Source organism: Chrysemys picta, chromosome 1 (genome assembly GCF_011386835.1).
Source record: "Chrysemys picta bellii isolate R12L10 chromosome 1, ASM1138683v2, whole genome shotgun sequence".
In the NCBI taxonomy this organism is placed as follows: Eukaryota; Metazoa; Chordata; order Testudines; family Emydidae; genus Chrysemys; species Chrysemys picta.
The window spans coordinates 159,636,327-159,780,505 of record NC_088791.1 but is presented as its reverse complement, the minus strand read 5'-3'; the positions used below and the strand labels follow the sequence as shown (position 1 = coordinate 159,780,505).

General features: G+C 42.1%; 1 long non-coding RNA gene across 1 annotated transcript; it reads right to left on the bottom strand.

Moving 5' to 3' along the window:
• Positions 1-48,215: 48,215 nt before the first annotated feature.
• Positions 48,216-137,146, bottom strand: LOC135976756 (uncharacterized). Its single transcript, XR_010594052.1, has 3 exons — positions 137,099-137,146; positions 53,924-54,111; positions 48,216-49,628 (listed from the first exon to the last, which is right to left on the bottom strand). It is a non-coding gene; the product is annotated as an uncharacterized LOC135976756 (long non-coding RNA).
• Positions 137,147-144,179: the final 7,033 nt, after the last annotated feature.

Sequence of the window (144,179 nt, the reverse complement as noted above, 5' to 3'; positions counted from 1 at the left end):
GTGTGTGTGTGTGTGTGTGTGTGTGTGTGTGAGAGAGAGAGAGAGAGAGAGAGAGAGAAACTATAGTTAAAAAGACTTCATAAAAATAACAAACCATACTTCAGGATGTAATATATGTTATGTAATGATGGTACTTCTTGGGTGCCAGTAACATTTGTTAATCAACTCCATGCCATATGTAACTCACCCTGCCATGCATTATTACAGTATATAATGGAGTGAGTGTGTGTGTGTGTGTGTGCCTTGAGGGGCTGAGGTAAAAGTTTGCAAAGGAACCTGAAACCACATGAAACTTTCCTAGTTGGGGTTATATACAAACTCAAAACTCTGTCCAGGGTTTGTTGAAAATTCAGGTTTGTGACCCTGGGCCCATTTGCAAGCAGACTTGAGAATTATTCTCTCTCTGCAGACTAATCCTTGTGAAAAGAAATCATCTAGTTTTGCACAGATTCTTGCACATGGTAGTACATCCTTGCACATGGTAGTACCACATCTGAATGAGATTGTTTATTTCATTTAAAGTGAAATTTGTAAATATATTCATTGAATTTCAATATTTGAAAATATTATTCAGAAAATTTATAACTATTGTCAAAATTTGTCAAATAAAATTATGCAACATATTCAACCAGTTCTGCCATTACTTACATTTATAGAAGACAGTATTCAGGTAACTGTGACCTGTGAATCTATACAAACCAATCTCCAACTGTAGTGATATCTTGGCATTCACAAAAGCAAAACCTGACTGGTATCTGGTGTTACACATCTCTCCTGGGTTCCATACATGAACCTTACTCATACCGTTTTCTTGCAGTGTATTTTAATGAAAGGAAACATTTTAATCACAATTCTATACAAGTATTGCTCTGCCCTGAACTAGCAAGAACATTTTTGAAAGAAAAACAGAAGATTGGGAAGAAAATATTATAGATTTATAGAGAGCTGGATTCTGTTCTCACACAGGTATAAATTAGAAACAACTCTTCCACCTTGTGTTGTCATTTACACCTATGAAAAAATGTACAAAATGCACTTTTCACAAAAGTAAATCACTACCCAAGGTGCATAACACTAAAAAATCAGGCCCATACAGTATAAAATAGCTGTAATTGATAGGAGAATCAGGTCCATAGATTTTAGGGTAGAACTGTGCCACCTGTACTCATACTGAACAGTACTTTGCTCTGCCACTAGACCAATTAAAATCAATGCTTCACCAGCAGTCTCAAGGTATTGTTTAGCATGATTAACAGTAGCAGAATGAGGCCATTAGTTTGGAGCTTGATTACAAGATGGTTCGGAACAGTGGGATGTTGCAGGAGGATAGGTAGGACTCGTGGTTGAACTGGAATTAGATATGAAAGCCAAGCAATCGTCATGCAGTAGACTAGTTTATTTGCATACTGCACTCCCATTGGTTAAAATGCTGCACATGCTGTTTGAATTTTTTTTCCCCATTAAACTTAAAAAAGTTATATTTCATGGCTATGTCCTCAGAGCCCTACTGTTTATATAACTGTGAAATATTGCTTCCCCCCCCCCAACAAGCTGGCGGCCACATTTCTCCTACATCTATTATAGAGTGAGAAAAGGGGAATGAATACTCCTAAACCCATTATATATAGATCATGAAAATGAATCTACATTTTTATTCCAAGAATTAGAGATGACTGCATAAATCACAAATTACAAAGCAATTTTGAAACACGAGAGCAGCGGAGACACAAGGTGCTAGTAGCACTTAGCACAATGTACTACACAGATGCAATATACAGAGATTGACTAGTAAAAGAAGTTTCTATCTTTCTCATTACTGTGCAACTTCTACATCCAATGGGTGCAGGAGAAACTTGTTCTACATCCTATTTGTTTCTATAAATGTGCTACTTAAATACTGTTGATTTGTGAATCTGGTATCAATGTCATAAAATATAAATATGTCACATCGTTTGGGGATTTATATTTAGACAAATATGCCCATATACCTGTATCTATGAATTGAGATCCATAGCATAAACAATTAATAAATCTATTATTTAGCATAAATTCAAGCTGCAATGCTTCTTTACTTGTTGGCAAAGAGAATGTTCTCTCCAATGTCAGAAGTTGGAGGGCACTAATAAAACATGACACAAATAATAAATACATTTTTTCCATATTAAATAGTTTGAGATTTATTGAGGTCTCTTATACCAAGATCTATTGGGAGCTGTATAAGCTAAAGTATAAAATTTATAGTGGAGAGATAAAACATGGGTAAAAGACCCATTACCTAACAATATGATTCCCACTCTTCCATCTAATTTGAATATTGTTTAATACACAGATTTGGTAGAGAGAAAGGCATTTGCATTGACTGATGTCATGACAGTGATTTGAAAAGTTCGAAAAATAAGACAGGGTACATTACGTTTTCATGAAGTTTTGCATATACTTAGATTTTCAAATAAATCAATGATCCACACTTTTGGAGCTATATAGTCTTTCTAGTCATTATATAATTACTTTTTCTTTCAATTCTCACATCTAGCAAACAATTTAGTTGCTGCATGCTGGCTAATTTACATTTGATGGGCCAAATCCTCAGCTAGCATAAATTTCCATTGACATCAGTGGAGCCACTCTGATTTATACTCTAGCCAGGTTCTGCTCTCAAACAAAGTAAATTCAGAGCAGCCTCATTGGATTTAAACTAATATGAGAGCAGACTCTTGCCCTAATTCTGCTTTCATTTGTGCCAGTGTTCATTCAAACACTGACTTCAGTGTTAATATGAATTTAAACTGGTGTGAGAGCAGAATTGGGTCCTGTGGACCCAATTTTACCCCTTATTGGTTTTACACTGATGTAACTGCATTGACATCACCTGATTTATGCAGCATAAGTGAAGACAGAATTTAGCCCACTGAATTAAAATTCTATTCTATTGTATTAAAATTCTGCAGATCTCCTTCCTATAGAAGCAAATCTATCATCATATTTTCAATACTTCATTGTCTTTGTTTTCCCCAAACACTTTGAATTCCACAAAAATATACAGACCCCTTATTGAATAAGCAAAATATAATTCTTATGACATTTTTCTTATGGATAATTTGTGTCCAGAAGATTACTACTAAAGAATCTGAGTATTTTATATTACGGTACTAATAGAAGTTTGAGATGGAAAAGACACATTAACTCATTCAGAGTATCTCACGACAAATGCAAGTTTATTCCCTATATTTTCTACTATTTTGTTTAATCTCATTTTAAAAGGTCTCAAAAAATATGGCTTCCACCACTTGGTCTAATGAGTGTTAAAAAAATTGTGTTTAAAAACAACAAAAAACCCTCCTAAAAGGGAATTCCACAATGATTAAAAGTGCTGGCGTGTCAGCCCTCGAGACTCAACTTCTCTCCTTATCCCCAGAACAAGTACAGCAACTACAGTAATGGTGTAATTTTCCTTCACCCCATTATTCCATCACTCACCACTGTGCTTCACATTTGCCCTAAAGGGGTAAAAAGTCAGTACAGCTCACGTGACCCATATAGCTCTTGGCTTTTCTGCTGAGACTGCCAATTAGTGATAATGACATTAATAGCATTTTATGTGATACAGACACTTCTTCACTGAAAAATGGATAGAGACCCACTCTGGACACCTCATTTCACAAAGCCCTCCTGACAGCTGTCAGATCATAATGACTTTTAGTATTTATGAACTTGAAACCAGATTGCAACCAATGACCTGAAGGTGAAAAGCTCCATAAGCCATTCCCGGTCCCCTGAGCCAGCGAGCTGCATACAATGTCAGGCAAGAAATGACCATTCTGGCCATCCTCTCTGACCTCCTGCATTTCACAAAAGGCGCCCCCAAGTTATAGCCACTAATGTCTTACTGGACCTGTTCCTGAATCTTTGCAGTAATGTGGCCTCTGTCACTTCCCTTGGGAGTCTACACTGATCAACTACTTTCAGTGCTATAGATAGTATAAAAACTCCCCTGCTTAGATTCAGGCATTTATTTCTTGTTTGTATCCTGCTATGTTCTTAAGCAAGGGGCTGATCTAATGTTCATTAAAGTCAACGGATGAGTGTCCTTCCATTGATTTCAGTGGGCACTGTAAAAGGCGCCAAATGCACTGAGAAGTAGAGGAAGAGGCTTTCTAAACTCCTCCTCCTCCCCTCTCACAGCTATTCCAGTGCATTCACATATAACAGGCCAGAATTTACCCCAAAGTCTTTTGGTTCATAACTAGGATAGTCTTTCATTCCTGTAAGGGTAGAAACGCAAGTACTTCCTGCACATACAAAGCAAATGATAAGAGTTTGATTGGATACTATAAATTTATTTTTCTTACTCTGTACAGACATATTCATTTAATCTATACACTACGTTTAATTTTGTCTGCACACTGGGACTTCTGATTGGTACACTGAGCATGCAGGGAGTGCTCAGAGCCAGATCTTGATAGATAAACCTTCCTGCAGCCAACCCATACCGCTCCCCTACTGACTTGCTTGCATTGGCGTACTCTGCTCCATTCATAGCATAGATGGTTTACTTTTCTCAGGAACATTACCAACGTGGAAGGAGTAAGTCCCTGGCCTTGTGTAGCATATAAGATTTGAGCATAAGACTAGTGGCTATTACCCTGGCTGAGAGTCAGGACACTTGGTTGCTATTTGTATCTCTGCTACTGACTTGCCCTGTGACTGTGTCATTTAAACTCTCTATGCCTCAACCTAGCTACTGTGTTAAGTGAGTTCAGCGCTTATGCTTACCTGCCTAGAAGGAGTGGTGTTTAGAGTTAGCGAAAGCATGTAAATTACTCTGAACTCCTTGGATGAAAGAAACTGTAAGTGCAAATTACGATGGTCTCATCTGACCCTCTGAAGTCTAACTGTGATTGTGGTCCATGTCAGCCGTAGTGTGTATTATTTGAAGGGATCTCTGAATTTAAGTAAACCTTTTATCAAAGCAATGCAACTCATGTTTAAGTTCAAACACAAACTGGACCTCATTATTTCAGGCATAGTCCAGCATTTGGTTACAATGGCTAAATGTTAAAAATTACCTACTTTCCATTTCTAATATCAATCAGCCCTAATATTCGCCTCAGATCTTTAGGGGCCAGCATCTCAGCTGGTGTAAATCAGCATAGCTGTATTGATTTAAATGGAGCGCGACAGATTTATACCAGCTGGCCCAGTAAGATGTCTACAAAAAATTTAGCCAAGGGCACTCACCTCATCACTAGCATCCATAAAACCATAAAGAAAGGCTCAGTGCAACTCTGACCTCTGAAAACTTCTGACTCTCACTCAGAGAGTAAGTAGCAAATTAGCAGATGATCAGCAAAGTAAACCATATTTGGGCTGTGTCACCATTAACCCTAGCATTAGTCCTTTCACAGTCTCACTGATCATCAAAAAACATAGCCAGGTTTGACCTTGAGCTGGGTGGAGAGGGACTTAAATGGCTTCTAAGGGCCCAGGGAAGGGAAAGATGCTTGTGTGTGTGAGGAAGAGAAATGGAATTTTTTAATTCTTATTTCCCCTGGAAAATGTTCATTCTCTCCCAAGAATAAAAGCTTCCTCTCTTACACCCCAGCAGAAAATCTTTGCCAAGGGGACCTACACTTGTTTCCACAAAGTATTTAAAATCTTTCATATGGATTTCCCTGAACATCTTAGTAATCAGCTATTGTCCCACTAGACCAGGGGTCGGAAACCTTTCAGAAGTGGTGTGCAGAGTCTTCATTTATTCACTCTAATTTAAGGTTTCACGTGCCAGTAATACATTTTAAAGTTTTTAGAAGGTCTCTTTCTATAAGTCTATAATATATAACTAAACGATTGTTGTATGTAAAGTAAATAAGGTTTTTAAAATGTTTGAGAAGCTTCATTTAAAATTAAATTAAAATGCAGAGCACCCCGGACCGGTGGCCAGGACCCAGGCAGCATGAGTGCCACTGAAAATCAGGTCACATGCCGCCTTCGGCACACGTGCCATAGGTTGCCTACCCCTGCACTAGACAATGTGATATATAGACCTTCCTAGGAAGGCCAATATTAAGTACATGAAATGCATGAAGTGGGAGGAAGGCCGTAGAAATTGCAACTAGGAACACCAGAAAAGAAAAGAAAAGAAAAAAGAAAAAGAAAAGAAAAAACACCTCTGTGCAGTGGCTTTGTCAGTCATTCCATCTCACCACCAGTCAGCAAGTTGGAAGGTATCGCCAGTACAGAGGAATACTGGAATATCATACAAGAAGATCTGGATGACTTTGAAAACTGGCATTATAAAATGGGATGAAATATAATAGTGCAAAGTGCAAGGTCATGCACTTAGGGACTAACAAGAAGAATTTTTGCTATAATCTGAGGGTTTATCAGTTGGAAGAGATAGAGGAGGAGGAAGACCTTGGTGTATTGATTGATCACAGGATGACTATGAGCCATCAGTGTGATGCAGTCATGAAAAACGGCTAATGCAATCCTAGGATGCATCAGGTGAGCTATCTGAAGTAGAGACAGGGAACTGTTAGTGCCATTATGCAAGGCAGGGGTGAGACTTCGTCCAGAATACTGTGTGGAATTCTGGTCTCCTATGTTTAAGAAAGATGAGTTCAGACTGGAACAGGTGCAGAGAAGGGCTACTAGGATGATCAGAGGATTGGAAAACCTACCTTATAAGAGGAGAATCAAAGAGCTTGGCTTGTTTAGCCTAACCAAACAAAGGCCAACAGGAGTTATGATTGCTTTCTATAAATACATTGGAGGGATAAATACCAGGGAGAGAGAGGAGTTATTTAAATTAAGCACCAATGTTGATACAAGAACAAATGAATACTAGTCATCAACAATTTAGGCTTGAAATTAAATGAAGTTTTCTAACCATCAGACAAGTGAAATTCTGGAACAGCCTTCCAAGGGGAGCCCTCAGGGCAAAAAACCCAACTGGCTTCAAGACTGAACTTGATAAATTTATGGAGGAGATGGTAGGATGACACTGCCTACAATGGTATATCACCAATCTGCAACTGCAATTAGCAAATATCTCCAATGGCTGGTGATGGGACACTAGATGGGGAGGGCTCTGAATTGCTACAGAGAATTCTTTCCCAGTGTCTGACTGCTGGGTCTTGCCCACATGCTCAGGGTCTAACTGATCGCCATATTTGGGGTAGGGAAGGAATTTCCCCCGAGGTCAGATTGGCAGAGACCCTGGGGCTTTTTGCCTTCCTCTGCAGCATGGGACACTGGTCACCTGCAGGTTTAAACTAGTGTAAATGATGGTTTTCTGTAACTTGAAGTCTTAAAATCATGATTTGAGGACTTCAGTAACTCAGCCAGAGGTTAGGGGTCTATTACAGGAGTGGGTAGGTGAGGTTCTATGGCCTGAAATGGTCAGGAGATCAGATTAGATGATCTTGATGGTCCCTTCTGACCTTAAATCAATGAGTCTATGAGTCTAATTGACTATTGAGATATAAAAACGTCAGTCCAACTCTGTGTAGCTTGAAAGCTTGTCTCCCTTACAAGCAGAACTTGGTCCAATAAAAGATATTACCTCACCCACCTTGTCTCGCTAATATCCTGTGACCAGTACAGCTACAACATCACTGCATAATATCCTACCACTGTCATGTTACTGCATCTAGGACCAGCTATTCAGCTTGTATAAATCAATGTAGCAATGCCAATTTATACCAGATGAAGATCTGGTTAATTAGAAAAACAGAAATCATCCCATCTGCAGATGAAAGCAAACAGATCCTTCTCCTTTAGACAAGGGCAAAACATCCAGCAGACTCAAAGTCTCTGGGAATAGTCTAAATTGCACATGGGAAAAGAGAAAATAAAATATAGGGATTTTACTTTGACAGTCCCTGGGCAAGTGAAAAGAAAGAGTGTAAATGGAGAAAGAGGTGAGCGGAAGACATTGATACATGAAACAGAGAAGGACAATGGTAACAGGAAGTCAGGGTTTTTTAATTCTACTGAAAAGATTCCCAAAGAACCACTGATATCTCTACTGAAGGAACTCATTTGTGGGGAAACTGCATTTACCCCCATTTTCTATTCCATCTTTTGCCATCTTGTTTATCACACTTCCAGTTACTGTTCATGCAGTTATGCCTGCTACCATAATGGGAGTAGATGGTACTACCCGAGGTTCATCAAACCCATTGCCTTGTGGGCAGTCCGGAAGGACATAAGGCTAAGGGAGCAGCCCATGACAGAAAAGCCCCACTGCCTTGTAGATGAATTCGGGAGAATGTAACGGTTGAAAGTAAACTCAGAAAGAAAATCTGGAGTGGAGCCCCAAAGTAGGTCAGGTAGTAACATCTTAGTATCTTTCCGGCAACTCCTGCAGCAGATTGGGTACCAGATGTATTGGTTCTTCCTCTCTGGATTTTACCAGGGACACCGAGAGGGAGGTCCTGATGCATGGGCTACTCAAGGCCTCCATATCATCTGCCCTGGAGAGGTACTCCAGCTTCGCCTCGACACAAAACAGGAAGCAGCAGTCGCTGGTTCTAAGCTCTTACTCAGTTGGTATAGAGTTGAGTGCCAGGGGCTGTCTCTGATGGTGGGAGAGATCAACATATCTGACTGGACAACCACCGCCCACCATAAAACTGGGCAGCCCCCCAAAATAGGATGTTGTCCCACCACAGTCTGTCTGCTTCAATGGGTGCTTGGGGCTTAGAGTTTTATGACTTGACAACTGGACTGCAACCAAGTAAAAGAAAGTAAATATCCTTAAATATAGGGTGCTGGAATGTTCGCACCATGACAACCTGATTATCTGAGGACTTTCAACAAATCAACGATGCACATAAAACAGCCATGATCAATAACAAGCTGAAACAACTCAATGTGGATATCACATCCCTCCAAGAAAAACGGCTAACATCAAATGGATCTCTCAGGGAAAAAGACTGCACATTTTTCTGGCAGGGGAAAAACACAGAAGAAACACGAGAGGCTGGAGTAAGATATGCCATCAAGAACTCACTTCTGCGGATGGCTGAGCCATCTATAAATGGATCAGAGAGAATTCTGGCACTGTGCTTGTTCACATCTGAGGGCCCAATCAACCTTGTGAGTGTGTATGCCCCAACACTCTCCTCGTCTCCTGACATCCAGGACCAGTTCTATGATCCAGTTCACCACCACCATCAGCAGGATTCCAAAACATGAATATGTTTTCCTGCTAGGGGACTTCAATGCAAGGGTGGGAGCTATTAATGAAGTCTGGACCAACTGTCTTGGTCAACACGGAACTGGTAAGATGAATGGAAATGGTCAGAGACTGCTAGAATTTTGTTCCTATTATGATCTCTGTGTAACAAACTCATTCTTCCAGACAAAGACACAACACAAAGTGTCTTGGAAACATCACAGATCTGGCCACTGGCACAACTGGATCTTATCACAAGGCATACCAGCCTTAACACCATACTCATTACCCGCAGTTATCAAAGTGCTAATTGCGACACAGATCACTTTCTGGTATGCAGCAAGGTCAGACTTAAACAAAAGAAAATACACAGATCTAAAATAAAAGGATGTCCTCATATTAACAACATTGCCATCGTGGACCAAGAAAAGTCACAGCAATACAAGAACATACTAGAACAAGCCCTTGACTCCACTGATTGTGCTAGAAGCACCCAGCTGAAGTGGGAGCAACTGCAGAACACAATCTATGACGATGTTGTCTGTCTGTCTTTGGGAAAAAGGAAAACAAGACCAACAACTGGTTTGATGCATATTCCAGTGTGCTGATACCAGTCATAGAGGCCAAACGCACAGCCCAAACCAACTACAAGAGACACCAAAATGAAAAAACCTTACAAGTACTGAGAGTGACAATAACCAAGGTACAACAAACTGTTTGACGCTGCACCAATGACTATTGGCTGCACTTATGTGAAAGCATCCAAGTAGCAATTGATGCAGGCCACATCAAAAACATGTATGATGGGATCAAGAAAGTTGGGTCCAACTTCAAAGAAAATAGCCCCATTGAAATCAACAACAGGGAAAATAATCAATGACCACACCAAGCAGATGGATCACTGGGTAGAACACTACTCTGAGCTTTATTCTTGTGAAAATATTGTTATGGACGCAGCCATCAATGCCATCAAAAGCCTGCCTGTTATAAACCAACTCGACGATGAACCAACTGTCGAGGAGCTTAGCCTTGCTATAGATGGCCTTCCCAATGGAATGCCCCCTGGAAAAGACTTCATACCATCTGAAGTCCTAAAATGTGGGAAAACTTATTCTACTTCAACATATTCATGAGTTGCTCTGCCTGTGCTGGAAAGAAGGTGAAATACCACAAGGAATGAGAGACACCAACATCGTCACGCTCTACAAAAACAAGGGTGACAGGAGTGACCATAACAACTATTGTAGCACTTCCCTTCTTCACATTATGGGAAAAGCCTTTGCCCGAGTTGTCCTGAGCAGACTCCAGACCCATGCAGACAGAATCTATATTGAATCACAGTGCGGCTTCAGAGCTGAAAGGTCTACTATCGACATGATCTTCTCACTGAGACAACTACAAGTCAAATGCAGAGAACGAAAAAAGCCCCTTTACATAGCCTTCATCGATCTCACAAAGGCTTTTGACCTTGTCAGTGGAAGTGGACTATTTGCACTTCTAGAAAAGATTGGATGTCCCCCCAAGCTCTTAAGCATGATTCAATCCTTCCATGAAAACATGTATAGCATAGTTCAATGCAATGGCTCAGTCTCTGAGGCTTTCCATATTTGTAGCGGAGTTAAGCAAGGCTGTGTACTTGCCCTAATTCTGTTTGGGATCATCTTCTCCTGGCTACTGAAACAAGCTTTTGGTTCCTCAACTTAGGGAATCTACTTGCACACAAGATCTGATGGAATCTGTTCAGTCTTGCAAGACTCAGATCTAAAACCAAGACTTGGGAGTCCCTTATCCAACACCTCTTCTTTGCTGATGATGCAGCAGTGACAAATCACACAGAAGCTCATCTCCAAAACATTATGGACAGTTTTTCCAATGCTTGCCAAGACCTTGGGTTTACCATAAGCCTAAAAAAGACTAACATAATGTGCCAAGGAGTTGAGGAAGCACCCTCCATCAAGATCAACAACTAAGAACTTGAAGTGGTGAACAAGTTCACACACCTGGGGTCCACTATCACAGTCAACCTTTCACTTGAAACTGAACTCAACATCTGCACTGGAAAAGCCACCACAACAATGTCTAGATTGAGGAAGAGGGTATGGCAAAACAACAAACTGACAGAAGACACAAAGATCTGTGTGTATTGTGCATGTGTTATCAGCACACTTTTATATGGGAGCAAGACATGGACCTTATACTCTCATTAGGAAAAGAGGCTCAACAGCTTTCATATGCGTTGCCTTTGTTGAATCTTTGGCATCTCTTGGAGGGACAGAGTCACAAACACTGAAGTGCTCAAGCGGGCCAGGATACCCAGCATGCAAACGCTCCTCAAACAGAGACGCCTCTACTGGGTTGGGCATGTGTGCCGAATGAATGATGGGCGCATCCCAAAGGACATCCTCTATGGTGAATTGGCATCTGGAAAAGGATGACCAAAATTGCGTTTCAAGAATGCGTGCAAGTGAGACCTCAAAGAAATGGACATGGATGTGGACAACTGGGAAGATCACACTCAAGACCATAGCCTTTGGAAACGAGAGCTAAACAAAGGTCTCTGGAGTTACAAGACGAAGCAGTCCAGCTTAGCAGAGGAGAAAAGAGCTCACAGAAGGCAGAGCCCAAAGGGTCGAAACATCACCTTTAAATGTGACAGACGCGATGGAGATTGTCTCTTTCACACGGGTCTCTTCAGCCACAGCTGCCATAGAACCGAGTAAATTCTTTACCTCTCGGGGCAGATACCCATGGTCTCCTACTAGGATGCCTACACTATCTATTCCATCTTTTGCCTTGTCTTGTTTATCACACTTCCACTTACTGTTCATGCAGTTAGGGCCCAGGCTTGAGCTCATTGAACTCAATGACAAAACTTGGACTGACTTCAACAGGGCCAGGATTTTTATCTTAATATATTAGCAATGCTACTTACTATTTTATTATTAATAATGAACTGCAATGGGAACTTGCTGTATTTTTTCCTGTAAGCACTCCTCTTTTTTTTTTGTTACACTAAATGACTAGGTTCAGATTCACCTGTAATAAAACATGGTCTTAAATATGCCTCTTCATTCCCTTGATTCTAATCCCACTTTTGGATTTACTTTGCTTCAGTGCCAGACATTTTTATGTCTCGAGGAAGCATGCTGGCATTATCACCGTATTCAGCCTTCACTTGAGCAAAAAGCACAGTGGTTTCTCCTTCCAGATTCTACTCTTAAGAAAAAATAAAACAAGCCTGAGCCAATAATAATAGTGACTTTTTCAAAAGCAATATGAGGTACTTTTGATGTAATCTCTCAATTCTGATCCACCAGAAGTTTCTCTGAAATGGATAGCCTAGATTTTGATGCTGGCTGCAGTTACTAAATTTTGGTGCAGTATCTGACACACTGAGTGTCCAATGTGATTTGGTGTATGAATTTAGAACAACAAATAATTATTTGTACCATGATGTCCAAATTTAAAGCACTTTACAAACAGTTGAGTAAACATCCCAACAGCCTGGATGAATATGGATGAATATGCTAAGGCTCAGAGGATTAAGAGACTTTCCCAAGGCCACATAGCAAAGTAAAGCTAGTGACAAAGATGGAATTCAAAAGTCTCTGTTTGTTTGCTCCCATTGACTTCTGTGGTCCTTGTGACTGTTTCCTACATCTGATAATCAGGCCATTTATTTAGGTCCTAAATGTGGATTTCAGTGCAGACACAAAGATGAAATGCTGACGTCTTGGCTCTTTAGTCCTTGCGCCTGCCATAGAGCTCTTTAATTTTCAGGGCACCACCAGTGATTACGTACAAGCCCAAATGTTTTCAAATGGTGATTTTTGAATGCTGAACATATACTTTGGGACTAATCCTCTTCCAGCTGAAATTTTAGAACTGACTTCATTGGAGAGCAGGCTTAGGCTCTTGATGTTAAATGTGGAATGTATATTGACTCTCTGCTAGTCAGCAGACTTCTTGAGTGGTGCTCCTGGATCTAGCCAATCTAGGATAACTGATTTATAGAACTAACCATTTTGGGTAATGAGAGGGCAAAAGCTACACTCTACTTGGTATGCCACTCCGTTTGAATATGTAGGCTTTCTGTTCTTCTATTGGAATAGTAAGCCAAGAACCTATCTAAGTACAAAGATTAAACATATCTCTGAGGAATGCACAACATCATTACAGTGGAATTATGAGGTTAAAATGCTGCACAGAGGTTGAAAAGTATCTGAGAGGAGGGATTGAAAGGATAAATCCTTACTCATTTAATGTAGCTGCTCTATCCCATTTGCTAATGAAATTGGTATGTAATGTGCAGTGAAAAGAGTGATCTGCATGAATGGTAGATGATTCAATAGGAGTTATGTTGAATTCTTGTATGGAAAGTAATGAGTTACTGTCATTTTTTCTTTAGGCTTGTTTTCCGTTAGATCAGAAGAAAATCTCTCAAACATAAAAGTAGTAGCTGATAATGCATTCTAAAAAGACAGCTAGAGTTGAGCAGCCAATGTTGTGGCCTTTTTCTGGAAAAATAATGGCCAGTCATTTTGCATCCAATTATCATTTTATTAATATATTGTTCTTTCAAATACTTTCGGACTTAATCAGGAATTAAACACTATCAGATCCATTTTAGAACAGCACATATGAGTCTCATAACCACAAAAGAAACCTGATGAGGTTCAACAAGGACAAGTGCAGAGTCCTGCACTTAGGACGGAAGAATCCCATTCACTGTTACAGACTAGGGACCGAATGGCTAGAAGCAGTTCTGCAGAAAAGGACCTAGGGGTTAAAGTGGACGAGAAGCTGGATATGAGTCAACAGTGTGCCTTTGTTGCCAAGAAGGCTAACGGCATTTTGGGCTGTATAAGTAGGAGCATTGCCAGCAGATCGAGGGACGTGATCATTCCCCTCTATTCGACATTGGTGAGGCCGCATCTGGAGTACTGTGTCCAGTTTTGGGCCCCACACTACAAGAAGGATGTGGAAAAATTGGAAAGAGTCCAGCAGAGGGCAACAAAAATGATTAGGGGGCTGGAGCACATGACTTATGAGTAGAGGCTGAGGGAACTGGGATTGTTTAGTCTACAGAAGAGAAGAATGAGGGGGGATTTGATAGCTGCTTTCAACTACCTGAAAGGGGGTTCCAAAGAGGATGGATCTAGACTGTTCTCAGTGGTAGCAGATGACAGAACGAGGAGTAATGGTCTCAAATTGCAGTGGGGGAGTTTAGGTTGGATATTAGGAAAAACTTTTTCACTAGGAGGGTGGTGAAGCACTGAAATGAGTTACCTAAGGAGGTGGTGGAATCTCCTTCCTTAGAGGTTTTTAAGGTCAGGCTTGACAAAGCCCTGGCTGGGATAATTTAGTTGGGAATTGATCCTGCTTTGAGCAGGGGGTTGGACTAGATGACCTCCTGAGGTCCCTTCCAACCCTGATATACTATGATTCTATGATCACCTACCAGAAAGTTATTTTTTACTTGCCTCCGGAAGCAGATTTGCATTTATATATTTGAGCATTAAGGGCCTGATCTGGGAAAGCATTTTAGTACACACTTAAGTGCTTTGCTGACCGTAACCCAAGGAAAAAAAAAAATCTCTGTTTGGTGAACATTCCAAAAACATGTGGTTGGGACTGTATCAAAGGTAAATCATTTGATCCTAAGTCACTCATACTGCAATATTAGTTGCTAAAATGCTGTAATACTCGGGGGATGTATTTTTCAGTTTATACACGTATGTTTCTACATGACTTAAATAAAATATTTCAAGGATATGTCACAAACATGAAACATAGCACATCAACGACATCATAGCCAAGAAATGCTGTCTGCAGGGCCGGCTCTAGGCACCAGCAAAACAAGCTGGTGCTTGGGGTGGCACATTTTTAGGGGCGGCATGGCCGGCGCCAGAATGCCGCCCCTAAAAATGTGCTCCGGCCGCCCTAGCTCACCTCCGCTGCTGCTGCCACGGCGCGCGAAACAGCTGATTCGCGCGCTGCTACTCGCCCTCCCTCCCAGGCTCTCAAACCTGGGAGGGAGGGGGAGCAGCGGCGCGCGAATCAGCTCTTTCGCGCGCCGCGGCGGCTCGGGGTCTCCCCCTCCCTCCCAGGCTCTCAAACCTGGGAGGGAGGAGGAGATCCCGAGCAGCCGTTTTGCGCGCCGCTGCTCCCCCTCCGTCCCAGGCTTAGGTGCCTGAGAGGGAGGGGGAAAAGCGGCGCCTGCGCCGCGGCCACTCGGAGTCTCCCCCTCCCTCCCAGGCTCTCAAACCTGGGGTGGGGGAGACTCCAAGTGGCCGCGGAGCGGGCGCAGCTTCTCCACCCTCCCTCCTAGGCTTGAGAGCCTGGGGGGAGGAGGCAGGGCTGGGGATTTGGGGAAGGGGGAGAGTTAAGGCGGGGCCGGGGTGGGGTAATTAAAGAAGAGGGGGGGGGCAGCCAAAATTGTTTTTGCTTTGGGCGGCAAAAATCCTAGAGCCGGCCCTGGCTGTCTGGCATTTTTCATAGCTTACAATTGGGAGTTTCTGCTTCATTTCATGTTAAATAATATGTGCACTGTAAATACATATATTGTGATACTTATATCAAGCATCCACTAATAGCAAGGGTGGATTTTAATAGCAGTCTGAAAAAACTTCTGGAAACAGATCTCCAAATGCCATGGGGTTTAAGGATTAAGCACATGCAGGGCCAAATTAAAGCAATCTGGTACTGTAGATACAACCAACATGAGGTTTCATGACCTCACTTCCACTCTGTGCCCCACCCTTGCTTGAGGTGGCTGCAGGTTTCAAAGTTCAGATGAATGAGGCAGTGTGAACATCTCTTACAGTTATTTTAAGGCTGTCTGTAGACTCACACAGACACCACTTATACTCAGTTCATGTTTCCAAGCTTTTCTTTGCACCCAGGAGGGCTAGAAAATTTCATCTCCACATGTGACTCAATGTAGCCCTACACCAGGCCTATAGAGCTTCTGTGTACACCACTGGGAGCCAAGAAGTCCTGAGTTCTTTGCTCACCTAAGCTACAGGCTAGCCCTTACAGTACATTGCACTGAGATTTAAAAACACCATTTTCGAGGTAAACATCATGTTCCTATTTCATAAATGAGGAGGCTGATCCATGGAGAAGTCAAATGAAGTGCCCAAGAAAAACAAACAATTTGTGTTATAACCGGACCAGATCATCAACAGTGTCAGAGCAGCACCCAGCACAACTGCACAGGGGTGGTGCAAAGCTGACTTGATACCATCTTAACACATACCTGGCTGTGTTATTGCTGGGCTGGCTGAGTATTATCTTGGCCCTTGGTGCTACTGAGAATAGCCTCAGTGCTCTCAAGAGGCGGTTCCAGTAGCTGGCAATCACCAGAGCAAAGCAGAACTGCAACTGTTTCCACTTTTCCCTTATTAGTCTGAACATCAAAGAGATACCAGCTGGCCTAAAACCACTAGTCCAACTCTGTGCCCCCAGAGATTCCTCAAGTACCTGTTTACATTGGCTTTCCAAAATATACAAAGCAGTCAATCATAGGGGATGAGCCAGTCCCAGAACTCATGACTCTCAAATCAGTTCCTAATCCACAGTTTGTCCTCACCCACAACTATTTCACATTTGGGGACAATATATACCTTCAAGTCAGCGGCACTGCTATGGGTACCCGCATGGCCCCACAGTATGCCAACATTTTTATGGCTGACTTAGAACAATGCTTCCTTAGCTCTCGTCCCCTAACGCCCCTACTCTACTTGCACTACATTGATGACATCCTCATCATCTGGACCCATGGAAAAGAAGCCCTTGAGGAATTCCACCATGATTTCAATAATTTCCATCCCACCATCAACCTCAGCCTAGATCAAGCCACACAAGTGGTCCATTTCCTGGATACTACTGTGCTAATAAGCGATGGTCACATAAATACCACCCTATACCGGAAACCTACTGACCACTACACTTACCTACATGCCTCCAGCTTCCATCCAGGACACACCACACGTTCCATAGTCTACAGCCAAGCTCTAAAATATGACCACATTTGCTCCAATCCCTCAGACAGAGACAAGCACCTACAAGATCTCTATCAAGCATTCTTAAAACTACACTACCCACCTGCTGAAGTGAAAAAACAGATTGAAAGAGACAGACGGGTACCCAGAAGTCACCTCCTACAAGACAGGCCCAACAAAGAAAATAACAGAACACCACTAGCTGTCACCTTCAGCCCCCAAATAAAACCTCTCCAGCGCATCATCAAAGATCTACAACCTATCCTGAAAGATGATCCCTCACTCTCACAGATCTTGGGAGACAGACCTGTCCTCGCTTACAGACAACCCCCCAACCTAAAGCAAATACTCACCAGCAGCCACACATCACTGAACAAAAACACTGACCCAGGAATCTATCCTTGCAACAAAGCCCGATGCCAACTCTGTCCACATATCTATTCAAGTGACATCATCATAGGACCTAATCACATCAGCCATACCATCAGGGGCTCGTTCACCTGCACATCTACCAATGTGATATATGCCATCATGTGCCAGCAATGCCCCTCTGCCATGTACATTGGCCAAACCGGACAGTCTCTAGGCAAAAGAATTAATGGACACATAATTCTGACATCTAGAATCATAATACTCAAAAACCAGTGGGAGAACACTTTAACCTGTCTGGTCATTCAATAACAGACCTGTGGTTGGCTATTTTACAACAGAAAAGCTTCAAAAACAGACTCCAACGAGAGACTGCTGAGCTGGAATTGATATGCAAACTAGATACAATCAACTCAGGATTGAATAAGGACTGGGAATGGCTGAGCCATTACAAACATTGAATCTATCTCCCCTTGTAAGTATTCTCACACTTCTTATCAAACTGTTTGTACTGGGCTATCTTGATTATCACTTCAAAAGTTTTTTTTTCTCTTACTTAATTGGCCTCTCAGAGTTGGTAAGACAACTCCCACCTGTTCATGCTCTCTGTATGTGTGTATATATATCTCCTCAATATATGTTCCATTCTACATGCATCCGAAGAAGTGGGCTGTAGCCCACGAAAGCTTATGCTCTAATAAATTTGTTAGTCTCTAAGGTGCCACAAGTACTCCTGTTCTTTTTGCGGATACAGACTAACACGGCTGCTACTCTGAAACTAATCCACAGTGTTCTCCTCAGGGAAGTCACTCAATCTTTCTGAGACTCAGCTCCCCCCTCTGTAGAATGGGGACAATAATTTATTTATATAAGCAATATCTGTAGCTATACAGACAGGCAGTGGCACACACAGTAAGCATTATTAGCAATTATCTTTGAAAAGTCATGGAAGATGGGGGAGATTGGACTGGAAAAGGGCAAAAATATAGTGCCAATTCATAAAAAGAGAAAACCCGGGGAATTTCAGACCAGTCGAGTTTAACTTCAGTACTTGGGAAGATAGTGGAGGAAATAATTAAGCAATCAATTTACAAACACCTAGAAGATAATAAGGTGATAAATAACAGTCAGCATGGATTTGTCAATAACAAATCACGTCTCTCATAGACTCATAGACTTTAAGGTCAGAAGGGACCATTATGATCATCTGGTCTGACCCCCTGCATGCTGCAGGCCACAAAACCGTCCCTACCCCTTCCCTTGACTCTGCTGTTGAAGTCCCCAAATCCTGTGTTTTAGTGACTTCAATTGGCAGAGAACCCTCCTGCTAGCGATCCCTGCCCCATGCTGCGGAGGAAGGCGAAAAACCTCCAGGGCCTCAGCCAATCTACCCTGGAGGAAAATTCCTTCCCGACCCCAAATATGGCGATCAGTAAATCCCCGAGCATGTAGGCAAGAGTCTCCAGCCTGACCCTTCTTAGCCATTATACTATTTACCTGCCATTGCTCGGTATTCCTTGGCTAATATGTTTTTCCATTAAACCATTCCCTCCATAAACTTATCTAACTTAATCTTAAAACCAGACAGGTCCCTCGCCCCCACCGTTTCCCTCGGAAGGCCGTTCCAATATTTCACCCCTCTGACGGGCAGAAACCTTCGTCTAATTTCAAGCCTAAACTTCCCCACGGCCAGTTTATATCCATTATATCCATATCCACGTCAAACCAATGTAATAGCTTTCTTTAACAGGGTAACATGGCTTGTGGATGGGGGGAAGTGGTAGATGTGGTATATCTTGACTTTAGTAAGATACTGTCTCACATGACCGTCTCATAAACAAAGTAGGAAAATACAACCTAGATGGACTACTATAAGGTGGGTGCATAAATGCTTGGAAATCTGTTCCCAGAGAGTAGTGATCAGTGATTCACAGTCAAGCGGGATGGGCATATCAAGTGGGGTCCCACTGGGATCAGTCCTGGGTCTGTTTCTGTTCAATATCTTCATCAATGATTTAGATAATGGCATAGAGAGTACACTTATAAAGTTTGCAGACAATACCAAGCTGGGAAGGCTTGCAAGTGCTTTGGCAGATAGGATTAAAATTCAAAATGATCTGGACAAACTGGAGAAATGGTCTGAAGTAAATTGGATGACATTCAAGAAGGACAAATGCAAAGTACTACACTTAGGAAGGAACAATCAGTTGCACACATGCAAAATGGGAAATGACTGCCCAGGAAGGAGAACTGCAGAAAGGAATCTGGGGGTCATAGTGGATCACAAGCTAAATATGACTCAACAGTGTAACACTGTTACAAAAAAAGCAAACATAATTCTGGGATAGATTAGCAGGAGGGTTGTAAGCAAAACACAAGAAATAATTCTTCCGCTCTACTCCATGCTGATTAGGTCTCAGTGGAGTATTGTGTCCAGTTCTGGCAGACACATTTCAGGAAAGATGTGGACAAACTGGAGAAAGTCCAGAGAAGAGCAACAAAAATGATTAAAGGTCTAGAAAACATGACCTATGAGGGAAGATTGAAAAAAATTGGGTTTGTTTAGTCTGGAAAAGAGAAGACTGAGAGGGGACCTGATAACGGTTTTCAAGTACATAAAATGTTGGTATAAGAAAGAGGGAGAAAAATTGTTCTCCTTCACCTCTGAGGACAGTACAAGAAGCAAATGGGCTTAAATTGCAGCAAGGGCAGCTTAGTTTGGATATTAGGAAAAACTTCCTAAACTGTGAGGGTGATTAAGCACTGGAATAAATTGCCTAAGGGGGCTGTGGAACCTCCATCATTGGAGATTTTTAAGAACAGATAAGACAAACACCTGCCAGGAATGGTCTAGATAATATTTACTCCTGCCATGAATGCAGGGGACTAGAGTAGATCACCTCTCGAGGTCCCTTTCAGTCCTATGATTAGTAGAAGTGGTCAGAAATTTTTTGATGAATCATTTTTTTCATTGAAAAATGCAATTTTTTTTAAATAGGAACAGTTTTCAAAACAGAGTTGGGGTCTGATGAATTTCTCAACTAAAAAAAAAATTATATAACATACATATGTTTCAAAACCCTTGAAATATTTATTTAGATATTTTCAAAGTGAAAAATTCTGGTTTCACTATTCAAAACACATTTTTGTTTTGAAATATAAGCTAATTATACTGGGAAACAGTTAAAGAAAAAAGTTAAAATTGAAACATAATATTTCAAAATTATTTAAATAAATTTTTCCACGGACTGGAAAACTAAAAAAAAAAAATCAGTTTTTCTGTTGACGAATATTTTCAAGAGTTTGACTTTTAGTCTGTATTCAAGATGGGGACAAATGCTGATCTCTTGAAAATATTCACAGGACTGGAAAACTGTTTCCCACTGACCTCTAATTATTAGCTATATTTTACAGATGAAACTAAGTTGTCCACACTGCAGCTGGGAAAGGGCCTCCCAGCCTGGGTAGACAGACATGATGCTCGAAGTAGCATGCTAAAAATAGCAATGTGGAAGTTGCAGCATGGACAGTGGGTTAGGCTCACTGTCCAAGTCTAAAACTACCTGACTTCTAGCTCCATACTTGGGTGGCTAACCTGAGCCACTGTCTGTGCTGCGGTGTTCACACTGCTATTTTTAGGTGCAAGCTCAAGCAGAGCTAGTGCATTTCTGTTTACCCAGGCTGTGAGGCACATTCCCAGCAGCAGCAGTATAGATGTGCCCTAAGGCTCAGAGAAATTATTGGTCTGATGGGAATTGTGGTCTAATGACTTTGTGTGAGCCCTGCATGATCACAGGCCAGAGTATAACTAGATTATGGAGGTACAATAATGACTCTATATTTAAGGTTGTAACCCATCTCTAATTAGCCTGTTATGACCATCCCCTAAGCCACTTAACTTCCTCTACAACATCCTTGTGTCTCTGATCTCTGAAGTGTAGCTAAAGTTATTGCTCGTCAGAGGAGGGTTTTTTAAGTTTATGGTTGAGTAGCTGGGGACTTTCTGACATTTGAGAAAAGTAGGTGTTTCCCCCTACCCCATCTATTAGAAGCATTGTTAGGGATTTTTTTGGAAAGCTCTCTCTCTGTCAAAAAAGAAAGAAAGACTGCCTAGAGATTTCAAACTATACCAAGGAAACATAGCAGAGAATTTCTGGTCAAAGTGAAGATGAATCAGTCAGGTATTTCTGAGATATGCAAGTAAAAATAACTAGGTGTAAATCATGTCTGGAAAATTCTCATAACACTTTTTTTGGCTCATCATATCTCGAAAACATTGCAGTCTAAGAAACCTGAGTTTATTCAAAAGGTCTTGGTGAGATCTAATGCCTTTGTAAGGTACGGAATTGGATAGGTTTTTAGTTATTCACTCCCAAATTGGGAGTATCACTATGACCTCCTGCACTTTATAAGTCTGGTGAAGGTCTCACAGACCCTGTGTGTTTTGTCAAAGTATGATGGTCTCCTACAATCTACCCATGTTTTGACAGACTTTGGAAATTGGAAACATCTCCAAAGATCTGGAAAACATTCACACTGTCCAGCAATTACTGTGTTGGAGGCAAGTGTCTCTCCAGCACATGCAAGTTTTACACACACACACACACACACACACACACACACACACACACACACACACACACACACACACACTCCTCCCTATAAAGGTGGATTAATGTGCTCTCTTCTTCTAATTCCTGAATGGATGCATCCAATGCTAAAAATCCCCACATCTGGTTTTTGGAAGCTATTATAATTTTCCATTGGGTTCCTCAAGACCTTCTAAGATCTACTTAGGCTCCAATGGAGCTTAGAAAAAAATAGCTTCATTGGATTGTGCAAGGAACCGTCTCTAATCCATGCATGCATTTACTAATATGCCATCCCTGTTATAAGTGTATGTATGAAAACTGGCCCCAGTAAAGAAAAAAATGCATGTACATTGGCAAAGAGAGGGGCTGGTATACTCCTTGCTCTCACATTTATCTTTACAATTTATATTGTGCATGTATCACAGTCTTGAAATATGCTTGGAAACAATTGCAGACACACATATATATATTTAGGCTGACAATAATGTCAAGAGATTTCGTCCCCCAATTCCCCTCAAAACCCACTTCCTCAGGAAATGCTACTCTAAACAGTTGTTCTTTGTAGTCACACCTGAAGGTCAACAATCTCAAGCTCTATCAGACCAAGAGGAGAATTAATAGACCTGCTATGAAAATGCCCCACCTTCCTCTCCCCCAGCACTTCTCCTATTCCCTTATTTATTTAAGAGCTGTTCATTTGATAGCATCAGCTGACTGCAATTTTGAGGTCAGAGCACATGGAGAGAGGTGATCTCTAAGGTAGTCAGAACCAAAACTGTTAAGGTTTTTATGAATAAAATGACCTTGAATTACATCTGAAAAAAATCCTCAACCAGAACAACCCCCGGAGCACCAGTTTAATATGCTCCATGCCTGAAATATTCATAAATAAGCAGTCAGCAGAAGATACAACTTCAAAGTAGTCTTCTTATGTAGCTCCAAGCTTGCAATAAATGAGCCTGAAGGTGACAAAGGCATGAGTGGGTATAGTGACATCTAAGCCTGAAATGAACAAAGCCAAATGAAGATGTAAAACGGGGCTCTTGCTTACTTAGGTTGCGTGGACACACAGGAATATTTAATTCCATGATATTAAGTGCATTTTGGCAATACTGGGTGTTGGATTTCTGCATAATCCTACAACCTACATATATTTGTAATGGTGAGCTTGGGAATCTGAATGATTTGTTTATTTCATCCCCCATAATTCAAAAGCAGGGAAATAATTATTTAATAGGGAAACTATTATTTTAGCTTTATTATTATTATAGCCACAAGTGAGCAGAGGAAACACAGAAAATGTAAAATATGAAAACTAATGGTGGTTTTGATATAATCATCGGTCAGATAAAACAGAATGAACAAAGCCAAACATGGCCATGGCCCATCTTGCAGTCTAGATATATGGGCATTTGTATGTGAACACATCTAGATTAGCTAGACCGTACTTTGGTTTTCCTAGAACTCCAGTCAGCACAGTTTCTGTCTCTACTTCTCTCACTAAGAAAGGAAGCAGAAGTAAGTTTATGGCCAAATCTGAGGTGAATGAGGCAAATCATTTCTGAGTCATGAGGAATTAGAATAGTTAACATAAATTTCTTATACTTTTTTCTTGCATTATACCTTTAAAATAGTTTGGCCTAGGAATTTCAGATTGGGTTTATAAAAAGATTGGGATGACTTTATTGTCATACAAACAGTACATCTTTAAAATCTCAGTGCAATGCATAATTTATCAGTCTACGATTTATAATAATATGAAAAACAGGGAAACAATCCTATCCCTTCACTCTCCACCTATGATATGAAGTATTCAACGCTTAATATGTTTCTATTAATAGAAGGAGTACTAGTTAGCTGTGAGTAAATCAGCAATTTACCATTTGCCTTGCTTCTTTTTTCCAAATCAGAGGCCACCAGGAAACCAATGAATTGCAAAGCAATAAGAGAAATGAAGAAACTTTAATGCAAAAATCATCAAGTCAACTACAATGCAGCTAATACTACTTAGAATAAAACGTAACTGCTATATAAATCCATCTTATAGTTTTTTATGCCTGACCATAAACATGCAGTTCTTCTAAAGAAAAGCAGAAATAAGTGACTCATTGTGGGGGCATAATTACAGTACACGGTAGCAATGCTTTCACTCTCCCTCCTTGAGAAAAAAATCCTTCTAAATGAGAAATAAGTATTCTTGTCATATCAGAGTATCTTCTATGGAACAAATGAGAATCCTTAGAGTGAGAACAATTAAATATGCAGAAGGAATAAGAAGAATGGAAGACAACACTGCAGTGCTGATCCTACAAACACTGTGTATCTAAAAAGAGGGATGTGAATAATTGAAGGTGTAATTATTAAGTTAGCAGCTGACTAGAAGCTCTAGGGGATGGGGAAGAGGGAAGGGGAAAAAAGAATCCCCAAGATATAATCCAATACATAAAGAACAATATCCATTTAAATATTAAAATTCATCATCCAAATTTCAGTGTCATGGAAAAAAAATGGAAATATCTCCTGAGAAAATCTGCATAGAAAAATACCCACATCACAACACTAATATTCATCAGACTATATCAAGGAGGAGAGAAAAAACACATTATATGTACACATATATATTCTAGATCAAAAAAAGACATTGATCTAAAGCCAAGTAAAGTTAAGCGGAGTCTTTCCACTGACTTTAATGGGGTTTGGACCAGGCCCAAACTGTATTAAGGTGAAAGTAAAGTTTCAAACACATATCGGTGGTCGGAGTGCATTTTTCCCCCCCAAGAATGCTAGAGTGAAGGGGAAAAAAACCCCTCAAACATTAGAAACCCAGGAAATCATAGGATCATAGGAATGTAGGCCTGGGAGGGACCTCAATAGGCCATCTACTTCAGTCCCCTGCACTGACGCAGAGCTAAGTATTATCTATACTGGTGTTTCTCAATGGTGTCGGTCCCTGAGATCTCCCTGACACAGTTTAGGAAGGCAGCAAGCTGGTCTCTGTTATCAAAAGGTTGAGAAACACTGATCTAGACCATCCCTGACAGGTGTTTGTCTAGTATCTTCTTACAAACCTCCAATGACAAAGATTCCACAGCCCCCCTCCATAATTTATACCAGTGCTTAACTACCCTTTCCGTTAGAAAGATTTTTCCCTAATGTCTAACCTAAATCTCTCTTGCTGCAAATTAAGCCCATTATTTCTTGTCCTGTCCTTGGTGGCTAAGGAGAACAATTTATCACCCTCCTCTTTATAACAACCTTTTACTACAGACTATGTTATATTCTCCCTCAGTCTTCTTTTCTCCAGCTTGAACAAACCCAATCTTTTTCAATCTTTCCTCATTGGCCATATTTTCTAGACCTTTAATCATTTTTGATGCTTTCATCTGGACTTTCTGCATCTTTCCCCAAAATGCAGTACACAAAACTGGACACAATACTTCAGCTGAGGCCAATGCTGAGGAGAATGGAAGAATTGCTACTCATGTCTCACTTACAACACTCCTGCTAGTACATCCCAGAATGATATTTGCTATTTTTGCAACAGTATTACATTGTTGACTCATATTTAGATTGTGATCCACTACAATCCCCTGCCCCACCCCCCGATCCTTTTATGCAGTATTCCTTCCTAGGCAGTTATTTCCCAGGTTGTATGCGTGCAATGATTATTCCTTCCTTATTATTGTAATTTGCATTTGTCCTTATTGAATGTCATGCTATTTACTTCAGACCATTTCTCCAGTTTGTCAAGATCATTTTGTCAAGATCACTCTAATCCTGTCCTCCAAAGCACTTGCAAACCCTCCCAGTTTGGTATCATCCACAAACTTAAGTGTACTCTCTATGGCATTATCCAAATCATTTATGAAGATATTAAATAGAACAGACCCCACATGACATGCCCTTCCAGCTCAGTTGTGAACCTTTGATAACTAGTCTCTGAGTATAATTTTCCAGCCATTTATGCACCCACCGTATAGTAAGATCATTCAAGTTATATTTCTCTAGTTTGTTTGTGATAAGGTCATGTGAAACAGTATCAAAAGCCTTGCTAAAGTCAAGATATATCACTTCTACTGCTTTCCTCCTGTCCAGATGACTTGTTATCTTGGCAAGGGATATGAGGTTGATTTGACTTCATTTGTTCTTGACAAATCCATGTTGACTGTTATTTATCTCCTTATTATCTTCTAGGTGTCTGCAAATTGATTGTTTGATCATTTGCTTCATTATCTTTCCATTTACCGAAATTAAGCTGACTGATCTGTAGTTCCCTGGATTGTCTTTATTCCCTTTTTATAGATAGATAATACATTTGCCCTTTTCCAGTCTTCTAGTATCTCTCCCATCCTCTATGAGTTCTCATAGATAATTGCTTATGGTTTAGAGATCTCTTCAGTCAGTTTCTTAAGTATTCTAGGATGTATTTCATCAGGCCCTGCCAACTTGGACACCTAACTTGTCTAAATAATACTTAACTTGTACTTTCCTTATGTTAGCCTCAGATCCTACCCCATTTACACTGATGTTCACCATATTAGTCATCCAATCACTTAACTTTTTTGGTGAAAACAAACAAAAAGGGTATTTAACACTTTGCTATTGCAGGGTTTTCTGTTATTGTCTTTCCCTCCTCATTGAGTAATGGGCCTATCCTGTCTTTGGTCTTCCTCTTGTTTGTTATGAATTTGTCAAATGTTTTCTTGTTACCTTTTATATTCTTAGCTAGTTTAATCTCATTTTGTGCCTTGGTAATTCTAATTTTGTCCCACATACTTATGTTGGGTTTTTTTTATAATTCGATCTAGTTTCCCCTTTTTGGATGACTCTTTTTTTGAGTTTCAGGTCATTGAAGATCTCCTGGTTAAGCCAGGGTGGTATCTTACCATACTTCCTATCTTTCCTATGCATTGGAATAGTTTGCTATTGCCATTAATAAAGTCACTATAAAAAACTGCCAACTCTCCAAAATTCTTTTTTTCTCTTAGACTTGCTTCCCATGGGATCTTACCTACCAATTCTCTGAGTTTGCTAAAGTCTGCCTTCTTGAAATCCATTGTTTTTATTCTGATGTTTTCCCTCCTAGCATTTCTTAGAATCATGAACTTTACCATTTCATAATCACTTTCACCCAAGCTGCCTTCCAACTTCAGATGCTCAACTAGTTCTTCCCTGTTTGTCAGAATTAAATCCAGATTAGCCTCTCCCCTAGTCGCTTTCTCTACCTTCTGAAAAGTTGTCCCCAATGCATTCCAAGAACTTGTTGGATAATGTATACACTGCTGTGTTATTTTCCCAACAGACGTTTGGGTAAATTGAAGTCCCCTACCCCTACCAAATCCTGTGCTTTGGATGATTTTGTTAGTTGTTTAAAAAAAAAAAAGCCTCACCAACCTCTTCTTCCTGGTTAGCTGATCTATCGTAAACAACTACCATGACTTCATCCTTGTAATTACCCCTTTTATCCTTAACCAGAGTCTTTCAACAGGTCTGCCTCCAACTTCTCTCTGCACCTCAGTGCAAGTGTATAGATTTTTGATATAGAAGGCACCACCTTCTCCCCTTTTCCCTGCCTGTTCTTCCTGAACAAGCTGTACCCTTCTGTACCAATATTCCAATCATGCGAATAACCCCAGAGTTAAGGCAGCACTTCTCCACAAAGCACCAAAACTACTTTGACTCTGCCTCCATTCAGCTATCAACCTGTCATCTTTGCACATAGAGTCTTGAAAATATACTACCTTATCCATCCATAACAAACAGGACAAGAGGGGTCCAGGTACAGCAGGGAACATTCAAGAACAACTTGGATTGGCAGGATAACAGTTGAGGGAAAGTACTTGCACATTCCTGCCTTCTCCATCTTGTCATTCATCAGAGGCGTGATCCACTATTGCAAGCCGCAGAGGAGCAACAGAGGTCCTCTTAAGGTGTGTAAGAAAAAATAGCATCCCATGAGGTGTAAGAAGGTTAATGGTCCCTCACATATCCTAGACAGTTTGATGGTGCCCTTCACACATCCACTAGCTATAAGAGGCTTGGCAACTCACTTTGTATGATTTTTGGTTGGAATAATTCTCTTTTTTTCCAAGCAACAAGCTGCCTTAGCAATTTGATGGCACTGTGACATCTATTCTAGAGATGTACATTGTTTTTTAAATGGAAGCTTAAGCTGCCAGAAGTTTGTTGACATGCATCATAATGCACATGGAGTTATACTAAGTCAGCAAGATCCAACAATCCCCAGCAATGTTCCAAATAAATATATCATGACTAATTTTTCAAAAGTGATTAGCGTTTTCGGGATGCCTAATCTGAGATGCCTAAAAGAGTCCTGTAAGCAAATGTTGAGGTCCCACTCTCTGTAAAGGTGTCTTGAGTTGGGCCCAACATCACTAGTCACTTCTGAATATGTAAGCCCTAATAATGTTTGCAATCAGACTTGACTCAATAAAATGTTGGTGCTGTGTACTGGATTTCAGCTAGAGCAGTCTAGTAAATTCAGTTCTATTCCTCTTTTCATCATTTGGTGGTATCTTACTGCTTAGCCCCGCTGATGGAAACAGGAAGGAAAAATAGACACACAGAGAGAAACCTTGAAAGGAATATGATGAAGTAGAAGATCAAATTAAAAAAGCAACTAAGCAAACGGCATTTTTGTCTATTTTTCTCAAAATATTTTATAAAAAGATTTCCATAGTATAATAGGCTCTCAAAAGGCTGCCATTTTACCCTTCCTTCCCTCCACAGCAATATTTACCTTTCAGCAGCAGACCAAAATGTTAGTAAATATAGGCCTTTGCCTTTTGGGCTAATTTAATTAAAAGTAATCCTGCTTTTTATTATCCCGCCTTAAAATACTGTTGTTCAAAATAGTCTGGGGAACCACTCCCTCGTTGCTTTAGAACAATGCATAATTCTGTTTAACTCACCACGCAGTGAGCAATGCAGGCTTATCATAGCTACTTGGCAGGCTGCCACACCACAACCTAACACTTCTCTTTTTTCTGAACTAAAAAGATGGAAACCCAGTGGACGGGGGAGAATATTTTATGTGCAGTTTCTGACACTTTTGAGAAAACCGAGCTTCATTGTTTGCTCGTCACACATTAAGCATCCTAAGCTCAAGAAACACACACACACACACGCACATAATTGGTCCATGCATTTGAATGTATGCATCTGTAATATACAGATACACAATGGGCACTGGGGATGCACTGAGAACGGAGGAGGTTAAATTTCAACCTGAAAATGTATTCAGCAAAAAAGCCTGTGCGTCCATGCATCCGAAGAAGTGAGGTTTTTACCCACGAAAGCTTATGCCCAAATAAATCTATTAGTCTTTAAGGTGCCATCGGGCTCCTCATTGTTTGTGCATTATTGGTGTATAAACCAGTTCAGAAAAAATAACTTTTATATTCAACTCAACATTTATAACTGAATGTTTTATATGAAATATACAGGTTCAAAGTGATGTGTAGAGTCTATAGCTATAACTTAAATGAGAATAAGTTCCAGCATGAATAGTTAAAGGTCAATCCTTATAAATAAGAGGGGATTTCTAGTACCTTGAAACTGTCATTATAGCACTAATAGACACTGTTTGTGTCTATTTGCACATCAAATGTGACGGAAAACTGTAGCATTTGCTCCAGCTAGGAGTAGAAATAAACCACCTTGACTTATGATCGTCATTTCATGAAAATGCAGTTCCCACACATCATAATATTTACTTCAGTTTACTGCTAAATAGGCTTGGTTGCATAAGCCCAACTCCTGGAGGAAAAGGTGTTCTTAGCTTTGGGGTAAGGGGGGAAGAACCAACAACTCTTCAACACTCTTTTCTGCTGACAATGTTCAGAAAAGGAGGCTGTGCACATGGTTCAAGGAGTTTGTGCTTTAATGGTAGCAATGTAGACTAAATTCAGTAGGAATTCAAACATATGGGACAAATCCTGAAAGGTACTGAGTACCCTCCACCCCTTTTCAAGTTTTGGGGAGCTCTGGGTGCTCGCAACCTCCCAGGTTTGAGCCTATTGTAACTGCAAGGACAATAGCAATAAAGATTCAAAGCTAAATCCAATCATCATCTAAAAGGCAAGGGCCTTCATACTAGGGACAAAGTTGTAATACATTAAAAGAGTTTTCTCTTTGATGAAATCGAACACAAACATTTTAAAGAATTTTGGCTCCTATTCTTCTTCCTACAGACTTTGACCTTGATATACATCCGCATACTTCAGTTTCACATTAGTTTAACAACATTTCAATGAGGTTACCATGTAACGCTGCAGTGACACAGAAATGAATCAGGCCCTTTGTTATTTTATCTCTTGCATATTCTTTGATCTCTGTTTGCAATCAAATCTATAGGAGAATCAGACTCAGTTTTCTCAACTTCTTTTAAGCTGAAAAACAAATATGAAGATCAAGAATTCTTGTCCTTCTACAAACAATGGGCACGTGGTCCTGTGATCTCAACTTATGCCATACTCAGGCAGAACGCCCATTAAATCCACTAGGAGTTTTGCCTAATGGAAGACAAAAGGATCTTGTTCAGAACTATATCATTCTGCAATAATGGTCCAAAGCACTGTACTTGCAGTGTTACCAAAGTGACTGATCTGTCACTGAAATACCTGTAGAATTGTTTCCCGATCTCAATATTTCTACAGACTTGGGTCTTAAACAATATCCAATCACAATAGTCCTTTGTATGTGTTGACTTGAAAACCAACAGTGCTACTGTAGGTGGCATTGTGATCGAAAGAAGGCAGGTATCTTAGGAATGGGACAAGACCATTCTGCCTAAGTTTTCTTTCTGTATCTGCCACTTAACTGCACTGTTTGTCATTCCCACACCACTCCTGTCTCCATCTATTGCTCCGGGGAAGTGGTTTTAGTGGTTAGAGCACAGAATTGGAAGGCAAGTTTCCTGTTTCTCACACACTGACTCATTACGTGACCTTCACTAAGCAACTTAACCACTGTGTGCCTCAGTTCACCCAGTTGTAAAAAGATTATAATAATAATAATACTTACCCACCTCACAAAGATGTTGTAAGCATTAATTAATGTTTGTAAAGTACTTTGTGATTTTTAGATGACAGGCATGCTATAAATACAAAGTGTTATTATGATGTTAGGGGCTGGGCTACAGACAGGGCATGACAATACAGAAAAAACTCACCCAGTGGGATACCTAGATCTGTAAGTGCGGGGAGGGGTAGCTTAAATGTCACTCAACTTCTACTGCTAAAGCTATAGAAACTTGAGGAACAGCCAAAATATGTGTGTGTTCGTTCAAAGAAAGCACTATGCATTATTATTACTCCTAGGCACTTTTCCTGTATTGAACAGACTTCACTAAGGTGACGGACTAATGACATGTTGTTTCATCACAATGAGTCACATGTCCTTCTCCATCAAAAATACTTCAGTTGCGATTCATTAAAAAAAAAGAAAAAGAAAAAAAGAAAACAGTCAGACCCAGAGCCTGGATCCAGCCCACAGGGGAGAAGTAAAGTACTGGATACAAGTCTGGTAGCACTTGTCTGCACATGAACGAGCTCCCCCTAAGAGATCACGTTAGAACATATGGCAAATCCCCACAAAAGTCTTCTTGAAATGTATGCATTAACTTTTGTTTCTTAAACCACAAGAAAGAGCTTTCTGTTAAGAAAATGTGAGTTAATAAATCTATTTTTCAAGACTTCCTGTGTTGCTTCCCCACTCCTTCCATCACACACAAGCTGCCAGGAAAATAGTGAAAGAACACCACAGAGAGACTTCAGGCTAAGAACCCAACCCTGCAAAGTGCTGCGAATCCACAACTCCCACTGAAGTCAATGGGCCTTGGGGATGGTTCAGTGCCTGGTTTGGACCTTAAGCATCTCCCAGCATCAGTTCCTAAAGCCTCGTTTACACTAGCTTTTTGGGGGAATTCTCCTTCTTACCTTTTACCACTGTTGCAGCTCTAGCAGTGCTAGCAACAGTGGGAGTGTATGGAAACAATAACCCTTCTCACCATCAAGGGTATGACTACAGTGGAGCTGGAAGGTGTAATTTCCAGATCAGGTAGACATACCTCCACTAGCTCTGATTGACCTAGAGCACTAAAAATAGCAGCGTAGCTGTGGTTGCATGGGCAGTGGGATTGGATGGCCACCTCAGGTTCAATCCCATCCAAGATCCTAGGTACATATTCAGGGTGGCTAACCCCTCTCCAAATATGTACTTAGAGTCTTGGATGGGATTGTACTTGGGGCAGCCAACCCATGCAACAACAACTACACTGATAGTTTTAGCACATGCTATCTCAATCAAAACTAGCATAGGTGTGTCTATCCAAGCTGGAAATTACAACTCCACCTACAGTGCGGATACCCCACGTCATGTAGATTTGCCCTGTCTGTGCTTGTATGCCCACCACTGTTACCACTGCACTGGTGGTAGAGAAAAAGTGGAAAATTTCCCCAGAACACTTCTGCAGATGCAGACAAGCTGCACAGAATATTTTTTAAAGTCAAAATATGTAAATCCTTTGCACTGAGTACCATCTAAGCATCCATTTTACCATCTAATAGCACAGCTCCCTGCCCTCTTGGTTCCAGGAAACACTGTATGCATCACATGGCACAATATGATGCCCAAATGTCACAACACTGTTTAAAATGTAAATATTCTGATGTCTCTCTGCCTAGAGTTATGCACTCTACCTCCTCTTTGGAGACAGCTAAAGCATCTGACTCCAGCTTTGAACTGACACCATTCCAGGAGGATATTGCTTCTTGAATTGACCTAACAATGTCAGCCAATGAGTGTTTCTAGTGCTGTTATGTCATTTCCAGAAAGGCAACTGCACAGTTAGCATTACTGCCAGAAGAGATATCTGAAAAATCTGCCAATGCTCACTTTGCACAGCCAGTTTTGCAGGTGAAGTATCACTCAGTCTATTGACAGGCGGTGTAAAATACATACCTCTAAATTCACACGTCTGTTTTATTTCCATGCATTAATCATTGCTGTCTAGGGCCTGATTCAGCACCTCTTACTTATGTTCAATAGTAACTTATTGTGTAAGTAGTCCCATTAGTTCAATGGGATTACCTAACAGTCAGGCAGGGAAGAATTTGGATGCGATAGCTAATTATATATCAAGGTCATTTTACATTCTATGGTCAAAAAATAACAGATTGCTATCCTAAGGAACTTGCAATCTAGAGGCACAATACCATACCAAACAAAGACATAATGGCACCAGTAGCATTGCAGCTAAATGTTTCGCAGACCGGGCATGTCTTTAGATGTTTTGTGAAGACGAAGTGAACTTGGCATCCATGAAGAGAAAGCTGTTCCAGCCACAAGGGGAAACAGAAAAGCTAGATTGGGTGAAGGAGACAAAAGAAGCAGTCAGAATTGAAATATGGAAAAAACAATGTGAATGGGAGGGGTGCAAGAAGAATTAGTGGGGAGATGATAGGTCAGGCTCTAGCAACAAACAGTTTTAAATAAATAGTCCACAGACATTTATTACCTTGAAAATATAAAATATACTTGAACAAAGCTTCAGGCACAAAATTAATCAGAATGTGTAACCCAGAGGACTTTAAATGATTTTTCATGGAAATATTTATGTGCTGCTGAACGTTTGCTTTTCCTATTTTCATCGGAAGGATCAGTGTCAAAGAGCATGGTAAAAAACCAGCAATGAACTCATGACCTTTTAAGTCATGTGGCGAAGCCGGAGTAATTTAAAGCAGAGCTACCTCAGATTGGCAGGGAACAATGGCCCTGTTTTTGCATTTGGTTGCACTTGTCCAGTAATGGATAAGATTCGCTGAATGATGTCAAGACCTTTTTAAATGTCAAGTGTTTGTCTTCAGGCACTTATGTCTGAAAGCTCCTAAAAGAATGATGGGGTCTGGAATGCAAAGATGGATTACAGGTTAGTTTGGGAAGAACTTTCCTTTGTGACTGACAGGGAAAAGGCTAGGAGAAAAAGAACCAGGCATGCCTGGGACAAGGTATAATTGTAGCAATCTATGAGAATTTGTTTGCTAATTAATTCAAGAGTCATGCAACTAATCTGACCTGATGTTTCCCTTGGTTTGGGAGCTACATATCTGACCTGCTAGATACCTATAGGCACGGGAGCTGCAGGGGTGCGGGGGCACAAGAATCTACCCACAGGGCATGTGACAAAGTGCAACGCAAGATTACCCCAGTTGGACAGTGATTGGATTTAGTATAGTTTCATCAGCTTCAGTAACACTTTATTGGCATGAAGGCAACACCTTCCATACAGACACATGCATGTGGGAGGCAAAGAAGCTAAAAGGAGAGGAATGAGGAAAAAATGTGTTTCCTGAATAGAGCTGAGCAGCAAAAAAGAGAGAAGCTAGAGCTGGGCAAACTATCTGTTACAAATAATAGTCCTTATTAGTTTAAGTCTGAATTCTGAAAGGAGCTGAACTCTCTGAACTCCCTTTGGTAGCATTGGTAAAAAAAAAAATCAGACTTTTTTGTGGAATGTTTTGGAGAAAAAAGGGTTTCCTTTTTTTTCTGTCGATTAAATTTGGAAAATTTTTGACCTGCTCTGTAGCTGGTTGAAAATTAGGAGGAATCTTCCACAATAGTGTTTAAGAAAAATGTACCCCATTTTAAAATAAAAAGTCTGAGGGAAAAAAATCATTAAATAAATCAAAAGTCAGAAAATGTAAAGCAGTTCTACCCACCCACTTTAGAGAGAGTTCAGAACACTTGGCATGTAACAGAACCAGGTCTTCTTAGCCCAGTGATAGTCAGACTGTCTCTCACAAGTGGCTCTTTAATCTGTCTTCTGTGGCTCTTTGCAGCATATGATATTAAAACACCGTAGGATTTAATTATTAACCAATCTAAGTTATTAACCAATCAGGATGCTTTTCCTATGTTATTAACCAATTAAGTTATCAACTTGCACTAAGTCATTAATTTATTTGCCGTGAGAATAAACTAAATATTTCCTGTCAGACTGTTTAACGAAACAATGAATTCACACTACTGTGGCTCTTTTGGGTAATGTTGATCGCTAATTTGGCTCCTGAGTATCACTGCCTTAGCCTCTTTTCCATTAGTAAACTTTCTTTAGGGGGGAGGGATAGCTCAGTGGTTTGAGCATTGGCCTGCTAAACCCAGGGTTGTGAGTTCAATCCTTGAGGGGGCCACTTAAGGATCTGGGGCAAAATCAACACTTGGTCCTGCTAGTGAAGGCAGGGGGCTGGACTCGATGACCTTTCAAGGTCCCTTCCAGTTCTAGGAGATGGGATATCTCCATTTAACCAGTCCTGACTTTCTTAAAATATATTAGCATTTGCTGAAGAGTTTTGAAAAATAAATTTTAGACTTTTTGTATGGTAGTTTTTCACAGAGTTTGACTAACACCAACATCACATGGTATTATTTCTACCCCTCTGACTGGATGACAAACATATTAAACAGGGGAATTACAGATAGTGAATAGTGCATTTCCAGTTCTGATTTTTCACATGCACGATTACTCATGCTCATGCTTTGGGAATTTGCTAGAACCTAATGGGTATTCCATGAACTCACAAATAAACAATATGTCATTATGAATTACGGAAAGAGGGACTTAGCAGTTTTTATTTGTGATGCATTCAACCTGCCTGTGATGGGGGATACCACGTCTACACTGGGCCCGAAGGGAAAGGCAATATCGGGCTCACCGACCATGTTCCACCAGGAGGAGCGGGATAAAGGGAGCTCAGAAGGCCAGGAAAGGGGTGGTGGAAAGGTTGCAGGAAAGAAGAATCCTTCTCCAGGAAACCAGACAGAAGAGGGAGCCTAAGAGGGGATCACATACTGGGTAAGGCCCTCAGTAGCACAGTCTCCAACCACCTCCCAATTCAAGAATCAGCCAGTCTTGTAGGGCCCTGCTCATCTGTGAAATTATTGACTGTTTTGACTATAGGAGCCATGCTCCAAATTGAAGGAGCATGTAGGTAGGAAGTGGACCAGGGTGGTAGATTTGGGCTGTCTACTGGGAGGAACCTTCTAGTGTTACTTCCACAGAATCGTGGGCTGGGACCTGGTGGAGAGGGAGGGCCGGGGTCTGCCTTCCATGCTCCACCTAAGGGCAAAGGCCCCAGATGCAGAGGGGAGGTCCAAACACCCCAGCCCAGGGGCAGGGACCAGGCACTTCTATTGCCCCCCGACAGTGAGACAAAAGGTTAGAGGTCAGCCACCCAGCCCTGCAAACACCCAATGCTGAAGTCAGTGGTAGTTTTGCTACAGAGTGTAATGGAATCAGGATCAGACTGCTTACAGAATGGCATAGGGATGTTACAGAGGCCAGGATCATAGCTCTTAGCAATTTATAACTCCCTTGTCTTCTGCCAGTTTATTTGTTTATGTGCTATTTGCTACATCTGATCATTTACACCAGAAAACTGAGCAGGGCCAGCTTACCCTCATTTTAAGACTTTGTGGGCTGGGATATACTTCAAAAACTATGGAGTGCATACAAAGAGGTCATATTTCTTACACAGTACCTCCAAAATAGACATAGGTGGGTGAGGCAATATATTTTATTGGACCAATTTCCGCCAGCGAAAGAGATACACATTTGAACTTACACAGAGCTCTTCTTCATGTCTCTTTCACCAACAGAAGTTGGTCCAATATAAGATATCAACTCATTCGCCTGCTAATATCCGATGACCAACACAGCTACAACAACACTGCAAACATCAATTTAGTTTGACAATCACTTTGTTTTAATTCATAATCTGTTTTCAGTTATATCTAGAGATAGGCAAATAATTCATAAGAAATCAATTAGATTTGATTCATTTTGCCTCTTCCTATTTGCAAAACGGCCACAAAGAGACTGTGATTTTTTTTCAGATTTATTCATTAAATAATTTCAGAGACACTCTCTTGATCTGAGGGTTGTATTCTAACAGTTCATGGCAAGTAGGGCTGATGAGAGAGGCTTGAAGGGGGAACAATTGTACCAGGGCTCTAAGCTCAGGGGCCTCCTCTAAATGTCTGTAACTGGGATGAAATGGAGATGATAGTGGAGTGGGCAGGGTCCCAGCAAACATGAGATACCAGGGCCCCAGAATTCTCTCTACAGGCCTGACTGCGAGTTGCTGATATTTTAAATTTCAGATACTATGGACACAAATCACATGGTTCATTTCAATTCCTGGTTGGAAGAGTAAAACTGCTAGAATCATAATTCAGTGCAAATGCTCATTATTAAGAATTCAAAGATCACATTCTGGCACTATTCTGCCGTATTTATTGGATATTCAGTTATATGTGGAACATTCCTGTAACACTGCTAGTATATGCATAGTGAACACAAAATGGGCATAATGAAAGTTAATATGTTTAAAAATTATAATGAATACTAGCAAATTATTATTTTGCTGTAATTACCCAGCTCTAGTTACATTTTTGTAGCAACCAGCACAGGCCAATGGGCCTCAGAATGGTTTTATTGTACGTCACGAGCAGCTGGTCACATTTCTCTAGTCTAATTTTTCTGCTTATCAGTGTTTACTGAGATTATATTGCAGCTGTCTCAACAATCCACCTAGAATAGGTCACTGATCTAATAGCATAGTTATAAATATGGCATTTGTAAAGCTGGCAGCCTTCTTCTGCAGTGCATGTCCACTGACAGTCTTCAGGTCTGCTAAAGTCATGCTGCAGATATTCTCCTCTTCACTGGAACATTCCTGGTGGCCCAAGTCCCTCCAAGCTGCCTGCTTGCACTGTTTCCAGGTGCTGCTTTATTTGCCTGTTAATCACACTCTTCTATGGTTTAGGTCTCACTAGACTGATCACTTTCACTATGTTTCACATACAGTGTACTGGACAATAACATAAAATGACTCCAGGTTTCTGAAACTGACCTGGCTTTTTACTAAGTGAAGTATGTACAGAAGGACTGCAACTGTAGCTGGCACTCTGGCCAGGAGTACATACAGTTTGACTTTCTGGTACTTCCTCCAAATAGTTCCCTTCTGCAACATGTGATCCTCCCTCCAAGTTCCAAGAAATTGGCTACACTGTCAGTTATTGCACTGTGACTTGAAATAATTGATTTAGACAGAGAATGCACTTTGCAACCTTTAACTGTATATAGCACACCAGTGAGTGCCCTTTGGATCGTCTAGAAGTTCTGTTTGGATAAGTATTTAATGAGGCTTATTCAATCTATCCAAAATTAAGATGGAAGTCTTGTGAACATAGGTTCTTTCACGAATTTTCGGGTGCAGGACATACCACAGCAACATTTATCATTGTATCTAAGCAATTAATTTTCCAGGGCAATCCCTAGGCATGGGCTAAATGCATGGCTACACTTGAGCATACCCTTTGAGGGCTCTAAATCTTTTAGCAACTGCTCCTAGCATTTAGCTATGACCTCCAGTGTCTACGAGGCATGTAGCAATGCTCCAGAAAGGATCATATATTTTAAGTTTAATGTAGCCACTGTACACACACCCAAACACATGATTTCAAAGCATATTTTATGTACGTTTAGATGAAGTACGATGCGGAGCTGTCAAGTAGTACCATAAGCCTGAAGGCTAGGTGAAACAACTATACCCAAAATGAGAAACTGTCATTTTGACCCAGTTCTAGAAACAAAGCAACATGATTGGCTACAGCTTTTACAGTTAATTTCAACATCTTAATGTGTTATTTATTGGGCAAAGCTACCAAATGACACCCTGTTAAAAGATTTTTATTAGATTTGCATGAGTAAGTGGTTTTTCTTCAGACATAATGAAGCTGTTTAACACGTGGCAACATTTGCAATATAGTATCATATGCATTTCCACATCGCATATTCTTAATTGTCAAAGTATCTCACAAGTGAGTATAACAGTTTTCTATTTTTGCAGTTGAAATTTGCGGACCAGATCAATCTCAGACTGACGGGCGTGCACCAGTAGTAGTAGATTGCATGCATAGTTCATACTGCATATTGGGTAGATATAAATGTACATGAATTCCTAATGTAATACTTTTCCATTTGTAAGCTTTTGTACATACAATGTAGCACCTAGTCTGCCTGATAGAAGGCTTTAATTTGTAATTGCCTATGCATGCAGTACTAGCCTTTGAAATAGTCTAGAAACTAGCTTTTAAAATTCAGTATTAGAGGTAACACACAGCTTCACGTTGGGCTTCCGTCAAAATGCCCACTAAACAAAAATGGCAATTTTGATACTAACATATAGATGAAATTTAGCACAAGTGTGTATTCCTGTTCAAAATGAAAAAATGATGGTGGAGGTAATGCTAACAATATACTTGGGGAATTTTACATGTCATAGAGAAGTTACAATATATGAAGACAGAGGATAAAAGCCCCTTAAAGATTACATAAAAGAGAAAAGCAACAGAGGGTCCTGTGGCACCTTTGAGACTAACAGAAGTATTGGGAGCATAAGCTTTCGTGGGTCAGAACCTCACTTCTTCAGATGCAAGTAATGGAAATCTCCAGGGGCAGGTATATATCAGTGTGGAGATAACGAGGTTAGTTCAATCAGGGAGGGTGAGGTGCTCTGCTAGCAGTTGAGGTGTGAACACCAAGGGAGGAGAAACTGCTTCTGTAGTTGGATAGCCATTCACAGACTTTGTTTAATCCTGATCTGATGGTGTCAAATTTGCAGATGAACTGAAGCTCAGCAGTTTCTCTTTGGAAAAGAGAAAGACTCTCCACAAACTTTGAAAAAATGTGTTATTTGGCAGATGTTGGTGAAGAACAAATGGAGAGATTTGTAAGAGGTGCACTTGATTCTGATGGGACACTACAGCTTCTTCAGCCCAGTCAAGAAATCTGGCATCAAAACATTTGGTGACATGGCCAAGAAGACCAAATATAAGTATGGCATGGGAGGGACAGTCTCAGCAGCTATCAGTCCAGCAATTATTTCCCCCAGAGTCCTGTTTATAGCAAGATGCAGAAATAATGTTTCAGTGGCAACTGTTCTTAGTCACCCAATAGGACCTATGCCTATGTCCCTTGCAGATGGAACAATGAGAAAAACAGACAAAGCTGAATTAGGGCATCAGCTGGAAGCTCAAGCAGAAAGAATCCATGTGTTAAGAGCATGCAACAAAGAAACAACAGTGTACATCAGAGATGCCATGGCTGTCATATAAATGATGGCTGGAGACAAATTCCACATATTTGATGAATTGGCTGCTAAGTACTTCAGGCAGGTCCTAAAAGGATTTGACAAAGCTAATTCTATAATCAAAGTCTCTGACAACAGTAACTCTGTGAAAACTACAGAAAGACCACAAAGGATAGGCTCTAAAGTTGAATACAAGGAATACCAGGTGATTGGTGGACACCCTGTGCCTCCACAAAAAAAAGTTTCTAAATGTGGCATCAGGAAAGCAGTGATTGTAAAATTCCTCTCTGAATATATGGTTCAAAACGCATTTGAGAGTGTTGGCGCACACTCCCCACCCCCCACACACACCTCTTTCTTGCTGGAGGCTTTTGCAGTGTTGCAGTAGCAAAGTCATCACCAGCAGAGGTGCTGAAGAAGCCCAAGACTTGTACAGTACTCAAGAGAAAGTGGACACAAGGATGCCTCTGCATCCTGTACACACTAATATGGCTTTTGAGTCTCTTGGAGTCAGAGGACCCATAGTAATCAGGTCACCTGATACAGATGTTTTGGTGCTTGCTGTTCATGACTTCCAAAAATAGAACACATAAATAATGTGGATTTAAACTGGCAACATTATCAGCACAAAAGACAAATATCGCTTCATACCTGTGCATGCTATGGATGCATGCTATGGATTAGAGGATTGGGCCAAAAGAAATCTGATGAGGTTCAACAAGGACAAGTGCAGAGTCCTGCACTTAGGATGGAAGGATCCCATTCACTGTTACAGACTAGGGACCGAGTGGCTAGGCAGCAGTTCTGCAGAAAAGGACCTAGGGGTTACAGTGGACAAGAAGCTGGATATGAGTCAACAGTGTGCTCTTGTTGCTAAGAAGGCTAACGGCATTTTGGGCTGTATAAGTAGGGGCATTGCCAGCAGATTAAGGGATGTGATCATTTCCCCTCTATTCGACCTTGGTGAGGCCTCATCTGGAGTACTGTGACCAATATTGGGCCCCACACTACAGGAAGGATGTGGAAAAATTGGAAAGAGTCCAGCGGAGGGCAACAAAAATGATTAGGGGGCTGGAGCACATGACTTATGAGGAGAGGCTGAGGGAACTGGGATTATTTAGTCTGCAGAAGAGAAGAATGAGGGGGGCTTTGATAGCTGCTTTCAATTACCTGAAAGGGGGCTCCAAAGAGGATGGATCTAGACTGTTCTAGACCGAACAAGGAGTAATGGTCTCAAGTTGCTGTGGGGGAAGGTTTAGGTTGGATATTAGGAAAAACTTTTTCACTAGGAGGGTGGTGAAGCACTGGAATGGGTTACCTAGGTAGGTGGTGGAATCTCCTTCCTTAGAGGTTTTTAAGGTCAGGCTTGCCAAAGCCCTGCCTGGGATGATTTAGTTGGGGATTGGTCCTGCTTTGAGCAGGAGGTTGGACTAGATGACCTCCTGAGGTCCCTTCCAACCCTGATATTCTACTATTCTATGCTATTTGTGGCACACACTCCTGCCTTCTGCAATATACTTCCTGCTGTACACGTACTAACAAGATGTGACTCTATGTTTAATGTAAAAACAAAGGGAGCTTACAGCTTCAGAGATCTTGCCAAGTTGGGAGACAGTGAGAGACAAGCCACAATTTCTGCAGCAAGGAAGTTGGTAGCAGCGTGGTATTATCAGAGTGAGAAAGAAAAGGAGACCCACAGAGACCTTAATTGCATGTGCCTCAATATAGCCATCAAAAAGGAAAAGTCACTGGCCAAACTCCCACCATATGAGGACAGATTTTGAAGAACATGTCAAAAAAGCATCTTGGCAAACAAAAAATTGGATGTCTTCGCACGTAGGCAAACCAGATACTGGATCACCATTGCAACATGGCTAGAAAAATGTGGATGATGAACTACTTCCGGTATTCTTCAAGGGCCCAATGGCATCTAAGCTTCTGACCTTATTTGTGCCTGTACCAGTAGAGGTCACTGCACAATCAACTCTATCTGTAGTCAGAACAATCTTCTCTGAACAGAGCTGTGAACATGTCAAGGCAAAGATGACTGTGTGAATCCCTGCACTCTTGACAGAGATCATAATAGGGTGATCAGAGAGCAAGTGTGAAAAATCGGGACAGAGGATGGGGTAATAGGATCCTATATAAGAAAAAGACCCAAAAATCGGGACTGTCCCTATAAAATCGGGACATCTGGTCACCCTAGATCATAATGATGAACAAGATGATAACGACATTGACTAGAAATGTAAGCAATGCTACTACAATTCAGTGATACCCGACCAAGCTTATTATTAGATTTTTTTTTTTTACCCTTTAGATTTTTGTTGTGATGCTTTGAGGTCACAAAGAAATACAATTTATGTCTTGAAATAATACATAGAGTCATTAAACTAATAGAAACAAACACAAATATTGGGTCATTTTAACATGTTGATGGTGTCATTGTTTATTCCCCTTTCTATGGTAATGGCACCATTTGACTCATCATATCTCATCTTAAAGTAGACATAATAAGCTTCCGTGTGTATGTGTGTTTGTGTGTATAGAGCAGGGATCGGCAACCTTTGTCACACGGCCTGCCAGGGTAAGTCCCCTGGCAGGCTGGGCCGGTTTGTTTACCTGCCGCGTCTGTAGGTTCAGCCAATCGCAGCTCCCACTGGCTGCGGTTCGCCACTCCAGGCCAATGGGGGCTGCGGGAAGCAGCGGCCAGTATATCCCTCGGCCCACGCCACTTCCTGCAGCCCCCATTGGACTGGAGCAGTGAACCGCAGCCAGTGGGAGCTGTGATCGGCCGAACCTGCAGATGCGGCAGGTAAACAAACTGGCCTGGCCAGCAAGGGGCTTACCCTGGTGGGCCGCATGCCAAAGATTGCCGATCCCTGGTATAGAGGGTATATTAAGTCAACCAAATCGGTGGTGTCTGCCATTCTCCATTTCTGTGCCCACCCACCGAGATTGAAAGGTGAATCTGGGGCTGCACCCTCATTGTCCCCTCACTGATCCAACCTATACTTTCAGCTGCCAAAAGTCTTCCCAGAGTCCCTGTAACAGGAAACCTGTTGCTCAAGCTTAAAAAATTATTCTTCACCCCTGCATGATGATTTTCTCCCATCAAATTGCAAACTTTTTGTGCACCTCAGCATGCTAAGTGGGTTATTAAAGTCTGTCCGCACCATTCACAACTTACTTCCAGAGACAGCCCCACAAATCCCTAGAATTGGTCTTCCTAGATGGAACATGGACTTTCAGAGGCATGAGAATTTAAAAATAAGTTAATCAAACATACTCTGACTAGATACAGGCCCAAACTAGAATTCTGGATTCAAAATGCCTCTTGAACTTAGAAGTTCAGCTCCAGAGCTTAACTTTGTATTTATCACCTCTTCCATAACAAACTGAAGTAAAACTTCAGCTCCAAACATACCTCTAAGCTCTGAAATTTAAGCTGAACTCTAATTCAAACCTCAAGAAAAATTGCACATTCACCGCAAAATCCTAGCTTTATACACTTGAGTTCCAAAATACTATCATCCTTCCAAGGATATATGCAGTCTTCATTTATGTTTGAGGTGTGTGACTCTGATATTAGTGCAGGTTGTTCTGTTACTGTGAAATGAAATCTGTGCCTTACGTGACCAGAAGGAATTTCAATAGTAATAACAAATGTGTTTTCTCTTCTTTTTTTCACCTTCAAGTTAAGGACACAGTGTTTCATTTCCCTTTAATGCAATTGAACGTTCTAGACTACTGGACTTGTTTGGACAAAATAAGAAACGTTCTGGACTTTCAACCAAAACTTGAATAAGCCCAGAAAGTTCATAGAAGTTTAGTTATATTGCCCTTCACTGAAAGGGGGAAATAGGTCAATTAAGTGCTGGCAAAAGATCCTGGCTTGACAACCACAAAGACTGGAGTCCTCTATCCAAAGAACAAGCACAACACACAGGCAACTACTCTGCAAGTTTCCCCACGCTGTCCCAAAAAAGGACCTCATTCCTAATCTGAGTCATGCTGTGGTTAGAGAGAGGCACCATTGAGGCTAGAGCTGGGTGAATAATGCAAAAAAGCCAAACAAGCAAAAATCATTCCCACAAATATTTATTCAATTTTTTTAAGTGAATTTGCTTATGACATGGGCCTATCTCTTTGATAAAATTCTGGCCACAATAGTAAAACTGCCCTAGACTTCAAAGGCACCCTTTTGTGTTTGCTTTCTGCAAATATTTGAGCAATTCACTTTTACTGGCAAAAGATGTTCACGGGAGGCAATTTTACAACTGCAGATATGAATATTTGCAGAATCTACATTTTAAATTCTCACAGACAAATATTTGAGCCATAAGTTCTTTATCCACCAGGGAAAGAGAAATGATACTATGTGACATGTGAACAATCACTATTAAGCAATGCAGCAGTGTTGCAATATTTGTCAACAAGTCATAGAATTAAAAAACCAAAACAAACGAAAAGATTTTTTTGGAATAAATTTGAACAATGGATACATTTTAAGAAACTGCAATGTCCTTCCATAAGCAAAAGAGGTGGCTAAATTAACTGAATAAATTATTCATTTAAATTATTTGCTTAACTCTAGGACTGACTCTATATACATTAAATTCCTGGTGTCTTTACTGAGATTGCTAACAAGGGTACCAATTAGTGCCAGTGGTGTTGGTGATTTTATTTTAGGGGAAAAAACAATCCACTCAGCTCTGTACTTCCTGGTTTGAGCTGGTACTACAAGTTAAAATATTGAAAGGCTTTGGATTCCTCCATGCCACTCAAAACCAGAAAATACTAGAAATCTGAAAAGAAAGCCTGTTTGCATGAGATGTACAGCCTGATTTTTCAATCAAAGGAGTTTGAATACATTTAGATGAGCATCCAGACTTTGGGATACTTAAGTCAGCCTCCAAATGCTTTGATGTTTGCTGGTCCCTAGTTACAGAGCAATGAAATAGAAATCTGTGCCCAACAACAGAGAGATCTCTATCTTAACCATTTTCATTTCCAGGATATATATGTAAAAAGCTTTATGAACTTGTCTATGGCAAAGGTTTATGTAATGTCTTGTGAAAGATACCTTCTCTATACCTGATGAGGACTTTGGACCAATCAAAGTAAAGACAGCCACAGAAAAATTGGTGCTTGCATAGACACGCCTACTCTGCCTAGGTGTGCAGCAGGTGAAGCTGCTTTGCCAAAATGATCAATTGTGGCTGGTTTTGGGTTACAAATCAGTCTAGTATTTGAATGCAGGGGTAAATGGAATGTTGTTATGCTTATTGCATGAGTCAAGGACAGCAGAACTGTATTTAGCCTGTCCTGATTGAAGAGGTGGTGACCTTAAACTGGACCTCATGTGCTAAGCAGGGGGGTAGGGATGCCACATCCCAGTGAGGGGGAGAGTGGGCGCGGACAAATTTTCTACCTAGTGGTGTGGACTCCTAGACACCATTCGAGCTGCCCCTCTCCAGTGTTTAAAGCTGATTAATCTCAACAGAGAGTCATTGTTTTGAGTTGGTGAGTCATGGAATTGACATCACTGCTGAGCAGATCTAGGGGCTAAGCCACAGACCTGATGTGGGGACAGTGTTCCAGCGAAAGAACACAGAAAGTGAGGTTCCTCACTGCCAGCTGAAATCACTAAGCGCTCGGGTAAGTCGTGAAACCTCAGAATGTGACTTGCTGAGGGCAATGACAGAGAGAGAGATCGGGGCAGAGAAACAGTGGCAATGACACAGCAGCAACTGTGAGCCCATAGCAAAGGCAGCAACAGCAGAGGCATTGTTCAACATTCCCCACCCGGGGAGGGGGCGTGAACCCCCATGAACACACCTCTGAACTCTGGGTCTTTGCTAACCAAGGTCCACAAACTGTGAGTGGGGTGCAGCAGAGGGATGGGGGAGTGGTGTGTTAAGAGACTTTCGTTTGTCGGACATTCACAATGCACAGTGAGAAACTGAACCAAAGGACACTGCCGATCGCTCTGTGGGCCCAGAGTGGGCATTTGCTTAGGGTCACATGCTTTTGAATTGTGGTTGTGGTGTTTTCCCAAATTAATGCTGGGTCCCCTTTTCCTAAAAGCTTTATTTTGTTCAGGGCTGGCTCTGGCTTTTTTGCTGCCCCAAGTCCTGCTGCCGGAGTGGCAAAGCAGGAAAAAACAACAAAAAACAAAAAAAACCTGCGGCGCGGCCGGAGCGGCAAAGCAGGGAAAAAAAAAAAAACCCTGCAGGGCGGCCGGAGCCAGGGTGCAGGGGGACTCCCTGTGCTGCAGACATGCCCCGGCTAGCGGGAGGGAGGGGGAGGCAGCAGGGGGAGAGAGAGAAGGGAGGCAGCCAGGGCTTCAGTGGGGAGCTCACCACGCGGCCCCGACTGCCGCGCCGCCTGCCAGGAGGGCTCCACGCCGCTCCAGTCGGCGGGGAAGGAAGGACGCGGGCTGCCCTGCTGGGCTTGCTACAGACCTGGCACCAGCTGGGGCAGACGGAGCGCGCAGCCCGCTCCCAGCAAGGCACTCCCCTCCTCTGCGCCACTGCCCCCTACAGGGTGGCCAGATCCGCCAAAAAAAAAAAAAAAAAAAAAAGCGGCCGTGCTACCCTAGGATTGGGCAGAATGCCGCTCCATAGAATCTGCTGCCCCAAGCACGAGCTTGCTCGGATGGTGCCTGGAGCCGGCCCTGATTTTATTGCACACAGACTCAGTGCTTGCGAGAGGGGAACTATTGCCTCCCAGAGGCGCCCGGGGTGGTAGTTAATATTCCTAGATTACTGGGTGGGGGCTTGAGCTGGTTCTACTTTGTGTTGTTCATAGAAAAACCCCTAGACATTAAACCCAACCCTTGTTGCTGCCGACTCCACCTGGCAGAAGGGTTACACACAGGTATCGACCTACACAGTAGTCAAGTTATTCACAGCAATGCAGTATGCTACATGTAGGCAAACAACCATCAAACTCATATGCAGTGGGAAAAGTCCTAAGAGCCTCTTGATGATCAGTTGCCCTCCTCCAAAAATCAAACCTTGTCAAAACCAACCAAAAAAGCCGTTCAACTAATTACACAATCAAACCCCCCCACACTCTAGATTTTACTCAGTTTTTAAACTTTCCTGTATTTTTGTCCCTTCTGCCTTGTTCAGTGTTACCTGTCTTTCCCACTCAAAGACAACTGTGTAAAACCTGTAAGTGCCAGAAAATCAGAGGGAGGTTCAAAGAAAACAAGACGGGGAGTGGAAAGGGAAGTGCTCTAATCATTCTCCCAACGGCCAGCTTGATCTAAAATTCCAGACTACCTGACCTTGCAGAGCTGTGCAGTGAGGTAAAATAGTCACACGTAGTGCTTAGGTGATGGATGCCATCTTGGCCAACATACCACCGACTGCACCAGAAACGTTCAGAGCTAAAAAGCTGCTACAGCTTGAGCTAAGAAGCCAAGCCTTCCACGCTGGAGCTGTAACAGACTTGTATCCTCTGCCAGTCAAGGACAGAGGGGGATATGTAATTGACACTGAACAATGGTTTACACTTTAATGGGTCAGTTTGTGTAATGACTTGGAAAGATCCCCTTTGTGTTCTTCTTGATTGAAAATGTATATTATCATTGTCCATGGAAAACGCATACAGGAGGGAAAGCTTATATGAAAAGCGGTGCAATAGAGCAGATCAAAACTGTTAAAATTCCAAATGTTGACAAAATATTTCATTGACATTTGAAATTTTAATGGAAAAGTGCGATGCAATTTTTGCTAAAAGCAAATTTAATTTTTCAGCCAATGATAGAACCAGTTTTAAAAAGTTTCAGAATCCATATTTGGATGAAACATTTAATCAATTTCAAATTTTAATGGGAAAAAAAGTTTTTGTAAGTTTTACATTCTATTTTTCAACTTGTCATACTGTGCATCTTCAGCAGTAGAGGTGGGAGAAATGTTCCATACTACACTCTTTTGCAGTGAAAAATACAGATTTGTTAACACAAACATTTTGTTAATTTGTGTCAGTTTCACCAAATTGTTTCAGTTGGAAAAAAAGTTTAAAAAATTCCAAAAAACAAAACATTTTGATTTTTCAGTTCAAAGCAAGTTTTCATTTCAAAATTTTCTTTAGCTTTATTAAACAACAATCAAAAATGCTCTAAATCAAACCAAAATATTTCATTTTGGGTCAATGTAAACATTTTGTTCAACCCCAATGTTTTTCCAACTTTTCAATTCACCAAAATTTCCAAAAAGTTTCATTTTCAGTTTGACCAGAAACATTTTTTTCCAGAATTGCCAGTGAAGCACAAAATTCATTATCTGTACTGCTTTATTCAGCATTCCCAATGGTCCACCACATCTTGCCTGCAGAGTGGTGGGTCTGGTGGGACTTCACAGTAGTTAAGGTCACTAAAACTCACATTGGGACAAGGTCTATGAGAATACACGCAGTCTTTCTGTACTGCTCAGTAGGACACCTGCAGCAACAACAGCATGGCCTGCAATGTTGCTGCTCAATAAGGATGGCTGACGGCAGCCTGTCAAAGAGAAGGGAGTGGCTGTTGATCAAACCAGTAGGAATTTATGTCAGAAACTGCAGCCTACTCTGTCTTGAGCCTTATAATGTAGATGGCCCCCTGACTTCTCTCCATATCTGGCTAATAACACCTCATTCTTAATCACATACAGCAGAGCTTGCATGGAGGTCATGGAGGGAAAGAGAAGTAGCCTTAACAGTGGTAGGGGATAAGATAACATGATAACACACCGCTCCGTGGGATTAGGGCTCTTCACCTGTGTAAACTGAGGAGGTCATATTACCCCAAGATTTTGAAACAACCAAATTTGAGACCATCTGGTGGGACAGAACTATGATAGCTTAGTTAGCTATGCAGATGTCCAGGCAAGCTGCTCTGGTTCAAAACAAGCTGATGCTTCATTGCTTTAATGCTGAGTCCCAGGCTTCTTGTGGTCTGAATGGTATAGCAGGGGATGCTCTCCCCTATTTCCAAGTTAAGGCCTATCTTCTCTGAACCTGCTTGGCCCTTCTCTAGTTAAGTCTTTTATTTTGCAATCCAATAAATTGAGAAGTTGGCATTCTGCATATACTGTGGTTCATCAGTCATCCATATAAATCATGTCCTGAAAAGTAATAAACACCACAGTTTGCACTGTAGGAACAGGAAGTAATAAATAATGCAGAGCCAGAAGGATTGCAATTCTGTAGGTTACGCCGCATGATATAAATGTTTTCAAACTCACTTTATGCACTTTTAATTGTTCTTGCACGTAGATTAACTTGCTTGTCCTTTTACTCAGCTGCCTCACATCTGTAAAAATTAACAGGTAAATTTACTACTATGGACCTATATACATATATATATATTTACAACTTACAAGTGGGGAAAGGAAAGGAAGAGGGCCGCTAATTAAATGACAGTCAGACATGTCAAAAGATTCAAGGACAAAGAAGAGGCAGCAAGGATACAAATCAGTGAGCACGGAGATTTGCATTATTAAATTGTCCCCCTTTTTATAATCACTGAGCTACATAATTGTTTTTCATTTAGACGAGAAATGACAGATCTGTCATCCTGAAAAATTCAGTGGTTAAAAAGCTTTTCGAAATATAGACTTGACACAAATAGTTATAAATGCCAAACTGTTATTTTTATTTAATTTTTGGATTGAAAGAAAAATGATTTTTTGAATGAAATTTTAGGTGAAAGTGGCATATTTATATCAGTTGAGGATTTCAACCATCAAGGTAATCTGAGATAGGATTCAGGGGAGCCACATTTGAAGCCTAAACAAGAAAGAGCCAGCTATTCGGAGGGGGGGAGATTTTCCCAGGAGGATTACAGAGTCCTTGGAGTCTCTCTTCAAATCCATTGTAGGGTTTGCCAGAGAACAAGAATCAGGCAGAGGAAAAAGTTTGGCTCTCAACACATTGCCATTTTCCAATGAAAAAACATTCTGTCAAAAAATTCCTGACCAGCTGTAGTCAAGTGTTAAGTGTCAGGTTGGTGGGGGTGGGTTACAGTAGAGTAACTGTTTTTAAATCTGGGTGCTTACAGTTAGGCTCCCACATAAAAGTGGTCTGATTCCCAAAGGGGCTGAGCCATACAAAAGCCTGATTTTCTCCACACTGAAACGCCCACCCCACTCTCTTGTGTTGAACCTGTGCTGTGTAGTGGAGCTATAGTAGATGCATCTGAGGGAATTCTCTTGTAACCATAAACAGGAAAGCTGGGAGGATTGGGTTGGCTTGAAGACCAGTCCCTGGAGGCTCTAGGGACTTATTAAATTAAAATAAATAGCTAAGTAAAAATAGTTATTCCTTGGAGTGTTGTCTGTAAAGTTAAAACAGAATAGATGGAACTTTTATAAGAGTAGCCATTTTCAAAACATTTTCCATTACTAGTGAAATGGAAATACACGTAAGAGAACCTGAGTTGGGATAGGGAGGCAGTGGTCAGGAACAGATGTTGATCAAGGTCAAACAAGCATTCTGGTTTCAGGTTCAAGGTTAAACCTTGAGTACTGTTCTGGCTCTGTTTTGATGGCAATGAGATCTCATGAGTTGTGTTCACAAGACTTCCCCCACTTGGGTCAGAAGTGAAGAAAGGCTCCTTTCAGAGTTGCAGCCAACCCAGGACCAAACCAGAGTGCCAGGCTAGGATCTGGGAATTTGAATCCAAACCCACTCCAAAACTCAAAGGGTTCAAAGTCAAGATTCCAATTTTGGCTCATCTCAAACGCGTTATACAAGGATGAAAAAATGAAAAATGATGACCTAAAAATGGGGGTAATGCAAGAGGGGAAGGGAAGAGAATTCTCTCAGTGGTTAGCACTCTCTTTTTTCAAACACTTTGGTCCTTTGTTTCTCTTCTTGAGCATATTCATCTGTTCCTGAGACTAGTCATGGAGAGTCATAACACCGATTACTGATCTCCACATTCCCCATCAGTACTTTGGCAAATAAAGCCTCGTTTAGGACAAAAAATAATCCCCTTGGCTCATGTCAAGAAAGGACCTGTCATTCAGGGAAGTGCTCAGCAGCAAATATCAGGCTGTGGAAGCCTCCAAAGTTTTTCACCTAACTGATAACTGGTCAGCCCAGAGTTTAACCCACTGCTTGCATTAAGATGTCAGGTGGATTTTCTAGACATGTTCAGTGGAGAACTCAACTCAGTTCAGTTCACATACATTCTAGGCATTGTCCGGAATGAGGACTTTTCTCTGCAGAAAGGGAGCAGCTTGGAACATCCAATAATGCCTCCCGAGGTCACAACAGGGGCATCTTTCACCCACGTATTATATAAGCTCTGCCCACACTGGGAGAGTAACTGCTCTAGCTCGAGCCATTTATAAATCAGGTTGTTGCTAGCAGAGCCCTCGTACAGTTTTCTTGATGAATGTGGACTGGAAATAATTCTCAGAACAGTGTTAGCAAACCATATGAGTGTGGTAAATATATTGAATAAAAGTGTTTTATATACATATACGAGATGGGAAACTGCAGCAGCACCGACCTCACTGACAGGTTAATAGCTCAGTGTTTAAAGGCACATAAGCAAAGGTGGATGAGAATTGCTAATGAGCTAAGACCAGCCACATTTAAGGCCTTGTGTACACTGAACTCAAGTGGGGACATCCTTTTGTGTCACTCAGCAGCTGGAAAAAGGGCATTAGCCCAATTCTTCAGCATCCTGAATGACTTCATCAAGGCACACTCAGCACTGAGACTCAAGGTAAGGGATAAGCATCTGTGCTGGGCCTCTATAAGAAATGCAGCACAGGAGAAGGGGCGCTATGGTGGCTTTAAGTAACTTTTGTGCCTTTCCGATCCTGGGGTGCTCTGGTGGCTAGAGAGACCCTTGGCATAATTTAGTCAGACCCGGTCCCCTGTCTATGTTACAACAGCCTCTAGGGGCTACCCTATGGGCCAAAACACTGCCCAGAATCGAGCTATGGACTACAGCTCCACCCCTGGACCTATCCCCTAGGAGTGTCAGCAGTCGACCTACCTCAGTGAAGACACTATGATAAGTAGTTCTAAGTACGTCAACTTCAGCTACGTTATTCACATAGCTGAAGTTGTGTAACTTAGATCAATCCTCCACCCCAGCCCAGTGTAGACCAGGCCTTAGAAGGCAGCCTGTGGCTAATCCCTGCAGTGCTGTACAGGGGAAATCCACACCTGCCCTAATGCTGGGCTTTTAGGGCCCTTTTACACTACTCAGGACCTTTTACCTGGCATAGAGAGGATTAGCTCAAGTCTCCAGCATCCTGAATCACTTCGCCAAGGCACGCCCAGCACGTCCCTGTCATATACTGGGCAAAGCGGGGCCGAGGATGGGAACCATATGCATACTGTAAATGGGATACACTTGGAAATAATAACCTTGGTTGGCATCCATTCATTTTTCTCTGAACAGCCCATTCCAAAAGTGTTTGGAATGGGCTGTTTTGAATCAAAAAGCGGTCAGGACACTTTCTGGACTATTCAGTGAAATAGAAGCTTATTATACATTCATGTAACAGACTAACACCATTCTCAGATAAAAAACCTTTTGGACTGGAACCCTGCTAGCAGCAATGGCCTTCTTTGCAACATTTAAACCAATATGGTCCTACACCAACTATCAACAGGGCCTTAATTAGCCTACACAATTGCAGAGACTCATGGGGCTTCCATGGGACAACACCTGCAGAGCCTTTTGTTACTGAGCATGCAGACCACAGGATCTGACATTGTTTGCAAAATTCCATGTAGCGAAACTCACATGACTGCATGAAGTGCCAAGTGGATTTCAGTAAGTGACTCGGGTTTGCTGACAAAGGCGGCATTGACTGTGGGCAGAAAGTAGCTGAAGCTGGTACCACCAATGGAATGAAAAATGAAGCGGTGCAGGACAGCACATTTAGAAAGAGCTAGACCTTTCACTCATGGAGACAGCATTGATCCTATAAAATTAATCTGCTGTATCTGAACGGATAGAAACTGAATACCAAGGGAGACAGACAGACTGCAGCTACTATAGCAATAGAATAAAAAGATGTGCCTGGGAATAACCACTGCACTTCCTTCCCAGTAATGGCTGCGGAAACAATTGCAGGCTTCTAGAGAGACAAGCATATCTGCTAATTAGCAATATAATTGGTGTTTGCTGCCCTTAATGATGGCTTATTCTCTCTGGCTGCCAGCAGAAGAAAACAGGAAGGGCATTTGGAAACCTCATGAAAAATATCCACAGTTTTAGGGCATTTGGGCTTGAAAAATGTATAGCTGCTGATGGATTAAAACACACACAACTCTGATAAACATGCAAAGAATTATAGATGGAAGGAAAATAGGTAATAAGAAAGTGAAAGATTTTGTTTATACACTTGACTGGGGTATAATAATGGGACCTGCTTCCAATCCATCCTATGTGAAAATAATTGGTGTGTATGGGAGAAGGATCTGTTCATAATAAATGGATCTCCTTACATTGTAGCAGAATGATATCAGTATGAATATACTAGAATGACAGCATAATTTAGTGGGAATGATACCAGAGGTGGATGTTATTAGCTTCAGCATTTCTGAAGGCATGTTACACTTGCGGGCATAGCTTACCTCCACACAAAAGGTGCACAAGGTAAAAGTAGTGGCAGCTCTATTGAGCAGCAGTTCCAATTGAGTTAATTAGACTGTACTCATCCTTCAGTCACTCTGCTGCCAAAACATGCCAGGAGCTGGGAAAGGGAGGAAGTCAAATGCTGCAGTGACTTTAGCCCAGGCAAACTGAGATGCTCAGCGCAGTTCTGTAAGGAACAAGTAAAGAGATTACAGAGAGCACATATCCTGGAGCTGAGCCATTGGGGGAAGGAGGCGGGAGACCAGAAGAGAGGGCTAGAACCCCAAGTATACCAGATCAATGCTTGTCACTCCCCTGGGTGGGTCTGGGGGCAGAGGTGACTTTACAACATCTTTCCACCCAACCCCAACACTTGGGAGACAAACCAAAGTCTTAGGGCTGCTTTAACTTGTGCCAATGGATAACACATCCCAGGAAGCCCCTCTGCTCCTTTTTGGAGTACCTCAAATTCCAGTGACTGGGGAATAGAGGTTATGGCAGACCTATGTCCGTTAAGGATTCTCCTTCAACAGGGGAATTCTCAGCTGCTGTCTTAAGGCAGCTTTAAAGTCCTTTTTGCATTGCTGACTTATGAGTGGTTGAAAACGTTTATGGCCCAGAAATGTTATGACCCTTACACTATCCGACCCTATCCTCATTTTATTACTTTACAAAATAGAACTGATAATGGGATATGGAGCTTGTTACAAATTCAAATCTGCCTTGAATTGACAGTTACCACTTGAAGGATTTTTCAGAGGGTGCTGTGAAATCAGTCACTCCTGTCATTCAAGTTCCTTGTTTCTAGAACAAGGATTTACTTTACTAGAGCCAGCCCCACTAACTGGCACACTTGTGGACCATCTCAGCAGAGAGGCCGAGGATCAACTGGATCATGGAGATGGAATCACACTTAGGGGTGGTCTCTCCAGGTCAGCAGTGAGATAGATTAGCAGGACAGTGTAGGAAAGCTAACACTGCAGCTGTTAATGCTGATTTTTTCCCTCTGGATTAGAGGACTTAAAAGTCCATGGTTTTCAAATCTGGAATCTTTCACACGCACTACAACATAAATACATCACCAGAGAGAAAAATACATGGTACTGGCAGAGACCTCAAAGAACAAAAACTGATTGTTCGGCTCTCGAGTGTGCTAATGATTATATTGGTTGTTGAATGGAGGTACTAGGAGCTACTTCAGGACTAAGTGGAATATAAAAATATATAAGTGGAACATAAAGCCATTTATGCTTATCTCAGGATAATAAAAAACATCTATACCTATCTTCTGATACTAGTGGAGAAAAAGAGCATGGTGCCTCTGTGGAAAAGATATATAAAAATATATACTACGCCGAACAAAATGTGGTGAATAATTTATGTAATACATTAAAGATATAAAATTATAGGCATTTTTTAATTAAATCCCTAACTCTTTATTTTACATTGGAGGGCTCCATCAGCCACTTCCAATTCTAGGCTGTCAAGTCCTGCAAAGGTTGGCACAGATCAGGACTATAACTTATATTTTAGTTCCTAGCACTCCAAAATACTTGCTCCAATTTTAATTTATTAAGAATAATTAAAAGTGTATGTCAGAGGGGACAACATATAAAAATACTTTAAAACTAAGTCACAAACCTTGTCAATGGTTAAACATAAAACATTCCTTTCCTTCAGGTAGCCTTGTATACAGAGAAGCCAGATACATCTCTGGACTATCTGCCCTGAAGTCAACGGAGGCACCAGGGATGAATTTGGCCTGTGATATTTAAGTGCCACTCTAGAGCACCACTTTATAGGTAAACATTTTGATTTATAAAAGATCAACTACGTTCCTGTTTTCAGATCCTTCAGGTGTGCTATGTCTGCTATGCAGTCTACTGCTTTTCTATTGCAGTGTACCCAGTTACACTAATAGAAAACTAGCAAGAAATTATTGACCGCAACATCCAATCATAGACATTCTTATATGAGATTATGGCTGAAGGAGTTTCTTCTTTTCCTTTCCATCCTGCCCATCCATTCAAAATAGCAGCAAAAAGCCAGCATTTATAATGAAGTCACCCACAGTTTGAAGCAAACCAAATCTCTGACCAATGCTTGAGCCCCACAAATTGGGGTGATTGGGAAGGAGAACGCAGTTGCCAATTGTGTATCAAAGCAGCCATCTTAATGAATGCTTCCTCTCTCAGGAGTCCTTCTTCCCACCATCAGTAGCCTGCATGCACTTTCCCTCCCATGAGTGTCTCCAGCAGCTGGTCTTTATATTTGTTTGTCTCACCTAATATAGGCCCCAGTCCTGTACTGGGACCTGCATGAGTGTGTAGAGTCTCAACATAAAGGGTTGGGTGCTGGCTATTTCAGAGACTGCCCCATTCTCTATTCATTCCAGGATACCACAGCAATAGGACCCAGGAGCTGGCAGAGTCCCAAGCGAAGCTCACAGGAGCTTTTTCTTAGTAGAGAACCTGGAACTGTGGAACTACCTTCCACCAGAAATCAGGATGGCTACAGAACAGAGCAATACACAAGATTCATATCTTGGCAAAGCCTTCTCCTGTAGTAACAGCCCTAAAGGATGGTCCCAGCAGCACTTTGCTGAAGAAACTATTCAGAAACTTTCCAAAACCGAAACTAATATAAATAACACTGGTCTACAATTTTTGAGAAGTCGTCTACTTCAGAGATAAAATGTGCTATTTATTATGTAATTTGATGTGCTGAATTCAAATATGACAATTAAAACAACTGATTGGCTACTGTTTCTAAGATATTTAAGTTTTTACATTGTATGTCTATGTATATTGTGTAGATAGTAGAGTTTTAATCACAAATTGTAAACCTAGGTCTTTTCATGTGTTTACGGTTGCTTTGCATGATAATATTTCACCTGTCCTGTTTATGTAACACTTTAAAAATCAGCAAAAGGGTTATATAAATAAAATGTATTATGAAACAAAAGGCAAAAAACTATTATGTACATAGTTTAGTCCTATTCAGTGTCTACTCGGCGCTTCTTGGCTTGTCTCTTGTATTCATTAAATGGAGCATCTCTTGTCACTGTCCAGCAATAGTCTGCGAGCATTGATGGGCTCCATTTGCCTTGATAGCATTTCTCCATTGTTGCAATTTCCTGGTGAAATCGCTCGCCGTGCTCATCGCTCACTGCTCCGCAGTTCGGTGGAAAAAAATCTAGATGAGAGTGCAAAAAATGTATCTTTAGTGACATGTTGCAACCAAGGCTTTTGTATGCCTCGAGGAGGTTTTCCACCAACAACCTGTAGTTGTCTGCCTTGTTGTTTCCAAGAAAATTTATTGCCACTAACATGCAGTCTTTTCCTTGTCATGCAGTGCATGGTCAAATGCATCATCTCGAAGAAGTTCACGAATCTGAGGACCAACAAAGACACCTTCCTTTCTCTTAGCTTCACTTAACCTTGGAAATTTTCCATGGAGGTACTTGAAAGCTGCTTGTGTTTTGTCAATGGCTTTGACAAAGTTCTTCATCAGACCCAGCTTGATGTGTAAGGGTGGTAACAAAATCTTCCTTGATTCAACAAGTGGTGGATGCTGAACACTTTTCCTCCCAGTCTCCAATGACTGTCGGAGTGGCCAATTTCTCTTGATGTAGTGGGAATCTCTTGCACGACTATCCCATTCACAGAGAAAACAGCAGTACTTTGTGTATCCAGTCTGCAGACCAAGCAAGAGAGCAACAACCTTCAAATCGCCACAAAGCTGCCACTGATGTTGGTCATAGTTTATGCACCTCAAAAGTTGTTTCATGTTGTCATAGGTTTCATTCATATGGACTGCATGACCATCAAACTCTGCGTGCAATGCAGAAGTTATCCGCACTGTTCACACAAGTACGAGGCATCTCTGCTCACTTTGGCTAAACAGAAATGTGTCCCTTTGCAAAACCAAACACTGACAAATAAAAGAGCACGACACTGTATGATTTCTAGAGCTGATATAGGGCAATTTGTTCAGCAGATTGATGTAAGCTTCGTTATGATTGCATCATCCATGACTTCTAGGAATAACATGATGTAATTCATATCATGTATGACGCAATACCAGCTTCAGATTGCATCATTCATTGTTTTGCCTAAAAAGCAAGTACTGTCCAAACCCAGTCATAGATTTATTCATAGATCCAGTCAAAGATGTATTTTAGTCATTTCTGGTTTAAATTGAGATCCCTTCCCTTTATAACTCACTTATGCTCCGCCATTCCCAAGTCAACGGTCATATATACTGACCCAATAGCATATCTTGAAAACTAGAGCCAGTCAACAATTTTAAGCATCATTTTCGTTCTCAGTGACCCAGACTTAGTAAAGTTTGGCTACATTTATTTCAGAAGCATTTTGGCTGTAGAGCAGTGTAATTAAACATATTTTTTAAAACAAACAATTTAAAGTAGACTAATGACAAAGTGCATGGCCAGGGAAGGAGGCTAGAGTCCTTCAAAGAGATTGGTGCTCTGCCCTAACGTTGTTAGTGCATAGATGCCACCACAAAGGGATGCATTAGTAAGATAATGTAGATAGACAGAGCAAAGATATTGTACAGAAATAGATGAGTGCGTGTGAATGGGGATATGTGTATATCTTGTGCTTTCTTTTGCATGTCATGTTTTGCTTAATGAAATGTCAAGAAAAAATAAGTTATTTCAACATCAATCGCTTACCCTTCAGGTGCTGGGTTTGAGGCCTTTTGTCTAGAGCAGGTGTCGGCAACCTTTCAGAAGTGGTGTGCCGAGTCTTCATTTATTCACTCTAATTTAAGGTTTCGCATGCCGGTAATACATTTTAACGTTTTTAGAAGGTCTCTTTCTCTAAGTCTATAATATATAACTAAACTATTGTTGTATGTAAAGTAAATAAGGTTTTTAAAATGTTTAAGAAACTTCATTTAAAATTAAATTAAAATGCAGAGCCCCCTGGACCTCTGGCCAGGACCTGGGCAGTGAGAGTGTCACTGAAAATCAGCTTGCATGCCGCCTTCGGCACGTGTGCCATAGATTGCCTACCCCTGGTCTAGAGTTTCTGAACTCCCCAAAGCGGGTTAACATTACAGGTGCATGTCTGAACTCTGTTTCTTATTTGACAAGTCTGAGCAAAGCAGATTAGCCATTATTGAGTTATATGATTCAGGTGGGAGGGGAATACACATAAACTCTGAATAACTCCCAAATATCTGAAACTTGAAGGTTCAAGCCTGTTTTCTAGTCCTCACTGAGGAAGGAAATCAACTCAAGCTTGAAAAAAAAAATCAGTAAAACACACATCTAAAACTTATGGCTGAAGATTTGTACACATGATAAAAATTTTTCTTTTGGTTGTTCTTTCTCTCCCCCCCTCCCTCACCTCACACCAGTGTTTTTAATTCTGGAACAGTTTCAAACATTGGTCAGCACAGATATGTACAACTTCACTAAGGTGTTTTTGTTAAAGATGCCTCAAATAAAGATTCCTGTATTAAGGATGAATTTAAGTATGTCACAATTTATCATCCCTCCCCTATTCTAGGGAAATTAAATGCAAACAGTTGTGTGAATGCAGGGGAAGAGTGACAAACCTCACTCAAAAACCTCAGAAAATTTAAAAAAGTGAATGAGCCTGATTATCTATTGCTTTGTATCTTGTATAGTCATTTAGAGCTATGCAAAGTGATCTGAAAAGAGCTGACCTCTTGCAGTCAATTACACCATCACCAATAAAAAAAGACTGCAATCAGATTTAAGCTCATAATTGTGTTGGTGTTGCATGAAGCAGAATAGCATCCAGATCATTCTCCCATCGCCACGTTCGCTCTGCTGAGCCGAGAGAATTGAAAATATGTATCTCTTAAGTAAAGTGAGTTACACACACAGAGATTCAACATTTCAGACTTGAACACATAAGTGAGAGAACTGAGTGTCCAAAATTGCACATCTACAGTCTCCAAATCAGAAGAGTGGGCTCACGGGAAGTAAGTATGTTAAGTAAAGTGTCTTTTTCCCACCTTGAGGCACTTCTCTTTGATTGGGTCTCTCTCTCTCTCTCTTTTGTGGTTTACATAAGCTAAGAAAAAGAGACATAACAACCATTGATAATACTCAAATTAAGTGAAGTCCATGCTCATGTTTTATGTACGAAAATAGCTACATCAACTAATATTATTTTTGCCATTGCTGAATTTTTTTGATTAAATACCATGGAGTTCTCCCTAATACATATTATCAGAATTCTGCAGAATAAACACACAATACCAACATAGCTCAAACAAAAAACTAGCAAGTAAGCACCAGCAGGTAGGAATACTAGGAGAGGCATACAACTGTAAATATGCCACGGTACAGAGGAGGATTTGGGAAAGAAACAAACCTGCATTGTGACTCTGATGAAGTTGGCAGGATATAAGAGGGACAGCCCATGAAAGAAACAGCCACCAGAAGTTTTAGATGACTGTATTATTTACTCAATCTACTATAGAATTAAGCAGATTGAGGCACTGGGTATTTCCTATGGAGTAATGACCAGTGAGGATGAGTAAACAGCCTGGGGGTGTCCTAAGGGCTTTATTCTGCAGATGTTGCACCAGATGTTAGGACCCTCTCAGATCTCCCAAGCCAAACTTGGTTAGTAGTTGATGGAAAACCTTCAGAGAATACCTAAGATCTGCAGGAACTGGTGTCGGCAATTCAGCAGGTGGGAATACACTCCCCTTGAGTCAGTACTGAACCACTATCCCAGCATGTTGCTAGAGGGAGACACTGTGCACTTGAAGATGCTGTCTTTTGAACATGAGAGCTCAACTACTTGAGTTTATTAAAGTTCCCATAATACTTTTCATAAGAGTAGGCTGTTAACTCTGACATCTCAGCCAGATTCCAGTTTGGCTAACCACATTTTGTCTATGTAAATTCCCCCTACAGTTTCACTGTGTACAGTACTTTTCACTTCATAGTCTATGCATGTTCTAGTCAAGTGTCTACTAATCAACTACTTCATTCCAACCGAATATTCTTCTGTGGTAGGTGAAATGATCCTTTGTGCTGTATAAGAGCTACATTATTATGTATCCCTCACTCAGAGCAGTGATAGAAAATCACCTAATGATAATAAAGATCTTGGAGATAGCTGGATGAAAAGATGCTCTAGACATGAAAAGTATTAAACTAAAAATTAAAATAAAAATAACCCTAAATCATTATAAGGATATGATTTTTAAGGGTAACAGTTTCAGGTAGTCCATACCATGGATTATAAGAGAATTAATCTCCTGTACATGAGTCAGACTGATTGAAACATCCCTCAATATTCCACTCAGTTTATAATGTGCTGTATTACAAATGCATGCAGAAACGTTCTGTCAATAAAGTTGTTTTAAATGCTAAATATAAATCTATTATAAACCATCAATGAAGTGGAGGGAGCTTTACAGCACATCTAACTGCTCTCAAGCTTTTTTGAACATTATCCATGTCCTGTGGTTCTCTGTCTGGGGATGCCAAGGACAACTCACTCATGGTTCATAGTATCAGCAATCAAAAACTCACAAGAGTACTTTACAATTACTCAGAAGAGACCCAGGCTGGGGAACATAAACAGATAGATATAGGTTTCCTGTTTATAAGGCCATGTCTGATCCAGGAACCAAATAGGTAGGTGCTTTAAAAACAAATAGTTAAAAATAAAGTCACTGAAATTCTGGATTCCAGCGCTATTATTTACAAATAAATAAATAATTTATTTTCCACAACACAATATATTGACCTGTAACACAAAAAACATATGGCACCCCAAAACAGGCTTAGGAAAAGCAGAGCTCTTAAATCTTTGTTTTACAGGAACCTTTCGCAATTTGCTATGAGGTTCAGTCTGGGCTCTGGTTGGAAGTGTTAGGCTAAAAGTTAGTTTCCTTTGCCATTTCTGAGGTCTTCCCAACAGAAACGTGTTCTTGTAAATCTCAGTATGTTTCCAAACTAGACAGCAAGTCAAACCAATATGGAAGCCTTCAGAAGAGCTGTGGCATTATTGTATGTTCCCCGCATTCACATAGCTTACGTTACTTTGTAATTTTTTTTTAAAAGCCTTTATTTGAAGGTGCATTAACAATTTGTTGCAAATAAACCAATCAAACTTAACACACTGGAAGAACACGTATTGTCATACCCTTGGACTACACTCCGAATCTATGGTTTGGAGGGAAAAAAAATTCTCCTTCTCAATGGGTGAGAGACACAGTGTGTTCCTATATACCGGGAAAGCTGCTAGATCTATGTGCTTCCCTCCTACAGCATTCAGGACTGTTTCCTCTGAATGTTGTTCTTAAAACTTTCTGTCACTATTGGATCACCTCAAAAGTGCTTGGTAACTTTTCTGAGCATGTATAAGTATCATGGTCTGAATATTGAGGTGTGCTAAAACAGAGCTTGCCTCTCCCTGGGAGATGCGGTAGCTTTCTGCCTCCCTGGTCCTGAGTAAACCTGATGCCAGTTTGTCCCTTAGCACAAGATAGAATAGTCTACAATGGAGCATGAGTCGAACACATTGTTGGTAAAGAAGCACTGTTCTCATCATCCCCAGCCAGACTTTCATGGCTTGTTAGCAGTCTCTTAGGCCCTGATCCTGCATTGTGATCTGTGCGGGCAATGTGAGAGGCTCAGTACGAAGCCACCCAGTTGGTTCAGTAGTTTCAAGAGGGAAGCGGATTCAGAATACCTTGATTCTATGCTTACCACCATCACTGCTTTGCTATGTGACCTTGGGCAGATCACCTGACCTCTCTATCGCTGTCTAATGAGTCTGATGATATTACTTACCTGTCTCACAGGGGTGCTGTGAAGAGTGATTAATTAATGAGTGCTTGTAAGGCATTTTGTGATCCTTGGATGTAAGTTGTTCTGCAAAGGCAATTTTGGGGGAGTGTGTACATTTTTGTCTTACATGATCTTTTAATTTTATTCCTGCCCTTCTAGTTTGCACAGCAGCAGCACCTGGTGGTACTTGTCATACTTAAGAATCTGCTTGTCAACCTCTTCATTATAAACCACTCTATTTTCATAACCCCAGAATAGAAACGCTGTTTCTCTTTGCTCTCCTACCATAGTCGTATATCTGAGGCATCTTTGAAACCCATTCTCTCCTTTTAAAAACACAGTATGTTTAATGGTAAAGTAGAAACCAAAGTGGCATATGTGGTGCTTCAATACATAGTGAAGCGTGCAGTATAAAAGACCAAGACAGATATGCTGGCATAGCTAAAGAAACTAAGGTGCATCTACAAAGGCAGTATAACTGCCCCCCCGCCACCCCAAATACACCCTGCCTTGAACTTCAGTCTTTGTCAGACTGTAGCCCATTTTGGAATTATTAGACCCTTCTTCCCATGGATAAGAAATAAGACCTCTGAGGGAGATACATTGAACATGAAATCTCCACAGCCTATCAGCAAAAAGTTATTTAGCACAGATGTGGCTGAAATTGTGAGATATTGGGAAAAATCAATATTTAATGGAAAACTCCCAATTCCATTCTGGCAATGCTCTTCTGACAGTACCAGCAGGCTAGAATTTAAAACATGAAAATCAATATTGGCTGAAATAAGTCCCTTTAAAATTTGTATTGCCCACTCACAATGTCCCATATGTCTTTGCACTTCATTATTTCTGTAATGCATAATCATATCTTTCTAACGTAGATTATAAACTTCCTACCCTAGGGACAATGTTTTTGTACAGTGCTATGCACCCCTAGTGTATAGCTCATTGGGCAGAGGGTATCTTTTTGTTTTGTGTTTATACCGTGCACATTGGGGTCCTGGTCCATGACCAAGGTTCCTAGGCACCATGGTAATACATATAAATAATAATAGTTTCCTAAAAATTGCAGACATGCACATATTCATGTGACAAATTACACAGCCATGTGGCAGATTGCATTTAAGATGAACTTTGGCCTGCCTCTCTCACTAATTTGTCTGTGCCAGGATTGTTTCTAATATTTCAGAGTTCTGAGAATCTCAAACAACCAGCAGTCAATAAAATAAAAGTAATACGTCAAAGATTATTTCTTTCCACCTCCCCCAGATTAATTCACTAATTGAAGACCCCAAATGGACAATATTGCACCATTATCATCATAGGTAGTCAGGAAATGTTATTTTTCCCCAGGAAAAGTGACAAAAAATCAAAATATTTTTATTTTCATTGAACATTTTTCTTAGAAATATTTCAGTTCTTTGCCAAACCCTCCGCCCCTTCGAAATATTTTCTACTCAGAAACAAACAAACAAACAAAAAAGATGGGGGGTGGAGGGGCGGGGAGGAGCAATACCAAAAAACCCTGACTTTTTCCCCCAGGAAAATTTCCAGTACATCAGAAAGCCTTTTTCTATTTAAAAACATTTTTAGATAAAACTATTTAAAACACATGTTTACACCATTTTTGGCCAGCTCTAGTTATTTTTATTATTTGCATTACAAGAACCTTGTGGACCCACCTAAAGACTCAGGCTCCATTGTGCTAAGCCCACATGTGTACACACACAGGCCAGGTCTACACTAGGAAATTAGGTCGCCATAACTACACCACTCAGGGGTGTGAAAAATCCACACCCCGAGCGATGCAGTTAAACCAACCTAACCCCCAGTGATAGACAGCATTAAGTCAACAAGAGAACTCTCCCATCGACATAACTACTGCCTCTCAAGGCGGTGGATTAACTATGCTGGGAGAAGCCCTCCCATCAGCATAGCTAGTGTCTTCACTGAAGCGCTACTGCGGCACAGCTGTGGTACTGCAGCATTTTAAGTGTTGACCTGCCCATATACACAGAAAGGATCTTACAATCTACAGTATAAGACAATAAAAGGGACAGATTTTAGGATACATTTAATAGGCGTCTTAAAAAAATATATTCACTGTTATTTTTCTCCCCCCTCAGTCTTCCCATGGTAACCAAGGCAGGAAGGCCGAGATATACAAAGAACTGCTTTTAAAACTTGCTAAAACATTTCTAATATAGTTTTCCTGTAACATATGTGGATGGAGTATAAAGGTTCAGATAACTCACTAATGGCTTTACCACTCCTGATTAATGCAGTCATCCCAAATTCATGCTAATCGGACTTCTATATCACACTCATGTATCCTCTTTCACACAAACTGTCTCTCTCTTTGTCTGTGCGCGCGAGGGTATATAGCATATTTATAGAGGAAACAGATTTTTACAAGGTTAGTGAGACTCCTACATGACATCCAAGAGCCTTACCAACAACCCGCAGGGTGTCTGTACCACACAAAGTGGTAAAATGTAATTTGTACGGATGTGTCGACTGATCTGTATCCATCTGTATATTCATCCCAGGATACGCATTCCATCTGCTGCAGCTCTAGCTACTACAGTTTTGCTATATCAGCGTTAGAGACACAGAGGCATCTATAGAATACCTAAAGCTCTGTGTAAGATGGAAAGTTAGCAAGAGTAAGGCAGTGGCATAGAAGGCCTATAATTGGGTCAGTACTACAGCAGTAGAACTGCGTGAAATAGTCTATTTGAAACCAAAAGCACTTAAAATGTGGCACAATCATCAGCAGATAAGGCTTGCTTATCGTCAGGGACCCTCAGCAGATTCAGGAGTGCTTGCATTAACAATACTGGGGACAGGACAATGATCTGTTGCTGCCTTTATCTATTGTCCCTGCGTTCTGTGTGTGGAATTGCTCATATGGTTTCTCATCTAAACTCTATGTCCTGCCTATCTGCCTGAATTGAATCCCTCTTCATTCCTCCCCACACCCACCATGATAAATGCCAAGCTGACAAAAACGTTGGCACTATATCCTGGTGTTCTAATCTGTTGACTGGAAGAGGTGTGTGGGAAAGATGGTTCACCTTACACAACACAGATGGTCCAGCTGTCAGATACATGAATACATGTTTGTCAGAGAGCCATCATCAGAAGAGAAAAACAAGAAAAAGAAGGTCAAGTACTGAAGCAGCAGCTGCAGCATTCAACAGCAAAGCACACTATTCTGTACAGTACACCCCCATTATCATCCTAGTATCTGAGAGCCTTCCAGTAGTACATTAAGCAAAGTGACTAATATTAGTCACATGTGGTTCATTCTCTCTCTCTCTCATCCTCTGAGAAATGTGTACGTGTAGTTCATAAAAAAAAAAAAACCCTCCATGTAATCTGTTAAACAAGCTGCAGGAGCAGGTAGATGACTGGCTGATGTGCTCCATCTCCTGATTCTAGGTTTTTGGACCAAGAGGCCACTGCTGACCAAATGGTGTACAACAGTGGGTTTCTCTACATACTCTGTTTGGCACACTTTGTAAATGTGTATCTGTGCCAAAATACCTTATGTTAAAAGTAATTTTAAAAAACCCCAAACCTAGGTCACTTCTGCTTGAAAATTTCACAAGCTGAAATTTAAAGCCTATGAAGCTTTTTGGGATTTTAACATTCTTCAATGAGAGAAACAGAATCATAGCATCATAGGACTGGAAGGGACCTCGAGAGCTCATCTAGTCCAGTCCTCTGAACTCATGGCAGGACTAAATATTTTCTAGACTTTCCTAACGACTGTACCCCTTTTCAGGAGTCTGATTTGTGTTGTGTACCCCTGAGTTTCACCTCACGTAAAAACTACTTGCTTACAAAATCAGACATAAAAAAAGTGTCACAGTGCACTATTACTGAAAATGGCTTACTTTCTCATTTTTACCATACAATTATAAAATAAATCAATTGGAATATAAATAATGTACTTACATTTCAATGTATAATATATAGAGCAATATAAACAAGTCATTGTATGAAATTTCAGTTTGGACTAATTTCACTAGTGCTTTTTAATGTAGCCTGTTGTAAAACTTGGCAAATATATAGATGAGTTACTGTACCCCAGAAGACCTTTACGTACACCCAGGGGTATGTATACCTATGGTTGAGAACCACTATTCTAGACCATCCCTGACAGGCATTTGTCTAATCTCCTCTTAAAAATCTCCAGTGATGGAGATTCCATAACCTCTCTAAGGCAATTTATTCCAGTGCTTAACCACCCTGACAGTTAGGAAGTTTTTCCTAATGTCCAACCTAAACCTCCCTTGCTGCAATTTAAACCCATTGCTTCTTGTCCTATCCTCAGAGGTTAAGAACAACAATTTTTCTCCCTCCTCCTTGTAACAACCTTTTATGTACTTGAAAACTTTTATCATGTCCCCTCTCAGTCTCCTCTTCGCCAGACTAAACAAACCAGTTTTTTCAATCTTCCCTCACAGGTCATTTTTCTAGACCTTTAATCAATTTTGTTGCTCTTCTCTGGACTTTCTCCAATTTGTCCACATCTTTCCTGAAATGTGGCACCCAAAACTGGACACAATACTCCAGCTGAGGCCTAATAAGCATGTTGTAGAGCAGAAAAATTACTTCTCGTGTCTTGCTTACAACACTCCTGCTAATACATCTCATAACGATGTTTGCTTTTTTTGAAATAGTGATACTGTTGACTCATATTTAACTTCAGAGGGGTAGCCGTGTTAGTCTGAATCTGTAAAAAGCAACAGAGATTCCTGTGGCACCTTTAAGACTAACAGAAGTATTGGGAGCATAAGCTTTCGTGGGTAAGAACCTCACTTCTTCAGATGCAAGTAATGGAAATTTCCAGAGGCAGTATGGAGATAACGAGGTTAGTTCAATCAGGGAGGGTGAGGTGCTCTGCTACCAGTTGAGGTGTGAACACCAAGGGAGGAGAAACTGCTTCTGTAGTTGGATAGCCATTCACAGACTTTGTTTAATCCTGATCTGATGGTGTCAAATTTGCAAATGAACTGGAGCTCAGCAGTTGCTCTTTGGAGTCTGGTCCAGAAGTATTTTTTCTGTAAGATAGCTACCTTTACATCTGCTATTTTGTGGCCAGGGAGGTTGAAGTGTTCTCCTACAGATTTTTGTATATTGCCATTCCTGATATCTGACTTGTGTCCATTTATCCTCTTGCGTAGTGCCTGTCCAGTTTGGCCAATGTACATAGCAGAGGGGCATTGCTGGCATTTGATGGCATATATAACATTGGTGGACGTGCAGGTGAATGAGCCGGTGATGTTGTAGCTGATCTGGTTAGGTCCTGTGATGGTGTTGCTGGTGTAGATATGTGGGCAGAGTTGGCATCGAGGTTTGTTGCATGGGTGGATTCCTGAGTTAGAGTTGTTATGGTGCAGTGCATGGTTGCTGGTGAGAATATGCTTAAGGTTGGTGGGTTGTCTGTGGGCAAGGACTGGCCTGCCTCCCAATAGCAGATGTAAAAGTAGCCATCTTACATCAAAAAAACTTCTGGACCAGACTCCAAAGAGAAACTGCTGAGCTCCAGTTCATTTGCAAATTTGACACCATCAGATCAGGATTAAACAAAGACTGTGAATGGCTATCCAACTACAGAAGCAGTTTCTCCTCCCTTGGTGTTCACACCTCAACTGGTAGCAGAGCACCTCACCCTCCCTGATTGAACTAACCTCGTTATCTCCATACTGATTTATACCTGCCTCTGGAAATTTCCATTACTTGCATCTGAAGAAGTGAGGTTCTTACCCACGAAAGCTTATGCTCCCAATACTTCTGTTAGTCTTAAAGGTGCCACAGGACCTATTCATATTTAGCTTGTGATCCACTATGACTCCCAGATCCCTTTCTCCAGTACTTCTTCCTAGGCAGTAATTTCCCATTTTCTATGTGTGCAACTGATTGTTCCTTCCTAAGTGGATTACTTTGCATTTGTCCTTATTGAATTTCATCCTATTTACTTCAGACCATATCTCCAGTTTGTCCAGATCATTTTGAATTTTAATCCTATCCTTCAAAGCACTTGCAACCCCTTCCAGCTTGTTTTTGGCTCCAAACTCTGTAAGTGTACTCTCTATGCATTATCTAAATCATTGATGAAGATATTGAACAGAACCAGACTCAGAACTGATCCCTGCAGTACCCCACTTGATATGCCCTTCCAGCTTGACTGAACCACTGAAAACTACTCTCTGGGAACAGTTTTCCAACCAATTATGCACCCACCTTATAGTTGTATTATGTTGTATTTCCCTAGTTGGTTTATGAGGTCATGTGAGACAGTATCAAAACCCTTATTAGAGTCAAGATATAACATATCTCCCACTTCCCTCCTTTCCACAAGGCATGCTACCCTATCAAAGAAAGCTATTAAGTAGTTTGACATGATTTATTCTTGACAAATCCATGCTGACTGTTACTTATCACCTTATTATCTTCTAGGTGTTTTCAAGTTGATTGCTTAATTATTTGCTCCATCATATTTCAGGGTACTGAAATTAAGCTGACTCGTGTGTAATTCCCCAGGTTGTCCTGATTTCCCTTTTTATAGATGGGCACTATATTTGTCCTTTTCCAGTCCTCTGGAATATCTTCCATGACTTTTTGAAGATAATCAGTAATGGCTCAGATATTTCCTCAGTCAGCTCACTGAGTGACTTGAAGACATCTAATTTTTTAAAGTAATTTTTAACTTGTTCTTTCCCTATTTTAGCCTCTGATCCTACCTCAATTTCATTGGCATTCACTATGTTAGACGTCTAATCGCTAAGGCTAAGATTATGTCACGGAGGTCATGGAATCTTTGACCTGCAGATACCTCCATGACATTTTCCACTTCAGACCCGGGGTGGCGGCGCTTGAGCTGTCAGCTGGCGTGGAGACCTGGGAGCTCCCAGCTGCTGCAAGCCGCAGGAGGAGGGGGACCTCAGAGCTACAGCAACAGTGGTTGCTGGACCCCCCTCTTTCCCTATTTTGTCACAGTTATTTCTAGTAAAAGTCAGGGAGAGGCCATGGACTTTGTGAATTTTGTTTATTGCTCATGACCTCTCCGTGACTTTTATTAAAAATAACCATGACAAAAATCTTAGCCTTACCAATTGCTACTAACCTTTTTGGTGAAGAAAAAAAAAAAAAAGCATTTTACCACTTCTGCCATTTCCACATTTTTTATTATTGTTCCCCCCCCCTCCCAAATAAATAATGGGCCTACCCTGTCCTTGGTCTTCCTCTGGCTTCTAATGTATCTGTAGAATGTTTTCTTGTTACCCTTTATGTCTCTACCTAATTTTATTGTCTTTTGTGCCATAGTTTTTCTAATTTTGTCCCTACATACCTGTGTTATTTGTTTATATTCATCCTTTATAATTTTACCTTATTTCCCCTTTTGATTTTCAGATCATTGAAGATCTCCTGGTTAAGCCAAGGCGGTCTCTTGCCATACTTGTATCTTTCTTATGCAATGGGATATTTGTTCTTGTGTCCTTAATAATGTCTCCTTGAAAAGCTGCCAACTCTCCTGAACTGTTCTTCCCCTTAGACTTGCTTCCCATGGGAACTTACCTACCAACTCCCTGAGTTTGCTAAAGTCTGCCTTCTTGAAATCCATTATCTTTACTGTGCTGTTTCCCCCATACCATTCCTTAGAATCATGAACTCCATCATTTCGTGATCACTTTCACCCAAGCTGCCTTACACTTTCAAATAGTCAATACCACTAAATGCAATGAAAAAGTGAAATCCCCAGGGGAATGAAACCACTTGAAATTAGCCTGACAAAAAATCATCACTATCACACAAATCTAAAGGCTTGCATTGTGTAGCACCACTGAGTTCTTTGGGACTTCCACACATCCCACTTACCAAATTTCTTCTCTAGCAATTAGCAGCTCACAAAGATCAAAGTCCCAGGTCAAAAAAAGACAAAGACACGATAGTCCTAATTTTCACCATCAAAAACTAGATCTCAGTGATAGAAGAAGAAACAGCGTGGACCCTGTTCAGAGAAAGATCATCCAATCTTTTAGGGTGCACACATTTAGTAGGATTTAAAAGAATTGAGGGGAGAGTCGGGAGACTCTAAAATCTAGGAAAAGAAAGAAACGTGCTCCCTCTTTCAGCTGCTCTCTCATACTGAGCAGTGCATTGCCAGCTGGGAGGATCAAAACTTAGCAGGAGTTCTGAAAGGGGAAAGCTACTAGATACAGTAGTAGCTGATTGCATTTTTCTCAGTCTCAAAAATGGGATTATTATTAAAACTGAATTATTTTAAGTGTTTCTCTGCAGCATCTTGTATTGATCAGGTTGGTTTTTCTCAGTAACAGCAGCAGTTTCATGCAGGAGAAAACTGAGTGCTGAAGTACACTGTATGTAACCTCCTACAGAACCTCTGATTAGAGGAATTCTAGCCTGCATTGTAACACATTTGGCAGAGAAATATGGATGTTTATTACAGTCTGTTCACAGGTAATATCTATTATTTACTTTCTACACAGTAGTTGACTTGTTATCCAAATCAGATATACACTGCTCAGAAAACATACTAATAATAGTGGACAAATCAACTTATTTGTGTATATCAGCAACATTCTGTAATCTGCTTTCTTGTTAATGATCCATATTGGTTGTATTATGCAATGTTCAGCATTGCATGCTGTGAAGCATATGAAACAAAGTAACACCACAAGAACTCAAGAAACAACAGCCAACAGTACTATGTTCTGGATGAAATATATTGAACTCTCAAATATAAGGGAATTGGGCTCCCTATCCTGTTCCTATTGAAGTCCACACTAAAACTTTCATTACCTATAGTAGTACAGGATTGCATGCTTAATGAAGAAAGAACTTTAAAAAGTTCATCAGAGAAGAATCCCTAAAATTGGATATGTCCTCTTCTGAACTGTTTGGTCCTCTTGTGGCTGAAAAATTGAGTTGTGGCTCTCATGAGAAAAGAATTTTTTGTGAGATGTTATTATTTTCCTGATTCTGATGTGGCTGGGAATACTTCGAGAAAGAACAGCATCTTATAATGTCTGTCACCAGAAGTCACTCAAGACAATCTGCCACCGTAGGCAAAACTTCGGTGTGCCACCTCCCTCCTCATAGGTCCAGCATGGCAGATTTGGCCCAACTGCCCCTCCACCATAGGTTTCAACATGGCTGCTTCTCTGTCATGGCCAAACTTGAGTCAGTGGCATTGCAATCTGGTAAACTAGGTTGCAGCGCCACTCAAATTTGGCTAAGCCACCCTGCTCTCATGACGCAGGAATGGCCAGGCCAAATCTGCCACCCTAAGCAGCTGCCCAGAAATCTGCTACCGTAGGTATCTGCCTACTTTGCTTATAGTTAGATCAGGCCCCGCATCTGTTGCTTCCCTTCCATTCCCAGCAGGAGGTTCAAGGGGGTCACGGACCCAGCTCACCACTTGGACACCTCCTCTTGATTGCTTTAGGGATTAGCTCTTTCCAGGTTCAACGTTCCCTTCTGCCACTCGTTGCACACCCTGCCACCTCTCTCTCACACACACACTCTCTCTGTGAGTCAGGGTGCTCCCCTTTTGTGACTTGGCCCTCTGGTAAGGTCATCATAGACCTCCCCTTTCAGGGTGTCAAAGTCCTTTTGTGTAAACTGGCTCAGGTATTTTCTCTATTCACTGCCCAGAGAGTGCCACTTCCCCAGAGGCTGGTAGAGGAATCAGGACCTGCCCTCTATTCCAAGTTCCTGGTCAGGGACCCTCTAATCGGCAGCTGATATCTGTTCCCTCCTAAACTTTGCTGCCATTTCTCTGAGCCTTTTCCTATATCTTCTCTCCCTAGGTTTCCTTCCGTCCCTCTCTGATGTCCAGAGAGTTACTACAGGCTCCCTCACTGCAGCCCCCTTCTACTGCCAGCTTCCTGGCTTTATAAGAGCCCTGCATATGCTTTCTCAGCTGGATTCTATCATCATTCAGGGGATTACTTAGGCCACCTAATTCACCTCAGCTGTGGCCTGTCCAGTTAATTGGCCCCTTCTCAGCCTCATTAATCCTTTCTAGGTTAGTGTGAGGTGAACACTTCATTACAGAGGGGAACAAAAAGTCATCCTAATATTTTTTTTAATTTTGGCAAAAGTTATGTTTGAATTTGGAATGGAAAACAACAACGTGGAGACCAAGATATGCAAAACACAGTCAACTAAGCTAGAATTACCCTTGCAGTTAGTGAGGTTAGGACTGTGATTGTGAAATAGCCCTTCACATCATTCTGGGGAATTGGTTCCGAGCACTGATTCAAAGTAAAGAGTTGAACCCCCTGCTCACCAACACCACTTCCTGTTGCATCTTAGGGTAGCCTTAATGGTCTCCCATCCAAGTTCTGAGTATGTACTTGCCTGACCCCCGGGGACATACTTGGGCACATACTGCCTGTGTTACCACAGCTTCACTGCTATTTTCAGTGCACTAGCTCAAGCAGATCTAGGGAGGGTACGTTACATGAGCTGGGAATCACACCCCTAGGTCCAAGTGTAGATGCTGCCTAGGATTCCTATAGTCACAGCATCCAGATATGGAAAAGATCTGTAGGTCATCTAGTCCAATTTTCTTCCAGTGCAGAAGTATCCTGTATGTTTAGTAATTTTGGTCCTGTCTAGTTTTAAACATGTCGACTGATGAGGCTTCCGCCACTTCCCTTTAGTAGGGATATTATTAGGCTAATAAATCTCACTGTCAGGAAGATTTTCCACAATGTTCAGCCTAAATTTCCACTCAGCTTCATCCCATTACTCCTAGCTATACCCCCTTACTATGCTAAATAATTCCCTTCTTGATGGTTACAGCCTTCCACAATGTGTAGATTTGTGCATTCACTCAACCACTGCTTAAGCAAGGTATACATATTTTGTTTTATTTTTCCTCGTAAATCAATCTTTCTAGTCCACTAGCCATTTTTGCTGTTCTTTTCTGAGACCATTTTTCAATATTTTTCTGATAATAGTGATCAATGAGATCCTACGGGTGCCAGAGTCTATAACTTCTCTGCAAAAATATTTTTGTCTGCTTATCATTAAGGTATAGAATGTTAGGGTTTAACCTAACCTCCACCTGCCCCCAAAATTTCTTCCTCTCAGACTATAGGTTTCATGATTAATGTTAAACCCAATAACACCTGAAAATGTTAGTAAGAAAACTAATTTAAATTACTCTAATTTTAAGTGTTTTTTCGTTACTACCCATTTTACCTCTGGTCTCAGCAGCTTTTGCATTGTGAAATGGGGAAAATATCACCGCTAAGGTGGTGTAAAGGTACCCATGCTCAAAGAACTGAGGGATATGAAATGTTAATTTTTATGGTTGAAGGATTCTGATGTCCTGTGCCATAAATGTTCATAGAAAAGCCATGAAATTGCAGGAGCAAGCTGTGATTCTTAACCCATAGTTGAAATCATCTCCAACTCACAACCCAGTTGCATACACAGAAATACTCATTTTGGTGTTTGATCCCAAAACAGACTATTGCCAGTCAGAACTGAATGACTGCTTTGCAGAAGCTATGCCTGAAAACCATGAACTTCCTGTATTACAATTCCAGAGCAATGCGAGAAATGGCTTCCCGTTGTTAACTTCAGCGGCTGTTACATTCTTAAGCATGCCATGTGGAAGTACAGATGTTGAATGAAGCTTGAGCAAGCTAAGATACAGCAGCCGGAATGAAGTTCAGTGCATGAAAAGACTCTGGCAAAGCAGATGATTGTGTAAGTGAACCATAATATTCATAATTGGGCAAATTACAATGTTTTTGTTTCTCTTTAGCTATTATACAATTCAATGATGCTCAAAACTGAAACACTTGGTTTAAACCAATACAGCAATAAAAATATTACCCAGTTTTTACGACCTGAATCTGCAAAAAAGATAATAAAACCCAAGGATCACATGTCTTACTTGTCATAACTAGGCAACTAGAAAAGGCTGAATGTGTGCTTTCCATCTCAATACTGGTACTGAAGCAAGTCTCAGGTTTCCTGACACTTCTTCCTATTAGAACCACCCATACTTCTTTGACCCTCTTTTCTTTTAACTTGATATACTTTTCTATTTAAGACACCTACCTAACAGGCAACTTTTTCCTCAACTCAGTGTTAATGCTACTACATGACTTGGCCAGCATGGGTGCTTTCCCCAGTCCCAAGCACAGGCATGGTGCTTCAGTGACATGCCTGGGCAGCAAATTGATATAACGAGAGATCTCATACAATGTTATAAAAGAGTTCAGGGGTGAGGTAGGGAAGAAACGGTCACTGTAAAAATATTGGCTTGTGTGGATTTTAAACAGAACATTTGTTTTCATTCTTAAGCAGAGTTCCAATCGGCTGAAGGGCCCACATCCAATTTTTACTTCATACAGTCTCCTGCAAAACTTCTCGTTATATAGACCTATTGGTTATTTATCAGTTCTCCCTATCCCAATTCAGGGGCCAAATCCTGAGGAATACTTGCCGCTCTTGTTTAGTTCAAGTCATCAGCAGTTGTGGTCTCAGCACTGGTCAGAATTTAGCCTCGTCTCTTTAAATAAATTTAAGACTGAATGAAGATTCCAGATTATGAAAAATATTAAAAATAAAAAGGAGAGATGTCTTTTTAATAAACCAAAACACTTATTAACAATGTATCAAAAATGTGTGAAAAAGCTTCTGTGTCAATGTTTATGGTAATTAGAACTCTGTTACTGGAACAATAAAAATGTTTGCTAAGAAGATACAATGTTAAATATTCTATTTTGAAAACATCTTCTGACACAAGAGTCTACATTTTCCAACTCAGTGGATGAAATTATGACTTTGTGGACAGATTGCCTTGGTTTTTAATTTTCCGTAGGGATTTTCTTTTTACTCAAAATATAATTTGTAGCATATTTAGAAAAGAATGATATTTTTGTCAGGAAAGGTGTTTTTATAGTAAGCAAATTTAGTGTGGATATAAAGGGCCAGAAAGACCAATTCAATCTTCTGTCAATTTAACCAGACAATAAGTACACCATATGCACAGCAGCAGTGCAAGCTTCTTCACACTGTTCTGCTAATGTGCTATGATCCAGACATGGAAGTGAGAGGCTATTTTCAGTCTACATGGACCAGCCTCTCTTCTGAGATTTCCAACAAGGATGCCAATTAGTGTCACATGGGTTGGTGATGTTTCCAGTATAGAGACCTGTCCCTGGAGGAACCAAATGGAGAATTTGCTGTGGATTTATATATACACATGAACCTCACTAGATAGAAAATCATTTGTTATTTACTGAACACTTTCTGTTTGATGAGATTAGATTGCTCAAGATGCCTTTCTGAAAATTCGAAGCTTCTTAAACTCTGTGGGCTGGACCTTGATCCACACGAAGTCCCCTTTATAGTGCACAGGGGACTTCAAGCTACCCTAAATGGGCAGCTGGGAATTCCTCCAGTGTTTATGGTGTGGGGGAGGTCCTTGGATGACAAAGAGAAAGCACCGATGGCTCTATGACAGCCTGTGCTGGGCCCAAGTCCCTAGTGTAGGAGATGTACTAGGAGCAGGAGAGGATGAAGCTGTACCATGCTATGCTCTGGAGGGGCAGAGGGATAATATGGAGAGCCATCTTTATGTCTCATCGGTGCACTAAGAACAGCTCTGTCATGCCTGAGGATGGAGCCCTGCGCATCCAAAAGTCCTCATTTTAATAAACTACCTCAAAGTATTTGAAGCGTCAAAACAAAATATTCTATTAACCTTTAAATTACTCAGTACTTTTAAGCATGCAATATTTGCACACTTGAACTACACTGGGCCAGGAAGACTGGATCACCCAGGGGATTTGGGAACAGAAAGACAGACCATTTCCCCAGTGGTGACTAACAATTGTTGCCCTGTGATGCCTGTTTGAAGTTATCCTGAGGCCACATCCTATAGATTCCTAGTGGGTGTGGTGTTTTCATCGCAACTTCTCTTCCTTATTGGCAGACTCAGCCGAGAGACCAAGGCCTGAATGGGCATGGAGACTGTGCTTCTCACTGAATGCCCCTCTTATGGGCCCCCTAGGTTAGGCCTGCCACAGTTGGGGGACACTTGCACGGCCGCTTCCCATTGCTATGCTTGTTCTGCATTCAGAGGAGTTCAGCTTCCAGGGCTGCCAAAGCAGCACTTTTCACTAGCACTACTTTCCATTTAAAAACAAACAAGAGACACATTTTTTAGGCTAAAACATTAAAAGATAACATAACAATTCAGTTATGACACTAATGCCGAATGTAGCCAGAGAAGCCATCTATCATATATGTCACTGCCTCTGGATGGAAGCAAGCTATACATCTGGGCCACTGCACAACTCTAAGAGATAAATGTGAAATAAAGAAATTGGGCCACATTTATCCCTGGTACAATGGAATAACACAGAGATTAATTTGGGCCATTCTGATTGAGTAGTTTGACTTATCATTAGCTCCATAGAGCACAGTCACAAAACAATCCAAGTCCACGGATCTGGAAAATCCACAGATTGAATCTCCTTGTTGTTTATTATTTGTATTAAAGTAGCATCTAGTGGCCCCAATACAAATTGAGGTCTCATTGTGTTCGGCTTGGTACAAACACATATTCAAAGACAGCCTCTGCCCTCACAGCGTACAATCTAAATCTTGTTGAAGATTATGCTGTAGTCTGATCTTTCATTAAAAAGAAAACTGTGCAAAACAGTCCCTACTTAAATTGCCTTGTTAAGTCTATAGATGGATAAACACAAACAAAAGCTGCAAAGGAGCATGTGATCATTTCTTTCGCCCTACCAGTATTCTTTTCTTATGAGACTTTGAATTGAAACCATGGAGCCAAATTCAGATTTTTGGTGAAGTGCTGGCCCTGTTGAAGCCAATGGCAATACTATCCCCATTGACTTCAATGGGGCCAGGATTTTACCTATTACATACTCAGGTGGAAGAATGCCAGAGCCAAATCAAAAGGGCTTCTGATGTCATTCCACAGCACAAGGGATCAGTTCAGTCAATTAAGAAATCTGAAGAAGTACCATGTAACTTTAACTACATGATGAAACCCAACCTACATAAAATGACATTTAGAAACAGAAAATTCAATGGCAACAGAATCAAGACCTTAGGTATCTTAAAAATACACACCACCAACTGAGACAACCCAATTTTAAAAATAGAAGTGCACCAGAAAAAGCCACACTGAAATTTCCATTGATATCTAGGCCTTGGTTAAAGAAAGAAAGAAAGAAAGAAAGAAAGAAAGAAAGAAAGAAAATTCATGCCCATCTTCAGCTAAACTTCCTAGCTATCAGAGAATGTTCACTGAGGTTCCACAAATGTGAAAAAAGGAAAGATGTAACAAAATCAATTTCTACATTAATATTTTGCATAACTTTATTAGGGAAGGTCAGAGACCTAGGCAAAGCAGACATTACACAGTGGTAAGTTGGTTCCTTGGTCGGTGATGTTGCCAGTGAAAAAAGGTTGTGGAGAAAAGGAGGGGAAGTACAGCAGGAAGGAAAAAAGGTGGAGACATGACAGGAGAAGAGAGGAGCACTAAAATTGTCGCCACAGAAGAAGAGAAGAAAATGACAAAGCATAGTAGAAAACTCAGGCTGAGAAAAGGGAAATGGAAAGAGAAAAATTAAAAAGGAATGAAGAAATGGGGTGAGGAACAAAGCAAATAACCACACAGCTTTAAAATCAATACATTTTAGTGTTAGAAAAGGGGGAGCTGAAAGGAGAATTATATTTGAAACTGCTGAAATCACCCTTACTCCATGAGACCCATCTCTTATTTCAGGTCACTTTCAGCCTTAGATTCAGAGAAGCATCAAAACTTTTAGGCTTTGTCTTTATGAGGAAGTAAAGATGTGATGTAAAAGTCCCTCCTAAGATCTAACACTTGACCAGTTTAGCAAGTAGTTAAGTACAAATTGCCTCATCTTGACTAGAGTTTCAGAAGGTGCTAAATTAGATTGAGCTAGATCAAGTTAGTTTACACCATCAAATCCTAGTTTAGAGAAATCCTTAGATGCTTATTTACACCAAAACTCCAAACCTGAACAGGATAGATCAGAGGTGGGCAAACTACGGCCCACGGGCCACATCCGGCCCACGGGCCTGTCCTGCCCGGCCCTTGAGTTCCCAGCTGGGGAGGCTAGCCCCCGGCCCCTCTGCTGCTGTCCCTCCTCCCCGGCAGCCTCAGCTCGCCTTGCCGCCAGCACTCTGGGCGGTGGGGCTGCAAGCTCCTGCCAGGCAGAGCAGCTGCAAGAGCCACTGGCCTGTCCCGGTGCTCTGAATGGCATGGTAAGGGGGCACGGAGCGGAGGGGTTGGATAAGGGGCAGAAGACAGTCAGGGGACAGGGAGCAGGGGGCGGTTGGATAGGCGTGGCAGTCCCGGAGGGCCTGTCAGGGATCGGGGGTGTGGATGGGGTCGGGGCAGTCAGGGGACAGGGAGAAGGGGGGTTGGATATGGCGTGGGGTCCTGGGGAGGCAGTTAGGGGATTAGAAACAGGGGGAGTTAGATGGGTCGAGAGTTCTGAGGGGGGAAGTTAGGGGGCGGGAAGTGGGAGGGTGCAGATACAGGATGGGGGTCAGGCTGTTTGGGGAGGCACAGCCTTCCCTACCCGGCTCTCCATAGTTTCGGAACCCCGGAACCCTCAGGCCAAAAAGTTTGCCCACCCCTGGGATAGCTCAATTATAAACACTTCAACTGTAGCAGTGAATTTCATTACAATGGACAATTGGGAAATAGTGTTAACTCTGAGGACTCCTGTAAAAACACATCAGAGGTGTGAGGGGAAAAAAAATAAACCAAAACTAAGCCAATTCAGTACCTTATGTAATTTCTGCATTGCACTTAACTCTACTATGCTAGATATTTCAGCTCCTTAGCTCCTGTCTTCTAAACTGACTATTCAGATGGTTAATTCAGGTTAGAAGACACTTTATTTATGGCTCTCTCCCATTGTGCTGTAATTTCAGAGGGTGGAATTGTTAATGCATTTTATAGGTTTCTTTCAGTGGATTACAGGGTGTTGGTGTAAGGTCACTGGCCACACTAGCAGGAGAGAAAAGGCTGTGAATCTGTATTATTCTCAGGTCACTAACTGAGTTGCTAGAGGAGAATGGGTTCTGATTAGGTGGTGATGTGCTATCATTACGCTGTGTGTGACCTTCATTTTCACTTCTGGCCATACATCTGGTGTGGGATTCTGTTCCATGTTCATTTATTCTCTGTGATATTTTATTTTTCCAGTCCTAGGCCCTTAAATGTCCTCACTGCAGTAAGACATCCTCTTTGGAGTCCAGAGTGGTTTGTTCGGTGCTGGTTTTGTCTCAAGTCTCTCTCTAGCTGTAGCCTCTCAGACCCCGGCCCGTCATAATCTGTCAGCTGTTATGCTTTGACCACAGAACAATTTTCATTTTAGGACTGTAATAATCTGTGCTTCTAGCCTGTGGCAAGCATCCATATTGCACAGCACATCCCCAGGTGATCCAGCTATTGCTCATGTGGTTTCCTTAAAGCTCAGTTCTCAGCACCATTCAGAAAAAACACCACTTTTCACATCCTCTTAGCAGCAGTGAATGTTGTTTTTAATAAAACCATTGAACACATGACTGCTATGTGTAAAAGAAAAAACTACCATGACCAATAAAAAACAACAACGAATAATTGTTGTAAGTGTTGGCCTAGAGCTCACCCACATTGTGCATGCAGGTCTTCTGCCTCTGGACTTACCTGAGCTTGCTTCTTATTGTCCATCAATACAATTCCATAGAGCATCTATCCTGTTCAGACTGCTTTCTGGAGATATTGAAAACAATGCAAATACCAAGTTATCTAACAAACAGCAGAGGGACAGATGAATTAGGAAGCTTAGGTTAAAAAAGAGAAAGAAATAGAATCAGTGTAAAGGAGTAAGAGGAGACATTTGGAGGAGTGGAGATTTTGCAAGTGAAGGCAACTGTAGGATGAAAGAAGGAGGTAAATTTTTCCAATGTGGAAATGGTGAGACTGGAAGAAGAGGGTGAACTGGGTAGGTGGACAAGGATGTTAATGGTAGTATAGATGAAATAAGGACAATTGGAAATGAGGGAGGAATATAAATTGAAGAGTGTTTGATGAGATTTCCAGATCCTGATTTCAAGAGTTGTTGGACTTTTAAATGGATAATGAAAATATCTAGAATTCTAATAGTTAACGCTAACAATTATTTTTGGAAAGGATATAAAACTCCATGCATCAGGGTTTAAACTAATCTTTAACTATCAGTCATTCAGATAAGACCTTTGTATGCATCGGAGGGGCAGGATAACCTATATCTGCCTAACTTTTTTGCACCTACCTCTGAAGAATCTGGTGCTGGCCAGATCTTGAATTATTTCTGCCCCATAAATGGGTTTTCTGAAGCATTAGACTCCACAAGATACTGGAATATGGGGTGATCCAGTCTAGCAATTCCTGCATTCTTATGTAATCAAAGAGATGGATCAGGAGTCACTAGTTGAAATTTCCAAAGCTTTCTGGAGTATTACAATTGCTTTGAAAAGCGCTGTTTTATAGGCATCAACTTGTACATATGAAAATACCAGGGAGATAGGTACACAGGGTATTTGATCTACATGCAAAGTAGGATTTGAGTTGCAAGAAAACAATGTAATTTATTCTGAAGGGAAAGTGATTAAGGGCAATGGAAAGGATCAAGTTGTAGGTATGCAGTAGTCTGTTGCAGGAAAGACTGGCAAAGGAGAGATCAAGAAAATCTTCTAGACCCACGGAACTTGAATGAGTGGTAAAACAGTGTAATTTTCTAAGGGATGAGTCGATTGAGATTATAAGGACTCACAGTAAAGTTTTATTGTTTCAAATCATTGATTGCTTACATATGAGGCCATTTACTTTAATTCCACATGTTCATCATCACATCTGTCATTGGTGAATTGGTTAATGTTTCTAAGATGCTCATATATTACATTATAGCCACTCCATTTCACACTAACAGCAATACGACATAAGTTATACCTGTCACTACAGGCAATGTTCTGTTGCTGTGTTGACCTGTAAAAAGAGAGGCAATAAAGATGTAGAATAGTGTGGTTGCTTGAAACCTACAGCGTTAAGCCATGTAATAACATGCTTTGAGTGCTCAATTTCTTTAGCAACCTCCTGCTCAAGATGACTCACTGGTGGAGAGTTGAGAGGAGGAGAAATCCCCTATTCAAAATGCATATAATCACAGGTGAGCTACAGATTGCACTGTAGATATTTAGGTATTTCCTAGACTCTGGAGTCCAAATTTTCATAGAAACTTGTGCACTCAGGGGAGTACATAGGCATATGGTGTTCTGCACACAAGCACCGTGTCTATTTTACAGGATTTACATTCATACCTAAACAGGTTGAAATTAGGACAGAACTATGCACATCCAACATCCAGAGATTCTGGTTGCAAGCACAGGAATAAAATTTTTGAAAAGGAGCTTCTGTGTGCCGACCATTTACACTACCGACTCCCAACTTCCCAGACCAGCTGAAAATCAGAATGGTATGTAATAACATTCTATTTCCACAGCTTCTACAAGGTAAATGAATGTATTTTGGGTAGCTCACAATCGCAACCACAAAGATATTACTGACAATTTTAACCAACAAGGACTGGGCAGATGTTGCAAGCATTGGAGTATACAAAGGATACAACTAGGCTGGTGGGTCAATCTCCTTATTATGAACTTATTTTACCAGACTCCTGTTTTCTTCTGGGGATCAGACTCAAATTTCTCAACTGGCACAAAGCTTGACATAGGCCAAGCAGAGAGAGTGTGTTAGAATGTGTTAAAGATACTTCATGATTATTTGAATAATATTTGCTGTTGGCAGGGAGGAGATGAGGAAGCCAGGGATATGAAGAAAGACCATAAATAGCCTCACATATACTCTCCCTCATTTTAGGAAAATCATGGGAAGTGGAAAGTAGATATAACCGTAGCCAGAAGGCTACCCTTGCTCTCTTGAACCTTTTTTTGCCTGTTCAAAAAGAGATTTCACAATAAACTTCTTATGTACTGTGACAAAGTTCCTTCTCTATCTTGGTGGGTCCTGCGCTTATTGGCAGATTTTCTTGCCTCAGAGATTCACCATGTGGGTTGGGGAACAGCCCAGAGACCTTCCCCTCTGGAAGAACCCACAGTCCAGGTCAATTGGGAGGTTTGGGGGGAACCCGGGCCCACCCTCTACTCCGGATTCCAGCCCAGGGCCCTGTGGACTGCAGCTGTCTATAGTGCCTCCTGTAACAGCTGCATGACAGCTACAACTCCCTGCGCTACTTCCCCATGGCCTCCTCCAAACACCTTCCTTAGTTTCACCACAGGACCTTCCTCCTGGTGTCTGATAACGCTTGTGCTCCTCAGTCCTCCAGCAGCACACCCTCTTACTCTCAGCTCCTTGCGCCTCTTGCTCCCAGCTCCACACACTCACACCACAAACTGAAGTGAGCTCCTTTTTAAAGCCCAAGTGCCATGATTAGCCTGGATTAATTGATTCTAGCAGCTTCTTCTTAATTGGCTCCAGGTGTCCTAATTAGCCTGCCTGCCTTAACTGGTTCTAGCAGGTTCCTGATTACTCTAGTACAGCCCCTGCTCTGGTCACTCAGGGAACAGAAAACTACTCATCCAGTGGCCAGTATATTTGCCCTCTACCAGAATCCTGTACCCCACTGGTCTGGATCTGTCACAGTACCTAGCCATGGCTATACAAACAAAGCCATCAATAATAAAAGGAAATATTTTTTTCACACAGCAGGATTGATTCATATTCTGGTACTACTGGTGGAATTCAGGATGCAGACTCCTAGTGGCAGGGGAAAGTCTTCCTATGAATTGTCCATAATCTTTGCTCTAATGGGGTATAGAGGGCACAGAGCCAGCTAGTGAAGCCTAGAAAGCGAGGAAGAATTTTTCGATAGATTGGAGCTAGGGCACTGACGAAGCCTCCAGAAATAGGATTCTTATGGCACCTTGGCCATGATTAAAATTGCCCTCTGGAGTCTTAACATCAAGGGGACAGAACCAGTGAATACTGGAGTAAAATGGGATGCTATTAGTAAGGGGGATAATCATGTTTCTTGTGCAACTGCCCGTGCAGGTGCAGTGACTTAAAAATGTGTCCCCTGCCTGGGTGAATCAAGCCTAGTGCTTAGAAATCATCACTGCAGGAAGTCAAAGAGTCAAATACTATAGCTAGCTTTCAAAATGGCTGAATAACTTTATAATGAAAACACCACATTGTACAATCACCTGTGTCTTAACTTCACCTAATGCATGGATCACAAACAGCTATCCATTCTCATGTACATGAATGGACAGAATAATAGGCTTGAGACCTGATTTTCCAAAGCGAGGACCTACAAATCCTTCACGTACAGTTTGTGTGATCCACGCCTCTGAAAATGAGATCTTAGCTGCATTATTACTGGGATGCCATCTTCAAAAGCAGCAAGTATTGGTCACTGCCAGAGGCAGGAATCTGGATTTTGCAAACAGGCAGTCCAATCCGGTATGGCAAACCCTATGCTGGTTACAGATGTCTTCTCAAAGAAACTTCGCCCTCTGGTTACTGGCGATCGGATGAATGCAAAGAATGAATATGGGTACGGCTGCATGCTTGCTAATAAAATGTGTATTCTTGAAAGAGGTCTTTTAACATGGAGGGAGTATTGATATAAAAGAACCCCCTTCCCAACAAACAGGTAATTTCTTAAAAAAAGTTCCATCTTCCTTAGTAAGAAGATTCATCGATCAGATACAATACAGATAGAGACAAGCTAGGGCCACAGAGGTTGTTGTTATACATCAAACATCTTTAAACTATGCTACTACGGTATTACTGCACTGATAGAAAGGAGACAATCTGCAGTCATACTTACAGAAAATATACATGCATTTATATCCAATAAAAACTCTGTCCTCATCATATGTAGTGCTTACATTTGTGGTGTTACTTTATTCACGTTAAAGAAGTGGGTCAGGTCACCTAAACCTTCCTCCTATTTTTTTTATCCTCTTAACTTTTGCAGTAATGGAAGAACCCTACAGCTACTGGGAACAGGCACTTCTGCCATTCGTTCCTTTCCTTTTCCAAAGTTCTGCCAGCAACCATTTTCCCATGACCACTAAAGAGCGAGATTAATTTGTTACTTCTCCAAGGATAAACACTCTTTATTACTTTATTAGAAGACCAAACAATACCACAGTTAGGGTAACTGTGTGTTTGTCTTCATGAAGATTTTGGTTCAGTTATTGGGCCTAAATCTTCTCTTAGGGTACTCTCACCAGATACAGCAGATTGCACATTTGCACTCAGATTTCCTACAAATTGGCACCTGAACTGTTGATATATATTTCCATAAACTGTGATTAAGTGTGGTACCAAATAGTATTTTGCAGAGATTGATTGGTCAGAGAAGCAAAATAAGGCTTCCATAGGAAGAGAAACATTATAATTCTCCCCCCCCCCCCGCCAGTATCTTTCTCTGAAACCTCATTAATTGCCAAATCCTTAATCTTAGAAACCACCCATTCTCCTTACCTAAATTTAATACAGTTTCCAACATGAGGGATCAACATGCAATTAATTTTGTTGCCATCAAGAATATTCCAACATTGCACACTTGACAGAGGCATCACACGGGCACTATAAATGGAGAAGTAGATTGGAAGTTAGGACCGGATAACTGTATATCCATTTAGTCTCCAAACTCCTGATGGGTTCAAGTTGTGTCTAACTACCCCCACCAAAAGCTCACAAGAGTGAAAACAGGGCAGAGGGAAAGAGAAGAATTAAAAAATCTAGCCACATTTAAATATTTTAAAATATCTATCCAGGTGTATTAAAAAACACCAGTCTAATTCAGTACATTAGAAAAGGAACGCAGGGTGGAAATTAGAGTCATGCTCCACTTGTGGAGTGATTGATTGATTCGCTCCTGGCCAGAAGGGTTGGAGCTAGATGATGAGCAATTAGTCACCACGGCCTTGCAAGAAGCCTGAGGCAGTTCAGTTTGGGGAGAGACTGAAGGGAAGGCAAGACTCTCCTACAGGTTGGAGAACCCACAGGGAGCAGGGTAGGCTTCTGAGACAGACCCTACAAAGAACAGGCGATCCCAAAGGGAAGCTGCCATAACCCTTGGGGAAGGAGGCAATGGAGGAATCCTGCTGGGGAAGAAGTAAGCTAAGAGAAGATCTGCAGAGGAAAGAAGAAGATACCAAGAGTTTAAGCTTTGGACTTACAGTTGGAACTTCTGTTACCCCAGGAGGGGTATGAACTTTTAAGTGACTTGGCCAGAGGGTCAGGCCACAGAAGATGTTGAGAGAGACAGGCTATGATGGGGCTGAAAAGGGGCCACAAAGAGGTCCCAGATATGAGGACCCCTGGCAGCATGGCACCTTGACACAAGGAAGTGCTGGGCACACTACCTGGCAAGATTATTGAAAAGAAAAACCAACAAGTCTATTCTTCTGGAAACTAAACACTGCAATTTCTGAACTATTTAGAAACATGACATCAAATTGTTAATGCTTAAATTACCTAATGCCATTAAATGATTTAACCCTTTACAGTAATTCAGCATGAAAAGAACTCAAAGTTAAGAGAGGCATTATTTGTAAGACATAAGCTCTTGGTTTTCAAACCTGTTGCTCCCACACCACCACGCTGTAGGGGCTGTGTGCCTATACACCCAGCCAGGAAACCTCTTTATGTTGGAACTGCCAGTTAAGGGGCAACCTCACACATCCCTTAAGCCCTACCATGCTGAGTCTGGAGGACTAAATATAACAGTCCCTCAGGTCCTCTCCAACTTCAGAAGTTTTATTTGGAGTTGGACTCCAAAGAGAGGAGAAAGAACTAGTATGGCTCTGTAGAGGTAGTGCATTTGCACAGTGAAAGTCATTGCTAGTAGAGCTGAGTGAATATTTGATTTTTTTTCAGTTAGGGGCCGAACCAAAATATTTGGTTCAGTTCAAACTTTGATGGAATTTCTTTGTTTTTCCCAACAAAACAAAAACATGTTTTGCATCAAACAAAACATTTTTTTCCAGTTTTTCATTTCATGTAGAGTTATTTTGGGGTTATCCCTTTTTTAAACTATTCACCAAATTCGTAAATAGATCTGGTAACCCGAAAAATGCATTTTTTGGCAAATGTATTGTTTGGGTGGGGGGAAGCCCAGCTCTGAGTACAAGTAAGTAACCCTTTTAAAATGAGACAAATACCCCCTAAGGGGTGAGTCAGAAGAAGAATGAGGAGCTGGATCCTCTAGAAATAGCTCAGGTTCTCTGGCACAGCCTGAAGGCAGCACCACTTACTGCTGAGGTGGATCTTTGCCTATTCTGATGGATTCTGCCCTCTGATTCCCCATTTGCTCATGAAACATAGAGCAGGAAAAAATAATTCCGGCCCTTCCTTTCAGTCCTAGTGCTGATGTAATTAGAAACAAGAGAACAAACAGTTACAGAAAACAACAGTGGTTTTCACCAGGACTGGGGGAACTTTTCACAATGCTTCTCTCCAGGCTTTTCTTCCTCCAAACCTTCCCTGTTGCGAGTGCAAACACTGCTGATTATATGGCTATTGATTTAGCTTGCAAAAACAAGTCACAGCATGGGGAGTTTACCTTTGACTTACAGCACCTCACTCTCTCCCTCTCCCCTACTATCATGTACAAGTCTCACTTTGCAGAATAAAAGGCAGCCTCTCCAAATGCCAGATTCTCAGGGCCATGGGACTCGGAGTAAAAACTGATGAAGGACCTGGCTCCAAGTGTTTATCGAAAAATTTCCTGACCACATTTTTCAGAGCTGAAGAACAGTATGCAGAAAAGGAGGCTGAAGGTTCCATGAGGAGGAAGTTTTCCCTCACATAAAAATAACCCCACTGCCCACAAGTTCTGAAAGAAAAAAGTATTTTGATTTAATTTTCTTTCTGACACTCCAATTCTATTCCTTCTCCTGCCCTCAAATCCAGTCACCATGGTAACTGAAGCACTGAAAATTCCCCTGTCCATTTGATAATTATTTAATAATGAAAAGATTGTGTTGGGGGGGGGGGCAGCAAAAGAAAAGAAAAATCTAGTATCAAAAGCAAGAAAGGAAAAGAAGCGCAAAGAAGCAGCCCAAGTCAATTCCCCACCAAACCTCTGCGTTTCTCCTGATAATGGTTTAAGCCTCTCATGATGGACACTCAGATGCCATATCCTTTCTAGAGGTGCCCTGTGTGCTGTGTGAAATTTCCTTAAAATGAGACGATCCCCTTGGAAAATCCGCAAGGTGACCAAGGGGCTCAAGATGATCCTAGGAAATAAAGACTGAATTGTGGCCTTTAAGCTGTGGCCTGCCTTGATGTGGGCTAGGGGGTCTGTGTGCTTCAGTGGTAGTCCAAGCAGGGTTTCTTGTAGAGTCTGATGCAATCCTTCAGAAGATGTGCCACCACCTTTAAAATGTTTCAGTCTGTATCCTTCTATGGGTCATGCTAGCTCTGCTGGATGGTAGGGAGGGTGGAGAGGATACATAAGTCCTTTCAGGAGGCTAATACCAGATCCAGCGCTAGTGGGTGCATCACTAACACTCCTCACTGAATTTGTGACTAGCTTTCCATAGGGGCCAAAGGAAGATTCCTTCCGCTTTCTCCTCATCCCAAGTGTTCATGCAGGGCTGAGCACAATCCGAGGTCTAAGTACAGTGGAATTTCCCCAGAGGATTGCGGGATAGTGTTGACAGACTCTCCAGACCCGAGTCAGGCAACCCGGACTTGAGCTGCATCCAGACTGCAAAATGTCTGGGCTCTGAGCCACGTCACAATGAAATGTGGGCTTGATCCACCCCACTAGCAGGGTTGACGGGCCTGAATTAAAAGGGATGACTGGCCCAAGTCAGACTAATTTCTGTGTAGAGACAAGAGGGGCTTGGGCTTGAACCTGAGTCTGAACACAGGCTCAGTGTACTGTGTAGACATACCCTAAGTCACTCTTAGAAGCGTGCCCCAGCACAGGAGCACTCTGCAGCTGGAGGTGTTGCAGTTGGGATGAGACATAAAACTGGAGGCGACAGTGATTCACCTTCAGCATCGCTAGACAGATTTAGATGCCACGTTGATAGATACACATACACTCTGTTCTCTTTTGTTGTTGCTGCTGTTGCGCTACTATGAAGCAAAGCTACATGCTGTACTGCATCTCTAGCACAAGCCCTTCTACATTTAAGGACAGGGCACATGCTTCTCACGCCCCTATGCACCTCCCCTGGCTGTGAGTAAACTGAGAACCTCAGTCTTCAGTTTCAAGAACAGCTCCTCACCCTCACCGTACACAAATATTAATCTCTTCCAAAGAAAACCAACCCATATGGGCTGGCTTTGGTTCATTTATCAGAACAACCAGGTCAACAGACTAACAACAACAATAACAACATCCTTGTAATTAGCATCTCTCCGGAAGCTATAAAAGCAGTAAGTGATCAGACTGATTACGTCCTCCGATAAGATGGAAATCTGCATCTATCTTGGCATCAAAGTTTACACTAGTTTGCTTGTTAAAGTTTGCTAAAGGGGAAAGGAAACTTTTAACCCCTTGATACTAGAAGTCAAGGGCATCCCATGGCCACTACAACCTCTGTTTGCTTTGGGAACCTGCAAATGACCTGAGGCTGCTGTAGCAATGCCAGAGAGTTTTGAGTCCTGGAGGATATGACCTTGGCTAATCGTGCTTGTCAGAGGTCACAGATTTTGCCTCTTTATGAATCTCTCTTACAAATATCTGCCAGACGAATTGACCCTGTGTGTATTTGAAATAGTGATAAGAAGAGAATTTTAAAAGTGTCTGAGCTGAAAAGCTTGCTTTGCAAAAGGGGGAAACAAAATGTCCAAGTCTAGATGGTTTGTGAATTATTCATTATTTGTTTTTAGGGTGTTGTTTTGTTTTTAATTTGCATAGGCTTTTCTATAGTGCTCACCACAGTATCACACACTATAATGAAATGAGTCTCACGACAACCCTCAGAGGTAGGATAAGTGCTATTATCCCCATTTCACAGAAAGGGAATGGAGACACAGAGTTTAAGTGACTTCGCTGTGGCAGTGTTCAGAATAGAATTTAGAGGGTCTTGAATCCTCAATCCAGTTTGGTTACAGAATTCCCCCTCCCCCCATATAGTGGGGGAGCGTTAAAAGGGGCTTTATTCTTATTATTTTAAGAGTGTATCCCAAACAGAAGCCCAAGATACTAAGATCCTAGTATTTTTGGGGAAGTTAGGGTAACCAGATAGCAAGTGTGAAAGATCAGGACAGGGGCTGGGGGGGTCATAAGTCTATATAAGATAAAGTCATGAATATAGAGACTGTCCCTATAAAATCAGGACATCTGGTCACCCTAGGGGAAGTGTGCATCTGGATACAAACTTAGTGACTGGGGCCCAGATCCTCAAAGCTACTGAGGCACCTAACTCCCACTCAAATCAATCAGAGTTAGGTGCCTAAATAGCTTTCAGGATCTGGACTGGAGCTCTTAGACCTACAACAGGATAAACCAAACCCTACCCCAGAACACTCCAGAATCTTGAGGAGGTTTGGATTTGAGCCCAGATACATACTTCACAGCCTGGGCCTATGCCGACTTTTTTTTTTAATAGCACTAATTAAATAAAAATGTACAAGAGATCTTGGCTTGATAGATAATAATGACTCACATTTGTGACTGTACATTGATTTTACCATTACATTTGCTTTTCACTTACTGTAACTCTCCTTCTGTCTTTTTGAGACCCCCCCCCCCCCAATTGAGCTTCCTTTTGTAGATGTTGAGAGAAGTGAACATAGTGACAGATTTCAGAGTAGCAGCCGTGTTAGTCTGTATCCGCAAAAAGAAGAACAGGAGGACTTGTGGCACCTTAGAGACTAACAAGTTTATTAGAGCATAAGCTTTCGTGGACTATAGCCCACTTCTTCGGATGCAGATGGGTATCTTAGATTTGGAAGGAATCCTGCAGTCCTTCTTCACCACAGACTTTGCTTGGAGCATCCATGCACGTAAGAGCTATTAGATCAGTCCCTTTGTTATCCAACTTTCACTGAACTGACAAGAGTGATCTTCTAGAGCTGTGGATGACTTAATGGCTTTAGTTAACTTGGTTACTATGATGGTTTGTGCCCCTAGTTTGCTTTCACTTATAAGTCAAACTAGACCTGGCAATCCCAGCCCAAGCCACCATGTTTTTACATAGTTTTGCATCCAAGCCCATACATTTCTCTCTGCCACCTATGCCTCCAAATCTCATGGAAGAATTACATCCAAAACGTGGCTCACTTCCTCCCAAAGCTCAAACAAAACTGAGCCTAGATTCACCAAACATTAATTTTGTAGCAATTCTGGCCAACATTTATTTTGTAACAAACCCCCAAACCAGGAAAGTTGAATTGTGTTTGGGGATTCATGATACACACTTTGTACATCCCTGCTCCTGTCACAAATCTGCAGGTAGCTCGTGTTTTCATTTCTCTACTATGAGTTTTGCTGACAACAATTTACCAAGCATGTGCCCTGGTAAAAAAGGAAAGAATTTGGCAGAAGCAGAATTTGCTACTGAATTTTCACACTTACATTGCATTACAGCGTTTCAAGCTGTGTGGCAAGAGTCCCAATAAGCTAATATATGCATGAAATTAGCTGTAACTTACACAAACTGATGCCAGGTATCTCAGTATTCGAGGGATGATAATTTCATATTCTTTGTTATCTAAGATATAACAGGATACCTGCTTCTACACGGTCTTAAACTCTGTTCTATTATAATATGTTTTTCAAATTATTTTTATTCCCTTTCCCCACCACCTGTTTCCCCCTCATTCTTCATCTCCGGAGTCCCACTCCCCTTAAGTCCCTACTTTCACCCTCTTCTGCAGTCATGAGAAGAGGAAATTCTGGACTGGGAGTCATTTCATCCTTGCCTCGCAGAACTTACAATTGAAGTATGTTTTATATGCTTTACCTTCTATGCAGATAGCATTGTAAACTGCAAAAAGAATCCGGTGGAAAGTCCACTGCTTCCAGCATTACACTGATCTGTTCACTCGTTATCTCCTACCCCCACACGCTCTGGTTTAAGATCCCACAAATCCAGAAGGTCAACAGTTAACACACTGGCACTTCTTTAATAATGAAAAGTAACTAACTGTCTTGTAATGCAGCTGCTTGCTGCTCCAGTGGGATGAAGCAAAATAATTAATAGCAAAAATGTCTGACATTTAACTGGTGCTAAATTTAAATAACTTGTTATTGCTATTTTGTAATAAGACTATTGTCCATTAAAATATGAACTCTTATTTCAAGTAATTATTACTACTACTTATAATTAAAAAAGACTCTTCGACATTTAAAGAACACCATCCTTTCAGAAGGATCCCAAAGTGCTTTAGAAATTACATTTTTGCACAACACCTCTATTTCATTTACCCCACCATTGAAATGCAGCCATTTCTGGGGGAGAACATTACGGTTTTTCTATTAACCATACATTCTGTTTTAGCGGAAGAAGAGAAGAAAAGCTCATTCATTTGAAACTACAAGGTGAATTTAGATAGGCAAACTTTAATTACCTAAGCTGGAATTTGTCCAGGACACTGAACCTAACATCCTTATGTAGATTAAAAACTATTATTGTTAATAGGAGTATAATTAATCATTTGCTATTTATGTAATGTTTCACTAATTACATAGCAATTTGACACATCTACCTGGGGATTAGTGCCCTGGTATTTTTACCCACATTTCCTACTATGAATGAAATTATATTATAAATCAGTTGTCACAAAGTCCATGTTGTTTGATGTACTGTAATATAAAGGAATTCAAAAACTGTATATGTTGACATGTTTGAGACATTTAGGAATAAAAGATTAAGGTGAAAAATGCACTCTTCTTTTTTTATCCAGATACACAAGCTTTCAATAGAGAAAAGTCTTCCATTTTTATGGATCATGGCTGTGACAGATGAAATGTTTATGCAGCACAGAATTTATTTTTCTAGCAGAACTAACATTTGAACAGTTGTGCTAGGAGATGGCTAGTCTTATGTGCTTATTTCGACTGGAAACATCTGTACTGGAAAATGTAAGCTGTTGTATCAAATGTTAAATAACATCATTATAGATTAAATATGTCTGTTCTGAATCTTCTGATTACTCTGCTGGTATATATTAGGCCTGGTCTACACTATGACTTTAATTCGGATTTAGCAGTGTTAAACTGAATTAACCCTGCACCCGTCCACACAACGAAGCCATTTATGTCGAAATAAAGGGCTCTTTAAATCGATTTCTGTACTCCACCCCGACGAGCGGAGTAGCGCCAAAATCGATATTGTCATTTCGAATTAGGGTTAGTGTGGCCGCAATTTGATGGTATTGGCCTCTGGGAGCTGTCCCACAGTGCACCATTGTGATCGCTCTGGACAGCAATCTGAACTCGGATGCATTGGCCAGGTAGACAGGAAAAGCCCCGCGAACTTTTGAATTTCATTTCCTGTTTGCCCAGCGTGGAGAGCACAGGTGACCACAGATAGCTCAGCTCATCAGCACAGGTAACCATGCAGGCAGATAATCGAAAAAGAGCACCAGCATGGACCGTACGGGAGGTACTGGATCTGATCGCTATATGGGGAGAGGATTCAGTGCTAGCAGAACTTCATTCGAAAAGACGAAATGCCAAAACTTTTGAAAAAATCTCCAAGGGCATGATGGAGAGAGGCCACAATAGGGACTCAGATCAGTGCCACATGAAAGTCAAGGAGCTCAGACAAGCCTATCAAAAAACAAAGGAGGCAAATGGTCGCCCCGGGTCAGAGCCGCGGATATGCTGCTTCTACGCCGAGCTGCATGCAGTTCTAGAGGCTGGTACCTCCACTACCCCACCTCTGACCGTGGATTCTGAGGCAGGGATAATCTCATCAGCCACACCTGAGGATTCTGCGGACGAGGAATAGGAGGAGGAGGAGGACGAGCTTGCGGAGAGCACCCAGCACTCCGTTCTCCCCAACAGCCAGGATCTTTTTCTCAGCCTGACTGAAGTACCCTCCCAACCCAATATCCAAGACCATGACCCCATGGAAGGGACCTCAGGTGAGTTTACCTTTTAAAATATAAAACTTTCTTTTAAAACAAGTGTTTTTTAATGATTACTTTGCCCTGAGGACTTGGGATGCATTCACGGCCAGTACAGCTACCGGAAAAGTCTGTTAACGTGTCTGGGGATGGAGCAGAAATCCTCCAGGGACATCTCCATGAAGCTCTCCTGGAGGTACTCAAAAGCTTTGCCACAAGGTTTCTGGGCAGTGCAGCCTTATTCCGTCCTCCATGGTAGGACACTTGACCACGCCATGCTTGCAGCAAATAATCTGGTATCACTGCATTACAAAGCCTGGCAGCATATGGTCCCGGTGTTTGCTGGCATTCAAGCAACATCCGTTCTTTATCTCGCTGTGTAATTGTCAGAAGAGTGATATCGCTCATGGTAACCGGGTTGAAATATGGGAATTTAATTAAGAGGACAGAGGTGGCCGTTCCTACTGGGCTGTTTGCCTGTGGCTGAAAAGAAATCCTTCCCTGTAGTTAGCCAAGCGTGGCGGGGGGGGGGGGGGGGATTGGCCCTGAGCTTTTTGCGTTTGGCTAGCAGGGATCTTCCCTGTTACCAGCCACGCGGTGGGGGGGAGGGGTACAGCAATCATCCCAGATAATTCATGGCAGGAGGGAGGAGTGGGGGGGTTAGTTTGGTTTCTGCAGGGATCTTCCCTGATACCAGCCACGCGGTGGGGGGAGGGATAAAACAATCATCCCAGAGAATTGGATGGGGAGGGGTTAGTTTGTTTTCTGCTGCTGAAGGTTAACAGGAAAACCGCAGCAGTCAATGGGCTTTGCTTGGTATGTGGGAAAGGAGGGCGCAGAAGCCGAAAGACAATGACTTACCATGGCCGCATGCAAGCTGAATTCTGTTGCCCGGACCTGCGTCTGTGATCTCTAACACCAAAGCCACAGGCACTCAATATTAAGATGGAAAATGCGACCTTGTACTGAAATCACATGTGCTATGTAATGTGAATAGTGTTGTTCACCATGAAAGAGTATAAGCATTGTTCTGTAAAATGTATCATTTTAAAAACTTCTCTTCTTTTTTTCAACCCTCCCTCCAGCAGCTGCAAATTTTTCAAGCCTCCCTCCTCCATCCCGAAGGCTATCTCAGATAAGGCGGTGGAGAAAGAGGACGCGAGACGAGATGTTCACGGAAATAATGGAATGCACCCGCAATGAAAGAGCTCATTTGAATGAGTGGAAGGACACGGTATCTAAATTTAGGAAAGATGCCAGTGAATGTGAGGTCATGAGGGACGCTTGAGATGAGAGGTGGCAGGCTGCAACGCTGGGGCTGCTGCGTGATCAAACGGACATGCTCCAGCGTCTGGTGGAGCTTCAGAAATGGCAGCAGGATAACAGACTGCCGCTGCAGCCACTGTATAACCTCCCTCCCCCCTCACCATGTTCCATATCCTCCTCACCCAGATGTGTAAGAACACGGGGGGGGGGGAGAAGAGGGTCCGTGCACCCTCCCACTCCACCCCAGTGGACAGCCCAACCAAAAGGCTGTCATTATATTGAATTTTTTCAGCGGCCTTTTACTTCCCTCCTATCCTCCTCCCAAACCTCACCCAGATTACCTTGTCGGTTCTCTCCCTATGTTTATAATCAATTAATAAAGAATACATAATTTTTAAACGATAGTGACTTTATTTCCTTTGAAAGCAAGCTGGGGGGAGGGAGAGGGTGGGTTCCTTACAGAGAATGAGTCAATAAAGGGGGTGGGTTTTCATGAAGGAGAAACAAACAGAAATTTCACACTGTAGCCTGGCCAGTCATGAAACTGGTTTTCAAAGCTTCTCTGATGCACAGCGCTTCCTGGTGTGCTCTTCTAATGGCCCTGGTGTCTGGCTGCATGTAATCAGCAGCCAGGCGATTTGCCTCAGCCTCTCACCCTGCCATAAAGGTCTCCCCCTTACTTTCACAGAGATTGTGGAGCACACAGCAAGCAGAAATAACAATGGGGATATTGGTTTGGCTGAGGTCTGAGCGAGTCAGTAACGATCACCAGCGACCTTTTAAACGGCCAAATGCACATTCTACCATCATTCTGCACTTGCTCAGCCTGTAGTTGAACAGCTCCTGACTCCTGTCCATGCTGCCTGTGTATGGCTTCATGAGCCATGGCATTAAGGGGTAGGCTGGGTCCCCAAGAATAACTATTGGCATTTTAACATCCCCAACGGTTATTTTCTGTCCAGGAAGTAAGTCCCTTGCTGCAGCCATTTAAACAGATTAGTGTTCCTGAAGACGCGAGCGTCATGAACCCTTCCCAGCCAGCCCACGTTGATGTTGGTGAAACGTCCCTTGTGATCCACAAGTGCTTGCAGCACCATTGAAAAGTACCCCTTGCGGTTTATGTACCGGGTACCCTGGTGCTCCAGTGCCAAGGTAGGGATATGGGCTCCATCTATCGCCCCACCACAGTTAGGGAATCCCATTGCAGCAAAGCCTTCCACTATGGCCTGCACATTTCCCAGAGTCACTACCTTTCGTAACAGCACCTCAGTGATTGCTTTGGCTACTTGCATCACAGCAGCCCCCACAGTAGATTTGCCCACTCCAAATTGATTCCCGACTGACCGGTAGCTGTCTGGCGTTGCAAGCTTCCACAGGGCTATCGCCACTCGCTTCTCAACTGTGAGGGCTGCTCTCATCTTGGTATTCTGGCGCTTCAGGGCAGGGGAAAGCAAGTCACAAAGTTCCAAGAAAGTGTCCTTATGCATGCGAAAGTTTCGCAGCCACTGGGAATCGTCCCACACCTGCAACACTATGTGGTCCCACCAGTCTGTGCTTGTTTCCTGGGCCCAGAATCGGCGTTCCATGCCTATAACCTGCCCCATTAACAGCATGATCTCCAAAGCACCGGGTCCCACAGTTTAATAGAATTCCATGTCCATATCCTCATCACTCTCGCTGCCGTGCTGCCGTAGCCTACTCCTCGCCGCCTGGTTTTGCAGGTTCTGGTTCAGCATAAACTGCACGATAACGCGCGAGGTGTTTACAACGTTCGTGACTGCTGTCTTGAGCTGAGCGGGCTCCATGCTTGCCGTGGTATGGCGTCTGCACTATTCACCCAGGAAAAAGGCGGGAAACGGTTGTCTGCCGTTGCTTCCCTGGAGAGGGGGGAGGATATACCCAGAACCACCTGTGACAATGTTTTTGGCCCCATCAGGCATTGGGATCTCAACCCAGAATTCCAATGGGTGGAGGAGACTACGGGATCTATGGGATAGCTATGGGATAGCTACCCACAGTGCAGTGCTCCAGAAATCGACGTTAGCCCCAGTACATGGACGCACACCACCGAATTAATGTGCTTAGTGTGGCCGCATACATTCGACTTTATACAATCTGTTTCCAAAATTCGAATTATATAAATTCAGATTAATCCCATAGTGTAGACATACCCTTAGCACCGTGGCATGACACTACTAGTTAAAGGTGCTGCACCATGAACACTTAATGCATTTGTACTTTCCAGTAGGGCTGTCAAACAATTAAAAAAATAATCAGAATTAATCATGAGATAAAAAAGTCGCAATTAATCACAGATTTAATCGCACTGCTCATCGATAAAAGAATACCAATTTAAATTTATTATAAATATTTTTGATATTTTTCTACATTTTCAAATATATTGATTTCAATTATAACACAGAATACATTTTATATTATTATTTTTATTACAAATATTTGCATTGTTAAAATGATAAAAGAAATAATAGTTTTCAATTCACCTCATACAAGTACCGTGGTGTAATCTCTTTATTGTGAAAGTGCAACTTACAAATGTGGAATTTATTTTTTTATGTAAGTGCACTCAAAAACAAAAGAATGTAAAACTTTAGAGCCAACAAGTCCACTCAGTCCTACTTCTTGTTCAGGCCAATCGGTAAGACAAAAACATTTGTTTACATTTATGGGAGATAGTGCTGCCTGCTTCTTATTTACAATGTCACCTGAAAGTTATAAGAGGCAGTTTCTGCTTGATAATGACCCAAAGCAGCGAGGACCGACGTACATTTATTTTCATCATCTGAGTCAGATGCCACCAACAGAAGGTTGATTTTCTTTTTTAGTGGTTCAGGTTCTGTAGTTTCCATATTGGAGTGTTGCTCTTTTAAGTCTTCTTTTTATTTATTTTTTACAGTGCAAATATTTGTAATAAAACATAATAATATAAAGTGAGCACTGTACAATTTGCATTCTGTGTTGTAATTGAAATCAATATATTTGAAAATGTAAAAAAATCATCCCAAAATATTTATAATAAATTTAAATTGGTATTCTAATATTATTTAACAGTGTGATTAAAATTGCCATTAATCATTACTATTTTTTAAATCCAGTTAATTTGTTTTACGTTAATCACTTGAGTTAACTGCAATTAATTGACAGCCCTACTTTCCAGATTACCAGTCAAATAAGGGCCTGATTCAGGAAGATATTTAAATATGTGCGTCAGTTTAAACATGAGATCAATGCGTTGAGATCAATGTGGCTACTCACTCACTTGAGTTGGGGCTAAATGATTAGAAAGTATCAAATCCAGATTATTCAGAATCTGCTGTGCCTGGAAACTGTAGTTTATGGGCCTAATTCTCAGATTTCAGACTCTAGAATTACTTCACATTAATACTAACTACCAGATTTATTGAGCACCTAGTCTCCTTAAATATCTGTGTAAAACACCATAGACCTGATTTTCCTTTTAATTCCAGTGATGATAATCAGGAGGAACAGAGTTACCGCAGTATAAAACTGCTGTATGAGGAGAATCTGGCCCACTTCCCAAAGTCTTGTCATTTTGGAACCACATGTATAGTTCATGCCAAAAAATGATTACTGAATTGAAAAGAATGGAAAGGTCGCAGAATGGAATGATCTCAGAATGCAAGGGATCTTATGTAAAACCTGCATATGGGAGCAGGTTTCCGTAAACTGGTGCACAGACATGGATGTGATTTTATGCAACCCATGCTGTTTATCTGGAACCACCTCATTACAGTATATGTGCTGTGTCTATTATTATTCCGCTAAATCTAGACAGTTCTAAGGTTCTTGTCCTTCGAGATTTACTTCCTGGAATTACAATATTCAACTGAACAAAGGCTAGTGGTTGGAAGACAAGTCCTGTAAACACATATCCTACCTACCAGCAGATCTGAAGACATGCCCCTGTTTGAAAGTACCTAAGGTCCATCAACCTGGTTTGGCTCAGTTCTAGGTATAACCCATTGCAAAGGTAGTAGTATACAAAACAGTCTTTCACAGAGAGTGAGATAATACTATATTGGTTAATCTAGTTTAGATCAATTCACACGGATGGTTTTAATAATCCATAATTCCGATACTCACCCTATATATTTACAGATTGATAGGGGGACTGGGCATAATTACAAATGCTCTGGGAGTTTCAACTCATTTTCTTTACTTTGGTCAAGATTGTCAGAACTGACACATTTACATTTATGATTTGTTTTTAGTCTTGAAATTCATTAGTTTAATAGTATTATACTCTCCAATGACAAGGTTTTATTCATTTATTTTGACATTCCCATAGACTTTCATTGCAATTGTTTTGCCATCGCAAAACATATCATAATGAGAACTCAGCAGGGGAGCCCCTTGGTAATCTCGCATTATAATTAAGGATGCCATATCCAGCCTTCTACTCAAGCTGGCACAACCAGAACAAGCTGTAGCATATCAAGCAGTTTATGCATGTCTCTAAACTATAAACAGCTTTAGCCCAGCTTTACAAGAACTCAGAACTATTTGCCACTAATCAAATGTCACTAATAGCTTGATGGTCTCTGTTTGGTGTTGTTATTTCATACTGAGGCAATACCGAGCAGGGCTGGTGCTACCATTAAGGCAAACTAGGCGGTTGCCTAGGGCACCAAGATTTGGGGGCGCCAAAATGCGGTGCCCCCAATTTTTTTTTACAGCGTTCCTACGCCCCCTCCCAAGCACGCAGTCGCCGCTCCATTTCTCCCGCCTCCCAGGCTTGCAGTGCCAATCAGCTGTTTGGCATCACAAGCCTGGGAGGGGAGGAGAATTAGAGCAGGATGGCGTGCTCGGGGGGGAGGCGGAGCAGAGGTGAGCTGGGGTGGGGAGCTGCCGCACAGCTCCCCGGGACGGGGGGGTGGGGAGCTGCTGCAGGGGAGCCTCAGGGCAGGGGTGGGAGCTGCCGCAGGGCTCCCCACCCCAGCTCACCTCTGCTACGCCCCCTCCCCGAGCATGCCGTCGCTGCTCCACTTCTCCTGCTTCCCAGGCTTGCGGCGCCAATCAGCTGTTTGGCGCCACAAGCCTGGGAGGGGAGGAGAATTAGAGCGGGGGTGGCGTGCTCGGGGAGGAAGCGGAGCAGAGGTGAGCTGGGGTGGGGAGCTGCCACGGGGGGAGGGGCGCCTCAGGGCAGGGGGGGCTAACGTGGGGGGGGGGCACCTCAGGGCAGGGGGGATGGGGAGCTGCCGCAGGGCTGGGGGGTGGGGGCGCAATGTGGAAGTTTCGCCTAGGGCGTGAAACTTCCTTGCTCCGGCCCTGATACCGAGGCATCTTTTTCTCTTCTTGATTACATGTGGTCAGTCGCAAATAAGTAACTGTCCTCCTCTCCCCTCTTATGCATCATTTTACATTAGGTAATATTGGAGTTATAGTCAACATAACATATATAATCCAATGAAGCACAACATAACCTGTCCTAGCCTAATATAATGGGATAAAATGTATTGGAAATCATTTTCAAAATCCACTTTCTTTCAGGATGGGTACCTGCTATTGATTTAGGTGGATCCCAATACTGCATTAGTTTTTTTTCAAGGTAGAAATAATCTTGATGTAATAAAGATCCCCCTTCACTGCACCCACAACCTTTGTTACTTACCCACGCTACTACTGGGTAGCTTGTTAGAGTTCACTGCTTTCTTTCAGGTGAAATAACTTGCATACATTTTTTCTCTCTCTCTTCCATGTCCTCCCTGTCTCTCATCCCATGAGAATTAAGAATTCTGCAAACAGAGCAGTGAAACCATGTTCTACACTCACATTACGTAGGAGTGTTTTTTCTTAATTCCTACATTTTCAGTGAGTTGAACTGAATATCCAAACTGGGAGTTGCAGTCCAGCCCAAGTGACAGCTAAATGATATGTGAACAACAAAAAGTACTATAGAAAAGGAGCAATCTCCCTGAAAAGTTAAGAAGCACTTAGTTTATTGAACACTGCTGCCTTCCAAATTCTGTGGTGGTGCCAGAAAATAACTACGGTATATATCAGGAAAGATGAACCAATAAATAAATAAATAAATCAACCAAAGTCCATGATTGTGTATGTGTGTCTAACAGATGGACAAACTGGCATTCCTAACAAACCATAAAGCCAGCAGAGATGCTGTCTAACCATCAATGCATGTACCATGGCAGAAAAAGGACAGCATAATTTACTAGGAATCAAAAACTGTTTCACTAATAAAATTTTGGCACTGAAGATTAGAGAGAGAGATGTGGACTTTTTACCTCGTCACATTGACTGGGGATGGGGAGGAGAACAAGCTAATCACTCTGCCACCTAATTACAAAAAATACAGATGATACAAAAGGACAGAGGCAGTGATAACTATGACACATCAGAGAGCTATAATTTGCACCAGGAACCTGGAACTCAAAAGCCTGCTTCAAGGCCCACTGAAATAAAAGATGTGGCGGACACATATGCTGATAACAGGGTCCCTGTACGTTTAGTGTAATATTTTGCTACTTTTACTATGATCAACAGTTTTCAGGGTTATAAGCACTGGTTGCATTACTTTTAATATATACACATTATTGTGATCTAATGATCCTAGTGATCTTTCTCTGTCTCTCTCAGATTGCTAGAGAACTGCCATATACACTGTGTCACTGGCATTATGAAATCCTGTTTTTTCTCTTTAAACATTATTTGTCCCTCCACAATCTGTCAGTGCCAATATCCATATGCCCAAGCTGAACATCGACGGAAAGCAGTACTGTCAGAATGGACTTTGGAATAACCTCACAGTGCCATCTGAGCAAAACTTCTGATGCCATTATGCCATTGCGACAGATGCCTCTATGAAAGAGGTGGCACACTGGCCTTGTTGCCTGCTCTCCTTTGTTCTTTGCTTCACTGGTTTGGGACTTAAGGAAGAGACCCTTCTGAGACATGTCATTAAAAGCAGTGTATTGCCAACCACTGTTTGCCCAAGATATGCAGGCAACAAAATACTCTTCAAATGCATAATGGATCATGTGATACTTGAGTACACTACATCCACAGAGACAAATGTTGTAAGTAATTATACTGGTGTAAGTCCAGAGTAATTCCACTGACTTCAGAAAGGCATGTAATTTCATCCAACATGTATCTCTAATCGTAATATTTCCTAGTAACAAAATAATTGACATTTAAAAGGAAAGGGATGTACCATTTCCATTCCACAGGAATTCTAATATTCCAAAATTTGATTTTTTCTTCTTGAATTGATGCACCAGGGAATATGTAGTCTATGTAGTCCAGCCCATGAGCCAGACCCATACAGAAGATTGGAGACATGAAGCACATGAATTACAATTCTTCTGAGGCATTATGGCAGTGTAAGCACAGATTAATGTTGAACTGACCCAAAACAGAACATTTAAATTAAGCTCAACAAACCAAAATATTTCAAATTGAGACAACCTGACTTGAAACCAACTATTTCACTTTGATTTTCCAGACAGAAAAAAAATCAAAACCTTTTGGCAAGTGGAAGTTTTCCTGCAGAAAATTTTGATTTTGTGGAAAAGGCATTTTCTTTGTAACAAAAATATTTGAATGGAAATTTCCCAACCAGCTCTAATATATATCTATTGAGAGTCATGTTTGCTTACCAACTAAAACAAAATTGTATTAATTTTTACTCCTGTTAGCACTGCAAAATCAACATCAAAGTCAGAAAATGAGCCAAATTCATTTTGGCCCATGAATCATTATCATAATTTGCTAATTTCCAATTTAAGGGTAAAACTCTTCCCTCAGTTACATCTGTGGAAGCCCTTTGGAGAGAACAGTGTGGTAGTAAGTGGTGCAGCTGAGGGCAGAATTTTGCCCACAGAGTCTTTATTACTGATGATGGGGATTGAAACAAAGAATCTAGATAGTCATTTGGATCTTGAATTAAGTCTGCAAGGCTGGCAGTTAGAAAACCATCACTTTATATGTAAACTGTGCACATGAGATACAAAGTCAATGAGACACATTAAACATGGAACTCCAAGCTGCCATTTTTAGAGAATTACTCCACAGAGAAGAACTGTGAAGGAGGAGGATTGATAGCTCTCGTAATTTTTTCCTGGATAACATAACTGCAGTTACATATTAAATTGACTCCCAGTGGTGCTCTGGGTGTCCAGCACTTCTGAAAAATCATGCAAAAGCCTACCCAATCCTTTTTTTTTAAATTACTAATGCATTTCACATTACTCAAAGGATGGTCTGGTGGTTAAGGCACTAGCTTAGGACTTGGGATTCCTGAGTTTAATTACCTTCTTTGTCACAGACTTCCTGTTTGACATTGGGTACGTTACTTAGGCCTGGTCTACACTATGAGTTTAGGTCGAATTTAGCAGTGTTAAATTGAATTAAGCCTGGACAGGTCCACACGACGAAGCCCTTTTTTTCGACGTAAAGGGCCCTTTAAACCAGTTTCTTTACTCCACCTCCGACGAGGGGATTAGCGCTAAAATCGGCCTTTGTGGGTCGGATTTGGGATAGTGTGGATGGAATTCGACGTTATTGGCCTCTGGGAGCTATCCCACAGTGCTTCATTGTGACCGCTCTGGACAGCACTCTCAACTCAGATGCACTGACCAGGTAGACAGGAAAAGCCCCGCGAACTTTTGAATTTAATTTCCTGTTTGCCCAGCGTGGAGAACACAGGTGACCACACAGAGCTCATCAGCACAGGTAAACATGATGGAGTCCCAGGATCGCAAAAGAGCTCCAGCATGGACAGAACGGGAGGTACAGGATCTGCTCGCCATATGGGGAGACGAATCAGTGCTAGCTGAACTCCGTAGCAGTAAACGAAATGGCAAAATATTAGAAAAAGTACAAAGGCCATGAAGGACAGAGGCCATAACAGGGACATACAGCAGTGCCGCGTGAAAATTAAGGAGCTAAGGTAAGCCTACCACAAAGCCAGAGAGGCAAACGGAAGATCCGGGGCAGAGCCGCAAACATGCCGCTTTTACGCGGAGCTGCATGCCATGCTAGGGGTGCAGGCACCACTATCCCAACCGTGTGCTTTGACTCCATCAATGGAGAATCAATCACGCAACAGGGAAGCAGGTTCGGGGTATGAGGAAGATAATGATGAAGACAATGAAGATAGCTCACAGCATGGAAGCGGAGAAACCGGTTTCCCCAACAGCCAGGATATGGACCTGGACCTGGAACCAGTAACCCCTGAACTCACCCAAGGAGGGCTCCCAGACCCTGAGGGCACACAAGGGACCTCTGGTGAGTGTACCTTTGTAAATATTACACATGGTTTAAAAGCAAGCGTGTTTAATGATTAATTTGCCCTGGCAATCGCGGCCAGTACAGCTACTGGAAAAGTCTGTTAACGTGTATGGGGATGGAACGGAAATCCTTCAGGGACATCTCCAGAAAGCTCTCCTTCATGTATTCCCAAAGCTTTTGCAAAAGGTTTCTGACTTATCCCGTCTGCCATGGTAGGACACTTTACCACGCCAGGCCAGTAGCACGTAGTCTGGAATCATTGCGTAACAAAGCATGGCAGCGTATGGTCCCGGTGTTTGCTGGCATGCAGACAACATCCATTCCTTATCTCTCTTTGTTATCCTCAGGAGAGTGATATCATTTACGGTCACCTGGTTGAAATAGGGTGATTTTATTAAGGGGACATTCAGAGGTGCCCGTTCCTGCTTGGCTGAACAGAAATGTTCCCCACTGTTAGCCCCGCGGTGGGGGGGAGGGGTGAAGTGATCATCCCAGAGAATTGGGTGGGGGGGGGTAGTTGGGTTTGTGCTGCATGTTAACCCGGAAACCACAGCCCCTCCTTTTACATTGCAAACCAATTTTAAATGGCCAACCCAACGAGTGCTTGGTATGGGAAATGAGGGCGCTACAGTTTGAAACCATTCCCACATGTTAAGAAGGTTAAAAAAGCCAAAAGACTGTGGCTTACCATGGCTGCCTGCAAGCCGAAATCTGTTGCTGGCACTGCATGAGTGATCTCTCACACCAAACTGGCAGGCCCTCAATATAAGAGGAAAAATGCGACCTTGTAACGAAAGCACATGTTCTGTGTAATGTGAATAGCAAAATCTAACGTGAAAGAGTGCACCCATTGTTCTCTAAAATGTGTCTTTTTTAACTACCTCTCCCCCTTCTCCTCCACCAGCTACAAATGTTTCTCCTTCACAGAGGCTAGTGAAGATTAGAAGGTGAAAATGGCGGACTCGGGATGATATGTTCTCGGAGCTCCAGATGTCCTCCCACGCTGACAGAGCACTACAGGATGCGTGGAGGCAGTCAACGTCAGAGTGCAAAAAAGCACAATATGAATGAGAGGAGAGGTGGCGGGCTGAATCTCGGGCTCAAGAGAGCAAGTGGCGGGCTGAAGAGGATAGGTGGTGTCAGCTTGCTGACAGAAGGCAAGAATCGATGCTCCGGCTGCTGGAGCATCAAACTGATATGCTCCAGTGTACGGTTGAGCTGCAGGAAAGGCAGCAGGAGCAGAGACCGCCACTACAGCCCCTGTGTAACCAACAGCCCTCCTCCCCAAGTTCCATAGCCTCCTCACCCAGATGCCCAAGAACTCGGTGGGGGGCCTCCAGCCACCCAATCACTCCACCCTAGATGACTGCCCAAGCATCAGAAGGCTGGCCTTCAATAAGTGTTAAAGTTTTAAAGTTTTAAACTGCAGTGTGTCCTTTTCCTTCCCTCCTTCTCCCACCCCTCCTGGGCTACCTTGGCAGTTATCCCCCTAGTTGTGTGATGAATTAATAAAGAATGCATGAATGTGAAATAACAATGACTTTATTGCCTCTGCAAGCGGTGCTCGAAGAGGGGAGGGGAGGGTGGTTAGTTTACAGGGAAGTAGAGTGAACCGGGGGAGGGGGGGCGGGTGGAGGGTTCATCAAGGAGAAACAAACATGTTTCACACCGTAGCCTGGCCAGTCACAAAACTGGTTTTCAAAGCTTCTCTGATGCGCACCGCACCCTGCTGTACTCTTCTAACCACCCTGGTGTCTGGCTGCGCGTAATCAGCGGCCAGGCGATTTGCCTCAACCTCCCACCCTGCCATAAATGTCTCCCCCTTACTCTCACAGATATTGTGGAGCGCACAGCAAGCAGCAATAACAATTGGAATATTGGCTTCGCTGAGGTCTATCCAAGTCAGTAAACTGCGCCAGCGCACTTTTAAATGTCCAAATGCACATTCCACCACCATTCGACACTTGCTCAGCCTATAGTTGAACAGGTCCTGACTACTGTCCAGGCTGCCTGTGTACGGCTTCATGAGCCATGACATTAAGGGGTAGGCTGGGTCCCCAAGGATAAGTATAGGCATTTCAACATCCCCAACAGTTATTTTCTGGTCCGGGAAGAAATTCCCTTCCTCCAGATTTTGAAACAGACCAGAGTTCCTGAAGACACGAGCATCATGTACCTTTCCCGGCCATCCCACGTTGATGTTAGTGAAACGTCCCTTGTGATCCACAAGGGCTTGCAGCAGCATTGAAAAGTACCCCTTGTGGTTTATGTACTCGGTGGCTTGGTGCTCCAGTGACAAGATAGGGATATGGGTTCTGTCTATCACCCAACCACAGTTAGGGAATCCCATTGCAGCAAAGCCATCCACTATGGCCTGCACGTTGCCCAGAGTCACTACCCTTGATATCACCAGGTCTTTCATTGCCCTGGCAACTTGGATCACAGCAGCCCCCACAGTAGATTTGCCCACTCCAAATTGATTCCCGACTGACCGGTAGCTGTCTGGCGTTGCAAGCTTCCACAGGGCTATCGCCACTCGCTTCTCAACTGTGAGGGCTGCTCTCATCCTGGTATTCTGGCGCTTCAGGGCAGGAGAAAGCAAGTCACAACGTTCCATGAAAGTGCCCTTACGCATGCGAAAGTTTCGCAGCCACTGGGAATCGTCCCACATCTGCAACACGATGCGGTCCCACCAGTCTGTGCTTGTTTCCCGGGCCGAGAATCGGCATTCCACGCCATGAACCTGCCCCAGTAACACCATGATTTGCACACTGCTGGGGCCTGTACTTTGTGAGAGGTTTATGTCCATGTCAATTTCCTCATCACTCTCGTCGCCGCACTGCAATCGCTGCAATCGCCTCCTCGCCTGGTTTTGCTTTGGCATGTTCTGGCACTGCATATACTCCAGGACAATGCACGTGCTGTTCATAGTACTGATAATTGCCGCGGTGATCTGAGCGGGCTCCATGATCCCAGTGCTATGGCATCTGGGCTGAAAAAAGGCGCGAAACTATTGTCTGACGGAGGGAGGGAGGGAGAGAGGGAGGGGCGAGTGACGACATGGCTTACAAGGAATTATAATCAACAAAGGTGGCTGTGCATCAAGGAGAAACACAAACAACTGTCACACAGAATGCCCCCCCCCCAAAGTTTGAACTCAAAACCCTGGGTTTAGCAGGCCATTGATTTCACGGAGGGAGGGGGAAGCAAATGAATACAGAACAAATCTGGTCCATCTATTTTTTACATCTTAAGCTGGCAGCAGACGGTGCAGCATGACTGATAGCCATCGGCATCTTCTGGGTGCTTGGCAGAAGATGCTGTACTACGACTGCTAGCCATCATCGTCAAGACGGTTCAATAGGACTGTTGGGTCTGAACTTTTGATGAGCTTAAACTTAACCCAGACTTGATGTCTCTGTCTGAACTTTTAATCAAAGCTCTGACCTGCGAACTACTCATGACACCCCCCCTCCCCTTAAGTAGCCATCTCCCCTTATCTCTTTTTGAATTTACATTTTAACCTGTTTTATCCTGTAGAATCTTGTTTGATTATGCATGACCATTATAATCTGTTAATCACTTTGTTTACTTCTGTGTATAATTATTAATGCTCACCCCTAATAAACTTGCCACACTTACTCTGAAGCCTTTCAAGCTAAGGATAGTGTGAGCCCGTTGATCAACGAATTGGTGTCTGGTCTCTGACAGATTGTGAGCCCCATACCAACTCCGCACGAACTCGGGTGCTGGAGAGGTGAGTGAGGACTTGCTTTTTTACCTAACAATTTGGGGGCTTGTCCGGGATTTCCTTCTGGTGCGGTGCCTCTGTCCAGTGGTCAGACCACTCATATACGAATTGGCAGGCGCCACGGGAGATTTCTCCCAGCCAATTCAATATTGAGGGGTCGTGTACTGGACAGCAGGATAAACGCCAGTTGGAGGGCTCCTGTCAGACACCGTGGGTCAAGGGACTAGCGTGCCTCTTGAGAGTCCGTTGGGGATTGTAAATAAGTTATGGAACGAAGGGAAACTCCCAGTACAGACAGGAATGTCTAGGAGGAAGTTGTACACACTGTGTGTAAGGAATTGGACTGGGTATACCGCGGTATTGGCCAACCCGGAGATGAGGTGGCCTTCGTATGGCTCTTTTGAACAGGCTGCCTTAAGAGGAGTAAGGAGCCAGATCGAAAAAGACCATCCGGGACAGTTATGTTACTGGTTTTGTTGGGACACAGCAGCAGAGCTGTGGAAATCTTTAAAAATTATGGCAGTCAGGTATTCTCCCGAGAGTGAACCCCCTCCATGTTATTTCGATGAAGGGTGTAAACCACGGCGTGTTTTGACTCGTCAGTTGGTCCCCACTGCACCTGCCCCTATTCCTCCGCAGGGGGACTCTCTCCAGGGCGCAGAGGGGAATCTGCAGGACTCCAGGTTGGAATCTCTGCAGAGGGATAAGGGGAAAATGGAAGGGCACACCTCGGGAGGAGTAATTACTAGGCAAAAGATCAAGCAGATGCAGCAGGTTGCATACCCCTCCCCTGAGGATAGCCCAGAGGCTGCCTCCGCCAAACCTTTTGTAAGTGATAAAGGTGAAAGTAGAGAAATGCCTTTACAGGTGCACAACCAACCTTTTGTGGGCAATGATGGCCAGTTACAACATACTAATATTGTGGAATATAAAGGATGGCTAGAATGGGACTTGAAAGAATGGGGACGGTTGTCAGGGTCCTTTGGGGAAAATCCCCGAAAGATCACAGAACTTTTAGAAAGATTGTTTTCAAGTCATAATCCTACTTATACGGATGTAGATCAGTTGTTAAGTAGAGTTTTGACCGGAGAGGAACGTAGTAGATTGTGGATGGCAGAAAGGACATGGGGGGATAGCGATGCGGTTAATACTACTTGGATGGATAGGCGGGATCAAGCCTCTGGCTGGAATCCCCTAGACTGGAGTCAGCCAAGGCTGACTCAGCTGCGAACAGATCGAGAGCGATTGTTAGAGAGACTCAAAGAAATGGCTCGCCGCTCGCCTAATCAGGCTAAGTTCATGCAGATTCGGCAGGAATCTGATGAGCCACCCAGAAAGTTCTGGTCGAGGCTATTGGAGGGGGCCCGAATGTTCACTCAGATGGATCCTGAGAGAGAAGCAGACCACCCTACTCTTATTTCGTTTTTTGTGAATCAGTCAGTGCCCCCTGTAAGGGATTATTTCTTAAAGTTTCGCCCTGGTTGGGGAGTGTTGGACGTAGCTGATTTTGCATGGGAGAAAGAAAGGGAAAGTAGTAAAAAGAAAGAAAAAGGAAGAATATAAGTTGATGGCTTTAGCTTTTCACGGCGGTGTTCGAGGCAGAGGCCGTGGCCGTGGCAGGGGATTTCAGGGTGCTCGGGGAAGAGGGTCCTGGCAACCCCAGCCACCAGGAAATTGTTTTCAGTGCGGACAGCCCGGTCACTTTAAACGTGAATGCCCCTGGGGATGCCCAGAGGGTCTGGTTGCATCCGCAGATACTTACACCAGGGACGAATACACCCCTGCACCACCAGCTCAGCCCGTTCCCCAGGCCTGGATCAACTACGGGCAACAGCAGCAGCTGCAGCAAACTCAGCCTCCTCAATGACGGTACCCCGGGGGCGAAGGCAAACAATGTGATGGTCTTATTTCCTTAATGTCTTTAGCCGGCTCCTTCCTCACTTTCTCCCCTCCCAGCAAAGAGCCTCCTCTAACCCTTTCAGTCCAGGGACTGCCTGTCTCCTTCCTCATTGATACTGAAGCTACTTTCTCTCTTTTAAATCATGCCCCCTCTCCCTGGCTATCCTCTGAGGTTAAAACTGCAACTGGGGTGGAGGGCAACCCACAGTCTCTGGGACTCACTTTGCCTCTAAATGTTATTTATGCTGATAAATGTTTTTCTCACCGTTTTCTTTTTTCCCCAGCTTGTCCGATCCCTTTGATGGGCCGGGATTTACTCTGTAAGCTTGAGGCTACTTTAACCTGCACTCCTGAAGGGGTAGGATTATTAATGACAGTGTTAGGAAATTCGGCCCCAACTCAGGGTAATTGGAAACCCCCCCCCTCTCTCTCCCCTGACCTCACTGACTTGCCTTTAACCCTCTGGGGAATTTCTGACACTGATGTTGGCCTGCTCCTTTCAGCAGAGCCAGTAAGGATTCAAGTAAAGCCCTCCTTAACCCCCCCGTCAGTCCCTCAATAACCCCTGTCGTTGGAAGCCCGGGAGGGCATCCGCGCCATTATCAAGGGATTCATTGCACAAAAGCTAGTCCGCCCTCAGCGCACCCCCTGTAACACCCCTATACTGCCTGTCAAAAAGCCTCCTAAAAAGAACGAAGACCCTATTCGTTGGCGCTTTGTACAGAATCTACGGGTTGTTAATCAGTATGTGGTCCCTCTTCATGCAGTAGTTCCTGATCCAGCTACTATCATCAGCCAAATCCCCTGGGATGCTGAGTGGTTCACTGTTATTGACTTAAAATCAGCCTTTTTCAGCATTCCTGTGCACCCAGACTCTCAGTATTTCTTTGGTTTCACCTGGGAGGGACAAAGTTATGTCTGGCAACGACTTCCTCAAGGCTACAGAGACAGCCCCACGATTTTCAGCCAATGCCTCCGCCACAACTTGGAAGGCTTCACCAGTCCGCAGGGATCCACGTTAGTCCTATACGTAGATAACATCCTATTAGGTAATCGCGAAGAAGCTGCCCTCCGCATCGATGGTAAGGCACTTTTATTATACCTACACACCAAAGGCCACAAGGTAGACCCTAACAAGATTCAGTGGGTCTCACAGAAGGTCCAATATCTGGGCTTCCTGTTAACCCCAGAGGGAAGACAAATGAACCCAGTCCGCATAAAGACTATCCAAAACTGCCCTCTGCCAAACACCAAGAAACAACTTCAAGGTTTCTTAGGATTAATTGGCTTCTGTCGCCCCTGGTTACCGTCCTGCGGGGAATTAAGCAAACCGCTCCACCGACTCACTGCTAACCTTGCTCCTGACCCTTTGCAGTGGTCCCCGGACACAATCCAAGCCTTTCAGTTACTCAAGGACAATGTGGCCTCCTCCATGTCTCTCCGCCCCCCCCAATTACAGCAAACCCTTTCACCTTTTTGTCCACGAGAGGGGCGGAATTGCTAGTGGCGTCCTTACCCAGCTGAGCGGGCCCCACCATTTCCCGCTTGCTTTTTACTCTCAGCAGATCGACCCTGTCGCTCAGGGAACCCCATCCTGCACCCGGACTCTGGCAGCAACTGCCCTGCTGATCACAAAGGCAAAGAGCCTGACCCTGGGTCATTTTACCACGGTTTGAACCTCTCATGCCTTGTCAGCCCTTCTGCGTAGGGGCACAACCCAAGTCTTTTCGGCCCATCGTCAGCAACAGCTAGAGGCCAAACTCTTAGAAGACACTAACCTAATTTTTAAAAGGTGTGGGCCCCTTAATCCAGCTACCTTGCTTCCTGACCTGCCAGTCCTCCAGGATCAGCACAACTGTGTAAAAGTAGTTTATAGCATCTTACAGATAAGGAACAACCTGTTTAACGTGCCACTGGACAACCCTGATTGCATCCTCTTCTCGGACGAAAGCTCCTTCTATGTTAATGGCAAGCGTTTCACCGGTTATGCAGTCACCTCTGAATGGGACATTCAAGAGGCCGCCTCACTGCCAGGCAACTGGGAAGCCCAAGCCGCCGAACTCTATGCCCTGGCCCGAGCTTGCCAGTTGGCCGCTGGTAAGACCGTTACCATTTTTACTGATAGCAAGTATGCTTTTGGAGTTGTGCATTGTCACATCCACCTCTGGAAGTTTCGAGGTTTCCAGACAGCTGCCGGTAAACCCATTCAGCACCTCCCCCTCATCCACAAGCTTTTGGACGCCCTCCAAGAACCCTCGGTCCTGGCTGTAGTTCACTGCCGGGCCCATACTAAAGATAATAGCCCCGTCACCCGTGGGAATGCCCTGGCTAACGCCTCTGCCAAGACGGCTGCCGTCTTACCCTTAGCCATGCCCATGTTGGCTATTGCAGCCTCCTCCTTTACTCCACCGTACCCCGTACCAGTACCCGCTGCTGAACTACAGTCGTGGGAGAGCCTCGGACCCACTGTGGTCAAAGGGACCTGGCTTATGCCAAATGGCCGAGCCTGCCTCCCTCGCTCCACATACCCCGTGGCAGTTCGCTGGCACCATGATAAGGGGGGTCACTACGGCACGCACGCCCTTGTGAACACCATCGCTCGCTTTTGGTATGCTCCAGGCATTCAACCCTACTGCCTGTCAATAGTAAAAGCATGCAGCACATGTCAGCGTAATGGACCTGCTCCGCCTCTTAAAAAAATTAAGGGTAAAAAACCTCCGCCTGCTGCTCCATTTCAACATCTTCAAATTGACTTTGCAGATATGCCAAAGGCTTTTGAAAAAAAGCACCTCCTTGTTTTGGTTTGCCCTCTGACTTCCTGGGTCAAAGCTTTTCCTACTGCTAATTGTACTGCTGCCACAGTGGCGAAAATTCTCCTTAGAGACATTGTACCCCGTTTTGGCATCCCTCTCGTGCTTGACTCAAATCGCGGACTTCACTTTACTGGTCATGTCCTTGGCCGTTTAGAACAAGAACTGGGCATTTCACACTCCTTTCATACACCCTACCACCCTCAGTCTAGCGGAAAAGTTAAGCGTATGAATAGGGAGCTTAAGTTTACATTGGCTAAATACTGTCAGGAAACAGAATTAAAGTGGCCTCAGGTACTTCCCTTGGTCCTGTTTCACCTTCGTACTCGCCCAACCCGTGTATTGGAATTATCTCCCTTTGAACTGCTCTATGGACACCCCCCTTTCAAAGGCGGGGCGCTACCACGTGCTGATGTTTCACTATTGGGAGGGCATCATATGACCGCGTGCCAGTTTCTCTCCCTACAGGCTCGCCTCCGTACCCTTTGGAAAGCCTCGCAGTTTTCCCAGACCGTGCCGCTGGAAGAACAGATCCACCCGTTCCAACCAGGGGACTTCGTCTGGGCCAAAAAGTTCGTTCGTGGCGACACCCTCCAGCCGAGGTTTACTGGACCCCACCAGGTTCTTTTAACAACCCAGACTGCAGTGTTCCTGAAAGGACGCAAATCCTGGATCCACCACTCCCACGTCAAGCCAGCCGTAGTGGACCACAGTGACGGACCAGCAGCTCTTGCCACCACTAAGGACACTGCCTCCGACCAGTGAACCAGCTTACCTCTTTCAGACATCAGACTTAAATTGACTCGGAAAAAATGAGAGGACCTTTTATTCTGACAACTGTATGTTTTTTATTATGCCTTTTTAGTTTATTTTCTGCTTATGAAGATAATGCTTTTATTAGATATTCCCACGAGGTTAAAACTCGTATTTTAGGAAATAGAAGTAATTGCTGGGTATGTACTCAATTTCCAGTAAATGCAGAACAGGGACTCCCCTTCACACCCATTCCCCTGACCACTGCTAATATGACTTGGATGCCACCGGCTAGAGTAAAAAATCCAGTCCAACACAATCTTACATGGGACAAAACAGAAGTGCCAATTAACAGATATCTCAGGGTAACCAATCAGACAGGATCACTGTGTTTTGTTAAAGAAAAGGGGTCAACTTTTGTGGGAACAAGTAAATGCAACATGTATTTTAATGGCACCGCCTTTAGTAAAAATCTTGGCTTCAAGCCTTGTGCATCCCACTTATCCCATATGTGGATCCCTCACCCCGATCCAACTTTTTCATGGGTGGGCAGGCCTTCAGAGCCAGCTTTTAAGAAGCCCTGCTCAGATCACGAGGGTGTCCAACTAATTGCTAAGGGACATACGATTGCCTTCTACAACTGCTCAAGCAGTACTACACTGCCCTTTGAAAACACCACTACCAAATTGTGCCTCTGCAGTTCGCACAACGACCCCTCTGCATTACCAGGGGAACAGTGGTCTAACGGGTGGTGGGTTACCTCCTACTTTGAGAAATGGAATACCCGAAACGCATTGTATGGAACATACTGGGTGTGCGGGCCCAAAGCTTATTACTTTCTCTCCCCTGATTGGGCAGGGTCATGTTATTTGGCATGGCTAACACCGCCTTCTCGCATCTCCCTCACTCCCCCTCATTTTCCCCACATTCATAACATCCGTGAAACCTTCAGAGATATTAATATCCGTGATGGTTTGTCGTGGCTGCGGTGGGCTGGTCTCATTAGCTTGAGGGGTGGTGTCATCCGTCTACAGGGACTACTAAAATCTTTAACCAATAAAACTGCAACCCTATTTGAGAATCAGGCTGGGGAAATGTCCCAGCTGCGCCAGTTAGCTTTGCAAAACCGAATGGCTTTAGGCATAATGTTAGCAGCCCAGGGAGAAACTTGCGCCCTCATAAATAAAGAATGCTGTGTTTTTGTAAATGACACCTACTCTGACACTTTTCAACGTACCAAACATCTAAGGAAAATAGCTAAGAACTACTCCTCTGGCCAGCCACCTTATAATTGGTGGGGAGCCTTATGGAATTGGCTGCCTGAATTTGGGTGGGTTAAAAAACTCTTGGTGGGTATTGTTGGGGCCATAGTAATCCTTATAATACTGTGTTGCTGTATTCAGTGTGTCCCCTCCCTCATAGACTCATGTAAGTCAGTTTATTCTTTTCCTACTTCAGCCAAGGGCCTTACTCTCTTCGAGTTGGCCCAGGCTGAAATTGCCAAGCGGCCCTTGGCTCCTTAAAATGGGGTGTAGCTTTTGGTAAATAGTTATCCCAAAGCTACAAATGAAGGAATGTTGGGTCTGAACTTTTGATGAGCTTAAACTTAACCCAGACTTGATGTCTCTGTCTGAACTTTTAATCAAAGCTCTGACCTGCGAACTACTCATGACACCCCCCCTCCCCTTAAGTAGCCATCTCCCCTTATCTCTTTTTGAATTTACATTTTAACCTGTTTTATCCTGTAGAATTTTGTTTGATTATGCATGACCATTATAATCTGTTAATCACTTTGTTTACTTCTGTGTATAAATATTAATGCTCACCCCTAATAAACTTGCCACACTTACTCTGAAGCCTTTCAAGCTAAGGATAGTGTGAGCCCGTTGATCAACGAATTGGTGTCTGGTCTCTGACAGATTGTGAGCCCCATACCAACTCCGCACGAACTCGGGTGCTGGAGAGGTGAGTGAGGACTTGCTTTTTTACCTAACAGGACTGCTGGCAGGACTGAGTCTCTAGGAGACAAAACATGTCTGCCCAGGTGCCTCTGACCGAACTCACTGAGGAATACGACGACGATGGATACCAGTCGTAATACACCATCTACTGCCAAAAGGCAAGGAGCTGCTGTATAGCAATGCAGCCCCACGTCTGCCAGCACCCAGATAGCCGATGACAGCTACCAGTCATACTGCACTGTCTACTGCCAAAAGGCAATTAGCTGCTGCTGTGTAGCAATGCAGTACCATGTCTGCCGGCACCCAGATGACATATGGTGACGGTGAGCTGAGCTGAGCGGGCTCCATGCTTGCCGTGGTATGTTGTCTGCACAGGTAACCCAGGTAAAAAGGCACGAATCGATTGTCTGCCGTTGCTCTGATGGAGGGGGAGGGGCCTGACGATATGTACCCAAACCCCCCGCGACACTGTTTTTGCATCATCAGGCATTGGGATCTCAACCCAGAATTCCAATGGGCGGCGGAGACTGTGGGAACTGTGGGATAGCTACCCACAGTGGAATGCTCCGGAAGTTGACGCTAGCCTCGGTACTGTGGACGCGGTCCGCCGACTTAATGCACGTAGAGCATTTTATGTGGGGACACACACAATCGACTGTATAAAACCGATTTCTATAAAACCAGCTTCTATAAATTCAACCTAATTTTGTAGTGTAGACATAGCCTTAGCCTTTCAGTGCCTCAGTTCTCCATCTGCAAAACAGTGAACGTAGCACTTTTCCCTACCTCTCAGGCATGCTGTTGGGATAAACACATTAAAGATTATGAAGTGCTTTGAAATCTGTTGATGAAAAGTGCTATCTAAGAGATGGGTATTGTTATAGCTTTCATTTCTACACTTTCCCTGATTTTGGTTCATTTGCCTTTAATGCTTTGGAGAATTGAATTTTTTTGTTTGTGTCTTGGAAGAGGTTGGCAAATAATATCATGCAGTCTAATGAACCTGCCATGGCCTTCTAAATTTGCAATAACTATGTGGTCAGAGCACAACCACCTGTGAGTTACATCAAACAGAAGCACACAAAGAAAAAAAATGGAGATATACCTATCTCATAGAACTGGAAGGGACCCTGAAAGGTCATTGAGTCCAACCTCCAGCCTTCACTAGCAGGACCAAGTACTGATGTTCCCCCAGATCCCTAAGTGGCCCCCTCAAGGATTGAACTCACAACTCTGGGTTTAGCAAGCCAATGCTCAAACCACTGAACTATCCCTCTCCCCAGTTAGAAGCAGATACTATATGTAATGGACACTGTACCTTACAACTTTTTATGAAGTCATATGGATTTTTATACTGGTTTCTGTGTTATATTTTGAAAATTACATGGCCATAAACAATCCCTTCAGCTAAGCCTTCCTGTAGATATAGGGTGCATTATCATGTTACTCAACTTTCATCGTCTAAATCTGAAATTAAATACATATATTTTAATTTGGCTAAAACAGGACATGTCTTGCTTTTTAATGGGCATGAAAATAAAGCATCCCCATTAATTTCAGTACACAATGACCTCTCTCAAGGTGCCTTTTTTTTTGGCTAAGATTTTCATGATTGTTATATGTTAGTGGCTGAGTAAACAATGTGTAAATTAATGTGACAGACTATGAATCAGCAGGACAAGGCATAGCAAAGGCAAACTCCACAGCACCTAAGAGCACTAATCACCACTCACATAACAAGGCAGATTGTCTGATTTCAATTATAAATATATATTGACCTGTTTCACACCCATTTACTGTATTATACTACCAGGTGACCACAATCACACTATCATGTGAGGGATGCAAAAGCTCTTGATTTATATTGATATGTTTCACCAACTGATCATCTGAGTGTTTGTTCACGGCAAAGTTACCGAAATAAAAAGCAAAATGAAATTCTGAAACTAGAGTCATCCTCCATTGCTAATTTTACAAATGAATACATATTACTCCAAACATTTTTACCAGAAGCACATTCTTTGCTGCTCATTCTTTTTCTCATTGTTTAAAATGTTTCAGTCATCCAACCACAGTGCATAAACAATATCATATGACTTAGATAACCAATCACTCAACATACTGAATAACATCAAAGCAAACAGTCCATGAAAGACGTTTAGCTTAAAAGTTATTCACTGAAATTACTCTGTGAACACTGGCAAATAATGAATGTGTTTGCAGAAACCAGGATTGATTCACAAATGAATCACAAACAGAACGAAGGGCTAAATTCATAATTAATATTTTTTAAATTAATAGTTCAATCATTTCTAATAAATATTGCTTTTACATGCATGAACAGTGGTGACCTGAGTTACTTACCAAGTAACCACATAATACAGGATGGTATTTTATAACAAACCCAAGGGAAATGATCATAACCATGTAGCAAAGCACATTGCTGCTGTTGAATTATCTCCTGAATAACATGATCAATAAGCTGTTTCACCACCCTATTTCATTTGTACATGATTTTTTTCCCCATGTAGTCAGACAGGTATCTTCTCTGAGCATGTTCATTGATGGCTCTTCAAAGTATATTTCCTCACACTGTAAGGGTTTGGCTGGAGGCAGCATCTGACTGACAAAGCACTTACAACTCTAAATGGATCTCCCAGATTAGCCTCCTATTAAGCAGAGCAGGTCAAAAATTTTCCAGCAGAACAAGTTTTCCATTGAAAAATGCTGATTCAATGCAATTGAAATATTGCTGGAACATATAGATTTTTTTTATTTTTTATGGGAAATTATCAAAATGTTTTGTTTTGACCTTTTCAACTTTTATATTAGATTAGATTATAATACAGTACACAAAACAAAGTTGAAATGATAAAGTCAAACTGAAATATTTTATTTCATGAAGAATTCTGACATTGACATTTCATCCCAATTTGGGGGAAAAAAAAGATGTGAAAATTGCCAAATTTCCTGAAGGAGAGAAATTCCATTTTCCCACCAGCTCTATTTTTGGGGATATACGGTAGTTGATAGGAAACTCACAAATCTTTGTCTGCCTTTGCTAAAGATTCTGTGGGGGAAAAGATCATTTTCTTTGTAATTTCCCCCTTTTTGATGAAAATGTAAGTAAAAAAAAGCCTGTATATTTTTTCGAAGTTTTTAACTTTCTTTTTGAGGAGGAAAAATTCAAATCTCTCTCATTGCTTAAAAACATTTTTCACAGCAATTTTTGTTATTGAAAAAATTCTGAATGGAAGTATGAAATTTTAATTTCATTCAAAAATATTCATGAAATATATTTACCTTTTTTGACCAGCTCTAATTAAGACTTCTCCCTACTTCTTCTCCACAGCCATCAACATGGCCACAGCTCCCTCCTGTAATATTACCACAATCTTCATTTTATTCATGTTTTCCTTCTGCTCTTTAACCCTACGCTAGACCTTGTTTCCCCCTTCTAAACCTGTGATGCTACAATAGACTATCTTTAGCCCCAATCTTCTGGAGATACCTCCATGAAAGCACAGCAACTTTGCTGCTGTGCCCAAGACCCAAGTAAATTTAAATATTGTACCCAGATTGATTGCCAGACCTTCTATGCCCTATAACAGGATTTTCGAAGGCAAGAAAGGAGCATATAAAAATGATGAGGGAAGCTATTTTATTTTGTAATTTGAAGGAGAGGGAGTTGGTCCTTACAGGAGACTTGCAGGGAGGATCTTCGGGAATATTAGAGAGGTATGAAGAGCGAGGAGATTCCAGAATTTTTAGATAATAATCTGAAAATTTAGATGCATTGCTTAAGTGAACTGAACCTCCAAAGTTTTGCCCACTGATTCCAAGTTTACGTGCCTTAATATGGATTCTATATGTCTCATTCATCAATTTAAAAAATAGCCTCAGTATGTATGTCCACACCGCAATTAGATACCCGTAGCTGGCCCATGCCAGCTGACTAGGGTTGTGGGACTCAGGCTGTGGGCTGTTTAATTGCAGGGTCCAAGAACCTGGAGCCTGGATTCTTGGACCCTGCACACAGCTCAGGCTGCAGCCCAAGCCTGGAAGCCTACACTGCACTTAAAACAGCCCCGCAGCCCGAGTCCCAGTCAGTTGGCATGGGCCAGCTGCGGGTGTCTAATTGCAGTGTAGACATACTCAGTGTGGCCAAAAATTTCAAATATGTCTTGCCTATTTGCAGCTGAGCAAAATTTGGAATTTCTTTCCCACAGGAATTTCTGACACTTCAACCTTTGTTTTCATTCTGAAATGGGATGAAAAGTTGAAATTTTCCATTAACAGAAATTCTGAAAATATTTTGGTTCAGAAATGTCGAAACATTGCATTTCAACATTTTCCATCAAAATGTCAATATTCCCAAAATAGAAATGGTTTGCTTTAGTTTGTTGAACCCCATTTCAACATTCTACTGAATTTCCTTATTGTTATATGAGAGTAGTTATTCTAGCCCAATTCTCTCCTATAGGTCAAGCTCCCTGGCTGGACTTCATCTCTGATAATATACCCAAAGATAAGTGACTCCTATGAGGCACCACGCAAAGGAAATGAATTATGGGAAATGTAGTCCTCTAGAGATCTCAGCCCATCAGCAAAAAAGGGGGCCAGAACTACAATTCCCATTATGGAAAAAATGCAGTTTATTTATTTAAGCAGATTTGAAACTAAACATGTTGGGTCAGTTCAAAATATGAAATATTTTGATTTGGGTCAAACCAACCTGAAATGAAATATTTAATTACAACTTTCCACCAGAAAAAAATCAAAGAGTTCTTTGTAAAATCAAAATTTGTGAAAACTACATTTTCCATCAGAGTCATTCTGATTTAAAATTTCCAAACCATTCTAGTTTCAATTAAAACAAGGCATAAAGAAATTAAACACCTAATATTGAGAGGACTAAATAAATACATGGGAGAAACTGTTCAAGGACACTGCATTGTAGTAAAATTATTACCTGGAAGACTTGCAAGGATCCTTTTACATTATGATGAAAAAGTAGAATAAATTGAGGACAAAATCTTTCCCTTACCATTCCTCCTTGTGATGGGGCTGGAGGGAGGAGGGAACGGCTCAATATGACCCATCTTACTGCTATTTCAGAAAGACGAGTATGTTCCTACCAGCACATGCTGTTGCCAGCACAGTGGCGTCCATATCTTGACCACACCTTCAAAAGTGGGGTCAGATCCAATACCCACCAGAGTTATTGAACCAGCTCCTATTGATTACAATGCATTTGGATCAGTGCCAGGGCACCATCTGATCATCTGTCTGACATTCTTTTTCAGCCCTGCTTCTGCACAAGGCAAAAGAGTTTCTGCATCCACCTATTCAACCTGTGTTCTCATCCCAGGGAATGATTTTACCCTGATAACGTACGGCATTGGGTCCACTAAGTATGATTAACAGCAATGCAAACATGTATATACATGCTGCGCCCCCAATGTACATTTTGTGCATGTACATTTTACAGCTATGATTTAAGTGGAAGGATTTGATAATTAAATCCTAGAATGCTGCTTTCCCCATATTCCTTCACAGAGAAGCTTCCCGCTAGCCCAGTAGCTTGTAGGGTTAGATTCTGTCCTTATCTGATGGAGGGAAACCTGATGGAAGGAGTGGTGAGGGTTGGGTACCTGGCAGTAAAGATAGCCTAACCCACACAGGGCAAGATGGCTTGAGACAAGACAGGGGAAACATGGACTGCTTGATTTATCTTACTGCTCCATTAAAAGGAAGAAAGTGTGTCCCTGGCTATACCATACTAAAAACTTCAATATGCATGTGTATTTGCAGGTTGAGGACTTGGCCACACTCTGTAGACTAGCCAGGGCCGGCTCCAGGCACCAGCGCAGGAAGCAGGTGCTTGGGGTGGCCAATGGAAAGGGGCAGCACGTCTGGGTCTTCAGCGGCAATTCGGCGGCGGGTCCCTCACTCCCTCTCGGAGGGAAGGGCCAGTCGCCGAATTGCCGCCGAAGAATGAAGCGGAGCGGTAGAGCTGCCGCCAAAGTGCCGCCGATCGTGGCTTTATCTTATTTTTTTTCTCTTCGCCGCTTGGGGTGGCAAAAAAGCTGGAGCCGGCCCTGAGACTAGCAGGCCATCCCTCACGTGAATCATGGCGTATGGGCCACTACAGAAGCCAGGCTCACCTTTTAGCACTCTCGTGGATGTTAGAGATTTCACCTTGCAAGCACAAGGGGAAAAGATTCCTTAAACCCTTCTCCCTCCCTAGTTCGCCCATGTCACACAGGAAACAAGACACTACAGAAAGAAAGGGGTGGAGAAGAGAGGCAGAAAGTAATCAGTGCCTGACCAAATTATTAATGTATACAATATATAAATGGTTTTAGGGCCTGGCCCTGAGAGGTGCTGAGCAGAAGCTGAGATTGCTCACAACCTCAATGGATCACATATTTAGGAGGCAACAATCCATACATGAAGACCAAAGTATCTCTGATTTAATAATACCACCACCTAGCTCTTATATAGTATTTTACATCCATAGATCTGAAAGTACTTTACAAAGGAGGTTAAAAAAAAGGCAGGGATTTTGGGCTGTTCCTCCAGGAAGCAATCACATTTGCAGTGCACACATTGCAGTATAAGAAGTTATATGAACTTACATTTTCAAAAGTGACCAGTGATTAAACTGAGACAACTTAGCAGGGTCTGATTTTCAGCAAGTAGATACTAAGAACTTTCTGAAAATCAGGACCTTTTCAAGATATCTCAAGTTGGACATCCAAAATTGGGGGCACCGAGTCGCCCTTGGCCATGCTCTTTATGTACCTCATTATACTGTACTATATTTTCATTTGTTTTCACTTGCTTTTTTAGTAAAGGATAATTTGCACAGTATGAGGAAGTTCCGGTATAATACACATGTTGGATAAGTAATGCTAATTAGTCAGTTACCAATGCTAAATTTCTCCTGGTTCTTTGGATGCGCGTTCCTTATGTAAAGTACAGAGTGGAAAAAAACTGTATATTACTGTATATGTTTTATGAGCCAAAATAGAATTTAAAAGCAAATAAGAAAGGACAGAAAGCAAAATAAAGATGGTTAGATGGTAGAGTTTACAGTATTTAAAAGACTAAATTCAACATGGGAAATTACAATTTATCAAAAGATGATAAATGAAATCAACTAATCCAAAGTCGTACTATGGTCTCATACACAGGAAAACTTTATCTTGGTCTATAGGCAGGTGAATTTGGTATCAATTTACAATTATGGATTTTTAACTATGGATCCTTATCTATGTGCCAATTAAGTTTATATGCCAATGGAATTACGGGAATGAGTTTAGAAAGGCAGACAAGTTGCTTAATTAACAAATAATATCAGCTCACTATTTCTTACCAAGGAGATACTCATTGCCAAATTTTCCCCCTTATACACACAGGAGTGTATCAAAAATTGAACCCTGAATATAATATTCAGATAATGATTTTGAAACTATTCTAATATATATGGAATTTCACCAGTACTGTAGGCTCTTATGCCGCTTCAGCCCAAATTTAAAATACATTTAAAAGCTTTAGCTTACAAGCTGATTCAAAGCTTCTTCCAAAACCACAAAATCTGTGCAATTTCTAGGATGAAAACACTGAGGGGTTCTATTGGTCTTTTTTATTTGTTTATTTATTTATTGCCAAAGGTAAGCACAATTTCCTGTTACAAATAATATTAGAATTTATAAAAAGTTTAAATACGGTTTTTCCAGTGTCATCATTCATTAATTGACTTAGCTTAATTATTAAACAATTAATATTAAGCTTTTGGAACAAAAGTATACATCATACACTTCTGTTATTTCCAGGTTTTTCACTCAGGTATGTACTTTCAGATAAGCATTTAGCTTTAAAAAAACAACCAAGTTGTCACTTGAGTAAACAGAACACAATTCTTTTTGCTATTTATCAGTTGGAACTGGCATGATGATGTGATCTCCAGCTCAGTTTTACAGTTGCAATGACTAATTTCTTGAGATAGACAGAAAGTTCATTCAGGTAATTTTCATTCAAGGCACTGACAGCTGTATTTGTGTTCTCTTGCTGTGTTTCACAAAAGTCTTCTGAAACAGTACTTCAAAGAACAGAATTAATTGGATGCTTGTCACTGAGTAAACTTGAGTTGTTACCAAGCATGGGGTACTCTGACTGACTATGTAATAGCAGTTCCTCTCATGATCTCTTGTCCAGCTATTTCAGCTTCAGGAAATGACATAGTGAACAAAACGGGACATTTTACATACTTTCTGCTAGGGGGCAGCCTGCCTCCTCTTCTTGGCAAAGCTGGTGTGAGCCAATCCTAAAATAACCCATGTTTCTGGCAAAGATTTGAAATTTCTAAGGAGAATAAGCGTTGTGACCCTTCTCATCATCCAATCACAAAATGAGGTGTCTTCTAACAGTGTGGCATACCCCACGGGCTGAAGAGCCAGGTGCTATGCCAATGCTGATACAGGGAAAGCCCCACCTGAGAGGGATCAGATGATTTCCCCTCGAATGGGAGGATGGAAACTGCAGGGGTGGGAAGATGCTCAGGGAGAACGGAGACTGCTGGGAATGGGCAGGCTACAGCCGAGTCCTTCCAACCAGAAAGAGTTAGGAGTAGCCTGCTAATGCAGGGAGATGCAGAGATGGCAACAGAAAGTGAGCAAAAGCTCTCCAAGCAGGGAGGCCTGGGAATAGGAAGAGAAATGTTTGTTTGTGGGACTTTGAGCTTTATTTTGAGTTATTTTTGTGAATAAACCCACACCCCCAGGAGGGTTATTTTGATGCCATAAAATTGTGGGGAGTCTGTGTAAAAAGCCTGTTGAGGGAGAAATTATTAGCAGGGCACCGCAAAGGAGCCCCTAGCCATAGGAGTGGGGGTGGGGAGGGGTTGCATGGGAGGCAGCCAAACCAGTTACATACCTCTTCTCTTTTTGAATTATTGCAGCTGTGTCTCTGGAAAATAATTCACGATCTTTGTGCACAACAACTTGGGACATACGTTATATACCTGCTGGTTCATCTCTGGTCAGCAACCTACCTTTGTAAGTTGCATTCTTTGGGCTCCTCTTGCAGCGTATCCTTTGAGCACCTTTACAGGATTCCTTTTCCTTTGCCAAACTGCAGCTTCTCCATGAGCACTCTCCACTGCCTGATGACATTTTCATTTTGAAATTAGAATAGAAAATATAAAGTCTCTTCATGGTCTTCGATGGCTCTGGTCTTGTTTAGTAGTTCATCACGCAGCCATATAAAGTCATTTGACTCATCCACGTGGTCCAACACCAGTAAGTTAGTAGGATTCCTTTGTACGTTAAGCTGTCTCTGCAACTGCCAATGAAACTGTTGCTCAGACTTTGTGGTCATATAGGTCTTGGAACATTTGATAGGGTTCATCTTAAAGATTTTCACTTTCCATGGGCTTTCTCAACATACCAATTGAGAATTGCTTTACTTTAAAACAAATACCTTGTTACAACTTTATTGTTAAATATTCATATTGATCACCTATTTCTATTTAAAATAAACAGTATTGTCCAAACTATTTGCAAGACTCTTTGTGAGTAGATTGCCATGGCAACTAACCTTTCTCAAATTGAAGGAGTCCAGTATAGAATACTTTAGACAGCTTTTAATTTTCCACAAAGTTTCTTAGATTTTAACCAACACCGCTCTGTGATATACAACTATAACACTATGTTACTGCATTAAATGGTAGCTTGATCTACTATATCCACATTAAGAACTTCTATGTTTAATGCATACACTGTAAAAGAGGAAGTCTGTTCACAAGTTAGGAGGAGTTGTTGTTTAGCATGGTTAGCTGTTACAGTTAATCAACCTAAGTTTCTTCTGTGAAACACAGAAGCAATATCTGCTGTTTGATGCATTTTTAAAAACATAGGCCTAGGCTAGGCCAACGATACTGGTACATATGAATGTAAATATCATTAATAAATCATTTTGGTGTCATCAGTACGGTCAGACAAGCGTTAAAATTTAGCTAACAGCTAAGACAGAAACCACAAAGCAAGCAGGAATGCTTCAGCCAAGGGCACTGTAAACACTTGATAAGCTTATATGGTCAATGCCCGCCCAGTAACTCTGCCCTTAGAACAGAACAAACCCACCCTTCACAGCCCACCGGATATCTGGAAGCACTCATCCCTAACTCTCCCCACCCCGCCTCTTTCCCCCACAAGGTAGCCATAGATGCTTGATGCAATAGGATGACCACTATACGTACATACTGTTCCTATTTTTATCTTTGTTCAGGGTTCTCTCTTGATTTGTAACAATGCCTTTCTCTGTACGTACAGATAAATGCAAATGAATTGATAAGAGAATGTATCTAACTGGCCACTATGGCACCATATTTTCAAAGCCGCTTGTCAGTCTTCCCGGTACCATGAATAAACCCCCTTCAGTATTGTCTGTGCTTGCCTGGTTCTTGGGGAAAAGAATCTTTTTGCCTAACAGTACAAAACATTTTGCACGCTTTGTAGGTATGTGCTCTTGCACAAAACAGCAATGACTCTGAATATGCCTACATAGGCTAATACTGCCCTCAGAAAAGCACCCTACATGAATGTTCTCATTTCATATTATGGCTTGTGACTATAAAAGGATTAACATTTTTTTTCAGTAAAGTGCTGTAAGGTCTCAACCTTGATTTATACCCATCACCCTGGTACAAATTATTTACAAACCAGACTAATAGGAAAATGTATCCAATTCAGCTGAAGACAATTCATGCTGAATATTATTCCTGAAAACCTCCATCATCTGAATTGCCTTGAATATAATCGGTTCTACTGTCTTACTAGATAGGGTCTGAAGGGTTTGAGGTTGGAATCTAATGAACCCAAATGACTGATGATTATCTTCCACTATTTTGATAAAAAATTCACACTTGCTTTGTTTGTTTTGAGAAACATCCACGATGCTGCTCCAGAACTGAAATATGTTAGTAAATAATATGGAAGTGCCACCTGCTGCAGCTACTTTTTTTGTTTGTTTTTGAGAATATAACAGAATGTATCGAATAATAGAATGGCTTTAATGATTTTTGATAGTAGTTGATTCTGACCATTAGAATAACTTCTAAATCAACCATGAGGCAAACATGTTATGTGTTTTTGGACATATGCTTGGAAAAGAGAAGCACATTTTCTAAATGGGAATGTATAACTGGTTAACATATAAAGGAAAAAAATACACTCAACTGAAGTGGGGGAGGGGATAAGGGACGAAAACAAGGATGCATGTCACAGTAGAACAAAGAATCGTTCCTGGCTAACTGATCCATTGGACAAATTGTACCTCTGAGATGACCTAAGACCTGGAGCGAGATCCAAAGCAGCACCATTAAAGCTTGAGGGAGAGCTACAGTAAAAATGATTAGAAAACACCAGCCATTAACATTGCCAGTGGTCAGAATGAACCAGAGGCTCAGTATGTCCTGTTCTAGCTGCTACAAAGTAACACGAACAAATGAATACATCAGTCAATATTTTCAAAATTAAATGTTCTCCAAGTTCAGACACACAAGACAGACAGTGTGAAGATAAATACCAGATAGGAGCACAGACTGCAGATCTGTATCACTGTTCAAGGCAATCGGTCAGAAAAGTATGTCTAAAATAAAGATAGTCTCTGCTTGGGTTAAAAACGTGCTGGGTTTAGATTTGGGGTATGTGTACACTTTGAGCTGCATATGTAAATTCCAGCTCAAGGAGACATATCCTGATTGAGCTAGCATGCTAAAACTGGAGGGAGAGGCTAACCACCCTGAATACGTACCTACTGCTTTTGGACTGGCAGAGACTTGGGGTACCCAGCCCCTCCCATACCTCAGCGGCTACACTTCCATTTTCAGTGCACTAGTTCAATCAGCACTAGCGCGGCTATGTCTCCTTGTCCTGGAATCTACACCTCTAACTCAAAATGTAGACATAATCTTAGGGTTAGAGAGTTTAGGTAACTTGACTTCCATGTAGTATAGTTGGTGGAAATATTTTGGGTGAAGCTGTGAAAATCAAAGTTCTGCCCTACCTGGACAGTAAACATCTTGTGATTTCAGAGTAGGGATTATTCTTATTATTATGTATTATTTGTATTATACCACCACCTAGAGGTCCCAACTGAAATCACAGCCCCACTGTGCTAGGTGCTGTGCAGATGTATGGTAAGAGCCCTGAAGACAAGACTGACAAAGGTTGGGGAGAAAGGAGGTTTGATTATCCCCATTTTACACATGGGGAACTGAAACAGACAAACATGCAGTGACTTGCCTACAGTCACTCAGGAAATGTGTGGAAGAATAGGGAACGGAACCCAAATCTCCCAAAGCTCACTCCAAAACAATAATCACAAAAGAACCCTTCCCCTTCCTCCACTGATTTGCCCCAGTGTCTTTGGCCAAAAACTGACACTCCTCTCCAGTGTTATGCAGTATGCTGCGTAGTGGTTATCCATCTGACATCTCTTTCCCCCCCCCCCAGAGGTAGCTGCATTTCAGTGGTGCTGTATATAACTATATTATATATATTAGTCCCGATCCTGATCCCATTGACAGTCAATAGGAGCTTTGCCTTGGGAGCAGGCTGTATCCCACACTATAGTTTGTGAATTGACTACATTCCCATCGGTATAAAGCTGTAAGATATCAGTCTGTTATATTATTTATTTTGTAGGTGGCTAACCTAAAGCAACCCTAGCATATTTTCAGTGATGCTGGTATCTAATAAGACTATCTTCACTAGAGTGGTTGTATCCTATTCCTTGAATAGTGTATTTGCAGAATAATACCATTATTCATTGAATAATTTGTTCACCAGATGAATTACTGTACTATTCAACTAGATCTAGTAGAATAACACCTGATTAATATATCTAACATATCTATTATTAGTCTATGTGAAAGCACGCTGACGTTATCTGTTCTTTCAACCCTCCTTCCCAGTTCATTCATCTTTTGCGTCTTGTGATTATCCTAAATTGTGAGCTCTTTAGGTAGACTTTGTAAAACATGTTTTTATAGGGCCTAAAACAATCTCTGGATCTAAGTACTTACATGGTCTCCATTGCTGTGGTATCTAAGCACTTCATGATCTTTAATTCATTTATTCTCATAACACCCCTGAGAGGTAGGCAACGGCTATTATCCCCATTGTACTGGTAGGGAACTGATGCACAGAAAGATTAAGTAAGTGACAAGGTCACAAAAGAAGTCACACAGGAAATCTGTGATAGAGAGGGGAATTGAGCATGGGTTTTTGAATCCCAAACTAGTGCCATAACCTCCTGGCCATCCATCCTAAGCCAATCCCTGATGATGGCCTTTAGGTGCTACTATAATAAATACGGTAATAAATAAATTAGTGTCCATCAGTTAATGTCCAAACAATTATTTGCATTATTTAACTAGCTCTCTTGTTTACTATGGCATAGCTTGGTCAGGGCCATCCTTACCCATATGCAAAGTACGCAGCTGCGTAGAGCAGATGGTGCCCTGTGCAGCTGCGTGCTGCTCCAGCCCCTGCTCCGCCTCTTCCCTCTGGCTCCTGTCCCTGCTCTGGACCAGCCCCACCTCTTCCCGCCCCTGCTCCGCCCCAGCCCCGCCCCTTCCCACCCCTAAGGACTGCAGCAGGGTCAGGCCTGCACTCACCGGCGGCGGGAAGTGCAGCGGCCCGGCCCCAGCCGCGCCGCCAGTGAGTGCTGGGGGGCCATTCCCCCCAAGCCGGGCCCCTCACACATCCCCTGTGGGGGGGGGGGCTGTGTAGGGCCCCAGAATAACTAGGGACGGCCTTGAGCTTGGTACTTGATAAAGAAACAAAAGAAAAGTCCTTTTTTATAAACAATAATCTGCATCTAGCTTTTTATTTCGGGATAAGGGATGGGGAGCATATAGAGAACGTTAGCTCAAAAAAAGTGATGATGTAATCCCCATTAGATGGAGTATCATGATATGTCATTAAAAACCATGGGGAGGTTTAAAGGAATTAATTAGTTTACAATTTCTATAAATATGTTCTTGAGTGGCAGGTGTTCTGTGAGCCATATGCAGAGCTGACTGCCCCAACACAATTGCAAAACCACCCGCCAGGAAAAAAATCATGTTTATCTGCAGAGAAAATAGATATGTAGAGCTGAGCTGTTCTTCTTTTCAGAGTGGCATGCCTGGCAAACCACTTAACTCTATCATTTCCACAGAATCATCCAGTGAAACTGGAAAATAGGAGAAGCCAGGCCCTTTAACAGACGCTGAGAGCATTTGTTTTTCCTCTGATGTACTAGGTCTTGAATATTCCCTGCTCCAAAGGCTCTAAACAATCCAACTGTTCATCACCAGAATTCAGGATCAAATTCTGCTCTCAGTGAAGTTACTTGGGATTTATACTGATCTGAATCAGGCCAATAAGCTTTCTAAATACTTTCTCAGACCTAAAATCTACTGTTACTAACACTAGTACAAATCTCAGTTACAAAAATTAATTTCAGCAAGCTTATTCCAGATTTACACCAGAGCATGAAAGAACAGAATTCTGGCTTTTAGCATTTAATCCTGCAAATACTGACCGTTTATATGAAAAGCACAGTCATAACATATGTCCTTTATAATATAAGGCACCATGTTTAAAGAGTTTCAGAAATACACCTCTACTTCGATATAACGCTGTCCTCGGGAGCCGAAAAATCTTACCGCGTTATAGGTGAAACCGCGTTATATTGAACTTGCTTTGATCCACTGGAGTGCGCAGCCCCACCGTCCCCTCCCCCCCCCCCCCCCCCCCGGAGCACTGCTTTACCGCGTTATATCCGAATTCGTGTTATATTGGGTCATGTTATATCGGGGTAGAGGTGTACATTGTTAGGTTAGTTTTTTCGTTTGGTGTAACTGCTGACGGGGATGATTTAGATATAGTTAATCCTCCTTCAGCGTGGCGGGATGGACTAGAATACCTCGTGAGATTCTTTTCAGGCCTACATTGCCATGATTCTTTTTTTCTAATGCAACTCATTAGAACCTTATTTCTCAATAACAAGGAGTATAGAATCAGTCCTATTAATTGCATCTGAAGTACATTTAACTAACTTTTGGGAGAACCCTACTTTGGAGACTATAAAGAAAAAGACCTGCACATCAGGAATATGTCCACTAAAATAAAAAGGACTGCATTAGTGTAAAACCGGCATTAGGAGAGGATAATCAGGGTTGTTTAGTTCAAAACGAGTCCAAGCATCAGAGAGAAAACAATGGTAACACGGATAGACAAATTCATACACTGATTGCATTATTTCCTTTTCTTTAAATAACTCAACAGGGAGATCCCACTCTACCAAGGAAGATTTGAAAAGTGCAAAGGTTCATGTACAGTGCCAGAGCCTGTGTTACAACAACTGTCAAATTATTTGACTAGTCCTTTGAGTCTAGGAAGTACAGAGTGCTTCCAACATGACCTTTGGGCCAAAGCCAGTAGCTTCTCCGTGGTTATTTATCCTTTGCCTCATTCTCTCACCCTATACTGTTTGCTGCCAACTTAACTTTAGAGTATGTGTACACAGCTGGCATATGCATAGAAGTGGAGCAATACTGGGTAGTATTACTTCAGACACTTATTGTTTTATTCAAAGGCAAAGTGAACAATCTACAGGGCAAAAGAAGAGAGTATTAGGTTGTAACAAGAGACCTACTCTGTCTGGCTTCAGGCCTATCTGATCCCTCACACGGGCTGGTTGTCCCAAGCTTCCAGCACAGTTTGGTTGCTGAGGTGATTTGGCACTCTGCCTAAATTACAAAAGTCTGCCCCTTCTGGGGTATCAAAGTCCAAACCAACACAAAACCAAGACAGTCTTCCACCCCAACCTTAGACGGAGTTGTCTTGGGTTATCTTCATCCATGTTAAGTGATTCGGAACAAGTGCTGCTCTAGCAAAGCATCCACACTACTTTGATAATCCCAGTTCAACTACTTCCCTTTGAGTTCATTGCATCCACATAGCCCTGCAATGTTTCAAAATAAGTGCACAGCATTCTGGGCAGACATCCTGTGGTTCAGTGCTCTGCTGCTAGGCACTATGCATTCTGGGATTTTCTCCCTGAAAATTGTGGAGTATCTACCAGGAACAACTGGATTTCTGAGATTTGGAGTCAAATTAAAATATTCCCATGATTCCTGTCCTTTCACCCCATCATTCATCTGGCTTTTGCAAGCCAGTCACATTTTCAAAGTGCTGTCAAGCAGTCCGGAGGAAACACTGTTGAGCACTGTGATCCTGATGGTCATTAATATGAACAAGCTAATGCATGTGTACCTCACATCATTGAATGACTTGAGAGGCAGGGTGATACAAGCACCCGAGGAAGAAGTGGAGGAGGATGAAATCAAGCAGCCATGTCTTCACTAACTTTTACTGGACTGGCTTCACTTGGTGAAGCACCACTTCTGCGCTTGGCCATCTGACACTTACTGGTGGGACAGGATAGTGCTGCAGACCTGGGATGACCAGCAGCAGTGGCAGAACTTCAGGATGTCAAAGGCCACTCTCCTAGAAATCTGCATGGAGATCACCCCAGGGCTGGAACACCTACATGAGAGTTCCCCTCAGTGTGAAGAAGCGCATGGCCATGGCTATCTGGAAGCTTGCCACCCCCTATTACTACCAGTTCATAGCTCACCAGTTTGGTGTTGGTATAAAATTGGTGGGGCTGTTGTCATGGAGGTGAACACTGCCATCAAGAAGGCGCTGTCTGCCTAGGTCATAAAGCTTGGCAATGCACAAGAGGGTACTACTGATGGATTTTCATGGTTGGGGATTCCCAAATTCTATTGGGGCCATGAATGGAAATATGCCTATTCTTTGCCCCCCAGGCCAGGCCTCAGAGTTCACCAGCAGAAAGGGATATTTCCTCTAGAGTTGGGTGAAATTTTTATTGTGAACAGTTTATTCAATTTGGGGCATTTTAACAAAAGCAAAGGGGGACTAGCTTCACACTACACCGCCAGAGGAGGTGACGGTGCCCTCCTTTTAACTTTTAACTGGGTGGTTAAGGCACTTATCTCAAAGGTGGGAAACATGCATTCAATTTCCCCATCTGCCTAATGGGGAGAAGGGATTTGAACTTGAGTCTCCCACATTGCAGGAGGGTGGCATAGTCTAGTATGGGATTTTCTCAATCTTTTCTGTTGAAACTGTTTCACTTCTATAAATATATACTCATTGGAGCATGGACGTGGGTCTCCCACGTCCTAGGTGAGCTCCCCAACCCCAGCCTATAGAGTCATACTAACTCTCTCAATTGCCATTATGAATGACAGTAAACAGGGATTGGACCACAGAAAGAGAGTAGACATGACTCTATAGCCTGGTGGATAGGGCACTCACCCTCTTCTATAGGTTCCCAGCCCTGGGAACCCTAAACAACTGGGCTTTCTACCCCCATTATCTTAACCATCCTCTCTCTCTTTCCCAGGGCCTCTTCTTATACTTGATGCCCTCCTCCTCTTTTATAGACCACTGACTCCCAGAGCTTTTCCCCCCAGAGTGCTTCTCTGTTCAGCTCCTCTCTGGAGCTCCTCTCTGGTTGTCTCCCCACTGTCTGCTCCTTCTGCCCCCATCAGACCTGGTTTAGACACTTGGCCCACAAGTTACAGGACTTCACTCCTTTCCTCCACCTAGGGAGGTGACACAAGTGTGACACAGGTGCAGTTGGACCCCTGTACTCTTAGAGCACCAGCTCTCTAGGGACAAAAACTGGGATTTTTTTTCAGCTATGTCTATACTTCAGCCTAAATTGGCATAACTTATATCACTCAGGAGTGTGAATAAACCACCCTCCCCAAGCAACATAAGTTACAGGGATATAAGCACTCGTGTGCACAGTGCTATGTCGGTGGGAGAGCTTTTCCTGCTGCCGTAGCTTCTGCCACTCACAGAGGTGGGTTTTTTACATCAATGGGACAGCTCTTGCCCTTTGGCATAGAGCATCTTCACCCGACGTGCTGCTGTATTGGTGCAGCTGCGCTGCTGCAGCGCTGTGCGGATAGACATGGCCTTGAATTTGGTTTCTAGCCAACTGGTTAAAACACATGGTGAACATACAGTATGATGAATGAAAATCAATAAGTATTTTTGCAAAGACTACAGTTTTTTGGATGGAAACCATCTGAATCATAAGCGAACTTCTTAGACCTACTTTGGCGTTGTACTGCAGGATGTATCATCACTTACACACGAACAAAGCCACTGCCAAACAGATGTAAAGTATTACCATTCTGACATGGTAATGTTTTACTGTACTGGTGTAAATGACTGCTTAGGATGAAAGGCAAAGATGAACTGGATCCCTTGACTCAGTATCTGGACAGGCAGGATGCCAGAAGTACACTTTCTAAGGCTACCCCATTATGATCGCTGATGTGACATTTTGTTGGAGGAATATCATAGATCACAGGTACTTAAGGGTTAACTACACTCATAGGACAATGATAAATTCCCACTGGTTTGTAGAAACCAAAATGTATAGGTGACATAGGAACTTTGTTTTGAAACTAAGATGCCTGAAGAACAGTGCTTTGAAATGTCTGGTCTCCATCTGGTAACCAGACAGTAGTCTTTTCCGTTTCATCACTTCCCTCACCACTTATACAAAATATTGCAGGATGCATAGTATTTGTTTAGATTTAAAATGATAAAAAGACAACCTAGCCAAGTCCCTAAGCCCCCTAACATACTACTTAGTTACAAAATACAATGAAATCCCAGACACATTAAAATAATCATTTCAATAGGAACTCAGAAATGTGATCAGCCACCTACAAAAAGTCCTTTCCACCCCTCCATCGTTGTGGGAGACTTACCCTGAAACTCGCTCAAACAGATGTCTTATGCAGCATGATGGAAGGTCACCAAATTAAAGCTATTTTGGACCAAAGAAGGAGCAAGTTCCAGAATCCTGAAATCCTCACACGTAGAAGACTGGTGCCTCCTTATACTGGGGAGGCACAATCTAAAGGGGAGGACACAAGACCACCCCACATCTTTCCTCTATGCTGTGCCACATCTTTTCCCCGCCCAGCCTGGGGCTGCAGCGCTTTCTCTGCCCCACATTACCTGTGGGGGTGGAGGGGTGCTGTCCTTCTCTCCCTGAGCCTCCCCACCCAGCACATTTAGCCATTGTTCCTGGGGAGCGGGACGGAGCACTTCTGCCTGAGAGAGCCTGGCTGGGAGGCAACGGCAGCCCTCTCCCTGCCCGGGTTTGGCTGCCAGGGACAGTGGCCGAGTGAGCCGGAGCCCCCACTTCTCCCCAGCATTCTCAGTCCCTGTCCCAGGCAGCTGAGCCCGGGAAGAGAGCTGCTGCCAGGGAGAGCAGCCAAATATGCTGGGCGGTGGGGGGAGGTGCAGGGAGATAAGGACAGAGACCTTCTCCCTAGTTCCCGCCCCCAGCAGGCAACCCTTGGGGGGGGGGGGGACTTGACCCCACATGCCCACCCTATAGATCACCTCTGCCCTCACAGAAAATGTGCTGCTAGCAATTCCCTCTCTTCTATAATGAGAGGGCTCCAGTGCAAGCACCTCTATTGACCATAGCTGTGGAAGTAGGGCTTGGGGAGAGAGGCAAATGCTTAGCTAGGCCATTTCCAAGCCATTTAGGGCTTTATAGTTCATAACCAACACCTTTAATCTCCACCCAGAGGCCAATGGGCAGTCAGCGTGGACCCCAAAGCTGCCAGTGAGACGCCTCTTTCAATAAGGGAGTTGCTGTGTTCTGCGCTAGCGCCAGTCTGTGAATGGTTTTAAAGTGTAGCCTTATGTACAGTACATTGCAAACGTCCGAAAGGAAAGGCTGCATCTTCCTAGCCAGCTGCAGATAGTACAAAGCTGATTGGGTTTCTGTTATAAGATGACAGTGGTAATAGTCCTAAGCACCGTAGTAACACTACTGGGAGCTGGACCAGTAATGTACAATATGGTAGCTCTTTTAAAATGCATGCCAGGCTCAAAGAATTGACCAAGACCTCCTCTTATTTGAATGTGGAGTAGATTAGCCTTGACAAGGCAGCATTAGCCAAGTATCTTCCTCACTGAGCAGCTAACTAAGGGCTTGGCTACCCTTGCGAGTTACAGCGCATTAAAGGAGCCCCGGGCGCACTAGCTCACTACCCATCCACACTGGCAAGGCACACAGAGCACTTTGACTCCACAGCTAGAGCGTTCCTGGTACTCCACCTTGGTGAGTGGAATAACGTTTGCTGCGAACCCGCTGGAGTGCCCCAGCGTCAGTGTGAACGAGTTGTTGCATTACTGCGCTCTGATCAACCTCCAGAAACGTCCCATAATCCCCTTAAGTCAAGTGGCCACCCCTTTGAAAGCTCTGTTTGACGGCCGGCATGCTTATCTGCTCTGAGACAAAGCAACCATTACTGTGGAATGCTGTGTGTGAGAGAGAGAGGCAGAGGGGGAGGAGGAGGTCTGCTGCTGTCTGAACTTATAAGACAGCATGCTGACATGCTCTCAGCCCCTCAAAAACCCACTCTCTCTTCCCCCACATACACACAACACACTCCCTGTCACACTCCACCCCGCCTCCCCCATTTGAAAAGCACGTTGCAGCCACTTGCATGCTGGGATAACTACCACAATGCACTGTTCTCTGTGGCCGTTGCAAGAGTTGCTAATGTGGCCATGCCAGTGCGCTGTCAGTGTGGACAGACTACAGCGCTTTCCCTACTGCGCTCTACGAAGGCTGGTTTAACTCAAAGTGCTCTACATCTGCAAGTGTAGCCAAGCCCTCAGATCTTAACCATTCATGGTCATTTCTGGCAGACTCTAGGCACTGTTTTGTCATGACCTCCCAGGCCTGACTTTGAGAGGGCACTTCTATTTCTACTGTCTGTGCACAGGAATTTTAACTTGGCAGAACACTCAAAATGCACAGGATTGGCTTCACAGAGCCCCTGCATACAGGAAACCTACTTGCATGTGAGGCAAGTGGCAGAGGCATTCCCCTTCTTTTGCTGACATAAATGAGAGGGGCAACACTTGATTCATACTGCATAAGTTACATGGTATTTATCATCTCAGAGGCAGCTCTCATTAGCAGAGTGCAAGGAAATTAATCTCTTTCATAGCATAGACCAAAAAAACACTCTCCTAGAATAGACTGATCATACTGGGTTGCTACTTCAGAGAAGAGAAAATGCTACAATGGGTGTTGTGAAAAAGAATAGTCCCTCTACTACTGGTGTCTTGGTGGAGGCTTAAAACAACCTTTGCACCAGAGAACTTGAGAGACTAAGTTTTGATCTTCCTTTTTCCTCCTCCCCTATGTTCTCTTTTAACTAAAGAGTAGTCCAAAGATATTCAGGCAATTAGCTTCTCTTGTCATGGCCTGTAGTTTCTTTCGCAGTTCCCGCTCTCTTCCCTAGATTTAAACTTACCTGCTTCTGGCTGCTTCTCTACATCAGCAAAAGAGTTACAAAATGGAGGTCAGCCTATTTGTAGACAAAGCCCCACCCAGAGGGCAGATTGTACCAATTAAAGAGGGGAAGCTAGGAGCTTCTCCAGATGGTTGATAGCTTGAGAGCATATAATAGGGAATAATTTCCTTTTGTGTCAGTCTGCTTTTACTGTACTGCTTAATCATTATTTTAATAGTTCTCATTTAAGCACAATCACCATATTTTGCAATACAATCACAAAGGTTTGCTTTCCCCACTGTGCAATGTTGTCAGGTTCCTCTGCATTTCCTTGTGTGAGGGAAAGGAAATCATCTATATTTCTAAGAGGAGAAACAAATGGATTCTCTGAGTGATTTAATTAGTGGTGTAGATGGCAAGTAAATAATGTTAGTATCTTGTAATAAAAAAAATAAAAGTCTTAAATCAATTAGTAAATGAAACCATATAAACAATGCAGGAATTCTAAATTATTTTAATACAGGGCTTCCACCCATCTAAATGGCTAATCTAATAATATTTATTGAATTCTCCTTGTACAAGATTACAGAAGATGAAGGAAGGATGGGTTTGTAGCTATGGAAGTGGGGATATCTCAGTTCTATTCATGATACATTTTATGTGATGGTGAACAAGTCAGTTAACTTTTCTGTGCCTCAGTTTCAGCTTCTTTCAAGTGAGGATGATACCAACCTCCTTGGGTATTGTGGGGCTAAATTCACGCATGTTTATAAAGCACTTGGAGACCTTTAGATAGAAAATACTATAGAATTACTGAATTCATATAGGCACAGTGGTTTGAGCATTAGCCTGCTAAACCCAGGGTTGTGAGTTCAATCCTTGAGGGGGACCCTTTGGGGATTTAGTTGGGGATTGGTCCTGCTTTGAGCAGGGGACTAGATGACTTCCTGAGGTCTCTTCCAACCCTGAGATTCTATGATTCCGTAATGCATTAGGACCTCAGTGGAAATCACATCCACTTATGATTGAATTTGGTCCAATATGTTTATATTTGTTCCCATAAATAAATTCAATGAACGTCTAATACCAATCTCATTCTCCATCAAATCAGTTGATTCTAGAGAACCAGCGGTATGGACTTGAGTATGGCTCAGAACAGATGAAAGGCAGCAATTGCAGGACCTTCAGGCACCTGAATTGAAGATGGAGAAGGCTTTGTTGATGGGTAGAGTAGGATAAAGATGGGATATCTGAGAGGAGAATGAAGTAGAGATGGGAAAAGCAGCTGGTCGGCAGGACAGGAGAGAAATTGTGGTGGGGCAAAAAATTTCCTCCTGTGTTTCCATCATTATCTTAGAATAATGTATGAGCTGCATTGGGGGAAGGGGACTAACACATAAATAAGAGTGCATTGACCATTATATATAGGCTTAGCCAAGATATTTGAGGTGCATAAAAAGGCTATCTACACACTCGGTAATGAAGGAGAGTGCATGTTTGTCTCTAATGGAGTACATCAGAGAAATTGTTCAGGAACTAGGGAAAATATTATTTCTGTAATATTGCCAAAATCAGTGCCTACAACGATTTTGTAATCTGTCACATACAGTAAGTGCTGGTCACATAAATTAAAGCTGCCCGGGGGTTCATGTAACTGGTGTGCAGGACTCTTCTGAAAACTATGTGAGGTTTTTATTCATCTGTTGGTACTTTGCACTGGGCACTCTGTTGCCACCTGCCTGTTTTCCCCAGAAAAAGGTCTGATTTTGCTGCCAAACATGTCACTGCATTGATGGAGGATCTCTACCTGAGCCAAAACAAACGAGTTTATCTCAGTTTGGTAATCTTGCAGAAGTCTGCAATCCCTGCACCTGACCAATTCTTCAATTGCACAATTGCATCCATGGTGAGAAAATAAATGTCAATTGAACATAATTTAATTAGAATCATAATAGTATAACTTATAAAATGCCTTGCAGTTCAAAAAGCTACGTAGGGATGAAATGTGCCAGCTGTTTAATGGTATACAGCAACTATATGTTATAGTTAAGGTCAGAAAATTTTAAAAAAAGGTACTGGGTCAAATGGGTCCTCCGATACACCTGTTGAATGCCACTGCAGCTAGTTTGGATTTACACTGATACAAATGAGAGGCTCATGAGGCCCATTGTGTGCAACAGAGATACACATGGAATTTTAGGCAGGAAGAATGCAAGTACTCAGGCTAGAAAGTGGCCAGGCCACACTGGCTATCAACACTACTTTTGGGGAAAAAATGCCATGGATCCTTTATGACCAAACGTGATCAGAAAGGACTTGTTTTATATCTCATGCAAAGAACGTTACCAGCTGCTTCGTGACACCACACCAAGACATTGCCTCCAAGGGAAGATTGCACCAAAGCCATTTCTTATTGCACCTACCAGCTCCTTTGAAGTCTCCCATCCAAGTCCTGACCCATTCCAAACATACTTGACTTGTGAGGTCTGTCAGTATCTTGCACAAAGATATGGAAGGCTGAACACAGCAGATACTGAATGATTTTTCAGTGTAAGCTTACATAAAATCCAATTTTACTGTCCATTTGGCACATCAGAATTTAATTCAGGAAAGCAAAACATAGATATAAACATTCCAGACATCTAGTTGTGGATCGAAGCCTAAACCCTGTTCCTACAAATACTTATGCACACGGGTGACTTTACTCCTGTAAACAGCCCCATAAAATTTAATGAGGTTACTCGTATCAGTAGAGTTAGTCATCATGTGCTTAAACATTTGCACGATCAAGGCTTAAAACCATAATTAAACAAAAGTAGGATCAAAAGGGTCAGGCCAGCTATTCTGAATAAAATAACATAGGCCAAGAAAAATACCCAGCACACTAAAAAGTTAAGAGCCGTTGAAACAAAGAGCAAAACATGTTCAGAGCTGAACGGCCTTATACAGAATCCTTAACAAGAATTCAATCTTTATGCATTCAAAAATTGATATATATTAATGAGTCTTCTGCAATTTCCACAATTGCTTTCTGTAAAATTTGCCAAGCTTGTCTTCTTCTTCTTTAATTTAGAGTAAGGCTGTGTATTTTACATGTTAAAATTAGAAATTCCTCCTTTGTGGCCTTTTCAACTTAATTATACCTCACAATTGTTGCTGATTTTAGAATTATCACTGATTTAACCTCAAAAATGGCTCTTTTTTTCTTCTTTTTTATTACCAGCTAACTCCTTAGCGCCTGGCATAATAATGAAAATGATCATGAATTAGGCAAAAGAACAGCGGAGCAAACGCCACACATTCCAAGTCAGAGGAGTTAATCTCTTCACCTTCTGAAATGCCTTAAAGGGATTAGCATTCTACATAAAGTTTTTACAGAGTTCTACTTTAAGTTCTGGATTTCAGAGTTCTTATTCCCCTTTCTGTGGCATAACCTAATCAGATCTCTTTAGGCCTGATTCTTATACCTGTGCACTGGTATAAATCATTACATAAGGTGCAACACAGTGAATAATCAGACCCACAGAGTCTCTAGGCCAAGTTTAGTGGTAATGTAAATAATGGTATAGTATACACATTGGATGTAAATTGGCCAGAAACATAGACGGGGTGTGCCACAGGGAGATGGAAGAAGGCAGTGAGATAGCAGGAAAAGCGCCCAATGGGAGAACATAATTTAAAGCATGCATCTCCCCTATTTTACCATCCACAGTCTGTTGGTTGTTTTTCCTGCTCAATCACTCCTTTCCACCTTCTCACTGTGTAAATTACAAGCAAGTTTCTTCAGGCACTGAATGCCAAATCAGTGCCAACAGATTTGAAAAAAAGAACACTACCCAAATAGTAGCTGTCTGTTGGTGGTTCCCTTCTCTGACATCACAGTATGGATTTCCCACCCTCCAGTGTGCATCAGACCTGTTCTGGAAGGACCACTGTAAGGTTGAGAATGTACAGAAATTCAACCTCAGCTCTCTGGGGCATTGAATCTGGATATTAGATTGCCCTCTCTTAGCCCAGTTTCAGTTCTACAGGAAGGTAAGACTAAGGGCTTGTCTACATGGCCCTACAGTGCGGACTACGGGAGTGTGAGCTGCAGTATGCAATAAAGTGTTGTCCTATAACCGCCCTGTGAAGACCAAGCTAGTATGAACTAAAAGGTACCTAGGTTATGTTAACATAGTCCTGTTTAATTTGCACTAGCAGGATCTACATGAGGTAGTTATAGCACAACACTTTAGTACAATGTGCAATTCACATCCCTGTAGCCCACACTATGGGCTGGTGTAGACAATTCCTGAATTACTTCCACCCCCTCTATTATTCTTGGCCCCCACTTATTCCTTTGCAGTCCCATTCCCTCCCCAATACATTGGCAGCTGCACGGAAGTACTACTCTTACACCTAAAAGGTCAGCCAGCCTTCTCTTCTTTGCAACTGTAATGCAGATCTCTCCTTGTCTGCTCGCTCATCCCTGAAGACTCACAGCAATACCTTCATGATCCTCTTTGCCTCTGCTGTAAATGTTGAGGTTGGCCCGTCCCTCTGCCCTGCAGCACACCATGCAATCAGCGGACAACAGGACAGGGCACTACCTTCCTAGAGCCAAGTGTGAGATGTCCCTCTAAGATAGGATAAGTTTTTGAAGTTGATAGGAAATGATCCACTGGCAATGGTCCATATCAGCATGAATGACACTGCATTATGGGATATCTCAGAAACAGTAAATGACTTTAAGGATCTCAGAAGCATGCTGAAGAATAAGAATGTCCAAGCTATCTTCTTTGAGATCCTTCTTCTCCCATGATCAAAGGAAGGCAAAAGGCAGAAGATTCTGGAAGGGATCCACTGTCTAGGTAAGTAGTGCAGGGTGGAGGATGTTGGTTTGGTGGAAGATTCGTCCAGCTTCTATAAGGAGAGGAGTTTGTGCAGGCTGGATAGCCTCTACCTGAGAAGGGGGGACCAATCTTTTCAGGGACAGGCTGACTAGAGTTAGGAGGGGGTTAAACTACTTAGAAAAGAGTAGGGTAAAAAAAAGGAAGAGATGAGCACTCTGCTAGCATAAGATTGTGATGTTGGGAACGAAACTGATCAAGGAATAAGAGGACATGAAGAGAAGAAATCTTTAATTGTCTATATACCAATGCTAGGAGCCTGGGTAACAAACAAGAGGAATTGGTATTGCTCATTTATGAACACAAATTTGATCTAGTTGGTATTACTGAAACCTGGTGGGATGATTCACACTATTAGAATGTTAAAATCAATGGCTATAACCTATTTAGGAAGGATTGAGTGGGCAAAGGGGGAGGGGGAAGGTAACACGATGTCAAAAATGGCATTACGTGTTTCTGAGTCACTGACAACTTGGAAGAAAATGATCTTGAATGCTTATGGATCAATTTCCTAACAGATAAAGCACAAAATGGGGTATTAGTTGCTGTCTGCTACAGACCGTCAGATCACACTGGGGAACAGGATGAGCAATTCCTTGAGCACCTATCTATAATGTGTATGGGAGAAAGCTGTGTGATCCTGAGGGACTTCAAATTGAGTGACATATGCTGGAGGTCTCAAGCTGCCAGTACTAAAACATCCTTGAAATTTTTAAATACTAAAGACGACAATTTCCTAACTCAAAAAGGTGTTGCTGTCAACATGGGAGAATTGTATATTAAACCTTGTCTTGCCAGATAAAGTAACTGATCACAGAATTAAAAATTAATGGTAAAACTGAAGTACAAGTGATCATGACATTGGTATTGGTCCATTACTAGATGGGAATGGTAGAATTATCAATAGTAATGCAGAAAAGGCAGAAATGTTCAATACATATTTCTGTTCTGTATCTGGGGAAAAACAGATGACATCTGAGACTAACAACATTCTTTCTATTCCCTAGTATCCCTGGAGGATGTTAAACAGAAGCTACTAAAGTTAGACATTTTTAAATCAACAGGTCCAGATAACTTGAGTTTTAAAACAAGAGTTTTAAAAGAGCTGTCTGATGAGTTCACTGGGCCATTAATGTTGATTTTCAATAAGTCCTGGTGCATGGGGAAGTTCCAAAAGACTGGAAGAAATCTAATTTTGTGCCAGTAGTTAAAAAGGGTAAATGGGATGACCTGAGTAATTCTAGGCCTGTCAGTGTGGCTCACATTGAACCCAGGCTGGATAATGGAGCAGCTGATACAGGGCTCAATTAATAAAGAATTAAAGTAGGGTAATATTATTAATGTCAATCAACATGGGTTTATGGAAAATAGATCCTGTCAAACTACTTTGGTATCTTTATTTAATGAGATTACAAATATTCTTGAAAAAGGTAATAGTGCTGATGTGATTTAACTAGACTTCTGTAAGGCCTTTGACTAGAAACCACATGATATTTTGATTTAAAAAAGACCCAAAAGAAAGATATAAGATTAACATAGTACACATTAAATGGATTAAAAGCTATCAAAGTGATAGGTCTCAAAATCTAATTGTAAATGGGGAATCATCATTAAACAGGTGTGTTTTGGTGGAGTCCTGTAGGAATTGGTTCTTGGTCTGATACAATTTAATGTTTTTATTAATCACTTGGAAGAAAAGACTAAATCATCACTGATAAAATTAGCTAATGGCACAAAAATGGGGGAGCGGTAAATAATGAAGAGGACAGATCACTGATATGGAGCAATTTGGATCGCTTGGTAAACTGTGCACACACAAAAATATGAATTTTAATGTGGTTAAATGAAATGTGTACATTTATAGGAACAAAGCATGTAGGCCATACTTACAGGATGGAGGCCTCTATCCTGGGAAGCAGTGATTCTGAAAAAGATTTTGGGTTTGTGGTGGATGATCAGCTGAACATGAGCTCCCATCACAATGCTGTGGCCAAAAGGCCTAATGCGATTCTTGGATGTATAAACAAAGGAATCTTGAATAGGAATAAAGATGTTATTTCACCTCTGTATTTGGCACTGGTGCAACTGCTGCTGGAGTACTGTGTCCACTTCTGGTATCCACAATTCAAGAAGGATGTTGATAAATTGGAGAGGGCTCAAAGAAGAGCCACAAGGAAGATTAAAGGATTAGAAAACATGTCTTATAGAGT